Source organism: Vanessa atalanta, chromosome 28, assembly GCF_905147765.1.
Source record: "Vanessa atalanta chromosome 28, ilVanAtal1.2, whole genome shotgun sequence".
Lineage (NCBI taxonomy): Eukaryota > Metazoa > Arthropoda > Insecta > Lepidoptera > Nymphalidae > Vanessa > Vanessa atalanta.
In genome coordinates, this window is record NC_061898.1 from 2,350,151 (window position 1) to 2,494,329 (window position 144,179).

Consider the following 144,179-nt stretch of genomic DNA (forward strand, 5'->3'; position numbering starts at 1 on the left):
CGTCACACATAACAGTTTCACCCAAAGGTTACGTTCCAAAACAACAATTAATTATATGTACATAAATAATTAAAATGTTCATTAAATAAAAGCTTGGCAACCCTGATAAGACATCGCGCCAAATTGGTTCAATTTGTAACAAAATGGCGCGCGCCCTAACGAGGCGAGGTGTCAGTAATTATAATGTTGTCTTTCCGATTCTATTAATACTAGCTGTGTAACACGGGCTTGCTTGAATATATACGTTTTCAGGGCCTTCAGACCTCCAAATCCTGTTTTCAAATAACGATAATATATTTATTGTTATTTTATTTATTAATTCCCGTTGGGTTTCTTGCGCCGATTCGTCTCAGGTTCGAAGTTGTTTCCGAACCGGTGGAACATTGACTATTAATAAGCAAGTGTGTTTTTTTATTTTAACTTTGTATTCCGTACTACTTATGAGTAGTACTCAGCGACAGATTTAGGGGAGGGCCGGGGCAACTGCTCTGGGTCCTCCACAATAGACTCCGACGAGTTAAAATTTTAATGTACTTACTTAATAATGTTTCGATATCTGGATATATCTGGTCAAATTATAATAATATTACTTATTACTGTTTTATAAAACAACGATACAAAGAGTTTATAAATGATTGAAATATTTTTACTGATAGAAATGAAATCGTTCGAATTTATCTGTAAAATAATAATTAAGGGCCTCCAATCTTCTGTTGCCTGAAATAAGGACGTAAAATTGAGTTAGATTAAAAAATATGTCGTGTTTAAAATAAAAATATATTAAGTAATGATTTATTATAGAGAAGCTAAGATGGTCCAGCAAGATATCTGAAGATTAAGGGTTCAAACCCAGCCATGCACCTCTGAGTCTCATGTGTTACAACGTATTTATAATTTATCCCGTGCTCGGAGAGAAGGTAGGCATCGTTAGGATCACAACGATGTCGTAACGACACGACGCTTTGACAACCGATGATTATAACCATCATCTTGGACTATCGATATAGCTCCGCAATTTCTTAAACATATTTTAAGGAGTCTGGCTATATTGTTAGAATCTTGTGCGCCAGGCGCTTGTGCTTAAGAAATCTGTTCGGAAACGTGACTTCAGCTCCAAGAGTAAAGTAGAATTTTTACATTTACATTTAAGAATAGTCTGATAATAATAACTTTCCAGACTGTAACAGAACTGTTGTATTAGATTTTCGCGATTATTACACATTGAAATAAAACTAGTTTTTAACGGATTTAATCGCGTATATTACTTTGCAGTGTTCGTGGTCACGGCCCGTGACCACGAACACTGCAAAGTGCTCGAAACGTCGGGATGTTAAAATAATTAATATACGCGATTAAATCCGTTAAAAACTAGTTTTATTTCAATGTGTAACAGATCTATTAGCAAAAATAATAAGTATGTCAAAGGTTTTAAATTATGCTTATACAATTTTATTGTTTTATTACAAAACGAAAAAATTCACAATATCTTTATAATGTAACAAGAAATTTCTTGTATAATAATAAAACAATATATTGACAAAACAGTCTTAACAAAATGCAAGCCCTTCAAATATTTTAAAAACATTATTATAAAAGTAACATTCATTCAAAACTAAAATACAATTAAAAAAAAAAAAAACTAAATAAATTCATACCTTAAAATCTATTGGCTTACAAGCGGCCAATGAGCGCTCGGCGCGCGTGGAGGCGGGAAGAGGCAAACGTCAAATGCAAATGACGTTTTTATTTTTTTTAAACCGGTTCTTTGTTTAGTCACTTTAGTCGATTCCGAAATGGATATATTATTCAAGAAAGGTTCTTTATGATGTATATTTGAATAATCTGATGTGGTTTTTTTATATTGCAATGATGTTATTTTTAGCATTTAACTTTTTTATAATTAGAAATTAAATAAGATTAAGTAAGTACTTATTATTTTTCCTTTGTTATCTCCCTTGAAATACTTTTTATTACTTTTTAGTGCATCATGGTATAAATAATTAGTGCCTAATCGTTTATTTTTTGTAATAATTCTCTTTATTATAATATTAAGTTTAAACCATTTATTAAAATATTGTTATATTATGTAAGTACTTAGTTGATTTTAAAGCGATTGTTTAATGTTGCAGTGTGAATAAAATGATTTCAGTGAAAAATCTTAAATAAATCACTATTAAAATATATTTTTTGTTTTAAATTTATTACATAAACTTTTTATGTTTTTTTTTCATGCAAAAGTGAAACATTGTAAGGCTACAACCCGTTTCTGTGTAGCATAAATATCTACACTTACCTAAGATGTATCTATAATCCTATAAAACATAGTACCTACCTATTTAGGTATTTAACTATTTTATTTAAATTAATAAACATAATAAACAGATATGGCTCTAATAAATGACACGTACTTAAACGTTTTGAATAGCTAAATATAATAACGTTAAAAATCACTACTTGCAAACACCTCGGGATTATCCCCCCTCCCGTTCCCTCCCTTATCCCTCTGGACGTGGGTTGAAGAGGGACGGGAAGCTTGCCGTGTCAGTCAACTAGCGACTTTTGTGAGGACGTGACGTAAAGGTCAATAATTGACCTTTATCTTTTTAATTTTACAACGTGTGTAGTGATTGTAAATTGACTAAAAGGTGTTTTATTGTGTGATTTAATTATAACAATTTAATTTTTAATTTATCGTTACGTATTAAATAACCTTAAATTAATCATTTTAAGTGGTTTTCTTTTTAATTATATTATAATCTGTGATCGATTAATTATGTTAATAATAAATAAAATAATGAGTACGTTTATTAATAATTAGTGTTTGTGATTTGAACTTATTTAAAAATGGAAACTATTTTATATGTAAAAATGTTTTGTGTTAATGGTTCTTGTGCAACTCTTACTGGAATCTTATAAGGTACTCGTATCATTATTATTAATAATAAAATAATATATATTATTATGCATCATACATTTATTATAAATCACTGTATCTGCATATGCGAAACAATTATTATTTTCATTTTAATATTTGTATTAAAAATCAACATCAACTGTCAAATTATTGAATGAAATCGATACTATTAATTCATATTCTATGTTAATTTTACAAATTATAAAGAATATTTAGCAATTAACCTTTATGTACATATTTAATACTTATATACCATATCGTATAAATTTTTAAGTTAAGTTAAGTAAAGCAGAATAAAATTGAATACCTTTCATTCAGAACATTAAAAAAAAAATAAACTCAATTGAAACAAATACAACTTCCGTCGCTTTTTCTAACACACTAACTACTTAGTCAATTTAATACGACATATAAAACCTATTTTTTTTTTAATCAAACATTTCAATAACAGAGGAAGAATAAAAATCAATAAAAATTAAATAATCAAATTATCACCAACGACTTATATACAAATAGACAATAATACTTACATAAGTTTGAATCAGACTTGTAAATAATTAAGAACAAATCTTTTTTACTTGACTAAATTCGACCGACGAATAGTTTTAATGCTAATTGTCGCAAATAAATAAATCTTTACGTAAGAAATTTTTAATTAAATATATTTATAAAATAAAAAACAAAAAAAAATTTTACCTGAGGCTTACTTCTAAAATTTAAAAAAAAGGCTAATATGCTTGTAATGAATTCAAAGACATAAAGGAATTAAAATGTTTGTATTTACCACGGAATAACATTATTATGCGTGGTCGAAAATCATTTTTTTTTTTTTAATATTTCACCAATTTTATAGGACAAGGTTGAAAAAAAAACGTAATTTGTCAATAATCAACGTGACAACCGACTTGGGTGATGGCGGTTAGTCTCAAAGAAGACTAACCAGCTACACAGGACATATTATAGTGGACAAATGTGTGTGTGGTTATAGACTCACTCACTGGAAATTCGAAAGGACGACAAATCCAATACGACCGGAAAGGATTCAGGCGCAGGACCCTGCTTTCGAAGCACGATGGTGTAAACACTTCTAACTTCCAGGGAATCCCATTAACTTTATATTGGTGCGACTTGGTGTCAATCCAAAACCTCGGAGTCTGTGTCTTTGTATCCAATCCAGTAGTCCAACAAGGCAGTCAGTCTTGACGTTAGGTTTTAACGTATTATTAAAACTTTAGGTATTTTTTTTAGATCATGACGCACGTTGGGAATGAAACGATCGCTTCTTGACTATTTCAAATACAGATAATATAATATTTACATTGTAAACAATATAAATCGCGGTGTTTTTTTTATATTAAAACTATGCAATGGTAAGTTATGGTTTGTGCAAATTACCAAAACAGTCCTCTAAGCATTCTAGAACATTCTGGAATAAATAAAATAATACAATATTCATAAGAATCAAATATTCAAAATCAAAATATACCTTATTCAAGTAGGCTTTTACAGGCACTTTTGAATCGTCATTTAACAAACTATATTAGGTGAAGTTACCAGCGGTTCGGAATTTAGATTCTACCGAGAACAACCGGCATGAAACTCAGTAGTTACTCTTTATTAATAACATTGTATGGTACACATTTTTTTTATTTTAAATATGATAGGTAGGTAGCCTGCCCAATTGGTCTTTCCTTTACCAATACGCCACCAATGTTGGGAACTATGATGTTAAGTCCCATATGACTGTAATTACACTGGCTCACTGACCCTTTAAACAGTACTGTTTAACTATTGAACATAATGTCAAATTCTCAATTTGATGGTTTAGCCGTGAAAGCTTAACAGTCAGACACAACACATTACTAGTGGTCGCCTTCTGCTTCGCTTGCCTTTTAGGGTTTGGTCGTCAAATTAATTAAAAAAATAAGAAGTGTCCTTCATCAAGTTCGGTTCAGTGGGTTGGTTTAGCTTAAACAGAGTTACTTTCGTATTTGAAAAGAATGAGAGCGTTCTGAATCCCGTATCCCGGGATCCGGTATATCGAATTGGGAGTCAAAATAATCGCCACAGTCTAAATAGTATCGGATTTCGAAATTTAAACAGAGCTTTGTTGGTTCGCCCTTCGTATTGACGTATCGCTTTTGTTCTTTGTTTAAAAATGTGACCGTTAATTTAATGTTGAGTTTTATCGCTCGTTCGACTGGCTGTATTGTTTTTAAAATAATAAATTTAGGATTTCAGTTTTTTATTACGGTATTTGTTACGATATTCCATTTTTAAATCGACTTAATTAATAGGTTCGCTCTTTGAGATTTTTAAATTTGGAATTAGCTAAGCGTAAAGAGCTAACAGAGTTTTTAGAATTTCGAATGATATTAGTATTGTTCACGTCATTCATACATTCGTTGTTGCTTTCGATTACTAGATGGCGTTGTGTCAGGTCTTTGAAATTTCTGCATCGCGATGGCAAGATTCGCTAATTGTTTTATATAAAGATACTTATATCAATGTTTGGTCCCCCATTAGTGACGTCACGATAACGTCTGATTAAGCCGTGCTACGAGCCGAAGCGCTACCCACCCCACCGATTGGCGGTGGCGACTACGTCTTGAGCCAAGGTGTCTCATGGGGCACCCTCAGGATGGACGTGACTCGGAGCCCAAACTTCATGGCTAAGTCTAGTACTCAAAGCCAGTAGGGACGACACCGATCAACATGGAGTCCTTAAATATTTACAAATATGAATTAAAAATACTGTACAAATCTTGACCGCGTGGAATGGTGGCAAGAATGCTAGCGGCATTTCCCCGTTGAATCGCAATTCCGATCCTCTATGAACGAACCAGCCCTCCTGTCCAGTGGAGGCAATAAGGCGTGTTATACTTTTAATGAAGCCTTTTGCACTACTTTTCTAAGGTCCAAGTGTTTCAACAGGAAATGGGAATTATTTGACACAAATAACATTAATTCGTTTATAAATGACAACTTCTTTCGTAAACATTGGTGTTGCCATGAGCTGTTCAAATATAAATTTCTATGACACGTCTTTTGGATAAGATATGTCTTTATATTCGTTTGTATACTAACCTGTGTATTTTTGTTTTTATTTGAATATCACACAACATTATAAAATAATGTCAAACGTTGCGTCTGTACGCGATAAACTCAAAACTATCAAACGGATTTTTTATACGTTTTCACAAATGTAGTGATTCGTAACGGTTTAGGCGTATAATTAATTATAATTTTGGGTAAATTGTCTGAAGTATGATAAATTTTGCTAATTGAAAAAAATATGCCGACCAATAGAGATTTGGAGATTCTCGGTGGCAGAACTTTGTGTTAGCACGCCTGGGCTACCCCAGATATCAAACAAACATCAGGACCCAATATTGTTGTGTTCCGGTTTGAAGGGTCATTGAGCCAGTGTAACTACAGGCACAAGGGACATAACATCTTAGTTTCCAAGCATGGTGTCGCATTGGCGATGTAAGGAATGGTTAATATTTCTTATGTTGTCTATGAGCGGTGGTGACCACTTACCATCAGGTGGCCCATATGCTCGTCCGCCAACCTATGCCATAAATATATATATATATGATATTCTACCTATTGTACCTACTAATTCTAAATTCAAATAATACGAAAAATAGATTGAGAAGTATTTTATTAATGTAACTCCATGTTATGTACTACGAAATGGTCTTTTGTAATTATAAATCTTTCAATGAACATCGTTCCGATGGTTTACCGTCGGACGTCTAGTGACGGCCATATTTTTTTTTACCTCCATAAGTTTCAAATGGATATTTATCACTAATTATTATTTATTGAGTTTGATTTATTGTTTTTTTTTTACTATCTACTGATTACTACAAAGTCCTAGATATAGGCTACTTTTGCACGCCATGCACCTTCAGAAAGGTACCCAGGCCCCTGGGAGACAATCGGGATAAGTATAGTATACACTAGAAGCACTGTGATTGGCTTCATCCTCACGGGTCGGAGTGACTGCGGGATCGTGTTAAGCATCCGTGGTTCCTTGCTGCGCTCCGCTTGTGGCTCGAAGGTGATCTCGCCCCCGCACTCCTCCTACTATAAATATTATAGATACCAATCAATTAATCTGGAAACTAATTAATGTAAAAAAAAGTTTTGGAAGACAATCGACTTCCGCAGTCCCCATCACCTAAAATATTCTTCAAGTCTAGGGCGAATAGGCATCTTCTAGGCAAGCTTGCTATCAGGTGTGATAACTGTGTGATGCTTAAATGTTAAAAAAATGAATCAAAGACAATGAGATTTGTACATAGAAAAATTTGTTACCTTTTACTAAATGTTATATTCCTAACTCTACCTACGTATACTCTATTCCAAACATAACAGGAACAAAGCCAAATAAACAACATTTGACAGCAAATTGGCGCGATATCATTGGTCGAGAGCTCGATTAATCTATGATATTCACTATGGATTTGCGAAAAAATAGAGTTTTGAACGTCGACGAAACACTTATCGTAATATTGGAAGTAAAATTAAAGTTGATACAAGTAGTTAAGTGTATTAGTTTTGTTATAAACAAAGATATATTAATCATAAACTCCTAGTAGTGTACAATATAGCTGAGTTATTAGCAAATCGCATGAAATACGTAAATCTAAGGCTTGTTTATCTTTTTTCTTATTTGGAATAGGCTATAACATTTTACATTTAAGATTGTTTTTAAATATATTATGACTAACACAGCACCAAATGACTAATGAAAATGTTGTGAGAATTAAACTGATAACTGGAGTACACTTATTTGGACTTCAAGGTAGGATATATTATTATTTATATATATATATATAAATTTTAATATGAAAAAGCAGTGCGCTTCTGTAAGAAATCACTTCGTATCTCACTCGTGAAATGTTGACTTACAGTGATATGCCATTTTGGTACTTGTATCGTAGAAATTTTGTAATTATTATGTCGCTTAAAACTTTCTGATATTTCACGTGTTCTGCGGTGAGTTGTGACTTGTGTTTCTGATATTATAATTAAATGTCTCTTGATTTAGATAATGGTCTCCTCTCTAAGGTAAAGGTTTGAAGTAAGTGGTGACCCTCGCCCATAGACATTGATAAAAGGAACATGAAAGTTCAAGTTCTTTGGGAACTAAGATGTTATATTTTGTTTTTTTTTTTTTTGTTGTTTTTTTTTTTGTAGTTACATTGATTCAATCAACCTTCAAACCGAAACACAACGATACTAAGTATTGCTGTTTGGTGAAATATTTGATGAGTAGGTGATACCTACGGGCTTGCACAAAGCCCTACCACTAAAACACCAGAAAACAGCACAAAAAAAGAAAAAGGCGTGAATTATTTTAATGTAGGATAATTTTATTTAATTAACACATGTTATATAAATTGGTGGAAAAGAGTAACGATTGAGTTACTTGCAGGTTCTCGATAGAATCTTCATTCGGTACAGTAGATAACATAATTCAAAAGTCTTGGCGTAACGTAATTAAAATAACAAGAAATTCAACCTTGTCATATAATAGTCTAAAGCATTGATTCCCAGAGTGGAGAAATGGGGGTCCATAAGATGTTAATGGGGGTAAATTTATGTGCTTTTGATAGTAAGGAGCAAAGATGTAAGCATAGTTTTTATAAGGGCCTATCTACATTGTTTTAAGCACCTAACTAAGCAGGTACATATTTTAATAAGGCAAGCGACTGTCACTTGTCCAAACTTGCGTATTCGATATTACGTACAATTTCGTGTTCAGACTTGCAAAGCGCTGTCCGCCCGACAATGCTTAATGCTTGTTCAGACATGAACTTGAGCACCACTATAAATACTTGATGCCAAAGGTACCTACTTTTATCTTCATCAGTTTGAGAGAATCACTAACAAATTCATAGATTTTAATTGCTGAAATACTCGTAGGGTTACTAAGGATAGAATTATAAGCACCAATATTAAACAAATTAAAATTTAGTTTATATTTTAGTGTTTCTCTCAAAATGGGGTTACGGACACACGCCAATAGGTGGTCCACGAGAAAAATAAGTTTCGGAACTACTGGCCTAAAGCGAGTGAAACTGCGACGCGCAGCTAGTTATATGATAATTTTACAAAATTAAAACTTCTCCGAAAAGCGTCACTTCTTCTCGTATAAGCAGGACCGGATTTGGAGGCCTGGAGACTCTTTACAATTTAATTTGAACAATTTCATTTCTAACAATTAAATTTGTCAATAATTGATTACTCTTTGTACCAGTGTGTTTTAAAACATTATTTAGTGATACTATTATATTTTGTCAGATAACTAAACATAAACGAGTATTACATTAAAATTCTTAACTCGACCGAACCTCTATTTTGGGGGCCTCAGGGCAGTTACCCCGGTTGCCCTCCTCTAAATCCGGCCCTGGGTATAAGTTTTCTTTATATTGGTTTAGTAGATCTTTCAATTAGGCAATGCAAAATGTATCCTCATTAGTATAAATGTTTCTGACATTCCTTATGTCTATGTGCGTAAGGTTTGTCTTCCATCGCTATTTTACATAATATAAATTAAATAAATAAATATTGGACAACATCACACTTTTGCACTTGTGTTATGGAAATCAGAAGTAACGACGGTACTACAAACACCCAGACCCAAGACAACATAGAAAACTAATGAAATTTTTCTACATCGCCTCGGCCGGGAATCGAACCCGGGACCTCGGAGTGGCGTACCTATGAAAACCGGTGTACACACTACTCGACCACGGAGGTCGGTAGATTCATATTAAATACTATTAAAGTTTAAAAAAAACGAGATAATAATTCTATAAAATGGGTATACTCTTTGGGGCCAGTGCTTCAGCTTAAGTATCCCTATAACCCCCACTTGCTTCCCTAATTACGGGCACATAGGCGTCCCTATTTTGCATTTAGGGTACTACAAGGCTGTATTAATTATAATATAATCATTTTTATTTTCATATCGTTAGAGCCGAGATGGCCCAGTGGTTAGAATGCGTGCATCTTAACCGATGATTTCGGGTTTTCGAACAACGAAATTCTCCAAACCTTGGAGAATTTGAACAATGGTGGCCCAGCAGTGGGAAATTAACAGGCTGTTAATGTTATGTAAAAAAAAATTATAAAAGTTGTTATCGCCCGCGGGTTCGGTCGCGTTTTATGTATTGGTCGAAAGGTTTTCGGTATAAAAAGTATCCTATTGCTCTTCCTTGGAGTCCAAGCTTGCTTTAAAAAAAAAAGGTTAATAGCTAACTGGACTGGCAAATGGGCTTCCTGATTATATGTGGTCACCACTGCCAATAGTCATTTGAAATATTAATTTCACTTATGAATGCGCCAGAAACCTTTGAAGCGACGTAACATCTTAGTTCCCAAGATTGGTGCTTGGTGGTGCTGTATTAACGATGACATCAATAGCTCACAGTGCCTACGTCATTGGGCTATAATACCAGTAGGTATCCCAGTTGCAATTTGCCCACCTATATTAAAATAAAAATTTAATAATTCACTTGGATGTATAAACAGTTTGAAAGTCTTCGAAACGAAACTATTTGCCATGTTAAATATTACGTTTATTTGATCTTAATTGGTTTATCCCTGACCTTATTTTAAGAAGTATATTGTCTGAGATACTCTAAATATTTAAAGACATGCTTAGTATTGCTTAATTGTGTAAATATTCAACTCTATAAAATTACGATACTTATTCAAAAATTTAAAATTTAAATTATATTGGCGTTTTGTGGGCAAGGTGTTCGTTTCTGTATCCTGATGGTAAGCGGTCACCACCGCAAAGACAATGGCTCTGTAAGAAATATTAACCATTCCTTACAACGCCAATGCGTCACCAACCTTTGGAACTAAGATGTAATTTTCCTTGTGTCTGTAGTTCCTCTATCTCACTCACCCTTCAAACCGGATCAAACTGAGCACTGTTGTTTGGCGGTAGAATATCTGATGAGTGGGTGTTACCTACCCAGACGAGCTTGCACAAAGTCCTACCACCAATTAACAAGTACTTTGTACAATTTCGATCTTCCAGATGATCTCTGATACTAAATTAACTCTCTTAAAAATTGTCGCCTTAAGATTCCCAAGCTCGATGTATCTTACAAGATACTTATAGATCTTCTTAGAATTATATTAGCATTCCCCTTATTCCAGTATCTAAGGTCAGACTCAAGGTTTTTGCAAGTTGGTTAGAATCAAAAACAGCTTATTCTCTTCCTCTGAAGCTTTGCGTTACGCCTTTTCGCCATTTGCTGTCACATTGCTTGCTCGGTTTCGACAATTGGAATTTAAATTTTATCTGTTAATCTTATTTTACGATTAGGTATTTATCAATACATATTTATAAAACACTGAATCTATTTATTTAAATCCACAACATATATAGCCTATTCCAATCGAAGTAGGAATAAAGATAAACAACCCTTAGTTTTACGTATTCCATGAGATTCGCTAATAACTCAACTATATTGTGCACTACTAAGAGTTTGTGATGAATATATCTTTATTTATAACACTTCTACTTCTATCCACTTTAATTTCAGTTACAAAATTCCGATAACAGTTTCGTCGACGTTCAAAACGCCATTTTTTCGCAAATCCATAGTGAATATCATAGATTAATCGAGCTCTCGACCAATGATATCGCGTCAATTTGCTGTCAAATGTCGTTTATTTAGCTTTTCTCCTCTTATGGTTGGAATTGAGTATAAGTAAACTGATATCAAAGAGAAATCAAAAAATTATCATAATTAATAAATAAAGGCGCTAGGCGGTTTTATTGCTTATGGGCTCTAACAGACGACCTTTGATGACCGAAGCTTTAGAAAAGAGGATATTGCATTAGAATATTTGTATTAAAGTATAACAAGACTACATCATAATAATACGCGTATATATTGGTTTATTTTAAAACATCAGTATTATATAAGCAAGGATGTTTGAAAATAACATCTTTAAGGTAAGTCGGTACCAGCCAGTAAGTGTATATTCGTTGGAAGAGAGTTGATATTTTAAATTATTTCGTCTTCGATCTCTTCTAACTGAGTTTCTTACGGTTTCTTCTTGGTAGAATCTACTTTTCGAACCGGCAGCTTTAAATTTAATTCAATGTAACAGGACGATTCAAAAGTGCTCTTATGAGCTTACTTGTTTAAGGAATATTTTGATTTTGGCGACAATTGCAGGGTTTCAGCGAGTAGGACATTGAATGGATTTACCCTGCACTATATACTTGAGTTAAGCCATTGAATACCAATGGATATACTCATTTGTACGGATTATAATCGTCTTTAATAAAAGTACCTCATGAACCTCCTTACTATATAGGAGCGTATTTTTTAACCCTGTATAGTTAACTGGTATTATCTGTATAGTGAGTGAATTGTAAACACAAATTAAGCACATGAAAATTCACCGTTGCTTGCCCGGGGTTTGCACCCGCAATCTTCGGTTCACTGGACCATCTCGGCTCTTCCAAAAACTTATTTATTGTAAGTGAATCTCTTCTAAATATTTCCAGTATTGGGGTTTAATTTTAATTTTAGGTATAGCACAATAATTAACTATTGTAGAAAATTTAAAACAATGGCCTTATTTGACGATAATAGGTCCTTTGTAAGCTATTTAATGGTGACTGAAGACAGAACCGTTTGAAGCGTTAAGAGCCCTTCAGACCGGGCGTATCGAACGCACCCTTAAGGTTTAAAAAACGAACATCAATTAAATCGACAAACAAGTAAAATGCAACGCAAACACAACCTTAGAGCCCTTAAATCCGTGGGGTGCGAAGTGTAGATAGGACACGTTCGCGGGACGCGCCCTGATTGGCTGATGACAATCGCCGCCACCCCACGTCGGACCAATCAGGTGCGAGCGTCGTTACACCCTACGTTTGTTTCGATTTTTAAAAATATTTGTCATTTTAAAAGGTGCTTCGAAAAGAACATCAATCTTTATTTGAATTTCGAACCTTTGTGATAATGTCGGTACTATCAAAAGGGCAAACCCATTGAAGTTTATTATGAGCATGAAAGAGACATAGGACATTATTCTTTGGAGTTAGATAAGGAATATAGTTATGCTATATATTATCAAACATCACTTTGTACAAGTTTTTTTTTTTTTAATTTAAATTAGTTAATCTGGCAAATGTAAACCTTATGGAGTCTATAGCCGTAGACACTGTCACTGTAAGAAATATTTACCATACATATAGGTAGGTACATCTGCAATACGCCACTAGTCTTGAGAATTAATATGTTATGTCCCCTGTCATGCCTGTAGATACACTGTAAGCCAGTCATATTTCTATTTGTTTGTATCGGATCATAATTTCGAAATTGCTTTCTTAAGGTACATTTAAAAATTACGTTTCGTTTGGCTGTACGGATTAGGTCTTAGATTTGAATCAACGAAAAAAAACTCAAGCGCTAAATTTAAATAGACAATGGTTTGGACAAACCATGTCTCAAACAAACTTTTTCATTTAAACATCGATTTCTTTCAAAATTCAACGACGACACAAGTACTAGTAGATATTAGGTTTCTTATGAAAAAAAAGATTCTTCTAATTGGGATAAATGTGGAAGTTTTGAAAATCTATATCACTTATTCATGGAATTTGTTCTGGTGGTGTGTTCTTCTAAGTCTTCTGAGTCTTAACTCAGAAGACTCAGAAGAAAGTTAAGAGTAACTAATTTAAAAGCATGTTTGTTCGATGTTGGATTTGTTCAGAGTGTTCTATCAGAATCTACTGGGATGCTCCTGGAATTCTATTTAATGGCTATTAATATTAAATGATATTTAAACAAAAGGAAGAAGGGACAATGGGTGACGTACCTGTGTAAGACAATAATCCTAAAATTAAATAAGAAGTAGATACCTACTGAATACAATGAAATTATAGAGGGCCCAGTGATTAAATTTGAGCCCTTAAATACTACTTAATTTATGTTTAGTTATAATTCGTTGAAGTAAAAAAAGGTCACGAGTAAACGAACATAGACAATTGTTAGACGCTTGCTTCTTAGCGGATGTTCGGGTTCAAACCCAGACTCTACCCACTGATTTTGCAAGTGGCTAATTTATGTTTATAATTCATCTCGTGCTCGTGAGGAAACCTGCCCATGTCAAGTTCAACGAAATCCTGTTAAATGTGTATCCAGCCGAGCATCGTTTTGTAAAAACGAAGCCTTAACCCAGCAGTTGGATATTTACAAGTTATTAGGTACTTTACAAACAAAAGCTTGTGGTCCAAATTCGAAAATAATCATTTTTGAAAATTTTAAAAAATACAATCTAGCTATTATTTAAATTTTTAAATTGGCAACACTAAAGATCATCAATAGCTACAAACACGACAAAAGTTTGACAAACACAGGAGCAAAATGTTACTGAAGTTATATACTTATATATATATATATATATATATATATAGGTACCATGGAAACGAAAAACCACACACGTCTAACAATACAAAATTAAAAATACATTTGTAAGTATTTAAAAAATAGAAAATAAAACGAATATGCAACTAAACCGCGTTCAGTAATCCCTTTAAGTGAACTTATATTTATTTAAAAATTATCACAAATCTCGGCACTCGAGTGAACGCGTGCGCAACACAAACAGCTATTATTGGCGTAAGTAACGCGTACCACGCTAATCCCGGGAGCGACCCCGCCGATTAGCGAGCTCTACGCAGATTTTAATGTTGCCATATTTATTAAACGGATTTTTACGATTGTGTTTTACAATTTTAAATGAATCCTAAATATTTCTTAATGTAAAAATTAGCTTGTATTTATAATATAATATATAGGTATTATAATAACATTTACTAATATAATTTATTTAAAAAATAATTATTAATATCAATTATATAATTAAAAATAGTCGCTGTACAAATATTGACCACGTGGAATGGTGGCAAGAATGCTAGCAGCATTTCCCTGATGAATCGCAATTTCAATAATTTGGACAAAAAAAAAATTAACGAGCAGTGTGATTCTGTAATAATTCATTTCGTATCCCACTAGTTTTGTTAGTCGTAACAATGATACGTCATTTTGATACGTATCCATATCCTATAAATGGCCTATCATATTCTGACATTTGACGCTCGTGTTTTGCGGTGAGTTTGGCTCTCCTGACACCGGAAGCAATAAGACGAGGTATTACACTTTTGAAGAGGGTTTTTGCACTACTACTCCAAAGACATATTTAATTGTTCATTTATTTTATAAATTATTAATCAAAAAAAAAATTACTAGAGATTCTAGCAGGTTCTAATAGATATAACTAAAAGGTGACTTTACATTAAATATATGTATCGAAGGGGCTAGGCGTCCCGTCAGACATAATGATATTCGAAAATGTAAGTCTAGTCGTTCACGCATGGAAGGATTGTCCATTTTCGATATTCCCATTAACTATGACACTTTTCGGCTGTCCCGTCTTCTTCTACGTCATATTGGTGTTGCCAGCATGTACGATAAAAAATAAATTAATCCATTCCGATGTCTAAGTATAATACGACGACGACGTATAAGTTTAATATAAATAAATAAATAAATAAATAAATATTGGACAACATCACATACATTACTCTGATCCCAATGTAAGTAGCTAAAGCACTTGTGTTATGGAAAATCAGAAGTAACGACGGTACCACAAATACCCAGACCCAAGACAACATAGAAAATTAATGGACTTTTTCTACATCGACTCGGCCGGGAATCGAACCCGGGACCTCAGAGTAGCGTACCCATGAAAACCGGTGTACACACTACTCGACCACGGAGGTCGTCAAATATATAATAATAATGCTTCTATATTGAATAAAGGAATTTGAGTTTGAGTTTGAATTAATGATATGGCCAGACGTGGACTATATAAACTATATATGTTACTCAATTAATTAAATAAGGGCATCATCGGCAAAAGGGTAATTATCTTGTATTATGAGTATTCTCATCACTTTGCAAGTTATTCTCCTGGCAATAGAAGTTTGCCTGGAGACCAAAATCAATAAAAAGGTACTCGAATCAATAGGAAATCTGATCATCATGATCTTACCCCTTTACTAAAAAACCCCTACGCACTATATTCCTTTTTTCGAAAGTTTTTCTGTCAATAATATGTAAAAAATGGATGTTTTGCCGTGGCTGACATTTTTTGTTTATTTTTAAGATATACTTTTAAGATAATAACAGATGGACTCCCAAGCAGGAGTTTCGCAGCTATATCCGGTTTAAGTAGATATTTAAATAAATAAAACAACTATCACGTCTTCATAGGCTGAGTGTCGGTGGCGGAGTGACATTTTTTACTAAGGCATCGGTACCTACTTACAATTTGAGCATATTCTGTGGCACACGTAAAATTCAACTTGGTTATATAATTATTTTGACTTTCTCTGCTTAAAATCTAAAATGATATGTTTTTTTTTTTTAAAGTGAACAATTTTATTTATTCGGGACATAAACCAAATAATGTATGAATAATATTACAATTATTTTTTTTTAAGTGTTTTAATTATTTTTTTATTATAAAAACAAATGAATAATAAAAATGCGTTTATAAAAATTAATATGTAATTGTGACAGTAAAAATAAAATAAAAAAGAACAATGTATATTCGTTTTAATAAAATCATTCCAGTAACAAAATTATTTCGTTCAAAAATACATTTGAATTTCGAACGACGGCTTTCGAATTATGAATGTATTCACTAGACTAACTGTTACACACCGCAGGTGTGGCGGGGCGGAGACACCACGCCCCACTCACACAGCCACAACCTTGGTCACTTGCCAGCCAGTCTGCATGTTCAACTTGGTTCCATTTTTGAAATTTGGCATCGTCTATTTATTTTATATTTACGATTGTCATAATGCAGATAAAATCAAAGCCAACCGTAAGTGCGGTAGTTTGTTATTTTATCTGGTTTTATTCGTGTTATTTTTTTTTTTTAAATTAAATTAATTACAGCTGTTAGCTATAAAGCTTAACATTATTTAATTAAATTAGAAATTACATTTATAATAAAATAATTTTAATTTATCTAATCTGTAACCAAGACATTTCTTTTTATTATTTTTTAAATCTTATTTGAAGGAATGAATTAATTTTCTCCATTGAACACTTAGACGCCATATGTGTTACAGTATCATCTCTCTCCGTAATGTACACCAGGCCGCTAATAATAAAACAAATATATTGTCACTATCGCAATCGAATCGTAACGAAATCGTCGTTCAACCATTTTCCTATTCTACTAAAACAACAATCCAGATTTCGATCGATTGGATCGTAATATAACCGAGTTGGTATCGTAACCGATATAAATAAGTAATACAAGACGTTGGTTCGGATAATTATCGGAAACGTATCTAGATATCTGTGTCCTGGTGACCTCAGCTTCCTTCTAAAAAGATTTCAATTATCAAATTGCTATGGTCCAAAACTTAACCATCGCACAGCGGGTTTAGGCCTCCACTGCACCAGAGTGCAGATAGAAGAATTCGCCTCTATTTACCAGTTGTCTGTGCTACTAAGAAAATGTCTCTTCCGTATACAAGTAATGATTTTGGGGTATTAGTAATTTCTAATATTTTTACACTAAGAAAATTATATATTGTTAATTTATGATAACTTTACGTTTAATACAATATTTAATATACGACGATTCACACACACACACACACACACACTTTTATGAGCATTATTGTTTTGTTTTTTTATTTAATTTAATTTCTTACGAAGTAACTAAATTGTCATGAAGATGAAAATAATACTCAAATCAAAACACCAAACGTACGGACATCACGCCAATGTCAATCATTAAATATTCGAAGAAAAACTTAAAGTTAAAAAATTAAATGATTTCTATAAATGTTGTCCGACCTTACCCCACTCTCCTATATATAATTATTTTTAGTAGGTATTGAGCAGGAATGTCATGCATATGTCATTACGGATCTGGATATGGATACGGATATATGAATATTTAACCGATTTCGGATACGTAGTGTTGTGATAATTATTTCACTGATTCGTCGTTTTATTGGCTAGATAGAGCTGAAGACCCCGAAACCCTAGCATCAAACCTCAGGTTCAGAGCCGGACTGTAAGTTTAGGGGGCCCTGGGATAATACTTCATAGGCCCACCTAAGACATATCTGAACGAAAAAGAGTAATTACTGTGTTTCTTGTCGGTTCTCCTCGGTAGAATCTACATTCCGAACCGGTGGTAGTCACTTAATACAGTTTGTTAAATGACGATTCAAAAGTGCTTGTAAAGTCCGCTTGAATAAAGTATATTTAGATTTCGATTGATTGCTTAAAAAAGTCATACATTATTATTAATTGCATATTAAGTACTTACCTATTAATAAATCTATTAATACCTTATTTAAAAAATCACCGCAAGCGTAAACACGAAAAAAATATGAATGACTCATTACAAATAATTTAAAATTTTCGCCCAGACAGCGTGTCGGCCATATTGTTCGACAATTTGTATTATAAGTTCATTTGTTCGCAACTATACAACAGTCAAAATTTCACACTATAATTTAACAAAATTAAAAATACACTTACTTTCGAATTAAACATTACAATTTATAACGTATTCCACTCTAATAGAGTCGATTGTGTTAGAACAAGAATTATATAAACAGCAAATAGAATTTCGCGCCTAATATTTTACAAAATTAAAAATTTTTTTTTGGGTAAATATGTTATACCAATTTGATGCTTAATACATTGTAATAAGATCTGAAGTTATAAAATTGAATAGTATTTTGAATTTTGTCAAAGCGTACGTGTCATTACAATGACAGCGCGGCAGTGGGTCTTTTATAGTGTCGCGATCTCTTCCCACGCAGTAGTAGGCAGTTTTTGGGTGTTTTAATGAATGAGTTTTGTAAACTAATTGTTGTTTTCGTAGCGGGTGGGATGGGCGTATGCAAAATCTGTGAGAAAATGCACATTCCTTGATTTGTCTGGGGAAATACTTGTCTATAGTATTTTTTTTCATCTATGCTGCTTGTAAATAGAACGTATGACACGTATTTATATTTTTAAGATTCATAATATACATTTGATTTTTTTTATATATTAAGGAAATTTCTTATAAGATTCTATAATATTAACAAATATTTTAAGCAAATAATTAATTAAATGTAATTAATTCATCTCTTTTACTGATTGAACCTTCAGGGTCTTTACGACAGTAATTTATTGGTTAAATATTCAACAAAAACAAACACTAAAAATATTACTATCCGTGATGTAATAATATTAAAAATAATTAAACGTCGATTTTAAAGATTCGGCCCGTTGAATCTTTAAAAAAAAATCTTTTATAACGACCTTATTATCTGTGCTAAGAATGTGTTTTTTTGTCAAAGTTCAAAAACAATTCACCCGTATAGATCCGACTTCCCGCCAAAACAAATGCCCCATAGACAATACGTCTATCGTCGTCGAACGTAATTCGGCCGGCGCTTTCCTCGTCACGTCTGACATTACAAACGACCTTTTTTGTTCAATCCGATTTATTATTTGTAACATTTTAATACAACGTATGTATAATTTATTATACTTAATCGTTTTGAATGAAACATTACTAATGGCACCCACACACTGTTTTTTTTTCAGTTTACGTGTAACAGATTAAAAAAAATCAATACTAATAATTGTGAAGAGTTTTTTTAACTGCTTTTTATTTTAAAACTACTAGTCCAATATACATAAAATAAAGCATACCAGAAGATTTAGCAGTAGCAGTAGGTATATAATATTACATATACATAAGTAAAGTTACATAAGGACATAAGTAATATTACACAAGTAAGTAGTTTCAACCTTTTTAAATTTAGAATATTGACGTGATATACCTAAGCGTGAATTGAATGTTCTCGACTTTATAATTTATTAGCGACCCGACCCGATGTCGCCCGGATTAAATGCTGATACTAAATATACTACAGAATGATTTAGAACGTTCACAGTTTTTAAGTCATTAGACAATACAAACCGCGTTTGCAAAAAAAGGGTTTATTTACGACATTACTTTAGAAATCTCTAAAATTTTAGATTATTAGTGTTTCTATATTTTATTGTGTATATATTAAACATATAAACCTTCCTCTTGAATCAATCTATTTATTACAAAAAATCGCATCAAAATTCGTTGTGTAATTTTAAAGATCTAAGCATACATAGTGACAGACAGCGATAAGCGACTTTGTTTTATACTATGTAATGATAGAGCTTGTATTAGGTTTATTATTTATATGCGACTTCCCTCGTAATTAGTATTTTTATTCAACCCTCTTAGGGCTGAAGTCATACCCTCCTTGTTTAACGTCATAATTGGAGAGTATGGGTCATGCTAATACCCTTTGTCGCGCGTATCATATATGACGTCACACGATTCGATTTTCGAATGAATCATTTCATGGTTAGTTTCGACATATAATTTTTTTAATGTGACTGTACCAAGACTTGTTCCATACAGCCAAAGTTTGAATATCTCTTTTGTAAAATTACTTTTAATTATTTCGATTATGGTGTAATAGAAACTTACTTAGTAATATATATATGTCATAAACAATTAATTTTTTATCTCATTTCTGTACGAAATTTCTTAATTGTAATTGTTAAGTTACGTTACGTTACTTATTGCCAGTTAAAATTTACGCAAACTAATTACTTAATTAAATAATTAATAATTCATTTTCTACCGATTGATAAGAATATGTATACCTACATTCTTTAGAAGTAAAATGTTATGGCCCTTATACCTGTAGTTACACTCACTTACCCTTCAACTTGGAACAAAAAAATACTAAGTATTGCTGTATGTCGGTAGAATATCTGATGAGTTGGTGGTACCTACCCAGACGGACTTGCACAATGCCCTACCACCTAGTAAGCCTACATAAGATTTCAGTTTCAAAAATACCTTGCACCACTTAACTTTCATGTAGGTACATATATTATTGTATTTTACTATATTTGACTTAGTTTTTTATATAACTGTGGATAATAATTATAAGAGTTAAAAATTCGAATGAAAATATTTTAATAATATTTTTTTTAAATTTGACGAAATAATGTAATGAATCTTCTTGGTTCGAATATTTTTTTTAAAATTTCATATCTATTTTTTATAACAGCAGCAATAAAACAAAAAGAAACACATATTTCTAAAATTGGCACTAAACTAATACGTCTTTTCCTATTTATATATATCATACCCTTAAATAAATGTCACTACAACTCCAATTTTTTATAATTTAAAATATATATATATGAAGTATTACAAAATATGATTGCCAATACATTTGTAAATTGAATAATTCCTCAATCTGATAACGAGTGTTGAAACCTATTGCTTATAATTTCTATACAGTAATTTTATTATCACAATAAAATGGTTTACAAAAACAATAGACGATACACAAGAGAATAAACATACGCTCATAGACTACGTGCGGCGGAATAATGAGTTTCCTTTGTCTATATTCTAAAGAAAGTTGTTATGTCAATTTTGACATTTACGATTAAATTAATTAGACTGAACATCTCCAGCTGCTTTACATAGAGAAATATTAAAAATTAAATTTCATTGTAAATATGTGCTGCAATGTAAAATAAACTTCAATATAAAATACTTTATTTTATAATAATAAATTTAATTCGTTTGTATTTAAATTATCGTAATAATAATTTTCGACTACCATTATTGTGCTGCCGCCACACTCATGACACATTAGTAAAAAATTACCAAACAATGTTATTAACATTAAATGTTATATTTGTAACATTCACACTCTGATGAAAATCTTATATTGTATAACATTTTATAGTTATCAGTTTGGACTTTGTACTTTCCGACGTTGGTAATTTGTTTAATAATATTATTATTAAATAACGTAACATAACACAAAAACATTATAACGTTTGTTGCAATTTGTAAGCAAAAAGTTAACTAACAAAACATTTTCAATTACGTTTTATAACAGTAGTGTGGCAGCACCATTAAAAAAATCACATGCTTGTACAGTGTTGCTAGCTCGGCTAAATTATTCGACACGGATTATTGAAACTGGGTCGACCTTGCTTTTGTCTTACATCTTGTATTATGCCTATAAATTTAAATTTAATTATGTACCACAGATTAGGTAACCATTTATAGTTTAATAATTTGTTAATCTAAATATATTTTAGGAGTAGGAGACAGTCTTACTAGCAAATTTGACTCATCATCTTACAACTGTATAAAATAGTAGCTGAACCTGCGGCTTTACCTGCGCGTAATTTATTAAATACAGGAGGGAGGGCATAGGCAACTGGCTATGCCCTCCCCCAAGATTCAAACTATCGCCATACCAAAATTCATCTAAATCGGTGCAGCGGTATAGACGTAATGAGGTAACAGACAGAGTTACTTTCGCATTTATACTATTAGTATAGGTTTAGATTAGTCGTCTGATCTGACGCCTTGCAAGCAGAATTCATTCAAGACTACCAATATTTACTTTATATTTTCTCATTTTAATATTATTTTAAATAGAAAAATAAACGAGGCATTCCTTGTTGTAAGGCAAAGGGCGGCAAAAATTCGGAAGGCTATATTTGGAAAATTGAATGTTTGCAGGATTATATGTTTAAACTTCTTTCAAGAACAATACAAGCTTTAAAAAAAAAAGTAAATATTATCTGTATGATGGATCTGTCAGCCTTATAATGTATATAGCGAGAGTATTTAAACATAAAAAAAATAAAAAGCGCAGAGTAAACATTGTTTAAATTTAAATAGTTACCGTATCGACCTATTTAAGAACCTTTTACAAATAAACGAAACAAAGGATTACTAAATTGTAAAGAATATTTTACCTAATAAACACTATCAGTAACGAGGGCATACAAAGTTCCTTAAGCCATAGAACAAGAAGGTGTCGTACAAATACGGAAATGCCATCAATTGATTTAGAATTTAGTAAACAGTCAGTGACTTAGTACAAGTTATGGTTTTGTTAACTTTAAGACTAATTTTGTTAAGCTCTGAGACATAACTAAATATAACTAATACTAAAACGAGATTATACGGTGTTGCCAAATAAAAATCTTTTTGTGCCAGTATTTTGAATTACTTTAAATTCTTCGTGATTTGGGACGAAAACACTAAAGTTAGGCTGACGCAAATATATTAAAATACTGAAATGTAACAAAAAATATATTTCAGAAATATTAAGACTTGTTTAAAATGAAGTTTACTGTCTGATAACTCCGTGTGATGCGTCAGCAAACAGACATACCGACGGGTATACATTAGTTAATAATTTATTGTACACCACGAAGAGAAAAAAAAACATGGATACAGTCTAAATAAAAGTAGGATAAAATTTTGGTGATCTTATTACTACATAGTGATCTCATCCAGGCAACCGACGCGCAACGGTGGAGGTTCATAGAATATGAGATGGTTCGTGCTGTAATAATGAATAAAATAACTTTTTCTGCTTGTGTATATATAGTACAGAGTCATAAGTTGGGGTTCGCGAGGCCGCTATATTTGCTTAAATGCAGGGACTTATTACGTCGCTGGATGAGTATTTCTTAACAAAGGCAGTACGCTACACCAATTCATGTTTAGACGAATTATGTTAACTTAAAGAACAAAAAAATGTCGAATCACAGGTAAAGAAAAGCAACATTAAGTGTGTTATAATCTGTGTCAAAATGATTTTGTTTTTAATTTACATTTTGATGATACGAATGTTTAAGATTCGCGTCTTTATCGAAAAAAAAAACAGCGGGATTTCCATTAGATTCTGTTCTGCGACCTGCAGTTCAGGTCTTATTAGTTACACAATACAGAATGCCTGACTCCGCGAAACTTTGACATTGGCTATAATAAAACACGGAAGACGAACAAATCTATATCGTGAACTCATTACTATAATACCTAATTAATCATCAGTTGACGTTGACAGGTCGCTTGGCGCGCTTTTCCGCGCGCCATCTTAGTTATAGGTTTTTTTTTTTAAAAACTTAGTTTGGAAAAATGTGTGGCATTGTGTAAAATATTTTGAGTGATCGTTTTAATTTTAATTGAATATTAGTGTTTGTGTCACAATGAAGATTACCGGGAAAGTTGGTAGGTATTTAATAGCTAATTTTTCTTTTTTAATATTATCCAATATTTTAATTATTTTATAGAAGTTTTTTTTGACCAATGCTTAAATGTCAGATATGAGTGTTTTAATAAAATCTCAATCAAAATATACTTTTTAAAATATACTAGAATACTCGAAGGGGTAAACAGTAATATATATTTACAATTTCAGTAGTAAAATATTACTTCTTGTATTCGAGAAACTGAAAAATATCATGTTAAGGCAGATAAACGCTGTCTAAAGTGAGAATAACTTTTTTTAATTTAATTATTGACATAAATATATAAAAAGAATCCGAATCGAGAATTTTTCTATATATTACAACCGAATTATATTATGCACATTTTTTTTGTGTTTGCTTAATCTATGTTTAACAACGAGTACCGATGTATGAATATATATTTTAAAATTATATCCAACTTCCAATATTATTATTTTAACTAGCTAGGAATAAATATTTTGTATTCATCGATTGTTTTTTTTTTAATATATTTACCATGGAGGTTGCAAGGATCAAAAATATAGTCCTAAAAATCTAAATGTTTATTTAGGATAGAAACATTAAACTTGTTTATTAATTGTCATAAATCAATTAATAATGTTCATATACACTTATATTGTTTAAAAATATTAATACCAACATTAAGATTTATATATGTAAAGAAACATATTTAGTTTTGTAACCAATTTTTTAAAACGAGCGCTCGTAATTTTTTTTTTTTTTCTATTTAAAATTTCAGAACGTTTTCTGGGGTAGCGTTGTATGCGTTCTCATAGTCTCATAAAAGAGTAACAAATATATTCAGTCATTTACAAGAAACAGCATAAGCTTGACTTTGTTCCTGATTTAAAAGTGCAAATACAATGTACGTGAAAATTTACCGAATAATCTTTAGTGTTTTTCGAAATCAAAATAAACTTTATTCAAGTAGGCTTTTACAGGCACTTTTGCACATTTTACAAAACTATACCAATTGAATATACCACCGGTTCGGAATGTTTCTACCGCGAAGAACCGGCAAGAAATTCAGTAGTTACCCTTTAACATTTAAAGTAAAAAGTTATGTTAGTTATATACAATTGTATACGTATATAATATATCCTGCCTGGAATAACATCGTTTTCTTATTAATATACTTTTTACAAATGAATTGAACTTATGAATACAGACAGTACTAAGTATTACTGTTTAGCGGTATAATATCTGTTGACTGGCTGGTACATACCCAGGCAGGCTTATGACGACCTCCGTGGTCGAGTAGTGTGTACACCGGCTTTCATGGGTACGCCACTCCGAGGTCCCGGGTTCGATTAGTTTTCTATGTTGTCTTGGGTCTGGGTGTTTGTGGTACCGTCGCTACTTCTGATTTACCTTAACAAGTGCTTAATAATAAGTGCTTTAGCTACTTACTAACTATCAGAGTAGTGTATGTGATGTTGTCCAATATTTTTATTTACATATTATTATATTATTGTATAATCCCTAAAACCAAGTAAGCCTACACAAGATAGTTACGGAGCTAGCACCACTTAACTATCATACATTAAGTTGTGTTTAAAAGTTTTCGGTGGTGAAGGAAAACATCGTGAGGAACTCGGTATAATTACGTTAGAACATCTGTAAAGTATATATCAACCAATCGGTATTGGAACAAGGTAGAGAGATGTACAGCCGCAGTGTCACCTACATAGACATACTTGGATAATACAGGCATTAAAAATAAATTATTTTAATTGCCGAACCCAGTATCGCAACGAATGAGACAATAATATTTTCAACATATGTAATTTCATAAACAATTTAGTTATCGATAAATCGTTTACAAATAATTGTTAGTTAATTAAAAAAAAAAAGTTGAAATATATCTACGGTCATCATGGCAACATTTCTTATATACGTTTTACGTAATAATTGATTAAATTAATAAATATTTGATATCGATTTCTTGCACTAATTAATTCGTAATGCACACATTGAAAGTTCGACGTTAATTATAAACTTTAATTAAACTTTGAAAACTAAATTGATCTCGTTTGAATTCGAACTGGCTATCGGTTAAGATGTCCGTCTTATGTGCGCGGTTGTATCTGTTTTGGAGATTGCATCAAACAGACAGACAAAATTCAAAATATCTTATTGTTTAAAATCACAGACTGTTTCACTTCAATTTTATTTATTTGGAAAGGTTTATAGATATAGTCTATTCCAAAGACGACAAAACCCAAATAAACAACATTTGACAGCAAATTGACGCGATATCATTGGCCGAGAGCTTGATTAATCTGTGATATTCACTATGGATTTGCGAAAGAATGGCATTTTAAACGTCGATAATGCTATCGGTACTTTGGAAGTCAATTTAAAGTGGATATAAGTAGTTAAGTGTAATAGTGTTGTATTATAAATAATGATATATTAATCGTAAACTCTTAATAGTGTACAATATAGCTGAGTTATTGGCAAATCGCATGAAATACGTAAATCTTAAGTTTGTTTATCTTTAATCCTTCTTAAGCTATAGTATACGAATAACGCAGTATTAAAAACATAAACATAATCCTTATTGCCTCAACTAGTGAGAGAACGCTGGATTTATCTCGCCCGGAGTATTTTGCAGTGTTCTTGCTAGTGGCACAAGTCATGATTTGTTGATCGGCTATAGTTGACAGTTCTTGCAGTGTAAGATTGGGGGTCAACCAGCATAAATGACCCATAATTCTTTTGCCATTGTGCAATAAGAAAGGTGCGCATTATAACGCAAGTGAGAAGTCTACTTCGGCGTAATTAAAAATACTTTTACATTGGATGTAAATAATTAATTAGCTTATTATTTTTATTAATGCTAATTAATTTACTTGGTGGTAGGGCTTTGTGCAAGCCCTTCGGGGTAGGTACCACTCACTCAACAGATATTCTACCGCCAAAAAGCAATATTCGGTATTGTTGTGTTCCGGTGTAAAGGGTGAGTGAGCCAGTGTAACTACAGGCACAAGGGACATAACAACTTAATTCCAAAGGTTGGTGGCGCATTGGCGATATAAGGAATGATTAATATTTCTTACAGCGCCATTGTCTATGGGTGGTGGTGACCATTAACCATCAAGTGGCCCATATGCTCGTCCGTTAACCTATACCTTAAAAATAATGGTAACTACCCAGGCGGGCTTGCACAAAAACCTAGCACCATGTTAAAATATAGTAAAAAAAAACTTTTAGTAGGTATATATGTAGCTGCGCGCGCATCATAACAAATCAGTCTCATTATTATTTCCTATCACACCAAAAGAAATATAACTTCAAAAATACATTACTTCGGTAAATAATTCAATAAATGGCAGAAAATCCAAATATTCGTCAACCCACATATAAATAACTTGTCAAGTTAAACTCCGACTCCAACTTAAATATTTCCTCTTGGACTATGTGTCAATCTTTACCTTTGCCCAGAAACGAGTTTAAAAAAAAAAAGGTCATATTGACATATCAAACGGGAACGCGGACGGTAGCCATATTGTCCTTAAACAAACTGTTAAAATGGCCGACTTGTCACTTCGGTGGAATCATATTTAAAAACGTATTAAAAAATTGTCTCCCATATAATTTAAAAATCTTCAAATACATCTATAAAAAAATATTCTGCACCAATACAGGGTATGATTAATACATATAATTATTATATATTTATATATATATAAAATATATAAAAAAAAACCAAACCTAAAATGGCGTTTTTTTTTGCTGCTGTGGTGTAATACGTAACGAACCCAACTATGTCTGCCAGTTTCAAATACGACTCCGCTTAAAACTACGGTGAATTTATGTAAAACTTGACTTTTGAGACTAAGTACTAGCAGAACTTAGTCGTAAGTTCTGTTTTGTGGTTTCATAGTATTTTATTTTCCCGCCAAACAGTTTTGCTTCGTGCGGCTATAGTCTAGTTTGAAGGGTGATTACAAAAACAGGCATTGAAGTCTATACGTCTTATAGTACCAGTTATTATGAACGAACCTTAGATTAGTGTACAGCGGCGGCCTTACCCATTGCGAGGCTCCGGGCGGTAGGTCTTTGCGAGGCCCCCTGTCCTCGGTGAAAAGTATGTATGTGATTCGAAAGTAGGTCTGGTTGTTTGGTTTAGGTATTTGTTATGTTTGACGAGAGATAATAAAGTTATACAAATAATGTACTTTTAAAATATTTTACATCGAAAGAATTACAAAATTAACAAATAAAGAAATTATAATTTTTTAAATTGATTTTTTTGGCGTATTCCTTAGACTAAAATCTTTAAATGAAGCATGGGCCGAGAACTATGCGATTAAAAAACCGATCTTCAAGTCTTTCGAGGCGCGATATATTATGTTCTGAATTAATTAATTAGTTAACTAAATTTATTTTAATTTATTGTTATTTTATAAACTTAATAAATAATTAGGGATCAAAAACAAAAGTTTTAAATAAAAAAACTATTTTATTTTTTCTTTAATTTTGCTTAGGTCTTTGCGCGAGGCCCTTGCAAGAGCGGGGCCCCGGGCGATTGCCCCGTTAGCCACCCCCTAAGGCCGCCGCTGTTAGTATATCTAGATACGAGACAATGAACTAAAACAAAATAGCCAACTTTATTGTCGTGGTGTGCGTGAGTAACTGTCACTCGCCGAATTTTATACTAAGAACTTTACTAGTGTGCGTGTATTTCGGCGCGGTCTCAGCTTTGACAGTCTATTTAGACATAAAAATATAATCAAAGGATTAATTTGTCATCTTCTGTGCTTGTCTGCTATCTTAAAATAAAAAAAAGCATGTATTGAGGTTACCTACTTCTATAAAAAAAATTGTAAGGTGACAAAATCAAAATATACTCTATTCAAGTAGGCTTTTACGGGCAATAGTGAAGCTACCACCGTTTCGGAATGTAGATTCTACCGAGAAGAACCAGCAACAAAAGCAGTTATTACTCTTTTTCATCATTTAAAATACAAAGTTATGATAGGTAGAAGTGGGGGTTTGAAGTGTGTGTTTGGGGGGGGGGGATTATGTAGGGCTTTCCGGTGTTCAAATACGCCCGGTATACCGGAATACCCACTAATAAGCGAGCGGTGCCCTCGCCGTTTCTTCGGCGGTCGCCACGGGAACGCTTTCGCATGCTACCACGCAAGCGAAATTAAAAATACTAGTTCTAGATCGCTCAGGCATCGGCGTTCGATGTTTCGTAACTGTTTTATTTGCTTTTTCTTCTAAAGTTTTTATCGATTGCAACATTAGATACATAATCAAAAAACCCACAAATTAAAGGAGAAAAACGTACGGAACTGTCGTTGCCTTATTTTTTCGATATAGTGTATAGTAGAAAATTCATTTTATGATTTACAATGAACATATGTTTTTAAAATGTTAAATAATTATATTATTTTGTATATTACACGCTTTATTGCCTATAATGACAGGAAGGTTGGTTCGTTTCGCCCAGATGATCGGAATTTTGTTTCAACGGAGAAATGCAGCAAGCATTCTTGCCACCATTTCACGCGTTCATGATTTGTACAATAACTAATTTTAATTTTTATACGTATACAATAAAGGCTTTAATGTTAATAATTATTACTTAAATATTCATGATTTTGTTAATACATTATAAAACAATTTTAATAAATATCGTAGTTACAAAAAAAAATGGCTAACTTAAAAATTCAAACAATATTTTGTGAAAGTATTCGAACGTGGCTTATATTTTTTTTTAGTCAATTATATATCTATCTCTTTCCCTCGCTACGTGATGAAATAATGTGTATCCCGGGTAATTAAAAATTGTGGAATACGGTGTAAAATTCGGCACGGTATATATTGTCATCTAATGGCCGATCCGTGACTACCCGAGAGCTAGGGCTGCAATAAAAACAAATATCCATCTAAACGAAACAAATAAAACGGAAAAAATTTGAAAAAGCACCGCCATGTTGCTGCGCGCGCACGTCGCACCAAATCTTTATAGATCGTTTTCGTGCGTGACATTTCCGACATTTTTTCGAATTCGGGTTTAAAATTTTTCGAACGAATTACGATTATTGATCTCTTTATGTTTTTTTTTTTTTCAAATTTATTTTATGCACATGCCACGATGCACTTTATGATGCCATAAAAAAGTGCTGTTTGATAGTAAATAACCCTTCTCTTCCTTCCCTACTGCAAATAGCCTATTTTTTTTTAAAATGTGTATGTTGTGCTTGACTGTGAAGGAAAACTTCATGAGTTAAACTTTTTCTGGCGGATGTACGGCCACATGTGTATGCTCTAATCCGCACTGGAGCAGCGTGGTTGAATTAACTCCAAGCCGTTATTACAAAATTAAAAGATAATTGTATTTAATTATCATATCTATGCATTGAGTTGGTAATTAAAGTTTCTTACGATTCTTCATTCTTAATTCGTATCTATGATAAAATTCCGCAGATATTTTGAACTTTGCCGATTCATAAATTCAAATAATTTATAAAAAAAAAAAAAATGGTAAAGAAGGCATATTATTCGATACAAGATTATATAGATGATAAAAAAGCGTCGAGTTAATGCTTGTTGACTTCCAGGCGGGAAACATAACATACATATATAATTGTATTTAACTAACATGACTGTATTTTTTAATGTTGAAAAAGAGTAACTACTGAGTTTCTTGTCGGTTCTTCTCGGTAGAATCTACATTCCGAACCGATTGAAGCTTTACATATAATTCAATACATCAACATAACGAATCAATACGTTTATGTTTTCTAATTTAGTAATAAGCGATATATTTTCAATAGGCAGGCAGGCTGGCGTAATGTAATTCTTACACTAGCTTACATCCGGAACAAAAGAATACTAAGTATTGCTTGAAGAATACCTCATGAGTGGTACCACCAAGTTAATTGAAAATAGTGTAATAGTTACGTACATGAGTTTTTCGTTAACAACGTCGACGGATTGTAATTCAACGTTTAACAATAAATTAATACTAAACGCGTTAGCTGTGTAAACAATGTTAGGCTATTAGAACTTAGGTTCCGTTTACACTGTGTGCAAAAACGAAATACGTTTCAGAATATAATAAAACATCTTTACATGGACATGTTATGAATAACATGACCGTCACGATATGCCTGTTACGAAATCAAAATCAAGAACTTAATTTAAAGCTAATACCGGTTCTGAACATATCCAGAAGAACCAGCAAGAAACTCAGTAGTTAAAAATACAAATTCAACAAAGTTTCAACATTTAAAAATACAAATTCATGTTAGTTAAATACAATTATATATGTACAAATGTACATTGTACATATGTAATACACACTTATAACACAAGTCTAAGGATACTTTTTTCCGATTCGAAAAAAAATAATTATCTTTAAGTAGCCCTTTAATCGAGAAAGGGTCTGGACCGTAATCTATACAACTAGACGTCCAGAGCGCAGAGCTCAGACAACGCCTGGTACGCACTGGAATAACCACTAAAATATCAGCGGTATCCACTCCTCTTCGGGGAGGCATTACTGTTGCGCGTGCTACCGTGACGCCACCGGTTGGTCCCCTGGCCGTCGAAGAAAATTAAGATAAACAAATATATGTATTAAATGCGATTTGCTAATAACTCAGCTATATTGGGCACTACTAAGAGTTTATGATTAATATATCTTTGTTTATAGCAACACTGAACTACTTATATAATTTGCTGTCAATCGTTGTATACTTGGCTTTGGTCCTCTTGTAATTTAAGTAAACGATAAGATAAATATTAAGATCTCTTTAAGGGCATTAAATTGGGGATGTTTAATAATAAATGAATATTGGACAACATCACATACATTACTCTGATCCCAATGTGTTATGGAAAATCAGACGTAACGACGGTACCACAAACACCCAGACCCAAAGCAATATAGAAAACTAATGAACTTTTTCTACATCGACTCGACCGGGAAACGAACTACACGATATAGTTACGCGCTAAACCGCCAATTAAATGTCAAGTCGATCGAAATAGACAACTTTACACCTTATCCTTTATATTACAGAGTTTATTTTATTTTATATTTAATTTTCGAAAGTGTACTATAGTTGTCAAAAGTAAAGGTAATATATTTATAATAATAAATAAATCTTTGACGTTTGTTTGCTGTGGCCCCCCTTAAAAGAGGAGAACAAATTTATGTTAGCCATAAATAATTATGTTATTTTTAATGATAAGGAGAGTGAGCGGGCAAATGCGCCACCTGATGGGAAGTGGTCAGCGTCGCCAATGCGCCTCCAACCTTGGGAGCTAAGATGTTACACCCTTGCGCCTGTAGTTACACTGGCCCACTCACCCTTCAAACCAGAGCACAACAATACTGAGTTCTGCTGTTTCGTAGAGTATATGATGAGTGGCTCCCTGGGTGATCTGGGCTTTCACAAAACTCTGTCTAAAATACCCTAAGTAGAATTAATTATAATTGATTATTTGAATGCGAGAGCCGAGACGGCCCAGTGGTTAGAACGCGTGCATCTTAACCGATGATTTCGGGTTCAAGCCCAGGCAGGCACCACTGAATTTTCATGTGCTTAATTCGTGTTTATATTTCATCTCGTGCTCGGCATTGAAGGAAAACTTCGAGAGGAAACCGACATGTGTCTAATTTCAACGAAATTCTGCCACACGTGTATTCCACCAACCCGCATTGGAGCGTAGTGGAATATGCTTGAAACCTTCTCCTCAAAAGAGGACGCCTTAGCCCAGCAGTGGGAAATTTACAGGCTGCTAATGTAACATATGTAAAAAATTTCCATGTGATTACTCTTCTATCTAAAGTCGAAATATATTCTAAAATAAATTTTATTATTAGGCAGATGTAACTGTGAACGCCGCCCAAGATTGTGGCTCGCGAGACGTGCCCGAACCCAGAAACTATTTACCTTGTAAGCACGTACTACGATTAATTTTACATTGTTGCTTGATGACACACGATATACATTGTAAGAACGTATAGTTTGTTACAAGAGAATTGTTAAATATACCATGTTGCAATGATTTAAGGTATGTTTGTTTTCAGAGCCATCTCAGGTTATGCTGGGGCCCTTGGGCTCGCATGAATTTGGGGCCCCTTTTCTAATTCAAAAAATCAAAATATACTTTATTCAAGTGGGCTTGTACAAGCACTTTTGAATCGTCATTTAACAAACTATTTAAATTAAAGCTACCACCGGTTCGGAATGTAGATTCTACCGAGAAGAACCGGCAAGAAACTCAGTAGTTACTCTTTTTCAATATCTAAGAAAACAGTCATTAAATAACTAGCAAAATATTTAACAAAATAACAATGAAACGATTGATTTTTAATTTTGAAATTTCTTCTACCGTGTACAAATAATTTGCTTAAACCAGGCATTTTGTTTAGTTTCAAATAAACGGTGCAGTAATTTTAGTAGATTCTTAAGAATCTGATCGGTGGTACGATCTTATGACACGTCTATAGCTTTCAACTTTCAATATCGAGTGACTATCGACATCTATCAACATGTTAGTTATTTCTTACAAATATGACAATTTTGGAAATATACATAGCAGTCAAAGTGTGAGAGTAATTGTTGGTTCCTCGGGGCCCTCTGGATGGGGGGCCTGGGCACGTGCCCCGTGTGCCCTTATAGTAAAGACGGTAATGTTTGTTTTAAGACGAGCACCGTCGTTGACGAGGCGTCGCGGCGAATTGACTTCGGAACTTTGGGCTCATAGTTTTCTTTGTTATTTTACTAAAAACGTAAAGCTGATTCCTTGAACTTAAATACTATAATTTTTCAATGAATTCTTATTCTATAGCAATAAAAAATGAGTTCTAAAGTGGTCACACTTAACTCATTTTTTATTGTCTGTCTATAAGTCTGAAATAGATGATTCTAGTGAGTTTGCTTTTTTTCTATCGTACAACGTTACTCCGAGTGTGTATAGATTACCTTAAAAGCTCATGTAAAATCTAATTATTGCTACTTTGTATCAACGCAGTTAATTGTATGTTTGGGTGAACACAATCCACGCACCTTAAGCGCAAATATTATTAGCAAAATCTGAATCAAAAATTTATAATTAAAAATAAAAATCAATGTATATTTTATTTAGTGGTAGGGCTTACAACTGCCCCCCCCCCCCCCCTGTCCGGGTAGGTACCACCGACTCATCCCATATTGTACTATACACCAATACTTAGTATCATTGTGTTTCGGATTGAAGGGTGAGTAAGCCAGTGTAACATGTACAAGGACCATCTTGGATTTCAAGGTTGATCATTCATATTTTTTTCACATCACATACTCTGATCCCAATGTAAGTAGCTAAAGCACTTGTGTTATGGAAAATCAGAAGTAACGACGGTTCCACAAACACCCACACCCAAGAAAACATAGAAAACTAATTAACTTTTTCCACAACGACTCGGCCGGGAATCGGAACCGGGACCTCGGAGAGGCGTAACCATGAAAACCGTTGTACACACTACTCGACCACGGAGGTCAAACTCATTGGTTATACTTTTCACAGCGTCATTGTCTATGGTAACGAACTTGATAAATTACGACCTGTTATGAACTAGACTAACTTCTAGACCAACGAGACCGATTATTAACGATTGCTTGGAGAAATAAATCGTTCAAAGTCAGCTCCCCAAACACCAGATGTTCCTCGCAGAGATTAACGAGACCCCAACGCATATAATTCTTATTTCCTAAACACGATAATCTTGTGAAAGCAGCCGAACACGACGCCTCACAAAAAGATTGTGATGTAGTCATTCTTCCTGTATTTTTACACCTTTCGCGAGATATTTTATCTACTAATGTCAGCTGAGAGATTCGCTAATTTTGAACGGCGAAACTGTATTTGCGTAATAATATTGCGTTAAAAGCTCATGTAATAAAAAAAAACATTAATAAGGCATATTACTCAAAACAAGATTATAATATTTATAAAAAAGCATGGACTTAGTTTTTTTACATACATTAGCAGTCTGTAAATTTCCCACTACTGGACTAAGGCCTCCTCTTCCTTTGAGGAGATGGTTTGAAGCATATTCTACCACGCTGCTTTAATGCGGGTTGGTGGAATACACATGTGCCAGAATTTCGTTGATATTAGACACATGCAGGTTTCCTCACGATGTTTTTCGAGCACGAGATGAAATATAAACACAAATTAAGCTCATGGAAATTCAGTGGTGCCGGCCTGGGTTTGAGCCCGAAATCATCGGTTAAAATGCACGCGTTCTAACCACTGGGCCATCTCGGCTGTCATGGACTTAACATTTGTTGAGTTTTAGGCAGGAAAATTTAAATTTAAATATACTGTGCATTTGTGTAATTAAAACGTATTATAAATAAAGAAATAAATACGTTAAAGGCTTTAGCGTACAATGATACATGATAATTTTTTTTTTTTATATAGGTCATAAATTTTAGCGCAAGAAATAATTTTTCCAGCATTCAATGAAAATAAATTATTTTACAATTTTGATATTTATTTATAAATATTTCATAGTGAAATAGTTTATGATGCTGAATAATTAAAAAATAAAAAAACCTATCCCGCCGCCATTGTTAAAAATATTTCCCGCGCTTAACAAAGACACCCGAGTTCCCGCCAATTTAGGCCTGTCACTTGAAGTCATAAAGTGTAAAAAAAAATTTTTAAACATTTGAGTTGTATTATCTTAGCGTCAATTTTTATTATTGTTGTTGACAAGTCGTCTTTAATTGTCGAATTTGACACGGTTATGAGAAAAAGTTGAGCCTGAGAAAATTACTTTCAGACATATTCTCTTTTTTTTTGGGTTAGGTGTAGTGTAAATAGGCAAAGGCAAAACTGCTTTCATCTAGAATTTGTTCAATTTAATCTGTGGTTTTAGAAACATCTATGTAAAGTTAATTTTCTAATTAACCGATGTTGCGGGTATTACTTTAAAATACGTTTAATAATTTTTCTGATTCTTGACAAATATATTTTTAACTTTATATAGTCTGTATTTTTAAGTTAATAAAACTATTCAATACAAAAACCTCTAAAAATCAAAATACACTTTTGAATCGACATTTTATAATTTATTTACTAAACAGATGATCTTTGACAAAAATCATCTGTTCGCAAGTCGATTCTACCGAGAATACTTGGTGGTAGGGTTTTTTTGCAAGCCTATCGGAGTAGGTACCACTTATTTTAGCAAACAACCATACTTATACTTAGTATCTAGAAAAGTGAACAAGCCAGTGTAACTATAAACACAAGAAAAATAACATTTCAGTTCAAGATTGCGACGTATTGGCGATGTAAGGAATGGCTAATATACTTACGCTGCCCACGTTTATGGGATGTGGTGACCACTTACCATCAGGTATCATTTACCCCTTCGTCTACTTGTGCTATAAAAAAAAACGACAAGAAACTTTTCAAAACGAATTTATTTTCATGCAAATAATTAAACTCAAAATAAAAAGAACCGGTCTCTCGAGTCGAAGATTTAAACGAACCAATCAATAAACAACGAATTCCATATTCCATTCATTTCATTCATAAAATTGTAATGTATTCAAAAATATCCCTCCGAAGTTCTCACGCCCAACGCAAATTACAGACTGATTACGCACTAACTCGTGAATGACGCTACAGGTGTCTACTACGTTTGCGAAAAAAAAAAAAAAACAAACAAAACAGTAAAACCTCCTTCGGACACGTGCGTCCGTCTTTGCGGAGACAATAGTATTATGACAGATAAAAAAAAAACAATACATATTGACTTTGGCGCGAAAAATTGACACGTTACTCGTTCCCACGTAAACCTTTTTTTTTGTTACTTAATTAGTGATCCCGCTCGTATTTTCCTGATTTAGACTTTATTGTCTGTGTAGTAACGATTAGAATAGCTTGTGTCATAATGGAATGAGATTAGATTTACCAAATTGTAAAACCATAATCTCTTTCAGGTGATAAATTGTTACCCAATTACTTAAGACTCTAAAATCTTTTTTTAACTTAATTTTTTAAAGAAAGTAAAAGTAGAAACATATTTATGAATATACACAAACAATGCAAATTACTAAACACGCATATAAAAAAAAACACTACCACAAAACGATCAGCGCTTTTTATAAATATTATTTTAGTACATATTAACGTAAGCGCCATGAAATTCCCGGCGCTTACGACGTTTTGGCGTGAAAACTGTTCTATATAAGCGATCTAGCGCTGATGTTTTGATAGTTTGATTAGATGTAATTAAGATTTATCGCTGCAGCGAATTTTAGTTCTAATTTCATTTAAAAAGGCGACTAAATGCCCTTGTTTTATTTAATAGGTTATTTAAATTAATTATATAAACTTACAAAATATTTAAAGGTACGGAATTCGTTATAAATTGAATGGCAACATTAAATATAACAACACTTTTGGTACAAAATTTATTTAAATTAATTATATAAACTTACAAAATATTTAAAGGTACGGAATTCGTTATAAATTGAATGGCAACATTAAATATAACAACACTTTTGGTACAAAAGTCGAATCGAAATTCAATTGATAAATTCTCATTTATATAAGCGCAAAATATTATGTACGTACTTATGTATTTTTTATTGTTTTGATAATATTAATACAATTATAAATGTAAAACGAAGTTGTCTATGACAATTTAAACGGTGGTTTTAATTACTGGCACGTAAATACCATAACTGTGGTGATTTAGGTACCACCCACCAGATAACAAAATATTGCGCAACGCAAAATATTACGTAAAAAATTGAGATGAAGCTCAACACAGACAGATGCCGGTTACAACGTATATATTTTTAAGTATCTTTTCTAATACCCCTTAAAATAATGCGACGTTCAGACCACCGGGACTCAACCCCGGATCCGGGCTTAGCGCACGTGTGGAGTTTTTGTTTAATAGCTTAACTAATACTTATCTAATTTGAAATATTGCTGCGTAAATCTTACAGTGCCATTCGTTTACGCTTAAGGATAAACTAACATACATATAGCTTATTCCAATGGAAGTAGGAAAAAAGATAAACAAACCTTAGATTTACGTATTTCATGCGATTCGCTAATAACTCAGCTATATTGTGCACTGCTATGAGTTTATGATTAATGTATCTTTATTTATAATACAACACTGTTACACTTAAATATTTATTTCCCCTTTAATTTTACTTCCAAGTTTCGTCGACGTTCAAATTTCGTTCAAAAGTCGCCATTTGTTCGCAAATCCATAGTAAATATCATAGATTAATCAAGCTCTCGACCAATGATATCGCGTGGATTTGCTGTCAAATGTTGTTTATTTGGCTTTTTCTCCTGTTATGATTGGAGTAGAGTATATTAAATATTGGCGTAATTATCTCAACGGTAGACGGGCCTGGGTGTGAAATCTACCAACATACGATTCAGCTAGGTCAAATTTGGATCGGGATCGTATCAAAACTGTCATACCTAAGAAGAGAGATCTCCGTCACTATAATAGATCCGATTCAAATCAAATCACACGAAATGTACTTTATTCAAGTGAACTTTAAAATAAAGCATTTTTGAATCGATAATATTTCAAATCTACCACCCTTTCGGAAAACAAATATTGACTAGATCACTAGAGAATTAGCTTAGAATTCAATGTTTTTTAATTGTAATAAATTGATATTATTTATAAAAAAAATATATGTATCATTTCAACCATGGAATGATGACAAAAAGTATCTCTATATTGCAACTCTAAAACCTACGGCATTTCGTTTTAAATGTATCTTTTGGCGCGAATCGCGAGCATGACAGACTCGTCCGACGTGACGGCAAACGTCATGACGTCACGCTCTACCGTCCTGTGTGTGTTTTTATGTATTCAGTATGTATGTATTTTTTTAGTATCATACATATATGCTAAAAGTATAAAATAAATTATTAGACTTGTAGCTGAAGTGAGTACACTAAAAAGAAAGTGGAAAACATTTTTTTTTTAAATGCATAGTCTTCGGCAATTACATCTTTAATTATATATAATCATAATATTATAAAATATGTTTGAATATAGGGGGTAATCTCTAAAACCTGTTCCAAATCTTTTTTTTTTTAACTGGTAATAATTTATATTACTTGTGAGTGCTATAAATAATTATATTTTCTATATCAATAAATTACATCTGTACGAAGCCAGGGCAGGTTGCTAGTGAAGTATATTTAAATTCGTCATAATCAATACAGATACAAGAAATTGTTTTATACTATTATTATTCGCGCCAAACAATTTTTTTAACACATTATAACACAATACAAATCAAATAAACTCTATACAAATTGACCGCAAACAAAAAGCCATCAATGGATTCATATTTCGAATTGTCACTTTTTCCGCGTTTCAAATGGCACTGGCCTCTTCACATTCAGCCAAGATGGCTGATATGCAAATGTACGTTTTATTGATTTCCTTTTGAACTGTTACAACTTATTGAACATGGTCGCGCATAATGTTGCCACATTATAAACAGCTGTTTATGTGAGATAGACGCGTGGAGATGTTGGCTGATTATAATCAACGTCGGTCATTCGTTACACGATGTTCGAATTACATAATCGTTTTATGAAACTTTATATCCAAATATACATATATTTGTTGATATATTAATTTATTGAAAACTAGCTGTGCCCGCGACTTCGTGCGCGTTGTTTGAATTTATGTTACTTGGATATTGTAGCGTGATTTTATTTTTATTCTATATATAATTCTAAAATAAAAGTAGCCCAAGTTACACCTTATTACATCCGCTATCTGCAAGTCCCGTCGAAATCGGTCCAGTCGTTCCAGAGATAAGCCGGAACAAACAAACAGACAGACAAAAATTGTAAAAAATGTTATTTAGGTATATGTACCGTGTATACATACATATACATTTAGTAAAAATGGGCTATTTTAATATTACAAACAGACACTCCAATTTTATTATATGTATAGATAAATAAGTTAACTGGTAGAATGTCAGTATGTTAACCATCGTTGTACCTTGGGAACTAAGTTACCCCTTGTGCCTGTTACACTGACTCACTCCACCTTCAACGTCGAACTCAATAATACTAAGTATTGCTGTCTGTCTGTCCACCTGTATTAATAGAACGTCCTTTTGAATAAGCAATGGATTGACGTCATTTTTGAGAGATTTACTTTTTATAAGGTCATCGGTATTCCAGGCCGATTGATGATGGTACGTGGTCACCGCCCATACACATTGGTACCGTTTTTAATTTTAACATCCATCTATCTCGGGAACTACAGGCGTTACACTGGCTCACTCACCTTTTAAACCAATTATGGTAGTACGGTGGTAGAATAAATGATGAGTTGGTGGTAGTACCCAGACGGGTTTGCACAAAGCCCTAACTCTAAGTCAATTGAAAAAAAAATTAGCTATCCCGACCCAAGATTTAAACCCTGGACCGCGCGATCTGCAACCTTAACCACTCGCCACTGAACCAACGAGGCATTTACACAATCTCAGCCCTTATCTCGTCAACCGTTATGTAATATTATCAGTTGTCAATGCAGAGATGTCAAATCTATACGGGCCCTTTATTCAATGGAGCCATTGTACCTGTCGAACTTTTTTTTTTCGGAAACGGACATTAGGAAGGAAGGTGTTCCCAGTCAGTAACTATTTGAACCTGTTCGCGTAAGGTGCAATTTTTTTTTTTAATTTAACGTCATCGAAAATTTTCGTGTTTTTTTTTATAATGAAATATCCGTGTAAGAAAGTGTTGAATAAATATACAACAGAGTTCGATATGGATTCACGTAAGTTTTATTTTAATAATATTTTTATTAACAACAAAAAAATTAAGTGGATGTTTGCAGATATTCCTTTGACAAAATTATGTTTGAAAAAAAAAAGCGTGACTGAAATTCACACATGATATTTAATAGACGCATTTTCGTTGCATCAACTTTCAAATCTGGACATTTAAAAAAAAATATCAGCAAAAAAAAAAGACAAAATCAAATACAGAATAGTTCAACTATAAATACAATCCGTCAATCCGAAAGCCACGAATCAGAGCCATCAAAATACCGTTCCAATTTGATTACCGAATTGAAATCAAAATTCCTACTCACGACACACAATTGTAATGGAGGCCATATGTTATGTTTGTATCGTATGGTTTTAGCCGATAGGGGAATTGGTATTCCTGTAAGCCGACGAGGTAATTTATAAGTATTACCGTGCATAATTCATACGCTGTTGTTTTCCCGCCAAGTTATGTTTTTCCAGAGCACTTCTTCCGTATAAATATGTATGACCGAGCGTTAGCGCGGGAATGCATAATTTTTTTTTTTAATTTAATGACTGACGGAGGTCGTGTCTTGAAAATGTTAATTTATAAAAAAAAATTAACATAAAATTGCTCGTTAAAATGTAATGTAATTTTGATTGTTTATTGTAATGATATTAATAATTTTAAATGTAAAACGATGTTGTGTATGACAATTTATTAAAAAAATATAAAATAAATAAAGCTTAAAAAATTTAACCGAATTTTTGTAGAACGATTTTGTTAATTATTGGCACGTAAATACCATAATTTTGATGGTTTAGGTACCACCCACCAGATACCAGAACAAATAATACTTACTACATTAAATACCTACATAATAATAATAATTACTACATAAGTATATTTACATCTTTTAACTAAATATGAACGTGTATATTTTTTTTTATTTTACTAATTCTTTTAGACCAAGGTTTCGTTTAGTACTATTAAAAAAAAACTCCTTTTATCTACAAATAACTATCCTAGTTACAATTAATAAAGAAGATATATTAAAGCTAATATTAAGTTAAGTATTAAGTTTTCATGGGTACACCCCTCCGAGGTCTTGGGTTCGATTCCCGGCCGAGTCGATGTAGAAAAAGTTCATTAGTTTTCTATGTTGTCTTGGGTCTGGGTGCTTGTGTCGTTACGTCTGATTTTCTATAACACAAGTGCTTTAGCTACTTACATTGGGATCGGAGTAACGTATGTGATGTTGTCCAATATTTATTTATTTATTATTTATATAAAGTAACACTTAAATACATATATTTCAACAGCTTGCCGCAAAGAGAACAGGCCGCATTCTCTAAACGCGGCGATCATGAAGGAGAAAAGTAAGAACGCCGCCAGGTCGAGGAGAGAAAAGGAAAATGCCGAATTCCTCGAACTAGCCAAACTCCTCCCCTTGCCATCCGCAATCACGTCACAGCTGGACAAAGCATCCGTCATCAGACTGACAACGAGCTATCTAAAAATGAGACAGGTCTTTCCAGATGGTTAGTATACATTTTTTAATATTTGTATTCTGTAAGTCCAAAATTTTGTCGATCCAAAAGTTGATTTTTGTAGAAAATAAGATACTCGTAGTCAAGAACGTTTAACGTTTCCTATTCTAGACACGGGTCTACAATTCTCCACTAATAACTTGTTAGTAAGTTGCATACAAATGAAATTAAAAGCCTGTAAATGTTTAACCGCTGGGCTAAGGCATCCTCTATTTGATCTCCATTCTGTTTACACCATTAAAGATTCATCACATTGAATGTTACTCATATTAGTTGTTGATCTTAAGTGCTTAGTAATAAGGGGATGGTGTAACTTTTTCAATAAATGAATCGTCGCGAGAAGAAGGTTTGCTTATTCCGGCCGATGTTTTCCTTTACCGCATAACACCAGATAATATAAATACAAGAGGATAGGAAAATAGGTGCTTCTAATTGTAAAAGAATTCGTCAAGACTTGGTAATCTATCAGATTTGCTTCTCTTCTCATTTCACATATATCCCCCAGGCTTAGGAGACGCGTGGGGCGCTGCACCACCGCCACCTCAACCGCGTGAGCTCTCAATCCGAGAACTGGGCTCACATCTCTTGCAGACGCTGGATGGATTCATATTCGTAGTGGCACCAGACGGCAAGATTATGTACATCAGTGAAACCGCCTCAGTACACCTTGGTTTGAGTCAGGTTTGTACTTTAAAACCTTTACAATTCCATTCTTAATTTACCAGAACATCTGAACATCGAAAAGTTTTGGCAGTTTGTGCGACCTTAATCAAAAGCTAATAAATAAAACATTACATACATTTTTGGAAAGGAAATCATTTACGAAAACGCGAAGAAAAAGAGCTCCACATTATTGATAGCAAAATTGAAAACTAACGCTTTAACGTTTTGGAAAACAAAATACCTGAAAAGAACCGTTGAAAGAAACTCAGCGGTTTTCCAACCGTAACAAAGTCAGGACATATCATTTAATTCCCAAGGTGTGCCATAGTCTCCTTCTGCACACAAAGTTTCGTTGACTTTTTTTTTTTAATAAGCACTGTTTGTACGCTTTGCTGAATGTATATATCTGACCTCCGTGGTCGAGTAGTATGTACGCCGGTTTTCTGGCCGAGACGATGTAGAAAAAAGTTCATTAGTTTTCTATGTTGTTTTGAGTCTGGGTGTTTGTGGTACCGTCGTTACATCTGATTTTCCATAAGACAAGTGCTTTAGCTACTTACATTGGGATCAGAGTAATGTATGTGATTTTGTCGAATATTTATTTATTTTATTTATAAGGTGTCTTAAATACATATTCACCTAGAGTATCTTTCTCAGGTGGAGTTAACTGGTAACTCAATATACGAATACATCCACCAAGCTGATCATGAAGAGATGAACGCAGTACTCAGCTTACAGCATGCCCATTCATATATTGGACCGCCTTCGATCGGGTAAGTTTTAACAATATATATATATATATATATTTATGGCATTGCTTGCCGGACGAGCATATGGGCCACCTGATGGTAAGTGGTCACCACCGCCCATAGACAAAGGCGCTGTAAGAAATATTAACCATTCCTTACATCACCTTTGCGCCACCAACCTCGGGAACTAAGATGTTATGTCCCTTGCGCCTGTGATTACACTGGCTCACTCACCCTTCTAACCGAAACACAACAATACAGAGTACTGTTATTTGACGGTAGAATATCTGATGAGTGGGTGGTACCTACCCAGACGGGCTTGCACAAAGCCCTACCACCAAGTGTTATGTATGTGATATTGTCCAATATTTATTTATATATAATATATTCTGAAACAGATACCCGGTGGGAGGGACGTGGAGTCCGAACGTGGACATCGAGTGCGAACGGGCCTTCTTCATCCGTATGAAATGCGTCCTCGCGAAGAGAAACGCCGGCCTTACCACCTCTGGGTATAAGGTAAGTTTCAACATCACCTAACTAGTTTTAGGGGTTGGTCGTCAGGCATTATTCACACAATATCTTTATAAATTAAAGCCTATGTGTTATTCTGATGTATAACCTATATTATTGTAAAGTTTCATTAAAATCCATTCAGTAGTTTTTGCGTGAAAGACCAACAAACATACATAACTTTCGCCTTTATAATAGCCCTTTTATACATTACACGTCACGGATTAGCACTTTTTTATGATATCGGTAGGCGGACGAACAAATGGCCCACTTGATGATAAGTGGTCACCGCCCATTGACAATGGTGTCTGTAAGAAATATTAACCATTACACCACCAACTTTAGGAGCGAGTTATATCTCTTGCGCCTGTAGTTACACTGACTCACTCACCCTTCAACAATACTGAGTACTGCTGTTTGGCGGTAGAATACCTGTTGAGTGGCTTGTACCTACCAAGACGGGCTTGCACAAAGCCCTACCACCAAGTACGTGTTAAATAAGGGTTATTATAGCAAGTTTATACTGTTATATATACAATTCTAATGGTTTACACGGCGCGCCAGTAAAGCGGCACCTCGTCGTCATGATATTAATTAATTCGTCCTTTTGCCATCTCTTATAAATACCTTATTTACAGCAAACCAGACAGACAGACAAACGAGACGAATTTTCGACTTTGTTTTTTTTTTATTTAGTGATGCGATTATTTTTTTATCGTTACATTTGTAGCTCAGGCATGTTGTCCGCGACTTTGGTATTTATCTTTAAGTAACTAAACCTGAGAGTTGAGATGGCCCAGTGGTTAGAACACGTGCATCTTAACTGATGATTTCGGGTTCAAATCCAGGCAAGCACCACTGGATTTTCATGTGCTTAATTTGTGTAAGTATATAATACATCTCGTGCTCAGTGGTGAAGGAAAACATCGTGAGAAAACCTTCATGTGTCTAATTTCAGCGAAATTCTGACACATGTGTATTCCATCAACCCGCATTGGAGCAACGTGGTGGAATATGCTCCAAACCTTCTCCTCAAAGGGAGAGGAGGCCTTAGCCCAGCAGTGGGAAATTTATAGGCTGCTAATGTAAAAAATGTAAAAATCTGAACCTGCGGCTTTATTTTAAATATGATGGTAATATTAAAAAAGTAGCCTATGTCCTCTTTCAGGACTCAAACTATCGCCATACCAAAATTCATCTAAATCGGTGCAGCTGTTTAGACGTAATGAGGTAACAGACAGAGTTACTTTCGCATTCAAAGTATTAGTATACATTGGTTATTTGTTTAAATTTCGGTGCCTATATATTAGTGATTTACATCGAATAATATGTATATATATGTCACCGTGAGATTACAAAAAATCGTTAGATTACAATCTGACGTGAAATATTGTGAACTGTGAATTATGATTTTAAATATGATTCGATTACAATATAGCGATAAATAATGCGTTAAATTGCAATCACATTTCACGGTTCACAAAATATTTCGTTTCAATTTACAATCTGACGAGATAGATTGTAATCTAACGATGTTTGTATATTACACGATGACATATATAATGTTAACTTCAACGAGTAGGTATTACAGGGATCTTAGGTTAGTAGAATTAAACACCGTAATAAATTTCGTTAACTGTAATATGTTATTACACTTTATGGCTGTGTCCTCGTTGAGCGCTCACGCCAGAGTGCCTGTTATTCAGCCGCGCACAGCTACGACAAAGGACTCGCTGTGATTGGCCAACGCTTCTGATTGGCTATCGAATATATAGTCAAATTAACATCTAATATTCGTAATATTAATCGATCGGATAAAAAATAATGTAAAAATCATTACATTTACAAAATAATGTAGAAACGTATTGTTCACCTTAAAAAAGTCTTCAAAAAAGTCCGCGATGGTATGACATCTCTTAGGGATAACCCACAATAACCATTTTTTATCCTTAACTTTTTACGAGAAATAATGACTTATTTTCGTAGCGATTTTAAGCAATAGAGCATTATTCCTTATCCAATAAAGTACCTTAAAAACATTGTGCATTTAATATAGATCAATATGGTCCTTTAAAGCATGTCAATTAAATGAATATTTTCGAAGATATTACAGATTTAAGCGGACGTAGCGGTCTGTATTGCGGTCTAATGACTGAAAAACTGTGAACGTTGTAAGACATTCTGTAGTATATTTAGTATCAGCATTGCATCCGTGCGAAGTCGGGGCGGGTCGCTAGTTAGAAATAACTTAATAGTAGAACTTTGTCCAAGCACGTCGTGTATCATTCATCCTTACGACGTAGCATTAATGTTGAATATAACGTCTTAAATCCCACGCTTGGAGGGCCTGTGGACGTTGTGAGGGATCCCGTCTTAGGTGCGTGCCGCTGCTAACAGCGTACTGAAAATGTCTGCTCCGTCCTTGTGGCCGTGTTTATGTTGATGACCGTACATCAGGGGACAGTCTGCCTACCTATTTCAAATACATTCATTCGCGACACTCATTTGTTTCTTGTTAACATTGCGTCCGTTACAAGAATAGTAACGCGTGCACATATTAGTACAATGGGGTGTATGAATTCGTTTTAGGGTCGTGAGTGGATTTAATATTAGCCCTCGATACGACGTTATGAGTAAGTATAATCTATTATAGGATTATTTTATATTATTTCGGTTCTACGGATTCACTTAAACAGGTAATGGTAACAGTAGATGTTGAACACCTGATTTATAAACTAAACCAACTAATATTATACATACATACATTATCAGCCTGTAAATTTCCCACTGCTGGTCTAAGGCCTCCTCTCCCTTTGAGGAGAAGGTTTGGAGCATATTCTACCACGCTGCTCCAATGCGAGTTGGTGGAATACACATGTGTCAGAATTTCGCTGAAATTAGACACATGCAGGTTTCCTCACGATGTTTTTCTTCACCGCCGAGCACGAGATTTATAAACACATGTAAGCACATGAAAATTTAGTGGTGCCTGCCTGGGTTTGAACCCGAAATCATCGGTTAAGATGCACTCGTTATAACCACTGGGCCATCTCGGCTCTGCCAACTAATAGTTTATTTGTACGTTTGTTTTTTACGCTGTTACGTATTACTTACTAAAGTTTGACTACTTAAATGAACAACAAAAAATTTACATACATTTAGTCATGGATACTGGGAAGAACATAGTGATCATTATTTTTAACTATATGAAGAGGGGCGGGGGGTTATGTGATACTCGTCAGTGCCCAGGACTACCCACTAAAAATCCAGCGGTACCCTCTCTGTCTCTTCGACGTCACGGGATTGCTTTCACATGCTACCGTGTAAGAACAAATTATACCTAAGCTTATATCTGATCCCTCCCTCACGCGCGTAAAGCTGCATTAGGGAACTAGTTAAACTTTAAAATACCAGTTAGGTATATATAGTGTACCTAATATTTAATCATTGTTTAAGGTCATCCACTGTTCCGGTTACCTCCGAGCGAGGCGCTTCGGGGAGGGCACCGCTCCTCTGGGTCTGGTGGCGGTGGGTCACTCCCTCCCACCATCCGCTGTCACGGAGCTCAAGTTACACTCCAACATGTTCATGTTCAGAGCTTCTCTGGACATGAGACTGATCTTCTTAGATGCGAGGTGAGTGTTTTATAAAACAGTTTAGTAGTTAAGCAATGACAGACGAACTCAAAGCGCCTTTATGATCAGGGATACAGATTAGTGCACTAGACTTTTGTATAAGTTTTTTTTTTTTTTTTTAATTTATATATGTTTCGGAAGCCGTGATATACAAAGTATCTGATTCTATTCATACGTCAAAGTCTTAGAAATTTCTTTCTTTCTTTATTCAAGTTGACTCATAAAAACACTTATGGGGCCATTAAGTTATTACGTGTGACGATTGAGGGGGGGGGGGGGGTATTCGACTATGTCTTATGTTTTCTTACAAGGGGGAAGGAGGTTCGATAGCTCTTATGTAAGATAAAAAAAATTTGAAAAAACGCGGGAAAGCGCGCGATTGTTGATGTTCGCTCGGACGACCTCTGAAATTACAAATAAACACATTCGAAAAAGTTCTTACATTGAAATATAAACAGTAAAGTAAACCAAACGTGTATTCATTTTCTCCTTTAGATTCTTACGTAATAAATATTTAACAGGGAAGGAGGGGGTCAGCCAATAATTTTTCTTATATTAGGGGGGAGGGGGTCCAAAAGTAGTGAAAATTGTGTTACGTAATAAATAAATGGTCCCTATGAATCATGTTACAGTTTTGAATTAAATGTAAAGCTACAACCACACCATCACTCTTACGGGCTAACTCATCATGAAAAAAAAAGCCACTGCACCTACTGAATAAGAAATAATTTAAAAAAAAATCAACATTCAAACTAAAGTAAAAATATTTTCTATATCTATACATATAATAAAATCGGAGTGTCTGTTTGTAATATTAAAAAAACCGCTTTTTACTAAATGCATATGTATGTATACACGGCACATATACCTTAAAACATTTTTTACAATTTTTGTCTCTCTGTCTGTCTGTTTGTTCCGGCTTATCTCTGGAACAGCTGGACCGATTTTGACGGAACTTTCACTGGCAGATAGCTGATGTAATAAGGAGTAACTAAGGCTACAACAGTAACCATTTTGTTCATTTATTCAATTCAAACGCGCACGGATTCACAGACACCGCTTGTATATCATAAATATAAGCTCTAAATGTTCTCTCTATTGAACGTGTCATTGTCGGAAGTATTTATTTCCGTCGGCAGAATATTTTGCGCTTTAGCACATATCATTAAAAAAAAACATTAAAGATGGTGCTATAAATAAATGAAAACATTGTAAAGATAGTATATGATATATAATTAATATGTTAATTTCACAGATTGCGTCCAAAATATTATTAAAAACATTACAGTCACTGCGTTTACGAAACTAAGCCCAATTGCATTTAACGAATCAAAATAAAATAATACGAAATAAATTTCAATTGTTAATTATAATTCACCGTAGCTTGCGACGTAAAGCGATTTTACGCTCGAGTGATGTCGACATTCGATAGAAACTTATCGATATCGTTATTTAAATAGATTACAAAAAATGCTGTCAAATGTTATAAACTTTTTGAAGTGATAACTTCTTATGAAAGAAGGAAACCGCATCGTTACGTAACGCGTTACGGCGCCATTCTAACTGGCTTTCCTTTCTCTTACGCATACGGCAGCGGTTGGCAGGCTCACTCTATCCCACCGTATTTCGGACAGACGTTTTTAAGTTATCACATATATTTTATTGTTATCATTTGATGATTATAATGCCCTGAATTATTTCGACCATGGCGGAGGCTACAGCCTGTTCCAATCACACCAGGATCGAAGAAAAATACACAACTTTGACGTGGAATTGACGCAGAATCATTGTCGAGATCCTTAATAACCAGGGATAATCATTATATACTTGGGAAAACAGGCGTTTTGAATGTCAGTTGTTATCAAGACTTTGGAAGTAAATTTAAAGTTTATATAGCTTTTAAAGAGTAATAGTGTTGTGTTATATGTAGAGATATATTAATCAAGAACTCTTTGTGGCGCACAATAAAGCTAAGCTGTTAACAAGACGCGTGGAATATGTATGTCAAAAGTTTGTATACAACCTGTAGCTACTCCTTCGATTGAAACAGTTTATACGTTTGTAAATCTTGTTTTAAGCTGATCAAATGCCTTTTGTGTTCGAATTATTTAGTTTAATTTTAATGTCTAAGTACATTTTGGTAACAGAAAAGTTCAGGCTTTACTTATCTGTAAACGTTTGAAAGTCGATTTTTTCTGTATGTCATACATTTGGCGAATATCGCTCTATACTTTGGGATTTTTATGGAACAGTCAACTATGCGTGAGATATATGACCAGTGTGTGCATCTACACACACACACTCATAATTGATTGATAAAACAGACACCTCCGCAAAGAGTTTCAACAAGGCAATCAAACGCTTTTTTATCACTTATCATCACATCCATGAGAAGCTAGCTACTCTATGTCCTATCCGATACCCTTGACAACATACCTTCAAATTTCATAACGACTGATTCAATATTTAAGACGTGAAAGCTTAACAAAAGGACGGATAAAATCAACGAAACAATCGTATAATTTTTTTCGGCGTTTGTGATTTTTTAACGTGACCTTACGTCACATCACTAGCCGAGACGATAACAGCTTTTATAGCATTCCAAGAATTTTATCACTAAAGAACAATGCAGCGAGCCCTGCGGTTTGCCAATGTCTAAATGTGTCGAAACCTTGCAATATATAAACATACCGCACGAATCGATCGAAGCCGCGTTCTAGTATTGCCATTAAAGAAAAATAATTATACATTAAGTTTTAATTATTAATATTAGATTCAATTAAAAAATATTTTTGACAAATAGGTATGATGGTAAGTGGTTACCACTGACTGTAAGAAATATTAATAATCTCTTAAATCGCTAATGCGCCATCAACCATAGGAATTAAACTGTTATATCTGTGCCTGCAGTAACACTGGCTCACTCACCCTTAAAGCAGCAACACAACGATGCTAAGTATTTCTATTTGCCAGTAGAGTACACAACCGGAGAACACGGGCGTAAATCGTTATAATCACGCGACGTTTACAAAATCCTGCACATTCAAGACTGGAGAGTATTATTTGGACTCACTAATCACAGAAATAGTTAGGTATTGCCCTTCCCAATTCGCAACCCCTAATTCTGCTTCTCTAGGTAGTATGAAACAAAGCCGCTTCATCGTCTGTACGCTTAGATCTTGAAAACTACTCAACGGATTTTAATGCGGTTTCCATTAACAAACAGATTGATCCAAGAGGAAGGTTTACGTACAATACGTGCTTATGATATAGCCAGAAAAAGGCTACATTTTTTCTGTTATGTTGATTCTTCCATATAAAAGTTGTACGTAGTTATCACATATAGGCTTTAAAATAGTTTGTTATAAATGAATAAGTGTATTTCATGATTGTCCGATTCCGATCTAGTGTCGACACCCGTGGTCAACCACAACACAAGTTCAATATTTATTAGTTCACGGCAATCAGGGACGCGTTAACCGACCACGCCAACAATGACCGCTTCGCCGAAACGTTATGTGTCTATTAGGGTTGTCACTGGAAAAAAAAAATTAAAACATTTTTTCTAATTTAAATATTTTAATTTAATAAAATTTATGATAAGCTTTATTGCTAGACAACGATTGACGTGTTATTGTTTAAACAGTCATATGACTGTTTAAACAACTGTTATAGCCATGACTAATATTAGTCATGGCTATGAAATTAAGAATCATCGTGATTCAAACAGTTTTGAAACAAAACTCTTTACATGAAGTTTTTTTGATTGAAAAGGAGTACTGAGTTTCTTGCTGATTCTTCTAAATAGAATCTACATTCCGCGCCGGTGGTAGCTTAATATTAAAACAATAAAAGGTGCTCCTAAGATCTTACCAAATAAATAATATTTTGATTTTGTTTTCAAACTCAAACTCAAACTCAAATTCCTTTATTCAATATAGAAGTATTACACTTACTTATTGATAGTCAAATTAAACACTACCACCGGTTCGGAAAAAGAAAACACCCTGACCTGAGAAGAACCGGCGAAAGAAACTCAGCGGGACTTTTTTTATTTATTTACGTCAAGTTAATTATATACATAATTGTATATGAGTAGAAACAGCCAGGAGGCGATCGTTTCATTCCCAAGGTGAGCTATCAAACATAAACTCACTAATTGTATAGTAACCTTTCGCACACAAGCGTTCCTTAACAATTTTTTTAAATTTCGCAACAGAAGCATTCCGATCACTACTCGGCGTTTATTAAATATATTGGTAAAAATAAGTAATTTTAATTTGTAATTCAATAGCAATTACAAAACTAGACAAGCAGCTGTAAGCTTCCATTAGCATTTGTGTTTATAATTTAACCAATGTAAGAAGTCTTACGTAGTCATAAGATCTTACGAAGTCTTACGAAGTCTTAAGATGTATTACGTAATTCACAATTGAGAAATGGTGTTAGCAACTTTAAACATCGTAATTGCGTCGTTCTACCGCCCGTAAACATTGGCGCTGGTTAATATTACCATTCCTTACATCGCCAACGCGCCACCAACCTTGGTAACTGAGATGTTATATCCCTTGTGCCTGTAGTTGCACTGGATCACTCACATTTCAAACCGGAACACAACAATACTGATATATCTGATGAGTGACCTATCCAGACGGGCTTGCACAAAGCCCTACCGCCATAGTCTGTATCTGTTTATAAATGACTTTAATTAATAAATCTATAAGATCGGTATGTATGATATTTTAGATACGATAATCAAATCAATCAAAATCAAAAGATACTTTATTCAAGTAGCCTTTTACAAGCACTTTTGAATCGTCATTTAACAAACTATTTAAAGTAAAGCTACCACCGGTTCGGAATGTAGATTCTAACGAGAAGAACCGGCAGGAAACTCTTATTCAACATCTATATTATATGATAGGTTCATCAAGAGTAGAGTGTACACATTTCCAACTTTCAAACTTCGGACTGTTTTTGGAATAAAACGCCTGGATTTGGACTCGGGTTCCATCACAGGACTGATTGAACAGTGATTGTGAATACTAACATCATTGTAAATGTGATATTTAAATGAGCAACCATGTGGGTTTTTTGACGTTTCTCGCTAAGGGCTGTTTTCTCAAACGCATTTGATTTGAAGAGATCTGTTACTGAAAGCTCGACAGTTCTATCTAATAATAAATTTGGCCTAATATCTAATAAATATGTTTTTACCATATACTTATGAACTATATTAATAAATATAATAGTAATTCACAAAAACATGATGTTGACAACCCTGATATTTATAGCCGTTGAGTATCGACACACGCGTCAAATGGTCAATCGCCCTCACAAGTTTAAACTTCTTTAACTATATGAGAAAGTTAGCTAAGTAAGGTTATCATATGGCTAACTTAAACATACCTTACTTGGCTTAATAATCTTTTAATAAAATAGATCGACCAGGAAAGGGCCCAGTGGTTAGAACGTATGTTTCATGACCGATGATTGCGGGTTCGCATCACTGAATTTTTATGTGTTGATTTTTTTTTAAATGCACCTGCATGTGTCTATTTTCAACGAAATTCTGCCACATGTGTCCACCAAACTGCATTGGAGCAGCGTGGTAAATATACTCCAAACTTTCCTCAAAGGGACGAGTCCTTAGCCCAGCTGTGGGAAATTTACAGGATCTCACCAGGAACATTTAATGGTTACCTGTCAGAAATAAAAACTGCTCACATCGCTAATGTACTTCCAACCTTGGAAACTTAATTTTATGGTCCTTGCGTCTGTAATTACACTGGCTCACTCAACCTTTAAACTGTACAACGATAACAAGTACTACTTTACAACCAAATAATCTATACTAATATAATAAATGTGGAGGTGATTCTGTCTGTCACTTTCACTGCCAAACTGCTGAACCTAATTTGATGAAATTTAGTATGAACAAGCTTAAACCTTAAAATTATACAGGGTCTTGGTAATTCGACGTATTCCCGTTAGGAGGTGATTATTTGCGATATTTTAAACCCCATATGCATGATGCAAAAGTGAACCATTTTAGAGTTATGACGTTTTTTAGATTTTTTCAAAATAAGTCAAAAATGCAATTTCAAAAATTTATTTAAAAAAAAGTTTCAATTAAAATCTATTTCTTTTTCTTCTGATTCATAAAAACGATTAAACACTGAATATTTAAACAACAATTATCGGTCCATATTTAAAAATGCGAGACGGTAAACGATATTATTTCTATTTTATTTTTATTTTTTTCCCTCAAATATCACTGAAAAACAAAAAATCATCATTATGAAACCTGTTCTGCAGATTATTTTAAAAACATAATCGTTTACTTAGCTTTCCGAAAATGTATAAAAACTAGGTATTTATTTCAAAGCAACCGAAATAAAATGATCAGAGAGGACGCTGGCGGAAATTCGTATTCAAACATGACCGAATTCGTACAAAAGGTCGCTGTTTAAAATTCCCACAGAATTCATTTAAAATAATATCCAATGTAAAAAAAACTTACTTATTTACTTGACTTACTTACTTAATACAAATTTAAAATAAAATTTAGATACATGAACAGTTCAGTAACTAAGTTACAATTAAGATATTTTGTAATTTAGCCTAGTTCTTAATATTCCTACGCAGATTCCTCTCCTGTGGGGGCCCCAAGGCCCTGCAAAAGTATATCAAGTCTGTTTACATACATAACTTCTCAATTCCCAAACTTGGTGTTTCATTGTAGTGACCTTTTAATGGCACTATCCCATTTCCTGATCATCCTACCTATTATACTAAAAAAACCTAATGATAATAAACAAAAAATATATATTTTACTTGGTGGTAGGGCTATTTTCAAGCCCGTCACCACCACGGTACCACCCACTCATCAGATATTCTACCGCGAAACAGCAGTACTCAGTTTTATTGTGTTACGGTTTGAAGGGTCAGTCAGCTAGTGTAGCTACAGGCACAAGGTTAAAAACTTAGTTCCCAAGGTTAAGATATCTTACAGCCCCATTGTCAATGGGCAGTGGTGACCACTTACCAATTAAGAGAACCCTATAAATTCACCACGCTGTTCTAAAGCAGATTAATTGATACTTTAGGTAAAATTTTATCCGATATGACATTATTAATCCTTGTTAACTTCCAGACAGGAGTCATAACATACATATATAATTGTATTTAACTAACATGACTGTATTTTTAGATGTCGAAAAAGAGTAACTACTGAGTTTTTTGCCGGTTCTTCTCGGTAGAATCTACATTCAGAACCGGTGGTAGCTTTACTTTAAATAGTTTGTTAAATGACGATTCAAAAGTGCTTGTAAAAGCCTACTTGAATAAAGTATATTTTGATTTGACTAATAGTGCGTTCTAATTGAATTCGCTACATCTTAGACAATTAACCACTGAGCCATAACAGCTCATTTATTTTCAATATTGTTTGTTTTAAAATGATATCCATATTATTACAATTTAAAGTTAAATAATTGTTGAATCATCGCGTTTGAAGGTTTAGAGGTGTCGTGTGTCGAACATCTGGCCCCCAGGTGTGACTATTTTGATATTCAATATCTGTTGAATTCTTAGTATTTTTTATCTATGCCTCGGTCTATTTTCTATGGTAATGTTTTTTGTTTGGCTAGATAGCTTAGTAATAACTTTAAATCTAGCAATAAATAAATTTACTTGGCGGTAGGGCTTTGTGCAAACCCGTCTGGGTGGGAACCATACACTCATCAGATATTCTACCGCCAAACAACAGCACACAGTATTTAGCGTTCCGGTTTGTTGGTGAGTCAGTATTATAGTCACAAACCACGGAATAGAGATGTTATGTCCCTTGCGCCTGTAGTTACACTGGCTTACCAACTGTTCATGCCAGAAAACATCCAGGGCCGGCTATAGGGGAGAGGCAATTGCTTTGGGTCCTCTACAAGAGAGGGCTCACACAATAGAGGTTCCGACGTAAAGTATAGTTTACTGATAAAAATTAAATTGTTCAAATTAATTTATAAAATAATAATTAGGGACCTCCACTCATCTGTCGCCCAGGGCCTCCAGACCTCCAAATCCGGTACTGAACACATCAATACTAAGTTGCTTGGGGGTAAAATATCTGTTACTAATAATTAAAATATTCAAATATAGAATGCTTTCGTTTAAAAACACGTGCGTTATTTGAAAACCTTGAACACTGAAATTGCATACTATCAAAATATTTTTAAACAATTATTATGATGATTGAAGCTATTTTAAACTGAGTCAGCTACATTGTTTCTTGCTGACAAGCGCGGAAGAACCGTCAACACTACAAACACGTATTGGGAATGACGAACGAAAAACTACTCTATCATCAACCAATACAGTTCAATTTACACTAACACATTAACGTTTAAAAATTATAAAATATACAAAACTGTACTTTATGGTTACATAAATAGAGTTTACTTTAAAATTAATTGCATTTTTAACATCTTAACTCAACAGGGTATATATATCGAATGTTTAATCGAAAAAATAGTGTTTTATTAATCACAAAGGCGTTACATTATTCAGCCAACACTCGTTATTTCTAACAACGTTAAAGTCAAAATCTTTATTAGTTTTTTTGGCTGTTATTTGTGCCGAGGCACAGATTATTCTGCCAACGTCACGTGCGATTATTCAATTGAGCAAGATTGATTGTCAAAAATATACCATCGATTCGGAAAAACATTGCTCAGACCTAGGAGGCCCGGCGAATGAAAATTATCGTTTTTTTTTAAAGCATACTATTTTTTGTTATAGTAACTTTTTGTTATTATATTTGCCAGAAGGTTTTTTTTTGTCATCTATATAATCTTGTATTGAATAATATACTTTTTTTAAAGTATTTTTTACAAATGATTTAAATTTATGAATCGACAAACTTAAAAATAGCCGTGGAGTTTTATCGAGAAACGGATACCTTGTCCCATAAAATTCAGGTGTACTTGTCTGGGTGTGAAGTGTGAACCTTTAAACATCGGACAATTCCATACATTTAGATTATTTAACTTCGATATGTTTATAATAACAGAACGTTAAAAATAATAAATATTCTCTTTGAACATAGTATTCTATTACAAAGGGTGAAATAAAAAAAAAATAGCGAAAAAACTCGTATTGGCGCCCTGTCACGTTTAATTGCCACTTATTTGCGCGACTCGAGTTTCCAAAAGCAAATACAGACAGATATTTTTTTAAACAATAATTGTAAAAAAAGCGAAATAAAAATTTATAATTATTTATTTTGTTTTTGTTTTCTCATATCGCGAATGACGAAAGTATTTCACGTACAGCCTAGTTTTATGTACTTTATTTTATTGTTAATTATATATTTATCTATTTCATTTTGTTTTCTTTAAATGTGTTTGTGAATTTACTTTAAAACTTGAATATTATAAAAAAACAATCTAACACTATTTTAATATAATCTATATAAAAAAATACAGATTAAACAAGAGGGAAATAGAACCAAACTAGCATCCTGTTTATTCTTTTAAATAAAAATGCGATATTTAAGACAAGGGTTCCTAACAAAGCGTAAGCGTTAATTGGCGGAAGCGATCAGGTTTTTTTTATGTCAACACTTTTTTCGGACGAGAAAACAATGAGAGGCGAGTGGCGAGGGTGGCGTGTCACGTGATATACCTATTAAAAAACCCAATTCAAATATTTTATTGGGCTTACAATATGCTATTGATTTACTTTTTTAAATTTAGCAAAAATATCTAGGCACGTGTCTTTATTTTTTTTAAATTAATTGTTTATTTTTTATGATAATTAATAAATTATTATGTTTCATTTTTTAAATTAAAGGTCGACTCTAAACCCAAAAAAGTTTAAAAATTATATTGATATCGATGTATATATATTAAAATGTAAGGATATTGAATGAATTAATTAAAACAAAACGGTTTTAAATTTTTCATTTACTTCCTGTCTATTAACACCAAAAATAACTGATTAGATATTATAAATAATAATTTATTAAAATAATTAGTATGTAATTCACATAGAAGCTAATTTTTCAAGAATTATATGACATTGCGCTCAAAGAAGCTGAATAACGTAATACGTTTGACAAATAACGTTATAAACATTATCGTTATATATATCGTTACAATCTCGTTACAGAGTTGCATCACTAACCGGATACGAGCCTCAGGACTTGATTGAGAAAACCCTCTACCACTATATACATGGCACTGACGTTCTACACATGCGTTACTCACACTGCACATGTAAGTATATACAAAATTAAGTACCATATATATTTATCTATGTATATCAACAGTCATCGGTTAAACGGTAAGTTGATTTGCAGTGTAGAATGACTATCGAGTAAACTTGACCACCACATAAATACTTTTATCCAAACCGATATTTCTACTGGGCTCTTTGGTGTCACAATAAAAAACATGGGGGCAATCCTACGACGATGCAACGACTATTATTTACAAAGAAAAACTTCAGCTTGATCTTGACAGAGGTCTAATTCTTTTTATTTATATTTATGGACAAAACCGCATCTGGATTGTTGTTAGTAAACTGCCAAATTGTTAGTAGAATTAACCCCCTGGCGTCAATGAAACCGATGTTAAAGTTTTCAAATATTGTTCGTAGTGTTAACGAAGGGGCAAGTCACGTCTCGTTACTACCGTTTCCTGACTAAATCTGGCGGCTGGGTCTGGATGCAGAGCTACGCGACCATCGTCCACAACTCGCGGTCATCACGACCACACTGTATAGTGTCTGTCAACTACGTACTTAGGTATGTTGTTATTTAGTTACTGTAATTTGTACTTTATCTCCTTCTATTCGAGTTATTTTTTGTTTAAATTGAAATTTCTGACGGTGTTTTCCGAAAATTCGAATAATTTTTTTTTCTACAACACCTGTCTATGTTTCTTTACAGTGATATAGAAGAGAAGAATCTCATATTAAACATCGACCAGGGCCCGCCTAAACTGAACCACGTCGACGTACCACACGTCCCCTCCACTTCGCCCCAGATGTCACACAGACACACAGACAAAATAAACCACGCCATAAACGAGAACGACTTCAGCACAGACTCCAGTGGCTACAACTACCCAGAATACACTCTACCCGTCATCCCGCCTTACGAGAACCACGAGGAATACCAAAACGGTGGCTATCAAGAGTTATTCTACGAAAATTATACGGAACCGGAAGTCGTGCCTAACAATTACGCGTACCCACAGAATCAGAGGCCATTCTCGGCAAGTTCGTCGTCCTGTAGCTCGATCGAGAGTTCGGAAATTAATCAATACAATTACACGAATTTAATTTCATTTTACGGTCATAATAGTCAAGGACAAAATGGCCGACAGATTGACGGGAATTTTGGCGGCAACTTCGGCAAGATGACACCGAGTCCATCGGTGCAAGAAGGCGCGTATACGAGCGTCATAGTCGATAACACACAACAGTTCCATCATGGCGGAGCCGTAAACGAATTTGTGCATTGAATAATATAAGCCTAACAGTACTGGAATCTGGATACATAAATAGAAGAAAGACAAATTAATATTTGCAGACAGATAACCAAACAGATGCAATTTATTATTAAGAAAAATATTACATTTTACGTTATATACGTTTTAACGTTTCACGTTTCAATTTTCGTTACACATTGACAGTTGCATATAACTTGACTCCAAGCGCGCCAAAAACGTTTAGTTTCAATAAGTACGCCAAAATAACAATAATAAACAAAAATGGCATCTTGGATAACTACCGTAACGTATAAAACGACATTAAATAGGATATTCTATTTTTAAAATAACGAATTGTAAATATTGTAAATAATTATTGTTATTTTAATTTATAAATAAACATATTATTTTTTTATTTATTATATCTATGGATTTTTTTAGAATAATTCGAACTCTGTATTTAAATTTTAATTATTAGAATTTTTTCGATCGAAAATTTGCGGTACAAATGCCTGCTTTGTTTAAAAAAAAGAATATTATTTTTAGTCTGTATTTATTGTGTAATTAGAAATAATGGCGGTGCCGCGTCGAAATATCAAATTAGAGACAATAATAGTGATATGTATGAAATGTAAATATGTAGCACTTAAGAAATACCTAATGAGTTCTTTTTTTAAATTTTAGTTTTATACTTTTTAATTAAGTAAGTATTCAAAGGAGCTTCTTTCGTCAGATAATATGACAACTAGCATAGTCATTTTATTTTAAATTTAATTCGTAATAACATTTAAAATACATGCATAATTTATATTAAGCTATAATTACAAAATATCCATAAAAATAAAAAATTAGTTCATAAATACATATCGATAACACACTTTTAAATAGTCATATAATAGTAGTATTATTTCCGAATCCGAATTTTTGAAAACAGAACATATAAAAATAACAAATTGTTACGTAACTAAAATAGCGCGGGAAAAACGTATTCGTTTTTTAAATTGTTATTATTAACATATACAATTTCGTTTAGTTTTTTTTTATAATATTACGAAATAAGTGCCATTGTATGGAGTCTACTAGTCGATAAAAATGTATATAATGTTTAATCGCTTTATATTATACATATATATAATATAATTAGCCACATTAGGGCTATTTATATATAAATAAGTGTGAAAAAACGAGATTACTGGCAAATAAATTTTATTTAAAAAAATTGATTACAAAATCGTTTTAACCATATTTATGAAGACAAAATCACTAAACTCATTGAATATGTTTCTTACATACTTCAGTTATATACCATAGACAAGAATATAGTCTTTGATTATTTATATGTATAGATAGACTGTCGAAGCGAAGAACGCGTCGAAAAAAATAGTAGTCAACGACTGGCTACTAAGTACACACACTGGTAAAGTAGTATGACGTTCGGCTAGGGTCAAGCGTAGCTATCACTCACCAAGATAATAAATTTGGCTCTTTTGTTGACACTCTGTCTAGATATATATAATCAAAGAATATAGTCTCACCAATTGTTTTTATTCAATCTGAAGAAAACAATTTCAGCTTTGTTGTAATTATTGCAGTGTTGTTTAAACAAATTTATATACTTAATATAGTACATAATACTACAGAAAAAAAATCCTTTTTAGTTTTTGGACTCTTGCCTTTATATTTTTCACAAAAAAAACTTGGTGTATGTCGGAAGAATAACCACCGCGAACGTCATAATTTGACCGATTGAACAATAAATCGCATACATTTTTCAATTAATTGTTACAAAATCTTTTCTCTCATCGTGCCAAATTCATTTTTATAATATATAAATACTTCTTTATCTCTTTAATGTACATACATGAAAATATTACCTTTTTTTAATCCCGACAAAACATAAGCACCCACAACACATTCGGACAGATCTTGTAATTTCAATTTTAATTATTGAAATATATTTCATTATTTTATTTCAACAATATACATAAATTGATTAGTAATAAAACAAAAATAAATTAAGAGTATAAACTAAGTAGAATTAATATCATTTTACTTTAGTTTTTGGATTTTAAGACGGACCTACTAAGACTGTTCGCGTCAAAAGTACATCAAGACGAACATTGCAATTAACACTTGTAATTTTTATATAATCTGGTAAACCTGCAATTACCTAAGTTTTTTATGCCAGACAAATAAAAATTATATCGAAAGAGTAAAAAAAAATTAAAACAAAAGAAATTATATTTTCATTCACATAGGTACTAAAATATACAGCCATCAATTTTTTTTCACTTATACAATTAACAAAGTTTAAGTCACATTTTTATTATATTAATATAAATACTTATTGATTGTCAAAAAACAATTTTTTATTGTATTATTTAGATTGCTTTTATTTTAGAGTACGCTCATTTGTCATGTTATACAAGTCTCTTCTAGTATAAATGATATTAATGTAACAGACACGAATATTCGCCAGCGTATCAAATATATAACCCGGCTCGTGTTAATCCAGAGTGCAAGTTTACGCTTGTTGTGCTTAAGACGAAGCTGCATTTAACGTAATGGTCTTAGTAGGAACTGTCCTATTTTGTAAGATCCATTACAATTATGATTCTAGATATATATTTTATGAACAAAAGTCGAATAAATAACACAGTAAGCTGGAGTTTTACTATGAGATATATATCTCGGGATATAAACTGATAGCAAACGGGGTTATGGAAAAGAAGTGGCCGTCACGAATAGTCGGCAGATTGTTTACGAAACTAAGAAATTAATGCTTTTTAAAAATAGAGATAACCAATAAATGTGTACGTAATAACATTTAAAAAAAACATAGTGTTTCGTTTAGTAGGAATAATAACGTGTCGATTCTGTAAAAAAAAAAATCTCTCGTATAATGTTGAAAATTGATTTACGGTTACACGGTATCATCATCATCCTCCTGCCTTAATCCCAATTTTACTTGGGCTCGGCGCAGCATGTCTTCTTCCACACTCCTGTCTGACGTCATCTCACAAGTAACATATCCAGCCATATCGTCTTTCACAATCCATCCATTGTTTCTTTGGTCGTCATATTCCTCTATTCCACGTCCATGCTCAAGACCTTCCTCACAACACGGTACGGTATATTAATACTTACTTATTAATTATCGACAATATTACTTTTTGAATTATGATCGGGTTTGCGTTGATTTTGAGTTATTTAATAATATAACTATATTCATTGAAAATATATGTTATGTCATTTAAATAACGTTATATATTATTATAATTATTATTTTATTTGGCTTTTATTTTTGCCGAAAGGGGACCTATTAATATTATATTCCGTAGTGAAACGCCAGCTTCGTTGTGTCAAGTATAATCTGTTCCAACCAGAAGAGTAAAGACAACTTTGACATTTAATTGACACGATATAATTGAATAAAATCTTTAATAATCTGTGGTATTCAGTTTCAAGAAAAGGCGCGTTTTAAATGTCAATTGTCAACGACGTTATTATTTTCGATAGTAAAATTAAAATGGATGCATGTTTATAGTGAAATAGTGCTGTATTATAAAGATATCTTTATCAAGAACTGTTAGTGAAGCTATTTGAAAATCGCGTGGAATATACAAATCAAAAATTTGTTACTCCTTCGATTGGAACAGTGTATACGTTTGTAAATCTCGCCGTAAGCTGATCAACTGCCTTTTGTGTTCGCATTGTTTAGTTTAATTTTAATGTAAAAGTACATTTTTTTTATAACAAATAAGGTTAGTTATTAATTTATTACTTATCTGTGAACGATTGAATCTCGAAATTTCCAACAGTATTAAGAATTGTAATGCATTTGGCGAATATTGAACAAATTGTGATAATCCAAACATATTATTTATGATACGAATGAATAAATAATATAAAACCATATATACTTTTTATTTAATTATATACTATAATATACTTTTTTTCTTAACAAATTTCAACCACGGCGGACTATTCACGGATACGGATGTTATTAAACAGATATCTCTATAGTCTAAAACCTATTACAACCATAAGAGGAGAAAAGCCAAATAAACCAGCTTTGCAGAACTATCTTCAATTGACGTCGAAAGATATTCAGGTACTATCGATATGCCACACTAAAATAAGCAACATTTAACTTTAACAGCAAATTGAGGCGAAATCATGATATTCATTACATCATTACATTAGCAGCCCGTAAATTTCCCACTGCTGGGCTAAGGCCTCCTCTCCCTTTGAGGAGAAGGTTTAGGAGCATATTCCACCACGCTGCTCCAATGTGGGTTGGTGGAATACACATGTGGCAGAATTTCGTTGACACATGCAGGTGTCCTCACGATGTTTTCCTTCACTGGGCCATCTCTGCTCAGATATTCACTATGTATTTGCGAAAAAATACGTTTTTAATGTCGACGAAACTATCGATATTTAGAAGTGAAATTAAAGTGGATATAAGTAGTTAAGTGTAATAGTGTCGTATTATAAATAAAGATATATTTATCATAAACTCTTAGTAGTGCAGAATATAGTTGAGTTATTAGCGAATCGCATGAAATACGTAAATCTAAGGATTGTTTAGCTTTTTTTCTACTTCCATTGGAATAGGCTATGAAATTATTACATCAATATTAATATATTGAAGCTGTATTGTTTTATTTGTTTGTTTGTGTTAGGTTATCTCTGGAACAAACAGATCGAGTTTCTATTCGTTTTTATTACTTCACTAAAACGTTTCGTTCGGTCCATCCGAATTTAATTGAAATCAACTACGTATTTAATTAGGTATTCAATCTAAAGAAAATACATCAGAGTTAATTTAAGTTAGGTATTAAAATACAGATTATAAATTATATATGTCGGCGGAAAATCACATATTTAAGAAAACCACGTGCCCGGAAATAATTATTTTAATTATTTTAAAAATTGAAAGCTGTTTGTTTATTAAATTAATAATATTTAGTGAATTTTAAGATGTTAAATTATCTGAAATATTTTACCGTCCATAAATAGTTGTTATCTTGAGTGAATAGTGCCCCCACCTAATTTAGTTATAAAAGGCCGAACGCCTGCCGGTATCGGGAGGCTTGTACGAGCCGTTGGAGCGATCGGACCTTCTCAGTTAGGAATTAATCAGAGAAGAATATTTCCTGAGTTTAATTTCACACCTTCGAGGATGGATACAAATCCAAACCCTGACATTCGTGACGGCAGAAATACTGACGTCATGTTTTTTAAAAACAAGCCGGGACAAGCCACTTCGTCATATTTCTTAGCAACTATGAAATACCTTTTCATATTTCGAATACGGTCCAGTCCTGACTATTAATCTATATACACTCACGAAGGTGTATACATATTAAATCATCTGCGTTTTCATAAAATAAACTTAACAAAAATAATTTAATTTGTAAATTTTTGTTGTCTTACTCTAAGTGGTCTACGCACACTGAGACAAAGAACGTTACTCGTAACTAGTGTTGCATATCGATAGTCCACTATCGATAGTATTGCAAACACCATTACTTTTAACCTAATCTATCGATAGTATCGCTGCTACCAATAGCTTACGGAGAGCTATCGATAGTATCGATAGTATCGATAGTACTATCGTTATTCTTAATAGTTTTCGAGGTCAACTATCGATAGATCTACAACGCTGAAACAGCATCATTCGTACTAATGCACGCCCATAATTTAGTGTAGAGGGGAGCGCCTTCCTGAGCGGATAGATTTATAATAATAATAAATAAATAATACTACATACAAAAACACTGGAGGCCCTCACCCACATGTGGAACACGTACCTACGATTAATTTATTATTTAATTTTGTCATAACATTATTCCAAATGTAATATATGTATTTCTTGTCCAAGTAGATATATTTTTTTAAGATATAAATATAGGTCATCGCCTTAGAAATGTACACCATAAGAAATAGTGACCATTCCTTAAACAACAATACGCCACTAAGCTTTTGAACTAAGATGTTATGTCTTACCTGTAGTTACACTGGCTCACTCACCCTTCAACCCGATAGCCCGATACACAACAAAACTGAATATCGCTGCTTGGCAGTAGAATATATCTCAGCCAGTTACGTGTTCATCGCGAAGGAACTGTAAATAGTTTACTTCTTATCCTACTACTGCCATCTATTGAGGAAGATACTAAATTATCTTACTGCCATCTTTTGTCCAATAGTCAAAGTAATGTAATTTAAAATGTTGAAGATTAATTAAAATTAAATTTTGTCAATATTACGATGAAATATTTATTTCACACATTTAAATGTTTTATCATTACTAATAGTTTGAGGGAATAGTAATTTCACTTAGTCAAGAGATTTTCGCTCAACTTTTACAATATAAATGTACTTATATGAATTCTATCTATCCTATCCAATAAAAAATGTCGCGACAATATTGATCTAAATTTAAATTATACATGACGTATTGGTATTATATGAATAACATTACATATGACTATTTAAACATTTATTTTACTAAATTCGTGCCAGAAAAGATTTGAAACTGCTTACTGCCGCTTGATAGTTAAAAGCTAGCCTGCTAGATGGCGCTTAATATACATTAAATAATAAATTTAATTTTATTACTGTTATTTATAAATTATATTCAGTTTATTAAACTCCTAATTTAAATAATATAAAAATAATAATGGGGCCTTCATGTGTAGATTAACAAATAAATATATATATATTTTTTAACATATGTTATTTCTATATTATGTTTAGTTTTATTTTATTCCATTACTACCATATATTGCGGAATGTTATAAAAAAAAATGTCTTACCGCCATCTATCGTCCAATAGTCGAGTTTATATAAAAAAGTTTGAAGTGTTGATTTTTTAAAATTTTAATTGAATTTTCAAAATTATTTATAGAGCCAAAAGTGAAAATATGATTCAAACATATTACAAAAGACGTTTATGACTCTTCTTACCCAAAACATTCGCCTGTATTGTAACATTACAGTGTGCAACATGTAATTGTACAACTTGTAACATTACACCAATAAAAACTTAAAATCGAGCATTACATTGTAAAAACAACTGACATGACAGCAGGCGAGATTTTTACATTACAGGCGAATGTTGCCGGATGAGTAACATTTTTTAGTCGTAGGTTTCAGGTATAAAAAGTAGTCTATGTATGTCTTTTATTGTATTAGCTCGCTTCAGACCAAATTTCATCACATTCAGTAATACCCATCAAAGCGTGACAAACAGACTGACAGACAGAGATACTTTCGTATTTATAAAATTACTATAGATTAATATAGACGATTTTATAATCTCACTATATACTACTATACTATACTATACAAGAGAGCGCTTACTTCGGCTATAGTACAGTGCTGCTACTATATTTCGCTTTTGGTTCGTATTTGGTTTGCTATTTAATTATTTAATTTATGAGTTACCAACAAAGGATACACACTAAATACATATTCTTAAAATTATACAATACAAGTTGTGTGCTACTTCAATTATAGACCACAGCAACTATTACTTGCACTATTCAGCAAAAAATATTTAAATACAATCACGATAAAATGTGAAAAAATAATACCAAACAGTAAAAATCAAATGAAAATTAGAAACTTAAAATTAAGATTAAGTTTATTAATTAAACATTTTTTTTGTATTAGGTTAAATGCTTAGTGAGACACGCTATTTGTTATTTGATTGACAATGACGGTTAACGCCATTCACCTGCAGTCATTATTACTGCACGCTGTCAATTTTTTTTTTACATTTGAACTTTGAATAAATCTTTAATTTTTATTCTTAAATACTCATTGCTGTTTTGATTAAAACTGTGATTGTAATATACATTTAAGCTATTAAAACTGCCTACTAAAAGGTAAGATACCGTACAACTTTATTAACGTATGTGTGTTTGTTAATAGATGTATTATTGTATTTGAATTCTTATAAATTAATTATTTATTAATTAGACTATGAACTTTGATACTAATTTTAGTTAATAACCCCTAAGTAATTACTAAAAAAAATACTATGTTGCTTATTACGGCTATAAGCTTAAGAAATAAAAGATATATATTTTCCTTCCTGAAAGGCTGGCAATGCACCTGCAAGCCCCCAGGTGTTGTAGATGTCCATGGGCGGTGGTCACTTTCCATCAGGTGAGCCGCCTTTGCCATGTATGACATAAAAAAAAAAGATACGGATGTCATTTTTTTCAATTTATTGCTAACATTTTTTTTTTATTTGATCATTGTGTGAGGTTTTATAATAGAAATTTAACGGTAAATTTAAATGTATCTTATACTAGTGATATTTAAATTATAAACAGAATACAAACTTAAAGTTTTATTCTAGCCTAAATATAATCTGCTTAGATTAGTTTTGAATGACACATGTTTTAATGAGATATCTGTGTTTTTATAATCATATTATTGTAGTTGTAGTATATTAGTTACTAAGTTACAGTAGATAGTAAATAATGGATATCGATCCTTCCCATGAAACTGCAAATGGCCCGAGGTACAATTTGATCCTTTGAAATCTTCCAATTGCAGGTGTTCCGGTGATAAGGCCTCCTGTACTCCTGATTCCTCTTTAAAGAAAACAGTTGTTTATGTTATTTAGTCTTTTATTGATGGCCCCAAAAGTTTATGATGATGATGATAAAGGTAATTTCATTGTCAATGTCTCTCGAGAAGTCGGTGACCCAGCTGCAGGTAAATTCAAGCATTTAAATTCAGTCAATACATAATTGACTTAATAGTAAATGAAGGGGCTAAGAATGTTAATAGCAACGAAATCGAAATCCAGTTCTCTTTAGCTCAAGTGGCAAATATTTTTTTTAAAACCATACTTTGAGCTCCGATAATATTAAGCTAGTTTACCAGCTGACAATATTACTAGAATGGTTCTAATGAAAGGCATTCCAGAAGATTTGCCTGTACCTAAAGATTTGAATATTTCAAATGATAATGTAAACATTGCAAAACCTACATCCCCGAGATCTTTTCGTAGAGCCAAAGAAATTGCTAAGCAACATAAAGCTCAGAATATATTTAAATAATTTGTTTTATCTTAAGAATAATGTTATGTTATGTGTTGATTTGTTTTTTCATCTATTAATTTTTAAAGGGGAGAAGGTTTTAGATATATTAATCACTTTAATACTAAAGTTTTAATCTTGTGTGTATAACATGTTTTGTTCAAGTTTTATTTTGATATTTGTGTCGTTTATTGTAAAAGTGAATTATCTCCATATTAATTAGTATTGAGATAATTAGCCTTTTGCAAATTAATGTATAAGAAAATAAATAAAAGTATTTAGGTAGTTTTTTCTATTTTTAATTGTTCATTACAAAGTAAAGTTTATAATAATTTTAGTAATTTAGAAAACAATACAATAACTAACTTAATAAATGCACTTAAATTTATTTTTTTGGACTTACTTCACTATTATACTGACATTTTTCTATTAGTCGTAAGTAATTTCGTCGTCGGATGAACGCTCATCGGCATTTCGTGTGCTTGAACGAGTTGGCATATCCACGGGAAGGTTTTTATAGTAATGGTGGTAAATTGGTGGAATATACGGCAAAAGATCAAGCATGTCTTTCATCTTTGCGTTGGTCTTCGTGATGTATAAAGTGGGTCTTGTCGAATATTGTACAAGTAGGGCTGTCGTCCTTGTTTATTTTTATGCAAATTCACTTTATAAAAGGGGATGTCGGCATTCAATGTTTCTTTAAATTGAAACTCTAAGATTTGAAAAAAAGGATTATTTTTTTCAAATCTTAGCCATCTAATATTAAGCCAGTTGAACTTGTAGCCACAAGTTGTTTTTTTTTTCTATTAGTAATAGCTTTTTCTAGGGCAGCAGTGCTTAAAAATCCAGGATTTTTCATTTCTGTAACAACAAAGTAAGGTTCCTTGCGTTTTGCTGTTTTTATTATTTCGATCCACTGGTTTGGGCCATAAATTTGTCCATAACGGCGGCTAGCACTTTCTATTATTCCAAATACTCCGTCATTGGGAAGGTATGAATGTCCTGAAACCAAAAACTTGTGGTCTATCGTGTCAATATTAGTATCAGAATCTTGTACAAGTTTTAAAAGAGAAAGGGTTGTCTTGATGTTCCTATTTTGTCCTGTACAAGAATCTGAATACATTATAACGTGCTTATGTAGTGCCGCATGACTTTTTAAATGTTTATACAGACATACAGCAATATCTTGAGAACCTCTCCCACCTTCAACTTCATCCCAGACATTCATGTATGCTGTATTATTATTAAAACCAATTTATTCCAAATGTATTCCAAAATTGTATAAATAAAGATTTCTTTTATAGTATGCTACTGAGGTACTTAATTTCGGGTAGGCTAAAGCTTTCTGTAGATCAAAAGTAAGAATGTATGCTTCATCAACTTTTTTAGAATCTATCTGAAGGTTTTCTCTAGCTGATTCTGCTTTTCGTTGATGAAGTTCTATTTGAACCTTAAACTGTTTCTTAATATTTTCATCATCGGTTCCTTGTATTTTCAAATTTAAGTCGTCACAAGTCTTGCATGTGTCTTGTCGCGGTGTTTTAAAACGGAGATTAAACTTGGTGTTAAATATTTTCATATAATATTTTAATTTCTTAGGTTCAATCATTTCAGTCTGACATTTTTCTTTATAAAGATCATACATCTTACGTATAGTTAGTCCAGGATTTAAATATTTTCTGTTGGGATTATTTTTTCGTGTATAATGGCTTTGATAAGCAGGAAAACTTTGAATATGGGCAACGATATCGGAATCATCAAGTTTTCGCGAACTAGTTGTACCACGCTTATCCTTACATTGAGAGACATCATCTTTCGAAATACAGCGATACAACCTCCCATCACTAATTTGAAACGTTTTTAGGAAATATTTCTTACACACTAACTGTGTTTTGTTACTAGACATTTTCCCTGCACGTGATTGATCTTTTGGGCGTTTTCTGTTTACTGTAGTTTTCTGAATCAATGCATATAGATACGAATTTTGCAAAGTAAAATCTTTTAAATTCCAAAATGAGTCAAATATATTTTGCCTTTCATTTACGGTAAATACTGTAGAACATTTTTTAGGACACCCGCAGTCAACATTTTCGAACTTCTTTTCATTTATTCTTACACCGGTTTTTGTCAAATAATGTTTTCCACTGTTACGTAGCATCTTTCTTTTATTAACTGCCCAATTTTCTATGTTAAGTGACCTTTTCCTAGATCTAGATGGCCCAGGTTCAAGTTGAAGATTTGGTTGGGTTTTTTTTTCGATATAACGTGTTACAGTAGAAGTGAATCAACGTACTTACTTCACTATTAAAGTGACATGTGATTTACTTCACTTTTATAATGAATATTTTGCCGTCATTGTTCCCTATAAAAACAAGTAGCGCCATCTATTGCACTATGGTAGATACTATGGAGTTGTTTTTACTTTTATAGTGACAGGTATTAATAAATGTGATTTAACCCTTAATTTGGCAGATTTTTTTTTTTTTACATAAACCGATTTTTTTTATTGAAATCGGGTTTAAAACGTTTTAAGGCATTACAAAAAAATACGAAAAATATCTTTGCGTTTCAGTTTTCCTGAAAACTCATGTATGACACAGCATACATTGCCAAGTGAATAGAAAACCAAGGGATCAAAGTCGTGTATGCTGGGATATACATTGCCAAGTGCAGTGACTAATGAAATACCGACGGAAGTGAGTCCTAAAACTTATGAAATTTCGACGGGAGTTTATCCAGGAGCAGGAATAGCAAAAAAAATACAAAAGATAATAATAGTATAAACGTTTATTGAACTGAAATGACTAATTTACGCCTTTACATGGTAATATAATTGACAGTTTCTGGGATTCTTCCCTGTTACGAAACATAGCCGCACTTTGCATTTCATGCACAATACAGTGGTAAGCTTCTGACATAGCTTGCACCTGCCTTGAGTGGTCATTATCATAAAATGACCAATGGCATCGTATCGTAACGATTCCACTGGGTTAGCTGATGGCACACCTTTTCTGGCTTTGTCATTTTTATCAGCACGACCAAATTTTTTCAGGCCTTCGTATATTTCGTACCTAAAATCTTTTAGAGGTATATATTGCTTGCTTGATTGAGCTTGATCCCGCCTATATAAAAGCCAGGCATTATTTATGCATATGTCAAGTATTTGAACAAAAATACCTATGTACCAACGCCTACTTTTAAATGGTGTTTTATAGAGAGATATAAGCATGTCGGCTAAGTCGACTCCCCCCATATGTTTATTATACTCCTTGACTATTTGGGGACAGTCGACATCGATTTTGCTTTTTGTCTCCTTACAGTATCTTTTCATTTTTTCGACAGGTTCTACGCCTACATATGAACTAATTAGGGTAACAGGTTTGTTATCGTTCCATCTCACTACCGATAATCTATTTTTGTTGCACACTACTTGTGAATAACTTCCTCTAGGCTTCTTTTTCATCTCTTTCTCTGAAGGCAACACTTTTTCTGCTCCTCTAAGTCTATTGTTTCTTATAGTCCCCAAACCAAATATACCGTATTCTTCGCGTAGAATGTAAAACAGCTCAGGGCAGGAAAAAAAATTGTCACAGAAAACAAAAGCCGGTTTGAATTTTATGCTTTGACATAAAGCGATTACAATTCGTCCTCCGAAACCTATAGAAGCTTCCTTATCTGAAAACGTGTAAAATCTGAATGTATCTTCGCCACCATAAAGAAGAAAATCATATACCATGCCTGAGACTCCGGCGCGGACATAATTTTTGAAACCCCACTTGTTGGGTTTGTCCTTCATATATTGACGGCGTTTTCCAGCTTTGGTTCCTTTATACGGAATCATCATCTCGTCTATACTAAACTTCCGTTCATTTTCCTGTGCTAGACAATTTTGTCTTACTTTCTGCACAAATGGCCTCACTTTGTAATATCGGTCGGAATCCTGTATATTATTGTCAACGAAGTGCAAATTGCGACGTATTTGTTCATATCGTTTTAGTGTCATCAAATCTGCTACTAAGTTATACCTGTATCGTAAACTCCAAAAGTCCGTATATGCTGGCATATTCACGACCCCCATTATAATATGTATGGCTAGAAAATCGCGAAGCTCATCTTCCGTCAAACCAAGTGAACGTCCAGTGTTTCCTATTGAGTAAGAATTTGTTTGCTCTACGATATCTGTTAGAATTTCTGGCGAAAAAAATTTATAAAAATAATCCATCGCTGATATATCCGGAACATCTGTATAATTGGAGTCTTCTTCTATAATAGCTCTGTGTCGAAAAACGGCTTTTTTCCACTGATAGTTCAAAGTAAATTTTTTCATTAGTCTCGGTCTTTTCAGGACAGGAACGGTGGGCTGACGACGTCGGGATCTGGTTTTTGGATTTGGTGGATTTACTGGAGTAAGAGGAGTTGTTGGGAGTGACGGAATATCACTCAGCACCGGTACTTTATTGCAATTTGGTTCTAAAGACGGACTTGAATATACTGTTTGAAAAATAGGCGTAAGTGGAACATTGTCGCTGTTGTAATGTTCGTCATCATCTACAATGTTTAGTCTTTCCAAGGAAGAATGAATAGAAGGTGCTGGAGAAGAAAATGAAGAAAGCGGGGTGCGTACACGAAATTCCTCTTCGACATCTGAGCGCTCGCTATCGTCAGAGGGTGCATTTTCAGCAGGCACAAGAGCTAATATTCTACCACCTCGAGTTAGTAGCGTTTGCTGGCAACAAAGAAACAAAAAAACATGCTTCAACCAAAAATAAAAAGCAATCCCAAATCACAAATACATGCGGTATCTTGCAAATTACAAATAAAGCATTTCATTACAAACTTGGCAATGTATGCTGTGTCATACAGATAAAACGAAGGGTCTTTCATTACGAATTTGGCAATGTATGCCACAGCATACATCAGTTTACCGACCAAAATAAACTCAAAACACAAAGTCACCATACACAAAAACATATCAAATCCATTCGATTATACTGTTATGCATAAAATATAGTTCATAAAAACACCACAAACCATGTCAAACCAAGTTAAAATAATATAAATACCTTAGTCAACACAGATGAGCTACGCCGGGCCGCCATTTTCGAGACCGAATGTCAAAATAAGTGTTGCCAGAGACGTGTTTTATTTTTCCTTATAAAAATAATTAGTATTGCAATGAATTAAAATGATTTGTGACACAGACATTTTTATTATACTATGTCAAATATTTTTACAAAGTTAATGTATGCCAGTACATACACTGCCAATTTAAGGGTTAATCCAACAAAAAAATACATTTTTTTTAAATCTGGAGTTACACCACTTTTACAATGAGTGACACAAATGTTGATGCAGTAGAGCCCATTCAAGCCGTTTTCTTTTTTAGCTTCTGAAATACACGGCTTCTTCCTGGCTTTGCATCTTTTTAAGCCCGCTTCTTGAAGTCTTCTTCTGGCGGTCCGAGCACCTATCGGCTTTCCAGCTTCTTCGGACTAAGTAGCAGCAAGCTCTGATGATGTTTTCTTCCGATCTTTCATAGATTCGCGTATTAATTTTCTTTCCTCGCGTTTCGAAGTCACACGTTTTCTGCCTGTTCTTGGTTACTAGTGTGACTGCCAGTCTAAACAAACCGTTTGATGACGGATTGACCGACGCAACGCGAACGTTTCACGAACTTAGCGATTTGTATTTGCGATTTATCTTGTTCATGGAAAAGTTGTATTTTTACTCGATTTTCCAAACTAATTTTACTTCTGAAGCAAAATTTAAACGCTTGTGACGAATCGCTATTTAATTTTTAAATTGATTTTGTGTCGAAGTGATTCCTAATTACCTAATCATCGTACAATTTCATACCGATTAAATTACGTTGATCGTACCTACCTCGGAGTTGATCATTTATTTTGCCACGTCCATCATCCCAATTTTAATAAGAAAATGAGTTCCGGTGAAGGCCCTCTTGACAGAAACAAGTCAGTAGCTAAGTTACAATTAAGACATTTTATAATTAGGCCTAAAATTAAACTATTTAATTAAAAGTTCTTGCTCGAAGTGACTTCCCCTATTGTGTACGCAAAGTCGCATTCTTTTTCTAAGTTGTGACTTAACTACCGAACTAGTCAAATTATTCCGCAACATATTTGATGCGTTTAATATTCTTATTTTGAGGTCGTAAATTATGGATTCTAATCGAAAAAAGTGACAAGTTCAAAGTATGAGGCGCACAACTGTGGTGACGTTTCTGCGGAATATCAACAAGAGCTTTTTTTATATTAGCCGCGTTGTCAATTGTAACGCAAATTGTTAGTAGTTAGTACTTACTACAATGTGTACAACAAAAAAAAAACATTATACATATAGTAAAATTATTAATTCTAGTCAGTAAAATGACATTTCCAGTGTTGCAGGTTTTTAATCTCAAATAAATAGTGATGTGATAGAATCTTGACTGTAATTTTGGGAATTTCGACTAAAGCACTATTACTAATTCCAGTCAGTAAAATAACAAGTGCAACTGTCACTGATACTGTTCGGCAATCAATAGACTTCGACATTTAGTCATGCTTTATTTTATTAGGTATCAAAGCGTTTTTTTTTATTGTAATTTAATACATACCGTATTAAATAATACGATTTTAGAAATATGGACCTTACCAGTGTATTAAAATTTCTCACTACAATATTATTACAAAGCTGGGAAAAAATGTATAAAGAGGTTCAGAGGAATTAACACTAAAAGGTCAGGAAAATACAAGTAATTTTATACGTTTTTATTCATTACGGTTGTTATTGATTCCGACTCCGATTCTGAATCGGTATACTCAGAATTGGAATCGGAATCAGTTACATTTATAACAAATGAATCCACATATTCGTCTATGATGTGGTCGAGTTGACACATTTTGTCTTCGACTTTTATGGCATGGTTGATGCACTGTCTCCAATTTTCAGGTGTCACTTCCTTCAGGCCTTCTTCAAATAATTTTTTCACGTCATTTATTTTAAAAGTTTTATTGTTCCTGGCGACGTACCCCTTTGCTTGAGCCCAAATTAACTCTATCGGGTTGAGCTCACAGTGATAAGGGGGCAGTCTCAGGATTGTGACACCGTATTCAGCGGCCAACTCTTCCACAGCATAGCGTTCGTAATTAGATTTTTGTAATTTGACTATTTCTATTAATTGAGCCTTTATCATTGAAGGTTGATATTGAATTTGTTTTTGACCAACCACTGAATAATATCAGCCTTCCGCCAGTTTGAAGTCGGAATACGCTCAACCTTTCTTGAATGATACGGTGCGTTATCTATTACCAGCACCGCATTAGGCTTTAAAATTGGCAAAATGCTTTTAAGCCATTCCTCAAAACACTCCGAGTTCATTTCGTCATGGTAGTCCATACTATTTTTCTTGGATTCAAAAATTAATAAACCGCCTTCTACAAAACCTTCATCACTCCCTATATGTGAAATTATTAGGCGTCGACCTTTGCCGGTTGGGCCCTTTAGGCCTGTAGTCAAGCCTTTGGAAAACGCTTGTTTGGAAGATTCTATTGTTGTGTCCACCCAAACTTTACCAGTTGTATGACCTGTTAATATACAAAATACTTATAAATAATATAATACTGACACAAATTAATTTTGAAACTGAAAAACTATTCACTAAATACAGTTGTAAATAAAAATATTCAATTACCTTCATTGATCCAGGTCTCGTCTTGATAATAAATTATTTTTCTTTGTCTCCGATATTCTTTGATTGTCGTCAAGTACCTTGTACGCCACAGAATGAAGTCTTGACGGTCAGTCAAGCAGCTGCGTCTTTCGCGACTGGCAAATTTAAATTTTAAATGTTTCAAAACTGCTCGCATGGTACTTTTTGACATATTTGGTAGGTCAGGGTCATCATTGACAGCCTGATGAACCTGCAAGATAGTACAAGTATTTAATTTTTGAAAACTACAGCAAGACTAAAAAAGTTCAAAAACGAATACCTGACTACTGAAAAGTATGAAATAAGAAACTCCCGTAAAATAGCTGTGGTCGTATGCCACTTATTCTAACAAAGTTATATCTTCTAAGGAAAAGAACCCGACTACTGAAAACTACTATTAATTTTTTTTACATTATTTGGGTTTGGGATACCTCACTGTTTAGAAATCTTTTTGCTTGCTTATTGAATAAAAAAAATGTAATCTGGACTAACTTTTAAATCAATTAAATAAAAACTCATTCTACCACATCACTATTTATTTGGGATTAAAAACCTGCAACACTGGAAATGTCATTTTACTGACTGGAATTAAGTAGTGGGAGTGACCCTTTTAGTAACCACATAAGGGCCGTCTTGCTTCGGGACGAACTTAGAGGAAACTCCCTTGTCGGTGCTACTAAGCACATGGGTTTTCATCAACACAAGATCACCTTCTTCGAACGGGGCTACGTCGCGTCGACTCTTATCGGCCTGGGCCTTGCGCCCATCTTGGTGCTGCTCGATTGTCTCCTTGGCGGTGGTAAGATACTCAACAAGCTTAACAAGGTAAGGGGTTATCTGAGGAACAAAATTTTCGGATTCGATGATGGTCCGTAAATCAGCCTGAGCAGATAGAGGAGAACGAAGCTCTCGACCAAATGTTAGAAATGCTGGAGTACATCCGGTAGGAATAGTTAGAGAACTGTTGAAAGCGAATCGAACGAATGGTAAAACTTCAGGCCATCGTTTATGATCGTCTTCTAACAGAATAGCGAGATGAGTTTTAAGGTCACGGTTCTTGCGTTCCACGGGATTAGCTTCTGGATGGTAAAGTGGTATCAGATTCTGCTTCACACCTAAAACAAATAATGCTTTCTGCATGACGTCAGCTACAAATTGAACTCCGTTATCAGAAATAATGCGCCGCGGAAGCCCAAATCTCATGAAGATTTCTCCAACAAGGGTTTTTGCACAGACCTCCGCAGTAGCCTCGGTAAGGGCAAAGAGTTCAACCCACTTGCTAGTGGTATCCTCTACAATTAATACCCATCGCTCACCTTGAGGTCCCTTCGGCAAAGGTCCAAAAAGATCGACGGCAATAACCTCAAACCGTTGTGCTGGCACCGGAGTTTGAAGTAAACCTGGAGGCTTTGTATTTGATGACTTGTACCGCTGACATTCAGTACACGTTTTCAGGTACTCTGTAATATAGCGCCTCATACCAGGGAAGTAAAATTGTTGAGATATACGATGAATAGTCCGCTGGATTCCACCGTGGGCGGCAGTAGGAGAATCGTGACATTCATACATAACTTGGCCCCGTAAACTTTCCGGTACGACCAACTGTGGCTCCTCGGAGTCCGAATCTTCAACAAACTTATACAGCACTCCCTGATTTAAATAATAACCTCTCTCAGTCCAACGATGAATTGCCAATTCGTCGGAACTCTCCAAGTCGTTAAGAATCTTGGCTACTTCCGGGTCGGCTAACTGAGCTTCTCGGACGGACGTAGCATCCCAACGCGGAACATCAACGCTCACAGGGCAAACAGCACACTCAGACACGGTGCTATCTGTAACGGGACGGCTAAGCGCGTCGGCTAATACATTGGCTTTACCAGGGGTATATTCTATTTGAATATCGAAGGACTGGAGCTTTAAGGCCCAACGAGTAAGTCTACCACAAGGCGACTTAAGGGAAAATAACCACTTAAGAGGTTGATGATCGCTCCCAACCCATACCGGGTGGCCATCTATATATCCGCGAAATCTCTCCACTGCCCAAACAACGGCCAGCGCCTCTCTTTCCGTGGTAGAATAATTGCGCTCGGCAGGTGTGAGGAGACGGCTGGCATACTCAAGTGGATGTTCGTCGTGGGAGGACTCCCCCTGGAGCAAAGCTGCACCTAGAGCGAAATTGCTAGCATCAGTCCTTAGTATAAACGGTTTTGAATAATCTGGCTGAGCAAGAATAGGAGGTGAAGCCAATAGAGTCTTCAGCTGTAGAAAAGCGTTAGCTTGCTCTTCATTCCACTTCCAGACCTGCGACTTCTTGGTAAGACGGGTGAGGGGCTCAGCGACTCTCGAGAACTCTGGAATAAATTTTCGAAACCAAGAGCAAGTCTGGAGGAAGGTACGAAGCTGTTGGAGATTGGTTGGCTCTTTCATGTCAAGAACTGCACGAACCTTCTCTTCATCGGGGGATATCCCATCTCGTGAGATGACGTGTCCAAGGTATTTAAGCCGCTCCCTAGCAAAAGCACATTTCTCTCGGTTCGCCCGTAGTTTGAACTTGCGGAGACGTTCAAATACCGCACGTAGGTCTGAAAGATGAGTTTCAAAATTTTCAGAAATAACTAATAAATCATCCAAATACCCTAAAATAGTTTTGTCACCCAACGAAGATCCCGACCTGAAACGGTCGATTAGACGTTGGAACGTCGCGGGGGCGTTTTTAAGCCCGAACGGCATACGCTTGAAGCGGAAAGTCCCAAAAGGGGTGACGAAAGCGGTTTTATCCCGATCCTCAGTATTGACTTGCCAATACCCACTCCGTAAATCTATCGAACTCATCACACAACCCTTTTTTGTTGACTGTATCAGCTCGTCAATACGTGGCATGGGATATGCGTCCGTCCTAGTGACGGCATTTAGTTTACGATAATCGACACAAAAGCGGAACGTACCATTGGACTTAGGCACCAGAACACAAGGCGCAGCCCAAGCGGACTCGCATTCCTCAATAACATCCTCGGTTAACATCCGATCCAACTCGGCACGTATGACTTCTTTCTTCGCAGGCGTCACACGGTACGGAGGGACGGCAATAGGGGGATGGTCGCCGGTGTCAATATGGTGCGTGGCATATGGAGTTGGTTCCCCGACTAAATTAAAAATATCCAAATATTCGCTTAGCAAATCATCCAAGCGGGACCTTTCTGTCTCCGACAATGTGACACCCTCATCATCACGCAAGATGTTCACAGCGGCACACTCAACAGGGTCGCGCGAGGATTCCCACGTTAAGGGGTGTAAAGTCTGAGGCCGGTCACCAATGCACCAAGTTAAGTTAGAAAAATCGATATTCAACTTCGCCTTAACAATAAAATCAATTCCTAACAATGTTTCGTTATTAACAGCATCCGGCAAAATAACAAACTCTACAGGTATAATAGGCGTGTCGACAGTGTTAAATAATTTAAGATGTTTTGATTTTAGCGAATAATCTATACTTAAAGATATTTTTTAAAGAATTTTATTATAATAAATAAATTGAGATTAATAAGATATTCAATAAAAATTAAACTGTAAAAACTACAATCGGCCATTTTGAATGAAACACCAATCACAGCGCATTACGTCACGTCTATATAAATGTCACTGAGAAGCTCCAGATTTTGTTGTGTTTACGCATATTTATTGAGTTTTGTATCGATTTGTTACCATCAGTGCCATTTCTCGACATCATTACGATGGAGCCAGGCTATATAAAGGCAACAAGCTCTAATTTACCGAGGATTGATATACTGATGTTAGGAGAATTCCTCGCATCAAATAAAGATTTTTGCTCCTCCGAGTTTAGAAATGTAAAAACCTCCTTGTAAGTATATAAAGTTTGTATTTATCTGTGTCGGTAATTCTAAGATGTTCAAACATTTCGTGACATTGTTCGACAAGGAAATATTTTCATTTTTACAAAAATAAGATTATCTTTTAGGTTATGTAACTACTTCACTTTTTTATGTTGTAACAAGATCATAAACATGTCTTTAACAATATAGAGAGTATATTTTAACACCTACAAACAGTACCTATGTCTCATTATAAAATTTTATCTGTAAATACATATTATGTACATACTTATTTCTAACATGTACTATGATTAACGTAAACACCATGTCAAGTCAGTATGTAGATGTTGTCCTGATTATTGTTATTTATTCCAGGTCTTCAAGACCATCCTATGGCGATGATGCAATCAGTTATGTACAACTGAAAAGAGAAGAGAATGTCTGCACAGTAAAGTGCAAGATTTGCCCGGAACATAAAGTCCATGCAAAGTTGTATGCAGTCACTTTGATAGTTGATGAAGATAATGAGAAAGTCATATCAGTTCAGTGTCATGATTGTGTTGCAGGTCAGGGTGGCTGTAAACACGCCATAGCTTTGCTGATGTGGGTCCATCGGCGAAGCGAAGAACCTTCATGTACTGAAGTACAGTGCTATTGGCTAAAATCAAAGCTCTCAAGAGTTGGCACTACTTTAAAGTATATTTCAGCAAAAGAGTTAGCCAAAGGAAGCCCTATAGTGCCATCTAATCAAAAAGTTTTAGATAGATTTTTAGAAGAAAGCAAGAAAAGAAAAACTTCCAACTGTGAAATATTAAAATATCAACATGATTATGTTTTTGATGACCTACTGAGTGCGTCAATGCACCATCTGGTATTGACATACAAAGAAGAGTGTTCTGATGTATTTTTAAGTAAGGTCAACTTGTCTGTTGAAATTATAAATAAAATTGAAAATCAAACAAGGGACCAGTACAAAAATAATCTGTGGCATGAACTCAGATATGGTAGGATAACCGCTTCTAAAGCATTTGAAGTAAGTCGGTGCAAGACTGATGATGGTACACTCATTGCAACAATCATGGGGGGAAAATAATAGACACACCAGCCATGAAACGTGGGAGGTATTTAGAAGCTCAAGTGAAAGATATAGTTAGCAAGAAGCTTGGGAAAAAAATAAAAGATAGTGGACTGTTCATATCAAAAATGTATCCCATGTTAGCAGGTTCCCCTGATGGAATATGTGACGACTGTATTATTGAGATTAAGTGTCCCATAAGTGATAAAACTTATTTGAATTATGTAAAAAATGGTAAACCGAGTAAAAAATGCTTTGCACAGATGCAGATGCAAATGTTTCTGAGTGGCATAAAAAACTGTTACTTTTGTGTAGCAAACCCAAATTTTTGCATCAATAAAGAAGTAGAAATTTTATCTATAAAATTTGATGAAAGTTATATATCAGAATTTCTTGTTAGTGTTATTTCTTTTTGGAAATCCCATGTGTATCCACTTTTATATAAAAGTATAGAATAGGAAATAAAAGTATAGAATAGAAAATAAAAAAGTAATTTGCTTACATAAATGTGTTTTATTTAATTAGTGCATCTTGTACATTTATCAAACCACAAGCTATAGTTATTACTTCATCAAGTACTTTAACTAAACTTAAGTTAAGACATGCATGGGGTTTTAACATGTTAAATTCTCGTATTCGTCGGATCAATCTTTCAACATAGATCCGCAAACTTGCAATTTGTTTTGTTTCCTTCGCTTCAGCTTTTGTAAGCTTAGCTCCAGAGACAACACTTGGAGGCCTTACTAACCGCACACCCATTTGTCTCAAATAAACTTCAATATGTTTGAAACCACGGTCTGCCATGACCCACATACCTGGTTGCAAACATTTTGAAAAATCAGATGTTTCGACAATACATGTGTCAGTAATTCGGCCTCCATAACCATTTGATATATAATTTATTAGCCCATTTGGAGTACAAGATACAAGATATTTTATAGTGTTTGCTTTCTTATATTCTGACCAAGAAAGTGCTTGGTTTAAGGCCTTTGATAGCTTTTGGACTTGAATTTCCAAGCAGTCTTATAAACAAGTAACTTTACTATATTTATGCCTGAAAGCCATAGGTAAATTTTTTTTAATTAAGTCTTTATCTAATTTTACAATAAAAGGACGCAATACGCTTGCTATAACAGGTATATTTTTAAAAAATATTTTGCTTGGATACGATTTATCCATGCCAAAATCATCACCAAGTTCACGGAAAGAATTATTCAGTTTAATTTTTTTAAGACATAGTAAAATATGTTCAAATGGTATACCTGTCTGTTCTTGAATCACATTCACTAAATAAAAACAGTTTAAAGGAATGCCAATATAAGCACGGGGATTATTATTAATTCTTCTCAAAGTACAATTTAAATTATTTAAATCTTCTCTCTTTTTGTCATCATCTATCATTTCGCTACAATCTGATATAGACTCTATTTGAAGAGATTTTGTAGATGGTGATGAGTCTGGCTGAGCTAAAGAGGGAGTATAGGAAGTATCACTATCTGATTGTTCTATTTTTCTTATTATTTTTGACAACACAGTTACACTTGGTTTTGATGGGTTACTATTAATAATATTTTTTATTTTAAATGGTGATGTAGAGACGGAGTGCTGAGATGGCTTCAATGGTGATGTCATCTGATTTACCAAACTAGCTTTTGTTTGGATAGCTTTGCTTCTAAAAGTTTTACTGATATACACTTGTACTGATTTATCTAGCATTCTAGGTGTTGGTGGTTGTGTAGCTTCTTCAATAGTCTGCTGAACTGTAAAAGAAAATATATAATTATTACTAATTTAAAGAGATTACTAAATAACAAAAATCTTTATATGATTTGTGTTTAGTAAAAAAGTCATTTCCAATCTATACGTGATTAGTTTCATACCCTTGCGTTCTGGCCTTGTACAGAATGGAAAGACGCGCGATGGCCTAATGAATATTAAAATACATACCTGAGCTACTGGATGCATTTGCAAGAGATTGTAAATTTTCTGTAACCATTCTGCTTTCTTCAAATTGCTTTTCGCATTCTTCTACAATCATCATCCTCCGTTTCTTTGCTACATGGGGTCTCTCTATTAAGTCAGACATTCTCGTTAACCTGTCTGGCTGACATATAAATTTTTTGGGCATGCATCCTGGTTTCATACGAACTTGCGATACCGATCCCATTATATGATACTCCATATAGTTCTCCATATCATTTGGCAACTGCAAGATTAAAATAATTGATGAGATGAATGACAACAAAAACCAAAACAAACATAACCTCAATTGTTATTGTGAAGCCTCACTCAATATTTAAATTTTTCTACGGTAAACAAAGATTTCAACTTTAAAATCAATATCATAATATAACATACTCACATCAAAGTGGTCTTCACAGAAATAAAGTGGTGTATTCGTCGCTACACTGTTTGGGTTTCGCCGAGCTAGCTTTAACCACTTATCTCGTATTATTTTCTTGTGTGGAACATACACAAACAACTTATTAGGGTTTACGAGAGACGTATTTTTACATAAAGGGACCGCACACGACTTATAAACCTTGGAATTCATTTTTTCAGTTAAATTTTCTTTGCAGCACATACAAAAAATGACAACGACAAGCTTGTTTATATACCCGTGACGTCACGACGTCGCCATGACACTTACGAGCTGTTTTCATACTCCAATGTCAAAGATTAAAGAAAATTATTAAAAAATGCCGTAAGGCTTATTTAATTACCGAAATATAGTGTTTTTCGTATCAAATATGTGTGTACATACAATATGAAAGAGAATTTGAAAATCATTCGTCATGTCTATTATGGAAGTAAGTTGAACGTCAACAGTGGTTAACAATACTCTGGTAAATCTAACCGTGATGTCCGCGAGTTTTACCGACATATTCTCAGTACGAAATGTGCAACCACTACGTTTTAATAATGGATATAAAGTACCCGTACTTGCAATACTACGACGTGCGGCGGTATCTAACAACGCGGTACCGGTATAGCCCCTTATTCCCACACGTACGATTGGTCGACCCAGCTCACTATTATTAACAGACTGCAAATGCGATTGCCCATCGTGAATCAAAATAGATGAAAATACATTTTCTACTTTTTCCTTATCAGATAAAGGGTTAACATTTTGTTTACATTTCGGACAATTCATCCTAACATGACCTTTTTCACCACAACCATAACAAAATGTACTTACAGATGGGGACTTCTTACTTAACTTATCACATGAATCGCGGACATGACCGCGGACTTTACAATAAACACAAAAAAGTTTCTTATCAATATCACTAGCTGCACTCTTAAATTCACCACCACTATCACTTGTTGAAGACGGTGCGCGAGCGCGATGGCTCAGCGCGTAGGCGCCGGCAACGGCGCGCACCTTCGCCGAACTCGTACCCGGCGTGGCGCCAGCCGCGCCTTGTTCCGATGCGTTCTCGCCGCGCCTCGGCGGCGGCGGCGGCGCGAGAAGCGATGTACTCGACGACTGTAGCGACGTGGTATATTTGCTAGTTATCGACGACGAATTCTCCGTCAGCGACTCTTCGATGGCTCGAGCCCTTTCTATCAGGAATTCAATATCGCTTACTTGGTCTCTGGATAATCTCTTACGAACCCTTTTATGTAAAAGTCCGTATATAACGTCTACCTTGGCCTCCTCCGGCAAGTGGTACGGCAATTTCGCGAACAAGGCTCTAATCCTTACGATAAATACGTCAGCGCGTTCCGTACCTTGTTCTACGGAAAATATATCGCGGAACACTTTATATCCCGGGCGCGGTACTCCGTACATCGATCGTAAGCGCTTAAGAGCGACTGACCACGACGTTATTTCGTTCTTTACGCCGCGCCACCATACAGCTGCATCGCCGGTTAATAGCATAGGAAGCCCACGGAGTGCCATGTCGTCGCTGACTGATGCACACTCTTTGTATATTTCCACAGCGTCTATAAACGCTTCCACGCATTCAGGGTGCTGCGATGAACCATCAAAGCGGGTAGTGCACTTTGAAAAATTGCCAGCATTAGGAGACGTGATAGCGGCGGCGGTAGATTCACCCGGCGCCCCTCCTAAGTGCGAAGCCGCGAGAGATTCCACAAGCCTTTGATTCGCTTCGGCCTGAGCCCGTGTAAAGGCAGCCAAAAGCGAAGAAAGCTGGTCTCCGGACATAAGCACAGGTGCAGGTGCGTTGGAAGTAGGCATCGCCATTCTCACCGAGTCTTCACTAGAACTGGAGTCATTGTCCTTATCGTTATTACGCACTTTACGCGGTGGCATTGTTCTCGCGTGTTTTATTCGAATTTTAACGTATAACTAAAACGAAAACGTAAACGTATACTAAATGTCGGTATACTTGAACAAACAAATTACGATTCGCGGCCCCACGTTGGGCGCCACTTTAGTGAAACTATCACTTATACAATAATTTTACAGAAAGATGAAAGAAAAACTTCGCGAGCGTAACGCAACCCCTGCGTCGGCGGCGATTAGACTAAATAGCTTCCCGGTATCCCGGTATATATAAGATGGCGGCACCTACGGGCGGACGCAGGGGTACGGGGTATCGTACGAAGGGGAAAGAGGGGCAATACGCGGCCCAGGGACGTAACACACTTTGGCCCGGGGTACACACACACGTTACAAATCTTATTTAAAAATGTAGATTCGTTTGTTATAAATGTAACTGATATCGATTCCGATTCTGAATATACCGATTCAGAATCGGAGTCGGAATCAATAACAACCGTAATGAATAAAAACTTATAAAATTACTTGTATTTTCCTGACCTTTTAGTGTTAATTCCTCTGAACCTCTTTATACATTTTTTCCCAGCTTTGTAATAATATTGTAGTGAGAAATTTTAATACACTGGTAAGGTCCATATTTCTAAAATCGTATTATTTAATACGGTATGTATTAATTTACAATAAAAAAAAACGCTTTGATACCTAATAAAATAAAGCATGACTAAATGTCGAAGTCTATTGATTGCCGGACATCACTATTGTAGCGGGTAACCCTTTTTCGTATCAGTGACAGTTGCACTTGTCATTTTACTGACTCGAATTAAAAATCGTACTTTAGGTAAGGTGACGGCAATAGCATTAGGCGTACTAAAAATCGGATTGGATGTAAATCATGTCGAGATGACACCCTTCCCTAAATTCAAAAACATTCAGATACAAATACCGATCGATAGCAACATAAAACCGGTTGCACAGCCATACAGAAGAATACCGATTCCATTGGAAGAAAAAGTAGATAAGAAGATAAATGAACTGCTTCAAAAAGACATAATAGAAAAGGTAGAAGAACCGTCTGAATGGATATCACCTGTCGTGCCAATTTTGAAACCAGATGTGGATATCCGCCTTTGTATTGATATGCGAAGGGCCAATTTGGCTATCAAGCCAGAAAATCATCCGCTACCAACGATGGAACAGCTACTACCAAAGATTCAAAATGCTAAAATGTTTAGTAAATTAGACATAAAGGACGCTTTCCATCAATTAGAGCTGGTACCCGACTCAAGACATATTACGACGTTTATATCTGGTAGAGGATTATATCGTTTTAAGAGGTTAATGTTCGGGATCACCTGTGCGCCTGAAATGTTTCAAAAAACACTCGAAAGGGTGTTGATTGAATGCGAAGGAGTGGCCAATTTTATTGACGACATCTTAGCGTACGGACGGGATAAAAAAGAACACGACACAAGATTACAAAAAGTATTAGAAACAATAAGGGCGAATAATATCATACTAAAAGAAGAAAAATGTATTTACAGAACAGCTAAAGTTCAATTCCTAGGACATGAGTTGTCGGATCAAGGAATACGACCACTAGATAAATATTTATCGGATATACAAAATTTTAGAACCCCAATCAACATTTCGGAATTACAGAGCTTTTTAGGAATTATTAATTAAATTGGTAAATGGATTCCTAATTTGGCAACCCTCACAGAACCATTGAAGCTATTGCTTCGCAAGAAATCAGCCAGAAATGCTGACATTAAGGATTCTTGGGGGACAAGTCAACAAACAGCCTTTTATGCGCTAAAGGCTGCTTTGAGTGACATACCGAACTTGGGGTACTACAACGTGAACGACAAAACTTTGGTGTTTGCAGATGCTAGTCCGGTCGGTCTGGGCGCAGTCTTAGTACAGATAAATGAAAATAGTCCACGCATTATTGGGTTCGGAAACAAAATTCTCAGTGAATGCGAACGCCGGTATTGTCAAACAGAGAAAGCGGCTTTGGCACTGGTTTGGGCAGTAGAACATTTTCATATGTTTTTATACGGCAAGGAGTTCGACTTAATTACTGATCATAAACCTCTTGAGATCATTTTCGGTCCGAAATCCCGACCCTGTGCTCGGATTGAACGCTGGATAATTTACCGCCCAGGAAAAAATAATATAGCCGATCCCTTGTCTAGGTTGTGCACATTAAAAGAAGATAGCACTCAATATAGAGATTATGTTCAGGACATCATTGACCATGCTAGACCTATAGCTGTACCGCTAAAAGATATTGAAGAACAGTCGAAGTCTGATGCAGATATACAAAAAGTAAAACAAGGAATATACAACAAAAAGTGGGATGAGACAGTAAAAGGCTATAAACTGTTTGAAAACGAGTTATGCTTTTATGGCGATATATTATTAAGAGGCAATAGAATTGTTATCCCGACTCGATTACGACAGCTCGTTTTATATGCTGCTCACGAGGGCCATCCAGGAGTAGTGGCTATGAAGTTAAGACTTAGAGCGAAAGTTTGGTGGCCTAAATATGACAAAGACGTGGAAAATTTGGTTCGGTCTTGTAAAGGATGCACTCTAGTATCGGCACCAAATCCACCAAACCCACTTAAAAGAAGAGAATTACCTACCCAATCATGGATTGACATTGCAATAGACCTCTTAGGACCGCTACCAAGTGGGGATTACCTTTTAGTTGTGATTGATTACTTCTCAAGGTACAAAGAAATAAAATCGTGTCGAGACGTAAGCAGCAAGGAAATGATTCGATTCTTAAAATAAATTTTTAGCCATCTAGGACACCCAGTTACAATAACCTCCGATAATGGGAAACAATTTTTAAGTGGGGAATTCAAGGCGTATTGCCAAGAGAATGATATAAAACTGTTTAATTCTATCCCCTATTGGCCACAGCAAAACGGAGAGGTGGAAAGACAAAACAGGGATATTATTAAACGGCTCAAAATATGCCAAGTAGAGAGAAAAAACTGGAAGGAAGCACTGACAGAATATTTGACAATGTACAATGGCCCCCACGTAGCGTGACTGGGAAAACACCGGCTGAACTCTTCTTTAGAAGAAAATTTAGAGATAAGATTCTTATGATAGACATCGCAGAACAAAGTTTTGAAGACATTGATGTAAGAGATAAAGACAAAAAAAAAAAAAGAAAAAGGGAGAGAGTACACAGATAAAAGGAGAAGAGCACGCGAAGCAGACGTACAAGTGGGTGATAAAGTGTATGTGAAGAATGCAAATAAAACTAATAAACTCGGTCTTAATTTTGATACAGCAATGCATACTGTTAAATCTGGAAATGGAGGGGATGTTGAAGTTCAGAACGACGAAACAGGACAGCAGTTAAGACGCAATGTAGTACATTTAAAAAAAGTAGAAGGGGAGTGGAGAACTATAAACAACGGAACCGAAGAACAAAATTTAGAAAGGACATTAGAAGAGAGTCCTGAAGAGGAGAATGAAGACAAATATGACAATTAAAAAAGACAAAAAATAAATAAATAAATAAATAAATAAATAATAATGTATAAATAATAATTTTGATTTTCAGTTTTGTAAAAAGTGATTGGTATACTAAATAAATCAATAAAAGTCCTAATTGTTTTATTTTTAAAACAAGGAAGAGATGTAGTGTATGTGTGTGAAAGAGAGGGAAGCATTGTGTCGTCTCGAGCGCACACTCGGCCGTGCGACAGCTTAGTAGTGCTGGGTCATTTCATATTTTTCGTAAAACGAAACGAACCAGTTTTTTCCATTCACAGAACCGTTCTTTGAAACGGTAATAAAAAAAAACCGGTTTTTTTTCACAGGTTAACTGAACTATGCTAACTAATGAACTCGTTAACTAACAACATACATACTATATTTTTTTATAAAATAAAATATTATAATAAACTTCCCTTCATACTTTTTCCAGGCTTAGGACTGGCTGAAATACTTATGTTTCAGGCGTATTTAAAAGTTTATCTATGTACATGTTGTTGTAGCAATACATCGTTATACCACTAACAACAACAAGGACATGCCACTATATGACGTTATCGTTTGAAACATTGATTAGTTCTTAAAAGAACTGTTTTATTTGAAACATGGTCGCATGCGGTGTAATTTGAAACATGATATTAGCTCTGAAAAGAACTGTTTTCTAAAAAATACTCGTAATTTCTTTAAATTATAGATACTTACAACACTACTCGCTAGCGACGTACTATTCACAAACTTCTACCTCTACGCGGGGCTCGAACGTAACGAACGTCGAACGAGACTCAGGGCTCTCTCTCTCCTCCATTCTCCTCCTAAATTTTAATTAAAATTTACTCTATATACTACAAATTACGAAAAATATTTTTTACACGTTAAAACGGTTTTGGTCTAAATTAACGTTCAGAAACATAAGCTGCCTCACTTTATCCGTTTTTAAACTAGCTCTCCTATCTGAAATTATTTGTCCAGTTTTACTAAAGATACGCTCACAGGAGACAGATGTTGCGACCATATTGCAGTTGGTGCGATATATATCTGCTAAATTTGGGTAAATGTGACGATGACAATACCACCAGGCTTGAGGGTTATTAAATTTACCCGAAGGGTCCTTGCGTGGTAAAATGTCATCGTCGACAAACATTTGAACCTCTTTGATGGCTTTAGAGAGAGGTGTGCCTTGTTGATTTGTAACTGTACTGGACATAAACTTATCAAATATATTCCAAGCAGCGTCATTATTGCTACTTGAGGAAGATGGGTTAATCTCAGCTGTTGGTGGCTGCCACTTTCGTGCAATCAGCTCCTGGACATAAGTCAGTACGCGGCGCTTGGTATTTTCCGCGTTAGTTTGGTCCGAAAAAGCGGCCATCTTGTAACGCGGATCCAAAAAAGTACATAAAGAAAAAGTACCGCTTTTTTCCACATTCCCTAGCCGTCTATTAAAATTATGCTGCAGAGTATGGAGAAATTGTTGTATTTTTTCGTTATTAAAATTAATTGATCCACAAAAATTTTCTAAAGAATGTTTTAAAATTCTTGTCACCACAATCACGTCGCTTGCAGTAATATATTTTTCACTACTCATGCAGGCAGTAATTTCATCAAAAGGCTTTAGAATGCAGTTCAAATCAGAAAATAATGACCACTCTTCTTCAGATATTATCGGTAAATTATTATTAAGAAGAGCCATGGTAATTTTCACTTCATCTTTTAATTCAATGATTCTTTTGATCATGAAATATGTGGAATTCCATCGAGTGTCTACTGATTGGATAAGCCGTTTTGGTGTTTTATTTTTTATAACCTGTTGTTGGTTAAGTTTTTCTGAAGCAGAAGTACTTTTATGGAAAAAGGCAACGATTTTTTTAACTTTCGTTAAATAATCATTAAAAATTTCCACAGAGTCCTGAAGGACCAAATTGAGAGAATGGGCGTAACAACTGTAATGTTTCCAGCCTAAATGGTCTTTAACGGCATTAGTGACATTTGCAGCATTATCCGAAACTGCAAAATTCACCTTATGTGCCAAATTATAGTCGTCTAAAATGAGCCTTAATTCGGCAGCTATGTTAACCGCTGTGTGGTGTCCAGGAAAACTACAGCAATCTAAAAGAATAGTTTTTAACTTGAATTCGCGATTTATGTAATGACCAGTTACAGCAAGGTATTATTCAGTTTTACGTGAAGTCCAAAAATCTAATGTGATACAAATTGTATCACAATCTGCGTCTAATTGTGGCTTTAGTTTTTGTTTCGTACTATTGTATAATAAATTTAAATGGCTATTCGATAATGTTTTCCGGGACGGCAAAGTGTAACCAGGTATCCATCGCATCAATTTGATGAATGATCGTTCTTCTACTATGCTAAAAGTATGAAATGAGTCTGTCTATACATAATTCTAATATATCGCGGTCAATTAGCTGCTTTTGATCTTTAGATATATTTTTTTTAACATAACTGTCAATCACATTTTGCCTCTTTCGCTTTATTCCCGAGTTAAGAAATACCTGTTGTGCAGGTAAAGGTTTAATTGCTGAAGCTGCGGCAGCACTCGTTGACGGTATCGGTTCCGTACTGCCCGAAGCCGGCTGAGAGGTCATCGGAATATGATGCAATTCGGACTCACACTTTTGCACTTGGGAAGAAAGCGAAAGATATGTGCTTAAATGTTTTCTTTTTAAATGATTTTTTAAGTTAGCTATCGTGGATTTATAGCTGTAGCTTTCCCTACACACTTTGCAGACAGCCTTTCCTACATTTTCTACTTTATCAAAATGATCCCATACTTCGCTAAAATTTTTCCTTTGCGACATTTTGAATTAATTCACAAATTATCTAACATAAAATTCAAATACTAATATAATAACGGTTTTATTTAATTATTTAAAAATAAATACTTATGTACGAAATACACAATATTAAACAAAATTCAAATACTAAACTAAACTAATAACGGTTTTATTTAATTATTTAAAAATAAATACGTACGAAATACACAATATTAAACAAAATTCAAATACTACACTAAACTAATAACGGTTTTATTTAATTATTTAAAAATAAATACGTACGAAATACACAATATTAAACAAAATTCAAATACTACACTAAACTAATAACGGTTTTATTTAATTATTTAAAAATAAATACGTACGAAATACACAATATTAAACAAAATTCAAATACTAAATTAAACTAATAACGGTTTTAATTAATTATTTCAATAATACAAAAAATAAATACTTACAATACAAAATACCACTCTAACACTAAGTTCAAATACTAAACTAGTACTAAGGTTTTATTTACAAAACTATGATATATATATTTACAAACTTTACAGTATTTACGAAAAAACGCAAGAAACATGTAAGATTTTTTGCAAACCAGCAGTAATGCATACGCACGCATTAGCTAGCGCCTAGCATCAACTGATTCAAAATTCAAAAAAATATAACAAAAATAACTAGAAAGAATTTAAGCGGAAATGAACGAAACAGAATTTTTAAAATAAACGCGTTAATGTTTTAAGCTATTATTATTTGTTTAAAATTAAAAATGCTTCGAAACATTTAAATATTAAAAACGTCAAATCAAACCCGGCCCGATAAATGCTAATTCTAGCCCTAATTATATAACTATAAGATTTAAGCAGTCGCTTATTGTACAAAACGATTTTGTCATGATTTAGCCCTGTCTAGTTGTCTGTTTTTATAGTAAAGAACTCCTGTATGTAAGGGCACTTGTTCGCGACTTCTTCCAAATTTGAAGGATTATATCTCTTATATCTCTTATTTTATTTTATTTTAAACAGTACATCTCACTGAAATCTACATGTTCAAGTATCTCGTTGTCTTTTAAATTTTGTTTTAATTGTTTAATAACCTCATACTGTACCGTACTGTTTAGATTGTGTTTAAGGAATGGAACTAAATTTTTCTCAAATTTATAAATCTTCAAAAACTTTTCATGGAAATTCTTTAAATTATCAGTCAGGTACCGCTTCTGTTTCTTCACCGTCTAGGGTGCCTAGTTGAAAACAGAGAGGAATGATTTTTTAGGCGAATTATTCGCATTTTTATTATAATATAAGTATAAAATAATATATAGTAATGTAATGTAGGCATTTTGTTCCCAGTCTTTATGTGACTCTGGGTCCAACTTCTGTACCACCAGAAAAATAATTAAAGGATTTTATTTATTTATTTATTTAAAAACTTTATTGACCAACAACAAAAGTTGGAACAAAAGGCGGACTTAATGCCTGAAGGCATTCTCTACCAGTCAACCTTTAGGCCAAACAGAAAGTCATGAAGGCGGTAACAATAAATTTTACAATAAATACTATAATAATAATAATAATAATGAAACAGAAACATAGATAAAATATTATATATATGCATGAGAATACACATTTATAATTAACAGAGACATAATAGAAATTTTAAAAACAGAGCGTAGTGAGAGAAAGAAGGAGAAACTTAAGAGAGGTTTTTAATAAGATGATCCTGTAAACGACGCTTGAACAATGCCTTAGTAGAAGCCTTTCTAATTTCTACCGGAAGTTTATTCCATAATCTGACAGCTTGGACGGAGAAAGCGTTAGTTAGGAAACCAGAGAAGTGACTGGGAAAAGAGAGAAGGAGAGAATCAATAGAGCGTAGCTGTCGATCGTGATTGTCAGAAAGAAATTTGAATTTATCCTTTAAGTAATCAGGGGAAAGCGGGTCAAAAAGAATAGAAAAAAGAGAACACAGTAGCCGTAAATCTCTGCGTTGGCGGATAGGGAGCCATTTGAGTTCGGCTCGACAGTGGGAAATGTGGTCGAATTTTCGAAGGCAGAAGATGAAACGCAGGGAATTATTTATGAGGCGATCGAGTTTGTTTAAAAAAAATTCATTGAGATCGACATAACACACATCAGCGTAATCGATGATCGGATATATAAGGGCTTGCACTAGCAAAACTTTGGTTTTAATAGGGAGAAAATTTCTTAATCTATTGAGACACCTTAAGGTGGCGGTAACCGAGCGACTAACTTCATTAATATGCACCTTCCAGCTCAAAGTTGAATCAATGTGCAGTCCGAGATCTTTAACATTTTGAGAGTAAGGTATGATATTGTTATTAAACACGATATTTGGCAAAGAAGAAATATCGCACTTGGAAATGATACGCGAACTACCAACAATGATCGCCTGACACTTAGCTGGATTTACCATGATACCATATTTATTAGACCAGTTATATATGTAAGTAAGGTTTTGATTAATTTTATTTACAGCTGAATCGATATCCTCCAACTTAGTATGAATATAGAGTTGCAGATCATCGGCGTAGAAATGGTAAGAACAGTCGATGTTATAAGTAAGAAAATTTATAAAAATAGAAAAAATAATAGGAGAAAGGATGCCACCCTGCGGCACGCCAGCAGATAGGTCAAGCCACCCGGAAAGACATTGATCCAGCCTGACCGCTTGCTGGCGGCCGCGAAGATATGAGGAGAACCACTCCAGAGCTGATGAAGAAAAGTTTAAATGCTTAAAAATGGCAAGAACAATATCATGATCTACCAAGTTAAACGCGTTGGAAAAATCAATAAGGACCAGTATGGTGATCAATCTATTCTCCATACCAATCCGAATATCCTCAGTTACTTTGAGAAGAGCAGTAGCTGTACTATGGCCTGGTCGGAAACCTGACTGATATGAGCTGAGAATATTATTGTTATAAACAAAGGAAGAGACTTGTTGGTAAATACTTAATTCTAAGACTTTTGACAAGAAAGGAAGAATGGAAATGGGTCTGTAGTGATTTAACTGGGAGGGGTTGGAAACTTTAGGAAGAGGAATAACATAAGCTCTACGCCATAGTACAGGGAACTCTCCTGATGAAATAGAAAAATTTACAATGTGAGTTATAGCTGGCAGTAAATAGTCTAGAATAGATGTTATCATATATCGATTAATGCCATCAACACCAGTAGCATTCGATGTGATTGACAGTATAATTTTACGAATTTCTTCATCAGACACTGGAGAAAGAACGAAGTCGTTAAAAGAAGGAGAGGCCATGGATTCAATTTCTGAAATAGTACGTAATTTAATATTAGGACATAATAGAGTAGAAGAAGAAAAATGTGAGTTTAAACTATCAGGAGACAATGAAGGCACAGAAAATTTATTGTTACGCTTATTTATGCCTAATGTTTGTAGAAACTTCCATATTGAGGCCACAGACGAGTTACTTACGTTAATATGACAATAGTGGCGTTTGGCTGTTCTTACCATCAAGTTACACCGGTTGCGAGCAGCCTTATATAATTCCCAATTTTCTTTGCACCTGTCATGTTTATATTTGCGGAAAGCACGATCACGACGAGACATAGCCATACGCACCCCTTTAGTAATCCAAGGAGCGGGCGGTCTTCTTATCTTGACAGGACACATTGGTGCATGTTTATCAAAAAGTGATGAAATGGATGTATTGAAGTGAGAAACTTTATCATTAATTGTTGATGAATTATACACTAAAGACATGTCAAGCGATTCTGCATCATTTTTTAAGTTTTCTAAGTTAATTTTAGCAAGATTGCGCATCCACACTGTAGGAGGTTTAATTTTAGGAGGCTTAAGCTTGTAGGACACATATAAAAGATCGTGACGAGAGAATCCGGGAGCTGATAATTGACCATATTTAATGACATTATTTGTTGAGGAGACAATAATAACATCCAACCAAGTATCAGGCGAGTCAAAGTTATGATGTGTAGCTCCAGAAGGGAGAATGTTGAAATTAATAGAATTTAAGAGGCTAGAAAGTTTTAAAGAACGTGGAGTCATTTTTAACATATCTGTATTCAGATCGCCCATGATTACATGATGTGTGTAATCCGATGAAAGGGACTCAAGGACAGGTTCAAGTGAAGAGAAATAGTCAACAGCAGGAGGGCAGTAAATAACTCCAAGGACCACTTTCACACCCCTGAGACGGATTTCAATGAATAAAAATTCAGCAGAGAACGAGAATGAAGAAGGAGATGAAAAAATAATATTATAGGGAATCTCAGAGCGTAGGTAAATAGCCACACCTCCGCCACCTTTGCCTATACGGTCGTTCCGAATTAGCACAAAACCAGGAAGACTGTATAAGCAAGAACTAAGAGAAGGTTTTAACCAACTTTCGGATATTAAAATGGCGTCTGCAGGGGCATTGGAAAAGGCTTCAAGAAAATCAGGAAAATGAGAAGGTAAGCTTTGAGCGTTAATATGACATACATTAAAAAAGTGAGGAGAATTGAGAAAAGAACTACTAAGCAAGGACCCAAGCGTTTCAGGAACATGGAAAGAATCATCGTCTACGTCAGAGGAACAACTACTACTACATGCTGATAAAAATATATCATCTGTAGTGGACATAATTTTACAATTTTAATTGTACGTTTCGATAAATTGAATACAATATATAAAATATATATTTATATTATGAATAAAATAATCTGAATGATTTAATAAAAATAAGATAAATATGTATATACTCTTTCAATAAATATTAATACTATATCTATTAATCATAATTTCTGCACGTCCCGCCGGTTGACGGTTACATTAACACAATAACAAAATAATAAACACTAAATAAAAACAGGAAAAAAAAAAAAAAAACAAGCAATGTGGATAAGAAAATACAAAAATTTAGAAAAATTTAAAAGGCCAAGGCAATAGGAACAAAGACATAGTAACATTAATTAATAACAACAAGTACAAGGGTATTCTTATTTTGTTATCAAAAACATCGTGTGAAAAAAGCAAAAATATTTAATGTTTATGCTGTTAGGCTGTACGGTATAATACCTTTGCTTTCCGACATGACCAAAGTCAACATGTTGTTGTGTCAAATGTCAACGTCAACTCAATTATTGAAATACCGGAGTTCTTATTTGTAAACTACAAATTGAAAATTTGTCACCAAATAATAATTGAATTGAATTAAATTACAACATATTATCACGGAAAGCAACAAAAGTACAAAGAAATAACGTGATACGCTCAAAAATGACAAAAGAATACCCTTATTTATAAGATATGCAATGGCTCGAGAATGTTATAACAAGAAGACAAAAATATGATACTATAAGAATAAGAAGGCAATAAGATTGAAGTTAACAATTATAAAAAAAATAAATAAAAATAAAATAATAAACACTATTTCTTAGCTCTCACTGCACGTTTGAGCTTGGAACTGAGACCGGTTGATGATTTATCCTGGGTACCTGATGAAGATCCCTCACCAGCAACATCGATTTTTCCAGTCAGTTCAGAAAGACTTTCTTTTGAGTCAATACGATGTCTGGAACCATCAGGCATCTTGACAAATATATTGCCATCTAAACTCCAGCAATTCCTCATACCCAGTTTAGTACGAGCAAGTAGAAATAGAGATTGGCGTTGGTGCGTTAAGAACTCTGATAGCACAAAAGAGGAGCCCTTAAGACTTGCCTTTTTCTTCCAGATGGCACTTTTTAAGTTGAGGTCAACAAACCTTACAAGCACGGGACGATGCTTACCCTCAGAGTGTTTGCCGAGGCGATGACAGGCAATAATTTTATCCTTAGTTGCAACAGGAACACCAAGTTTGTTTGTACAGATCCCAGAAATAGTGTTTGTGAGATCCTCATTCGCTTCTTCAGGCACACCATTAAAAAGCAAATACTTCCTGCGATGTCTCATCTCCACATTATCAACAACTCGGCTGATTTCCATTATCTGCTGTCTGAGAAGGCTTAGAATTGACCAGACATGATCTTTAAAGCAATTAAATTCATCAGCCAGAGCAGCGAGATTGATGTTACTCCCTGGGGTACTTGCCTTGAGCTGCTTCTCAAATTCCGACATCTTCTCCAGCAAGGAAGCTTCTAGTGCCTTTTGTGTTTCCATTACAGTATAATAGTTTGCCATGTTTGATGAAAATTGTACAAACTCAGTGTTTATAAAGATGAAGTTTGTTGTGCCGGCAGGACAGTGCAGGTGAAATGTTTAAATAAGCACTATATGCATATATTAAGCTGAGATAACACTTGTAAGTATATAATAGAACTTAAACTTTAATAAACTGATGAATATTGTTGACTTAGATTAAAAATAGATAATAAAATCGAAACTTATAATCTCAGAACAGTGTTGTAGTTTTCTTTGCCTACCGCCCAAAAAAAAAAACCCCAAAAAAGGATCCCAAGAATCCGTGGAAATATTTAAATTTTGTAAATTATTTAAACAATCTGACGTGACGTCTAATAAATTTTTTATTTGAACTGATGATTGAGAATTAATTTTCTTCTGATTAAATAATTTTTTCAAGACTGAGTTTATTATTAATCTTTTATTACCATACCTCGACTTTAAAATACTCCATGCTTGTTCATAATTGTTATGTGTTATTTTTACGTGTTTTAACAATGTTTCGGCTTCTCCAGTAATGCTAGTCTTTAAATAATGTAATTTTTGAACATCACTTAATGAAGTATTTTCATGCACTAATGAAACAAATAAGTCCTGGAACGCCAAATAAGTCCATTCTTCATAATTTCCGCTAAACCTAGGTAATTTGATTCTCGGCAATCTGATGAGTTGGTCTGAATTATTTGCGTTCGAACTCGTACTTGAATTTTGCGATACAGATGATCCAGAAGATGAGGTTAATATATCACGTAAATCTGCCACCAATATCAAATATAAGTCTTCGTAAATAAAATAATCAATTAAGCGTGATTTCGGACATTTTTTCAAGTTAATTTGAGTTTTCTTTAATTTTGTTGCAATATCTTCTAATATATTTAATAATTCCGCAGTAGTGCTCATCGTTATCGCTCGGGTCTCGGTTCCTTTTGTTCTCGACGGGCGATCGTAGCTCGGGTAATTAGTTCACGATTCGGCTCGAATTCGACCATAAGGTTTTGTTGTTAGGTTGATATTAGCTTGCAGGACGATTATGTTTTTAAAGAAAACCACGATATGTGTTCACTTATACGTTGTTTATTTGCGACTGACTCAAGATTTAAACAGATCGAGTACTACACTAGGTTCGATAATGTAATGTTCAAAATTGATGAGCTACTAATATTCAAAATTAATTCTATGTTTCCTAAGCATATACGCCTGGAAATGCTTTTTGCACGAAACTACGGAATCACCCTTATCTGTTTATTATAGTAACAATATTCTGGTTTTATAATATCATAATACTTTCTAAGTTCTAAATCTATAACCTGATCTTTTATAAATTTTACTAGGCTTTTCTATCATTTTACTGAATATAGCTATCACGGCGGTGCAACGAATCTGCATTTATTTAATTTTAGCCAATATTAAGTTGATAAGGTAGATTTTTCCGGTACCACTTAGCGCATCCAAAAAGAAAAGTTGTCCTGAATTTGTATTTACACTATTTATAATTTTATCAAATGCTTCCTTATGTTCTGTTGTTAAAGTATTTTTATTATGCGTGACAAATTTCTCCACAATTTCTGTATTGTAATTAGTCTCTTTTTACAACAAATTATTCCCTAGGTCCTGCAGTCCTCTTGGCTGTGGCAACGCGTATTCCTTGAGTGAACACCCACCTAATAAAAGAATGTCTTCCTCAAGAACGTGAAGGCATTTATTGTATACCTGGCTGCTAAAGTTATCAATATCCTCTAATACACTTCTTTGGATCTGATGTTTAAATTCTTCCGTTAATATGTACTTAAATGTATCCCAAAGTCCTAACGCATCTGTACATTACAAAACACCAAAATTATTACAAACAAATCCCAAATTCTGGAGGGAGAATCAGAAAGTGCAGCTTGTAAGATGGTATACCAATGCTGGTCGTCTTCAAGCAAACCCAAAACCTTGCAAGCGGATTGAAAATTAGGATGTACTTCACTAATTCTTAGAGCCTCAAATGAAGTTGGCCCTTTTACTTCATGAAGCAGCATAAGCAAATAAAAACACTCCGCGTTGTTAGGATGCACCGTATAAACTCTGTCCAATGCGTTTACTTTTATATGCCTGGCCAGCCCTGAACGTCGGCCCCTCTTTTTCTTTTATTGAAATTTACTTATAAAATTATTAATTTAAAATAAGCTAATTAATACAAAAGGTGTCTAATGTAACGCACTGTTACAATCAGAATGAATCCTAAATATGTTCCCACACTTGTACTTGAAACTATGAAAAACAAAAGTGGCAGATTGCCGGGTGGCGCAATTGACGCCTGAAATGGTAATATGCCAAAAGTCTTTTGGCATAAGAATGAGATCTGAATGAATCAACAAACTCAGTGCAGATACACCGTTTGCTGAAATTCTAGTGTGCACAAACATTCTTTCATGTGCAGAATACGCTTAACCGTAGTAATAGGTCTACAATTAATGGGTATTTCAATAATTTCGTACAAAACACGTGTCGGTGAGAATGAAAGCTAAGCGAAACAAGTCTAAGTAACCAAATATTTTTTATATTTATGTATATATGTAAGTATTTTGAATATGTATATTTAAAATAAAACCTGTCAGGTTTAGTTATTCCTAGAAATTAATGTCTATCTTTATTTTTAAGCATTCACAACAAGTAAATAATAAGTCCACAAAAGTTTATAAATTGACCGTTTATTTCACTCATACAATGGGATATTGAAATTGTTAGTATATGAAAAAGTAATTCGATAGTAATGTAGTTAAACGAAAGAGGAAAATAAGAGCAAGTAATAGCGCAGAAAGATAAAATAATTATTGCACACGCGAAGCGATGCGGGGATAAGCAGGCGGCGTGGATTCTACGTTGAAGCGAGAGACCGACTAGCGGGGACTAGCGCTCAAGTCGTAGGCGGCCAGTGCGCGGGGGCATGCGTTCTGTCCAAGGTCCTGTTACTCAATCCCTCCATGACACTGTCCTGCTATATTTATGTTAATTATAATACGTATATATTTTTGTTGTAGTACAAATAAATGATAACGTAAATGTGTGCTAATAAAATTACTATTAATAAATATATAGAAAATATAAAATAAAATGTATGACGGAGTAGCATGTATCAGCTTGTTTGAAAAAACATGACGTCAGCATTGCTGACGTCACGAATGTCAGGGTTTGGATTACTATCCATCCTCGAAGGAATTAAATTAAACTCAAGAAATATTCTTCTCTGATTTATTTCAAACTAAGGAGGTCCGATCGCTCCGACGGCTCGAACAAGCCTCCTGATACCGGCGGGCGTTCGGCCTATTGTAACAAAAATGGGTGGGCCACTATTCCATTTTCTTTGCTTCCCTATGTAGTTTTACCCTGCATGCACTCTTTCCTGCCCTTCTACAGTTTCAGTTAGGTCTGAGTTATGGATGAGGAAGACTCACTTATGTCTATAGGTTTTAAAAGATCTAACCACGAGCGTATGGGTTGCCGTACAATAATTCTACCGGCGATTTACCAGTGTTACTATAGTGGTACTATCAAATAAAATTTTAAAATCTGATCATCTGTTTTTTTTATTTTTTTACTTAATATTATAGCTTTCAATCCTTTATTTATTTAATAAAACTGTGTGTGTGTGTGAAAAGACGTGTTTGATACCATTCGATGTACAAAAATCGTTAAAAAATTGTGAAATGAAATCGTTTCTCCACGGAAAAGTGTTTCAACATTTCTGGATGGTTTTTCTGCAATTTAACGATGATCGTATTGGACAACTCTTTAGATTCTTTTAGGCGAATCGCTGGTACCATATACTCAGTCAACCATGTAGTGACGTTTGGTACAGAATAGATGATAGTGCAGTTCGTTTTGCACTCACTTCCAGGTGATACCAATTTATTGGGCTTCTTACTTCAGGAGCAGGTGTCATTGGCGACCGCCTTGCACTTTTCGAAGCGAAGCTTTTGCTGAACAAACTCTAATATCGTTGACGACCTCACAAAATCTCTCACCTGGCGGTGGCCCCCAAAATAGCCATGAGCATGGGCATGAGCCAGTCCCAATTTATCAGCAGGCGATCTTCTTCCGGCCTCATTGCATCGAAGCTGTACCGGACGGGGCACACAATTCTGTTAAGAAAAGTCAAGTCCAGGTTTCGGATCGACTTCATAAACTGTAGACATGCGGTGTCGAAACGAATAAACTCGGCACAGTCGTAAGGGGCTCTATCAGGTATAGCAGGCCCGCGGATCGTGAAGTTGTCCACCGGGAAAGTCAATTCTCTGCCTTGATCTTCGTTGGACGACATGTTGAGTTTTGGATGTCACGGCTCTTCTGCGTTTACGTGATGTTCCTTCGTGAACGTTGACTGTTAAGTGTCTCGCTACTGACTGCCTGCAAAACTTTTTATAATGCACTCCAGTTGTCTATCATACCCAATAAAAACAATAACATAGTGATAAAAATATCAATTGGGATGTCCTAAACCGCGCCCATGGGTTAACCAGGCATAAAATGAACACTTGCATAATAAGATATTCCTACACGTCAGTCAAAGGTTCATTGACATGAAAATAGGTCATTTACAATTCATCCTGCGCTCCCATACCAGAGGCCCCGGAGTCTACCATATGTTAACATAGTCTCACTTTAGATCGTATCATACTTGCGATGGAATTTACGCTACCAATTTTGTACGTCATTAACGACGTGTTGTATATAATACGCACAGTAGCACACGCATTTTTTAATAGATCTAGCATTTTCTTCGTGGTGAAAGGTTTGCGTTTGTAGCGGGTGGCGTTTTTCGTTTTCACTCGCAAACTCGGAAACTCACCATTAGAGCATCGAGTTTCATTTAAGAAATTGACAACCTAGATTGTTCGTTGATTTAACATTAAGTGTAGGAGGTCCTCTTCTCGCTCACATCGTTTACAGTTTGAATCGTCTCTTTTTTTCATGATGGAGTTAAACTTGTTAAGTGGGATGTGGTAACCGCTTCCCTGTGAACAAATGGGTATCTTTAAGATTTTATATATGAGGAGTTTCAAAAATAGGGTGCAACTGATGAACATTTGGGTATAAAATTTAAAATCAATGAAGGATATTTTACTAGCTGAAATTTAACTCCTTGAAATCTCTGAAATGCGAAATAATAATTAAGGAATACATTTTAAAATAGCGAGAGCAGGTGATGCCACGGCGTCGCACAGTGATCAATTTCACAAAGTTAGAGGATAAATAAATAAATAAATATTATAAATAAATAAATATTGGACAACATCACATACATTACTCTGATCCCAATGTAAGCAGCTAAAGCACTTGTGTTATGGAAATCAGAAGTAACATTATCAGGTTGAAATTATTAGACATTGTTATTATGTAATGTTTAACATTAGACACTATCAGGAATCATTTTGTATTATAATTTTACTTTGTAAATTGATGTTTTATGTATTTCGTTACATAATTCCTAATCTAACACTATTTCTGGCTATTGTAAAAGATTAAGTACTTCAATTGGCATGACATCTTCGTTTTATTGGTATTATCCTTAAGTTAAATATTACAGTTATTATAGTTATCCTTAAGTTAATAGGAAAATCTGAGGAAAGAAGGATATAGTTCAACAAGTGTACATAACACGGCACAGGCAGCGGTAATATTTTTCCCACCAAGTAAAAAGTCCTCTCACATCTAAATACGATAGTAACTTCTAAGGTATAGCAAACAACTTGAAGAATAAACATAAATACATAATAAAAAAACATATTCTTACCTCTATTCAAATAAAAAATATGAAGATCACGGAGTAACAAATTTTCGGCCGATCGAAGAAAAAATATATCACACAAACGTAATTTTTTTTTCTTAATAATAATAAGGCATACCTCCTTAGTTGCCAGTGCAACAAATTAGGACTCTTTTGATAACTCACATAGAAAGATAAACAACATTTTTGTTGGTGGTAAATATGTATATCGCCTCTGCCTTAAAAAGGGTTAAAGCAATTTGAAGGGGGTGGATTGCCATTTTTTTTCTAATCGTGAGGTTGACGCGCTGGTTTGGGCTTGGCTACAAAGTGGCTAAAACCCCTTACTGGCTGGGGTTAAGCTGAGTGCCCTACGTGTAGGTAATTTAATTACATTGCTTTGTGATTTATAATTGGGTGGCGTAGCTACAAAAATTTGATTGTCTCTCAAGGAATTATGAGACAACCCTGAAATTGTGGTCTTCCGAATATAGAATTATTATTATTTATTAATGAGTGACCATGGGTCTCGATGGCCCTGGCTTATTAAAAGGTTTCGGTCTAATCGGAGGGGCAAAGCCACAAAGCATATCTGAAAGCATATCATACAGAGGGTTTTTTTTTTTTGTTTTGGTTGGAAGAATTATTTATACAACGATCGTTCAGCTTCAATAGTACTCGAAATCGTTTCATGCAAACTAACATATGCCATTAAGTTGCTAAATATATTTTGACATTTGTCATAAAATTCTTGTAGATTGGAAGGCCCTTGGTTCAGTAACGCGAAATTATTATACAAAGATGTTTCATCTCGCTGATCGGCAAAATTATGAATCAGCGAATTACGTATGCCATCCCAGTTCTCGGATATTCCATTTGAATTTATAAGTCGGGCTGCGGAACCTACAATTTTATTTAATATACTGTTAATAAAATAATAAAAAGAATAGGAAAAAGTTATGATCGTACACACAAAGAGAAAAGTACCAATTATCCTAAAATATTATAGAAAAGCTGCAAAAATCATTGAATCCATATTTCAAACATTGTGTTAACTTTGTTGTACAGTATAAACATCTTTAAAGGCGACGGTATCTACCATGGAGACTGTAGTACACATAGATTTATCTGAAAATTATTCACTTTAATTTAACGAAGAAATTCAAAGTTTTCATTCGGTGGAAGTCGGAAACAAATAACGTTACATACTGCTGTGGTGCATATAATTGATCAAAAAACCGGTGTTTTGAAGCCACATAATGTATGTCGTATTAGTGCATGTATTAAACACGGTGCAAGGGGGACATGGGCTACCACTGCTTGGATATATTCAAGAAATAGCGCCACTTACTCATACGACATATTTTATATCGGAGTCCATCAAGCCAATATAGAAATCGGTATATGTTTTATGTTATGGGTCAACAACACCAAGATTTCCCAGAACTCAAATCTATTACTTGGAATTATTTAGAAACGGGGCACGGTAAGGGTATGTCACATAACAGACCAGGCTCAACAGCAAAAGCCTTCAAGTAGCTTGGATGTTATTGGAAAACCAAACATAAAGGTTTCTTCAAGTAATGTTCATCCAAATAAATCTGTTACACTGCTTTCAGATATAAAACTACATTGGATTAACAACCGAAACTGAATACGACAAAGACTATGTTGTTTTTTTCCTGATGATAATTCGCAAAAAGCTTGATGCCTTGCTCCGCTTTCTCCAGGACCTGGGCGTAACTAACGCCCTTCCCTTCGGCCTCCGGCTGCAAGGTGACCACAATTGCGTACCGTGCAAGGGGTGGCCAGTTTTGGCTTGGCCACCTGAAGCGTTTTCGGCAGCACCTTTGTGGCCGAAGCGTCGGCTCCCCTATTATTCCCCTTCTTGCCCCGGCGGTATTATTCCCCTTCTTGCCCTTCTTCACCACCGTGGAACAGGTCGTCTCCTGATTCAGTGGTGGTAGTGTCGTCGCCGGTACGACCAGGGCGCTCGACGGGCCAGGGGTGGGCTGGCCTGGTTTTTTGCCCTCTCGGCCTGTCGGGCCGCCGTGGTAGTAGGTGGCGGTCCCTGGGACTCTGCGCAAGAGGAGGTCGCTGCACCCTCGCGGTAGGGAGGCGCTCCTCTAAGCCCGCCAGTTGGTCCTTCATCGCCGGGCCAATCGACGTAACGATGGAGTCCTTGAGCTCCTCCATCGAAAGAGCGCCTAGCGGGGTGTTGGCCGCCTCGGTAGCCGCTGCCACCGTGGTCCGCGTACTCACGGCGGTGGACCTTCAGCTCCGCCTTGAGGGAGTCGAACTCCCTGTGCAGGCGGCCGTTGTCAGCCCGAGGTTTTCGGGCCTAATCGGCCTCCGTTCGAGACGCCAGAGCCTCGACCACGCCCTCTAGTGAGGCCGCCGACTCCTTCAGTCTCTTTATGAAGCCCCCCTTTAAATTAGAGGACTTCAAGGCGACCTCCCTAATCTTTGTCGCACACCGGCCCGCCTCCGCGCGGAGCTCCTCAGCATTGAGATGTGCTGGGTCTATTGGAGCCGGGGTCGGCTCTTCGACCACCGGAACCGGAACCGACGCCGCAGCCGGAACCATTTTAAACGTCCGGCTGCGGAGCGGCATCTCGAAGGCGAGCTCCCTCGCCTCTTCCTCTTTCTCCTTCAGCTCAGCCCTTACGCGACTGAGCCCATTTCTCTTGATCTTTTTCTTGAGCCCAAGTCGGATTCGACGTCGTCGTCGAACTCAACTCAAAAAAGCAACTCCCCTCGGGATGTACGTGGCTGAGGGTGGCTCTAAGGCATCACTCGCGATCCTCAGATCACCTGGGCTTTCGGTTAAGACAAAACTTTTTCGTACAATTTTGTCCCTCCCTGGTACTATATATACATAATTTTCGGTTTTGGCCGAATATCTCCCGAACGGAGTGGCCGATCCGGGAGTTTGGGGTGTAAGTAAGTATTCTTTATTGTACACCAAAGAATAAATAAATTATACAGTAATTGCAAAACTAGATCTATATGTACAATTGGCGGCCTTATCGCTAAGCAGCGATCTCTACCAGGCAACCATGTTACGTAGGACATAGTAAACAGTAATTAAACGTTTCAGGTGTACATATATGAGAGAAAATATACTTATACGAAATTATATATATACATACATTCAATATATAATAATCTATATGTATAATTTATACTACAGTTTAAATATGACTATAAGTAACATGAAATAATAAATTTAAAATATAAGCCAAATATATCGCAGAGTAGGAGTTTAGAATAAATAGAAAAATAAAAATAATAAATATTAAGGAAACAGGTAGACAAAATTTACGGGGGGAAGAGGTTTGCTTTTAATAGCCGTTTGAATGTTGCTAGGGATTGAGCACGCCTTATGGGTGTCGAAGGATGCAGGATAAAGGGCCCCACAATCGCGCCGAACAACGGAAAAAGGTAAAAAATATGAGGTCTAGAGTGACGAGACGTAATTTTTAACAGAATTTAAATCGAATGTTTACGAGAATATTTTTTAAAAAATGTACTTCCGACTGGTAACCCCTACAAAGTGCATGAAATGTCTCATTCGGACTTTTATGATGTTAAAAGCTTAGCTACTATAACAGCTATTGGAAGAAATTATTCAAAAAATTCTGATAAAGAAGCATTGAAAATAACTGATATGAAAGTTTTAAAAGTAGAAATGGATCACAGGCAAAATTACACATTCGTATACAAAACTTCCTATGAACAACAAAATTTTAAGACAGTGGTTGTGGACAAGATAGGAAGAACAAGAAATACGCAGAATAACACCAAATATACCTTTACTGTAGGTATTTTTTATAATTTAATTAAATATTATAAGAGGTGCAGAACAAACTACGAATCCAATTTTTACGTCTCTTTATTGCGCGTTCTACAGTATGACTGGCTGTACAGAGAAGTTACAACATCGAGCACGACTATCTTATTACAAAAATATAGTGTTACAAAATTAAATACCTATGTGCACACGGCACAGTACCTACCCAGACGAGCTTGCACAAAGCCCTACCACCAAGTATTAAATAAATAAATAAGTAACTTGAAGTCCTAAGACGTGCTTGATAAATAAATGTTGAATGTTTTTTTATTTAAATTTCACCAAAACCAAAACAAAAGAAAAATATTGCCGTTTTGAATTGTTACACTATCCATCCGAACCAGCGATATGTATGTTATATTTCAGCTTGTTTTTATAATAAGGTTAATATTATTTTCAATTCTATCTTATTTATTTTAGGGATACCTATGATGCTCACAGCATACCAGCATGGCTGAAAAAATGTGAAAATAGAGGAACAGCATCTGACACAGGAACACCAAATTTTTTAAAGCATAATAAATTTTAGCCCTACTAATCTGCTCTGCGGATTATAAAATTTCTACACAAAATGGTCCAAATTTCAATGGGGGAGGAAAAATGTTTGGGATGGAAATGAAACAATAAAAAATTATATGCAAATTGTTGTTTTATTGTATAGATATATCTATACATTATTATAGTCTTTATTTATTAAATTGCCGTTCAAATAAACAAAATATAAATATTACAATTAGATATCTAGTTAGTAATAGATATAAGTAGGGGAAGCCCGGGCAAAACGCATAACGCGGGCAAGAAGAATATTAATTGTTTAAAAAAAATCTATGATAGATGGCATTACGGTGTTCGGTCACGTGATCGGCAATGCGACCGGCGACGCCATGACAGTTCAACCAAAACAATACAGGTGCCGGTTTGTTGTGGAGAAAATAAAAAAGATAGTTATGTTAGCCCAAAGACAATAGAAGTGAATGCTTAATCAGCAGAATGTAAGTCATTGTGTCATTCTATGCTTTGGGATCATATGTCTTGGGACAAAACTTTTTGTAAAAAGGGAACAAGATTCGACTAGAGCATAAACCTCTGTTCCGTTGTGTCAATTTTAATTATAATTTAATATTTTAAAACTCAAATATTATATCTTTTTAAAAAAGCCTGTCTTGCTCCCGTAAACTTATCTGGCGCAGCCGGTAGGATTGTTTCATATAAATTCAAGCCTTCATTCTTAATTAATTTTCGTCAAAATCCGTGAATAGTTAGGATTTTGAAGGTCTGTAAGAAACAATCCAGAACCAAAGAAATAAGACAGCGAGTGAGGAGTTCAGGCGAAGACGATGCTGGCGACCGGTTGGTGAGTAAAACTTTTCACCTTCCTTTGCCTTTTGTTATTTTGGGATAAGACTTCTCCTAATATAACGTTTTCTGGTTTTCTTATATAATTTTATTTAATAATTTGACTTTGTATTGTGAGTGAATTTGTCTTAACGAAAGTTTAATGAAATATATATAATAAGTAAAAAAATCATATAGTTATATTGTTTAAAAATAAATAAATATATTGCTAGTTTAAGTTAGTGTGTAATAATTTTAATTTTTTTTTTTTAAATTGAAATGGATCATATAACTCTGATCCCTAACGAAATTTTAAAATTAATTCCACTTTTTGGTGGCGATAAACGCCAATTAAACTTATTCATAAGAAAATGCGAATATGTAATAAGTAAGTTTCAAGGCAGTGATGCACAAAATATATACATTATGCATAACATCACTAGTCGCTTAGTAGATAAGGCCGCTTCGCTTATCAGCGAGCGCGAGGATATTATATTATGGGATGAATTTAAAGATTTGTTAATTCAACACTTTGGAGACCCGCGAAGTGAAGAGTGTATTGCCATAGAATTAGAAAATTTAAAAATAAATTCGGGAGAAAGTTACCTCGATTTTTTCAATAGAATTCAGTCGGTACGTTCAATTCTTTTATCAAAAGTCAATCAAATATTAAACGAAGATATTAAGCAGAGTAAAATAATTATTTATAATAAAACGTCACTAAATGTATTTTTATACAACTTACTAGAGAATATTGTCAGAATAGTTAGATTAAAATCGCCGACAACATTAGTGAGTGCGTTAAGTTGTTGGAGGAGGTGAACTTTCGCGAACAATACAATCAACGAAGTAAAGTGTCAAATTCAAAGGTCAATAACTCTTTTAATCAACCAACATATTTTAAGCCTAATAATAATTTTAATTTTTCTAATAAACCGAATTTATCTATGCCGAATTACCCTTCTAACCAACAACACCAATTTAATTTCGGAATACCGCATGTAAACCAAAGACAACCTATGCATATGCCTACAGGCTTTAGACAAAATTTATCTCCATATAGATTCGGAATTGCTAAAGGACCACAAATACCATTAGGGAAAAACTTGTCACCGCGGTATTAAACGAAATTATTTTTGGCATAATATGCAGGAAACCATTACGGCATTAATAAACGCATGTGAACTCTGTCGTAAAATAAAATATGATAGGAGATCTATTAACCCCGTACTTCAATTAACCCAAACACAAGATGCCCCGTTTCAGGAAATATTTATAGATTTATTTAACATTGAAGGAAAGTATTATTTAACATTAGTAGACGCCTTTAGTAAACTTGGTCAAGCAATAGAAGTCAGTAGCAGATCCACCCCAGAAGTAGTTCGCGCGTTAATTGAATACTTTTCTTATTACGGTGTACCTAAAAAACTTCTGATCCAGGTACAGAGTTTAATAATGAGTTAATGAAAGAATTAGCAGAAATGTACAAGATTGAACTACATATCACTACTCCTAATAACCCAAATTCTACAGGTATTGTAGAAAGGTTTCACTATACGTTAATAGAGATATATAGATTAGCCAAATACGAACATAAGTTCACGGACGCTGCTTTCGTCATGACTTAATCTATCATGGCATACAACCACACTATTTATAGCGACAATGGTTTAACGCCCTTCGAAGTAGTATTTGGTCATACCGGTTCTAGTAATGTATTTGATGTCGATTTCCAAAAGTTTTATATACAACAATTACTTAAAGATCATATAAAACGCACAAAATACCTATATCAATATATAATAAAATATACGAAAATAAAGATAAAGAAAGAAAAAGGAGAGGTGGTGAGCAAGAAATAGATTTAAGCGTTGATAAAACTATATTTGCGAAAGTAGTTAACACGAGAAAAAGTAAGGATAAGCCCCCTTATCAAAAGGCAATTGTTAGAGGAGAAACTTCATGTACTGTAGTACCCGTAACTATTAGAGAGCGACAAACTAAAGTCCCGCTTAAAAATATAAAACGACCTCCACAGGAGGTGCCCCAATCCCTTCGACTTCAAAAGATTGAAGGTAATCCGGGCCTATTACCCGTCAAACAGGGGCAGGCCTATAAACAGGAAAATAAATGGGTTATTATTAAAATAATAGATTTAAGTTCCATATTTGCCGATTTAGAGTTTTATATAAATAGATATAGTGATTTTAATAAGTTAATCAATACAGACACGCCGTATATGCAGGAATTTAGTAACACGAAAATACAAGTAGAATACTTAAAAGATATAACTATAGAAAAGGTAAAACAAATTATACCAACTAAAAGATTTCGTAGAGGTTTGCTTAACCCATTGGGTTCTATTATAAAATCAATAACTGGTAACTTAGATCACGAAGATGCGCTTCGCTATGATCATTTTATTAATAAATTTAATGGCAAACAAAATTTACTTGATAACAAAATTACACTGGTTTCCAAAATGTTGGAGTATTCTATTAATAGTACAGAAAATTTATATAACAATTCTTTAATCATTAACGAACGTTTAAAACGCGTAGAACTAATGTTGAAGGACATAGCAACCAAAGAAGAAAATGCAATATATTCCACTTATATTTTGAGTATGTATAGCATGTTCATTAATAACTTCCGTTCAATATATATAACGCTCGATGAGATGGAAACAGCCTTAGCTTTTAGTAAAGTTTCTGTGCTACATCAATCTATAATTAATACAACAGAATTGTTTTACATATTTACTTCTATAGAAAAATATCATAGTTTAATGTATCCTGTAACTGAAAGTAATATGATTAAGATAGAACGAACAATGTCTGTTAAAGCGTATGTAAAAGGAAACCAGATTACATTTATTATGGAAGTCCCTCTTACAGATAATAGTATATTTCATTATTATAAAATGTATTCATTACCTATTTTGGATCAAGTTAAAAACGAAACTTTTATTATTATTCCCGAATATCCCTTCCTTATGGTGAAAGGTTCAAAGTACTTGCCGGTCGCGTCTCCGTGTAAAGAAATTCTCAGCGATAACCAGTACATATGCACTGAACATAATATCGTAACCTACTCAGCGATAACGTGTATGGAACAGTTGATGCAGTTTCACAGTAATATAACACAATGTCATCAACGCGTTGTTCTTATAAAAAAAATTAAAACACAACGTCTTTCTGCTGCTCGTTGGATAATATATTCAAGAGATAAAGAAGTAATGTCCTACAAGTGTGGAAACGATGTAACAAAAACATATATGATTGGAACTTATCTAGTACAAATCGATCCTGGCTGTGAGGTCATCCTAAGCGATCTCCAGTTATTTTATTTTCAACATATATTGGAAAAATTTGAATACATGATGACACCCATTATTAATCTACCTGAGACAAAGAATAAAAATATATCTATTTCTACCGAGCCGATCGATATTAAATTAATCAATTTGGATGATATAAAATATCTTTCTGCGGTTTTCAAGATAAATAGTTTAAGTGAAAGTGAAATAGAATCTGTAATAAAAGTGAATAGTGTCAGTTTAGGGACCCTAATTATATACTTAATATTACTTGTTATGTGCTTAATTTTAATTTCAAAAAAGTTAAAAGATAAATTCTTAAGTCAGAGTCGAAACCTCCAGAATCCAGATGCCTCTGACGGTTTTGAACTTAAGGGGGGAGGAGTTATGTTAGCTCAAAGCATGAAGACAATAGAAGTGAATGCTCAATCAGCAGAATGTAAGTCATTGTGTCATTCTATGCTCTGGGATATGTCTTGGGAAACGATTTTGTAAAAAGGGAACAAGATTCGACTAGAGCATAAACCTCTGTTCGGTCGTGTCAATTTTAATTATAATTTAATATTTTAAAACTCAAATATTATATCTTTTTAAAAAAGTCTGTCTTGCTCCCGTAAACTTGTCTAGATAGTGACTGTTTTTGTTACGATTTTTCGGTTAGGTTTGTATACTAAATGTATATCGTTGACTTTTAACATGTGTTTGTTGAAATGCATGTGATCAGCAGTTTTATTTGTGATGAAAAGAATACCTACTGCGAAAGTTTTATATTCTAGACCAGATTCAAATAGAGGCATTTTGGGCAAAACGGATAGGTATCCGTTTTGCCCTATAGACTACACAGACAATTATACTTACTTAGGAAAAACAATCAGCTTTGAAAAAGAAAACAACGAACTAGTGAATGAAAGAAGAGTACAGCGAACATGGAATAAATTCTGGAGCCTTAAAGAAATCTTCAAAAGCAACATGCCAATAAAACTGAAAACTAGGACATTGAACTCTAGTCTCCTGCCATGCTTGACATATGGTTGCCAAACTTGGAAATTTACGTCAAAAGTTAAGCAAAAAATAACATCCTGTCAGCGCGGAATAGAGAGAAGTATGCTCAAAATAAAAAAACTGGATAAGATAAGACACGAAAAGATAAGAGGAATAACCAAAGCCACTAATGCCTTAAACTACGCACAAAAGTTAAAATGGAAATGAGCTGGCCACATAGCGAGGCTTAGAGACAAAAGATGGACTCACAGCATCACCATATGGAGAGGCCCCCAAGGGAAAAGAAAGAGAGGAAGTCCCTCGACACGCTGGGAGGACGAAATAAAAAAAGTCGCTGGTCCAAAGTGGTGGCAAATAGCACAAGATAGAGAGAAGTGGACATCGTTGGAGGAGGCCTTTACCCAATCTGGGGATCTCGCTATTAATTAACATAGTATATTATTAAAATGTAAATTAAGTTGTAAAGTAGTAGGGTCAAATAAAGGCTTTTTATTTATTTATTTATCGATGCGACAGTTTATCAGAGGGAAACCAAATCCTTGTGATCTTAAAAACTTCGTTTGCACTACTCCAGGCGGTACACCTCTAGATTTTTTCTTGTACGAAGGTAAAGGCGATACAATACTATCAGAAAATGACAGAAAATGAAGCGAAGCTGTCATTGAGCTGATGATGACATAATTCATTATGGCGCATGGGATCAAGTTTTGCTTTGCTTAATAAATTAATAAAACCCTTTCCTAGTAGTGATGATTATACTGAGTTATTAACTGATATGCTATCAAAACGAGTCAAGTATAATGAATCCTTGGAAATGTATTATTACGAAAAATTATTCTGTTGAATTGTTGTGAAATTTTCTGGAAACGGGCTGTCGATTGTTTAGTATGTGGAATTGGAGATCGTTTATTGCAGCTCGATACAAAATAGTAACTGTGAAAGGAAACGAAACTAAACAGAACAGAACACAGAAAAAAAAGAAAAGAGGATTATCAAGTAACAACGTGTTAACCTTCATGCACTACGCACCTACCGAAAAATATAAGGACGGACTAGACCTATTTTACAGTACACTAGAAACAGCTATAGAAACAGCAAACACAAATAAATTTATAATTAGGGGGATTTTAACGCTCAGAGAGGAAAATCACTAAAAGGAGAAGAACAAAGAAAAGAGCATTTGGAATGTACTCAACCGGGAAGAGGTCAAAGCATGGTCTAAGACTGGTAGAGCTTGTCATAGAAAAGAACTTAAAATTTACAAATAGCAGGTATAAGAATAGAACAAGCAGAAAATGGACGTGGCAGTCCCCGAACGGTTTATACCGCAATGAAATTGATTATATCCTACAGGTAACGATTTAAAGGTACAAAATTTTTATATTATCCAAAATCTAAATTTTTGCACGGATCATAGAATAATTCGCTGCACTTTACATATAGAAACGATAAGAAAAAGGAAATTCATTAATTCAACGAGAAACTACACTAGAGACTTACCAACTCTAACCGAGATGAGGCGAGATAATCCGAGATGGGGCGGAGGTGACTCCATATGTCATGATATTGAGATGTCTATTGATGCCATCATTAGAGAAGACACCAAAAAAGTCCTGAAGGCTGCCAAACGCTCTCCAGCCGCTGCAAAGAGTATTGTAAGCAAACAGGATGCTTCCTCTTCTCCTATCGCTTCAATTCAGCATACATATACACCCCCTGAATTTAGTGGTATTAAACTGAAGTACAATGACTCGGATAAAGGCCCTTGTCCACGTCTCACGAGTGGAGCCCGACCCATCAGCTGGCTATACATTATTTACAGAAGCAAGGTCTCTGGTGTTCTTAAGGGGGGAATTAAATCAGCAGGACGCAACCGTGTTGTTGTTGAATTTGAGAATGCTTCTTCTGCCAATCATTTCATCGACAGTCCATTGTTTCACGAGCTTAATTATAAAAACATTATCCTAGCATTTCACATTACCCGAATGGGTATTGTGGAGCAAATCCTCATCGACTGGTATATGGAAGAGTTCCTGAGTTGGGGTACCCCGGGTGCTATGCTTTAAAAGCAAGAAGGCTGAACCGTAAATCTGTCACTGCCGGTAAAACTGAGTGGTTACCTACTCAGACAGTTGTTGTGACAGTTTTAGGTCAAAACTTGCTGAGAGAGTCTTTTCTTGCTACACTTCGCTTCCAGTAGCACTTTACATCCTTCCCACTATCTAATAATGCAACAATTGCTGTCGCTTTGGGAACACTCAAGATAAATTTAGGTCCAAACCAAGGTGCTTTATGTGTGCTCAACCTCATCCTGGACGTTCCTGTCAAGTACCCCGTAATGAGGCTACAGGTCCACATCTGGTTATTGACACCAATTGCCCTAAACATATGAGGCAGAAACAAATAAAAATTGTAATGTCAGAGGAAAATATCTCATACTCTGAAGCCTCTCTCCGTTTTCGCCCTACCCGTCGCTTTTTGCTGATTCCACACGCACTTCTCATTTGTCTAACCCCACTCGTTCTCCCAACTCTATGCCCACTCCCACTCGCCCCCAATGAGCCCTCTCTCCCCAATTTATGAAATCTCCAGCCCTTTAAACCCTCCTGTTTCATCCCAATGGAAAACTGTACCTCTCAACCAACGACCTCGCCCTCCCCTTAGTAAGTTATTCGACAAAGAAGCTCACTCTGCCCTAGTTAGTTCTCCAAAATCTTTCCAGCCTAATGGCTGCTGATCTGCTGATGTTCAGTAAAAATATAAATTTTTAAATACTGGACAGGTGTGTCAAAATTACTATTTTTGACAATATTAAATGAAGTTCCGATTTTGTTAGAACTTACTAAACATGCAAAAACTGCTTTAGGATTGTATTTATTGAAATCACGCACAGGTGACTCTTATGACTGTATAGCTTCACTTGTTCAAATGAGTAAAAGCTCAGTGTTTCGTTTGATAGAGAAAGCAAGAGATGCATTAAAATCTCAATATGTTCCTCGACATCTGGGAATAAATCATTTAGATAGAAATGATTGCATAAATAAAACCCAAATAATTCCCAAGGGTTTATTTGGTGACTGCCAAAATATAAACTTGATAGTAATATGTGATGGTACTTATGTATATGACGGCGGCAACAGATGTTCGACAAAATCAACGGACAGCGATAACAATGCGCTAGTGGCACGTGCACCTGACGTCATCTGTTTAGTATAAAAACCATCGTAATGTAAATCCGGCACGCATTTCTTTTGGATGCGTCTTGGCGCACGGACACTTTCCCAGTAGCCTGCCCTGACTGCCATTTTGGCATTCCACGCCATTATTATAGTTTAAATTTAAGTGATATTATAATTATCAGTATAGTGATTAATTATATTATGTTATATCTCAATATAATAATTGATTAAGATTTGAGATATTTAATTCAATTAAATATTGAGTTCAGTATTAATTAATAATTAATACTGAACTCTTGATTATAATAAAGAAACTGTATAGACAATTTGTTCTTTTACTTCTGATGTAAGCCTCAAATCCGACATATATTTACAAAAATCATTTAATTATTACTTTCAAAAAAAGACATACAGTCTTCATAAGTACCACAATTTGGTCAAACCATTTTTGCTTGTCACCACCAATGGGTACATCTTGGATGTTTTTGGGCCTTATCCAGCCACTACATCAGATGCAGAGATCATGAAATGTAGATGGGTGGTGGAGGTGGTCAACGGTCGATTTAAAAGAGATTATAAATTGTTTAGAAATGATTTTTTTAATTTAGCCACCACTCATCTTATGGATGATTTTAGAATATGTGCTGCATTAATTAATGCATACCATCCAGAAATTGTTGACAGGTCTGATGCAGAATTAATTTTAAATCGAGCATTAGCAAGGCTAAACTTGCCAAATCACTTAGGGAATTATATAATAGAAAATAATTATAATATATAATAATAAAACATTTTGTGAATATAGATGAAGCTCATTCACACATAGATATTTTTCCACAAATGAACATGTCTGACCTAATATTATTTTCTTTAGGAATATACCAAATTAAACAGGCCAGATCATACTTTGGAGAACACAAAAGGCAGCATGGTTCATTTGTGGTGGAAATATCTAATGAAGAGATGGATATTCCTAATATACCACACCTATCATTAACACATGATAGTGTTTTAGTAAGGGGCCGTATTCGGTCAAGACACCAAAATCGCAGAATTTATTATACATATATACTTTTAGGGCAAGTAATAATTGGGAGGAAATGATTGCTGCATATTATTGCAGTTGCATTTGTGGGCAACGCACAGTTGGCTGCTGTGCACATGTGATGACGATGGTGTGGTATTTTGGATGGGCTCGGTATCAAGACAATATCGAAGTCCCTGCAGCATTTCTGGATGGGATTTTAATAAGAGATGATGTAGAAAATGAAATGGAATAAAACTTTAAAAAATCAACAGTTTTTTTATTCATGAGTCCCATAAAATGTATTTCATCTTACTTATCTTTCTGAGAATGTGTTTTATAAAATGGATAGTTTATTTTACTTTCTATGTTAATGTGGTACATGTTGACTATGATGCTGCGATACTTTAATAAATGGAAGGCACTGAGGTGTAGTTGCAGTTTCTTTAATATTGTTAATACATTCATCTATTTTAAATTCTTTGATTTTACTAGTAAATAACTATAGGTAGTCCGTTTTGGATCAACAAACAATAAACATTTACATTTTTAGGTTAATGACTTCAAAATAATAATACTACATAATTAATTAAACTTGTCAATTAGATATTTTGACAATATAATAAACGCCATTTATTGACATACTAATAAAATTGCTATATACAATTTTTTTGTAACCTTTAATTATGTGCTCATGGACATGTCCAGAGCTCCATACAAACTTGGAACATCTTTATAAAAGTAAAATGTAAAAAAAGGCACGGGCAACTGTGAGCCCGTGGATGTTGTAAATTAAAAAAAAAAGTTAGTTCTCCAAAATCTTCCCAGACTAACAACTGCTGTGCTCTTATAACTTCAGATAATCATTCTAGACAAAATTCTGAATTATCCGATATCATCCAACTTTTGCTTACTTTAATCGATATTATTACCAAGCATAATATCAGTTTACCGTACACTGTCACTGAAAATCTTAATCAGTTCACTACTACTTCTTTTAATAAAAATGGTGACAATTCTCCAATGGAATTGCAAGAGCATTAGGCATAAAAAACATGAAATTATCTCTCTAATTATCTCCTAGCATCCTTATATTTTGGCCATCTCGGATACACGGTTGATTCCTCTCCCTCCCCACTCTCCCTCTTTCAATATTGTAGCCGTCAGGGCTATAAATACAACCTTTGTGTCCATCTATATTCCTTCTCCTAATTCTTTCATTATTGTCGAATTAAACTCTATACTCTTAACTCTTCCTATCCCTTTAGTTGTTGTAGGTGACTTCAACTGCCATCATACTATGTGGGGTTCCCTCCAGTGTGAGTACCCTCCTGCTCACCTTATTCATTTGTTCCATAATAATAACCTTTGTTTATTAAAAGACGGCTCGCCTACTAGAAGAACTCCTTCCTCTCAGAATCCCATTTGTGTTGACTTGTCTTTAACGTGTCCCAATCTGGTCTTTCAGTGTAACTAGAGACTTGATCACTGCAAAAACGGTATACCTACATCTCCTTCATATTGGAGTGCCAGTTCCTTTGGCATCGAGCCCATCTCCCTGACAGATTCTGGTCGTTTAGGCTCGCTCCACAGCCCGCATCCGTGGTGTCTGTGGTTAACGTTAGCGTTACTTCGCTTTTTTGTAGTGGAGTTGAACTGCTCTTTACAACATTCCTCTCGCACACTGGGCGTCAGTACTCTTTTTGGGCCTTTCCGGATAAACTTCTTTAGAAAGAGCTGTAACCGCCGACAGTGAAGCCGGCCCTGAAGGTTCACGTGGTTGGCAAAGTTTAGCATGCCCAATTTCCGCTGAAGCTCTCTTAATGAGCAGCTGTCTCATCGCAATATGCTGCTCAGGCAGTCTCTTCTACCTAGAGCCTTTTGAGTTGGTCGGGCTATTGTCTGATTTTGAGTTCCCCAGACCAGACCTAAGTATTTCAGCCTTTGTGTGGGATTGGTAATGAATTTTCGTAATTTATCCACCATCCCAAGGACTCCATGATAGCCACTGTTTATATCCTGACAGGCCAGTAAAAAGTCGTCCAGATACACTAGGAGACGTATATCTCGATTTCTGAGGACATCTGGCATCCAGTTTGAGACAACTGCAAACGTAAGGGGCGTTGAGGCCAGGCCGAAAGGTCATGCCGACAACTGAAGAATTTCGTCCTTGTAACCGATACGCAAAAATCTTCTGTGAGTCCGCGATACACAGATGAAAATACGACTGATGGATATCGATCTTGGCTAACCAGTCGTCTCCCTGAAGGAATTCTATCACATCGCATACACCTACCGTGCTATTAAATGGAAATATCTCGTTGCCACATATGATGACTTTAAAAGAAACTCAAGTTTAAATTTTCTATCATAGTTCTTATCATTAGTGCTAACTTTTCTATTTTGGAATGTATGCTCTCCCCTCTCTGGGTTCCTCTTCTTTAAATAGGCTGAAGTATTTAACCAGACTTGAGACCCTTCGAGTATTATAGGCTGCAGAGCCTCTCTACTGAATAAGAACTCAGAGTTAGGTGGGACATTCCTTGAGAGTATTTCTAAGGTTGTCATTACACAGGTGTTTCTTTCCACATATAATTTGCATAGTGGTCTCTGAATTTTTATGACATAAAGATCAAATATAATATCAAATAAGTTATTTGGATTTAAGTTCTGAAAATTAGCTCAAGGACAGTCACCGATAGTTTATAAACCTGCTTTTAATGATTTCCGCTCAAAACCTGCCTGGATAGACCAGATAAAACTAACTCAGTTGAAGCAAGATAGTCTTTGCTCTTATTAAAGTGAAACTTGAAGTCCAGTGAATCCTGGTGTTGATAAACAACGCTATAAAACTTGCTTGTACCTAATGCCTAATTGGGATAATCTTCTTTCTATCAACATTTATGGTTAGGGAACCCCAATTGATTTGACATTGAGCGACATTGATCCGGGTTGGCTATGTAATGTAAGAAATTGTTCTGTATTACTATTAGGAAATTGTTATTATTACTCGTACTAAGAATAGCTTTATTATAATTCTGTTGATCTATTGAATAATAAAATATGGGGCTTCATTGGCTGAAGTGATTAAAAAATGTAAGCCATTTGTGAATTTAAAACATCCAAACAAACCTGTTTCGACCTGTACTACGTGTTGCGGTACGAGATCGTTTATTTGGTAAGGGTGATGCAGTGCCATCTTCAAACTCCGAGGACGAGGTTGAACTTGTAGGATTTACATTATAATATCATACGACCGTCGACATCCAGAGACGCGCTCCGACTAAGTAAAACTAAATACTGCAAATCGTGTATATCATGCAAGAACGGGCAGGTATATATGGGGCTGGCAATAAGTTTTTGTATATATATATACCGAAACATTTTAAATAAAATTCATTCCGATCCAACAAGCAAGCAAGTGTTGTTTTACTATCAAGAAGTAATCTCAAGTAAGCTAGGGACTAGTACCCTTACACTGGTGAGCTGCCGATTCCGAGAAAATGCTGCTCGAGACTGCAGAATCTGCTGAAGTGGACCTTGCTGCTACCTCAGTCCAGTCACTGATTCTACCCTTCTGGAGAGACCGGCCACGAGCCTGGTTCATACAATTCAAAGTACTCGTCGACCCCCTGCAGGCATCTAATGATGTTTCGATACATAGCAAACAGCTACAAACCACAGACCTACAACACGCCACTGGCATATTATATGAAACTCTGCTACCGAAAAATGTATCATATTTTTTTTTATTTGAGAAACCGTTTACTCGTGTAATATGAAAAGTCAAACGTAAAAAACTTCCAGAAACTCATCAGTGGCCTACATCTAGAATACCAAAAACCTTCTCAGCTACTGCGTAAAATGAGAGAGCTCAGCTCCGGAATGGTCACCATCGTAGGTCTCCGAATCGAGTGGCTCAATCACTTACCCACTCAGGTACGCGTCGTGTTGTCTGTCGACATGGAATCTTCATTAGACACACGCCCGGGTGACAAGATGGTTGAATATACCGACCCTAAGACAATAGCTGCAACCTCAACGTCAACACCGACAAACGATGCCGTGTCTACTCAATTTTCAATCTTATCGAAACAATTAGAAAAGCTGTCGCTTGAAATATATGCGGTCGCTCAAAACATCGACATCAATCACGACAACACCACCGCACACAAACACCATCTCGTCCTAGCTTGTCATATCGCAACAAAACAGCTGTAAAGCCGTCGTCGTCGTTGCGTCGCTTACGCAACATGGAAATGCAATTACCATTGGTACAGGAGAATGAAAAAAGATAATACAAATCATTTAAACTAGCTCCGACATCGACCACGGCGGTTTTCGATGTCCCGCCTATGTGTCTACGACACATAATACTTGTTCGACGGCCCCCAGGGTCATGTAGGTAGGTATGTTGTTAGGTCTATTTACATTGTTGCCATGCTTATAAACGGTTGTTGCTATGCTGAAAATGTCGATATGAAAAAATCGATATTTCATCCCTGTGTAGTAGAGAGGCAACCAACCGTAACCAACCACCCAATCTAACCAAACTAACCTAACGGTAGTAGATATCATGTTATTAACCTTTTTTTTAAGAGGAGGAAATGCATTTACTCATGCCGCTCGGGCGGGTGTCCGGGACGGGTATGTGGGACTCAACCTGGATCTAATGCCCCGTGACAGGGCACGCTAATGCTACTCTACGCTAACGCTAATCCTACCCACTATATCATTCCTCGGGTTTCCACCATGCCGCCGAGTGGTGAGGCCACGGGATCGCCAAGGGCATGCAACCGCGACCCCATCAGCGGCAGCTGCCATTAGCCCTTAATAAGGCAAGGGGAAATAATTTCCCACGTAGGAGGGAATTTAAAAATTTTTTTTTTACCTAACAGCTGGTCAATACACTAAATGTAATCATAAAACACACTTCTATGGTTATTTTATTTTTTATTTACTGGCAGCACTGACACCATTAATGTCAACTAGAGCTGATATGTCAATTTCATGTTGACGTAACGAAGTTTCAGTGGGTGAAAAGTGCAAATTGTCGGACTTTTTTTTGAAAAAAATAATTTTGTTCCACAAAAATTTCTGTGAGTAGAGTTTATTTTCTGTATCTTATAAAACGATTATTTTAGCGTAACTGTATGGTATTTTTATTCGCTTTGAAGTTATGTTTCTATGCAAAATGTTCAATTTATAAAGTGGGAAAATAATTCCCTTTGCCTTATTGCAGCATGGTGGATTATATGTATATATATAAACTTGTCTGTATGGATACGGACAGGTTTATATATATAAACCTGTCATGTGGATATATATATAATATACCCACATGACACTACCCCGTTGTAGATTAAAAAAAAAATAATAAAAAAAGATGAGACCTGGGACTACACTGATTTGACTTGCGTAGTAGCCGATTTCTTAATTTTCCTATAAGAAATCGCTACCGCGCAGGTCGAACCACGTGATCCGTCAAGTCTGCTCTTTCGTGGCGCGGATTGTAACAGATAGTTTATGTTTGATTTTATAACTTCAAGTTAGCAGAAGTAATTGCCACTTGTTTTTGTGTCTTTTCCTCATTTCAAGTTTTCTTTTTTTTTCTTGTAGTGTTTGGCAACAATGAACAAGAAAAAGAATAAAATTAGTGTAAGAAATGAGCGAGAGTTGGAATTTATTGTCAACAATCTTTCAGATTTATCCGATATAGACTCCGACGATGATGCCTATTATAATACAGCACATGTAACTAGCCCAGCAGATTACTGCAGTTTGCCTGAAGAAAATATTATCGAAACTCGTCTCGAAATCACACAACAAATTATTGAAGACAGAGAACAAAAGTTTTTCCCTGAGTATTTAGTACAAGTTATAGTAGAACAAACCAATAAATATGCAGCACAAAAAAATAGTCAAAATTATACACCAGTATCGGCAGAGGAAATGAAGGCGTACTTAGGAATATTGATTATGATGGGCCTTAACCCCTTGCCGGATATGGAGCTATATTGGTCAAATGATCCATTCTACAACAATCCTGAAATATCAAAAGTTATGCCTATTAAAAGATTTAAAAAGATTAAAATAAAATTGTTTCCGTATCTTCAAAGAAATGTGGAAATTAAAATGGTTTGATATTATGCAATTCGGTATTATGAAATGGATAATATAAGACCTACGTACATATCCATAAAGGTAAGTACAAAATGTTGTCAAGAGATGGCGCTTTAAACGCAATTAGTTAAAGGGAAACGTCAAAAGATGGCGCTTCAAAATTGTCAATTGATACTACATCGAAATCGTGAAGCGGGCTCTCTTTCCCTCTATGTATTATTCTACTCTTTGCGCTAGTCGGTCTCTCGCTTCGACGTAGAATCCACGCCGCCTGCTTACGCCCCGCATCGCTTCGCGTGCAATCATTATTTTATATTTCCGTGTTTTTCTGCACTATTACTTGCTCTTATTTTGGTCTTCGTTTAACTACATTACTATCGAATTACTTTTTCATGTACTAACAGTTTCAATGTCCCATTGTATGAGTTAAACAAACGGTCAATTTATAAACTTTTGTGAATTTATTATTTACTTGATGTGAATGCTTAAAAATAAAGATAGACATTAATTTCTAGGAATAACTAAACCTGACAGGCGGTATTTTAAATATACATATTCAAAATACATACATATATACATGTCGGAGGCAGATATGAGTCGGGTTAATTGATGTTTGCATGTATAACACACAATATTATTTGTTTACATTTTAATATATTTTAATATTCTTGGGTTAATTATATTTGATTTGTTACATTGTTTTAAGAAGTTATAAACCATATTAATTTTATAAAAGTTATGAATATTGTATTTCTTGTAACGACCAATCAGAGCGAAGCATTTGCCTCGAGCGGGGTCGAGACGCCATCTGGTTGACAGAGGTTGAGACAGTTTTGACGGATACTGTTGACGTATTTTGTTTGATTAGAAATAGGGACAGATCGGTGCCCTGAACCCGCAGCTCGGTGTTGTTACTTGTTAAAGTGTTAATTTGTTGACTTTATATTAATTAAAATACTGTAATTACGTGATAGCTGTGTTTTGTACTTGTTCTTTACCCTAATGACGCCTACAAAGCCCGTAACCATTGACGACGATGTCAACAAGAATGATGTTTTCCGAGATACATAAATATAAAAAATATTTGGTTACTTAGACTTGTTTCACTTTGAAAGAAGAAAAAGAGGGGCCGACGTTGAGGGCTGGCCAGGCATATAAAAGAAAACGCATTGGGCAGAGTTATACGGTGCATCTTAACAACGTGGAGTGTTTTTATTTGCGTATGCTGCTTTATAAAGTAAAAGGGCAACTTCATTTGTGGCTCTAAGAAATAGTGAAGTGCATTCTACTTTTCAATCCGCTTGCAAGGTTTTGGGTTTGCTTGAAGACGACCAGCATTGGTATACCATCTTACAAGCTGCACTTTCTGATTCTCCCTCCAGAATTCGGGATTTGTTTGTAATAATTTTGGTGTTTTGTAATCTACAGATGCGTTAGGACTTTGGGATACATTTAAGTACATATTAACGGAAGAATTTAAACATCAGATCCAAAGAAGTGTATTAGAGGATGTTGATAACTTTAGCAGCCAGGTATACAATAAATGCCTTCACATTCTTGAGGAAGACATTCTTTTATTAGTTGGGTGTTCACTCAAGGAATACGGGTTGCCACAGATTATCATTTTAAAAGTAGTGTTAAGTATTTCTTTGATATATAAACAAATTATTACTTCGAACCTAGTGTAGTACTTGATCTGTTTAAATCTTGAGTCAGTCGCAAATAAACAACGTATTAAGTGAACACATATCGTGGTTTTCTTTAAAAACATAATCGTCCTGCAAGCTAATATCAACCTTAACACCAAAACATATGGTCGAATTCGAGCCGAATCGTGAACTAATTACCTGAGCTACGATCGCCCGTCGAGAACAAAAGGAACCGAGACCCGAGCGATAACGATGAGTACTACTGCGAAATTATTAAATATATTAGAAGATATTGCAACAAAATTAAAGAAAACTCAAATTAACTTGAAAAAATGTCCGAAATCACGCTTAACAAAGGGTTACGTCGAAGCAAGAATTAAAGTTATCGAAGAGTATTGGTCATCTTTAACACGTTGACGGACAGTACTGCCTGTAGGCGTCAAGCCAGTCAGAAGTAATACGACAGTACGCCCTTCGACGTCGATCTTTTGACTAGTTTAAACACAGTACGTCATAAGACGTGAAATTTTACAGGCATTCATAAGGAAGGGCATGTTGTACTGTCACCGAAGATATATTTTAGAGTTTGTACTGTCACCACACAATGTTTAAAAATTTGTTCAAAGAAAGTACCTGCACACACACTTCCACATTTTTTCGGCACCGCCCTCACACACACTACGCCCATAGCCGTCGTGTTTTCATACATTTTGTTTAGTACTGCGCCACGGCGGTGCGCCGACAGGTCGTTACGTGATTTCGCGCGCAATTATTTTTTCCGAACGTAAGCATTGTTTGTTTTTAACGTAATGTTATTGTTTTATGAATATAAAATACTAAAACTAGTATATTTGTATATGCAAATAACTTATTTATGTTGCTAATGTATGTTTTCAATACCATTTAGTTGTAATACATTGTAAACTAATATTTTTGCAGATGGCTTCCCGCGATTCATATGAAAAAGAACAAAAGCGGATTCAGGACCTATTTGACGCTGCTTTGACTTCTGAATCTAGTCATGACCCCTTTGAAGATGATGGAGAATTCGGATCCGATGCCGATTTTCAACCATCTGGTGAAGTATCTTCGAGTTCCGAGGGTGAAGCTCAGGCATCACAAATGAGACACAAACAACACAGAACAGCTGCAGTATCCTCTGGTGAGTCTACATCCTATTCATCTAGTGATACAGATGACCCTGATGAACTTAGTAATCACATTATACAAAGTTCTGAGATCTCTGTAAACCAAGAACCTGCTCCATTGTTACCTGGTGTGTTTGTAAATGACGAAGAGAACACTAATGTGGATCAAGTCACCTCTGATCAACCGAACCCTAACAATACGAGTCCTAGGGTATCAGACATACCTCTTGCAAATGAATCATGGTCTCACACAATTGCCGAAATACCAGATTTCAATTTTGATAGCTCTCAATGTGGTATAACCGTAAATGTTGATGACATGAACGGAGTTCTTGATTTTTTCTACCTTGCATTTCCGCAAAATTATATAGAATACCTGGTAAACTGTACTAATAGTTATGGGAATGCTTTATGCAATAGTAATAGACCTCACATCAGACATAGCCGCAAAATGGCATACCGTGAAGTCACTTCTGAAGAGATTATGAAATTTCTTGGACTTAGCCTACTCAAAGGTCATATAAAATGTCCTAAACAAAGAAACCTTTTTTCATTATCCGATCCACTATATTATCACCCCATATTTAGTTACATAATGTCAGGACGAAGATATGAGCAAATCCTACGCTGCCTTTATGCATCGGAATTGGAAGCCAAAGGAGAAAATAAGGTTGTAAAATTTATTGATATGATGACTCTAAACTTTCGTAAAATTTACAATGCTGGAAAAGAACTATCATTGGATGAGTCGCTTCTACTGTTTCGAGGTCGTTTGCACTTTCGTCAATACATCAAGTCGAAAAAGGCTCGCTATGGCATCAAATTTTATGAACTCACCACGTCTGATGGCTATGTGCTAAATATGAAAATGTATTCAGGTAAAGAAGCACCTGAGCAAAACTTGGGTGAAAATGGGTCTAAGACAGAAAAACTCGTATTGCGATTAATGCGTCCGTATTTGCTACATGGTCATCATCTTTTTAGGGATAACTACTATAATTCTGTGAATTTATCACAGAAACTGATTGATTTGAAGACCCACTGCACTGGAACCTTGCGGGCAAATCGTAGAGAAAATCCTGTATATATTGTAAAGAAAAAGCTGCAGAGAGGTGAGCACGTATGGGCACGTAAGAATAAAGTTTACGTTTCAAAGTGGAAAGATAAACGTCCAGTAATGATGATTACCACTGGCCAACATCCTTCGATTGTGGAAGTGAGTAACAGATTTGGCAAGACAAGACAGAAACCCGCAGAAGTGGAACTTTATAACAGGTACATGTCTGGCATTGATAGGTCCGATCAAATGATATCTTATTACTCGTGCCCCCGAAAAACTATAAGATGGTACAAAAAGGTATTGTTTCACTTGCTAGATATTGCGGTATGGAATGCTTACTTTCTATATAAAAAATATAAGATAAACAACGCCTCTTCGTATCATTATATTAACTATCGAGAGGAACTGATCAAGGTGATGATTGGGATTCATGATCGAAATATCAAAGGAAAAGACATGGTCAATCAAAGCAGCATTTATGATAACAGACGATTCCGACCAAGCACATCATCTGCTCCACAGGCAGTCAATATTTCTGGTACTGAAAATATCACAACTGGTCATTGGCCAGAACAAATTTTATCTAGACCTGGTACAGCAAAAAAGTTTGCTTTCCTAAAGTGCAAAGTTTGTACTAAAAAAAATATTCGAAAGGAAACGAGCTATCGCTGTAAAGGATGCCCCGATAAACCCCCATTGTGTCCACCATGTTTCGAATCTTACCATAATAGTATTGACAATAATGAATAATTACACTGATTTTTAGATTATGAAACTGATTGTGATATCACGTTCCTTACGTACAAAATGTAAGACTGATTTAAATATAATTATGTTGATTTTTGAGAAGATTTATATACATTTAGTTTATAAAAATTGTATGCCATTGCAATAACTGTGATTGTTTTGATATTTGTAATAAATAAAACTTAATTTTGACTGATGAAAGCTTTCTTTTATTTTTTACTATCACATAGACATAGACGCCTGAGGGCGAAAGTGCACAAAGCATATACTTAGGGCATATAAAATATGACACTACGGATATAGACGTTTACGCCTCAGAACGTACTGTCATATATCTACAAAAATACATAACCTATGTGACAGAACGCCTTATGACGTTCACGTCTATATCCGTTCTGTCATATCATGTGTTATTCTAATAGTTGCGCTGTGACGCTACGCCTATGGGCAATGTATGAAAAATAGTACTGTCTCAGCAACTATAACATGTGAGAGAGTACTGTCCGTCAACGTGTTAAAAAAGACGGCTACATGAACCTACACAATCTACACGAGCGGCACGTCGAAAATCCACGATTGATGAGACAAGATAGATCACAGTACCGTTTCAAAGTTAACATGTGGACTGGAATTTTGAACGGAAAAGTCATAGGGCCTTTTGAGTTACCAGAAGTTTTAAATGCTAAAATTTATTTGGATTTCTTACAAAATCATTTACCTAATTTGCTGGAGGACGTGCCGCTTACTATTTTAAGAGATATGTGGTTCCAGCAAGATGGTTGTCCTGTGCATTACAGCCGCTTAGTTCGAGACCACCTTAACGAGGAATATCCAGACAGATGGATAGGGCGGGCTGGTACAATCTCATGGCCCGCCCGCTCACCCGATTTAAATCCTCTAGATTTTTTTTACTGGGGAGCAGTAAAGGAAAAAGTCTATTCCAAGTCGATAGAAAATGTAGAAGAGCTTAGACAGAGAACAGCGGAAGTAGTAGAATTTGTAAATAATGGAAGATTTGCCCGCCTCATTTCACGATCTTTTTTAAGGAGATGTCGAGCTTGCATTGCTGCTCAAGGACGGCAATTTGAACATCTTTTATAAAAAAAAGTAATAAAAATCATAAAAAAGAAACTGTCTATTTTACGCTAGTTTAGTTATTTGCGTCCGTATGTCATAAGCGTCACTATCTGTCTCGCTCACACTTTATGGAATGCCTCTCTCCATCTTATTTAAACCACGCTGTGGTCATTAGGAACGCTTTGAGTGCACTAGAATCGTTTTTTGTAATTTCAAAGAGATTGTTGAAAACAGACTTTGTTTAACAAAAAAAAATTTTATGGCCGATCTAAGAAATAATGGAGTAAGTGTTATACCACGTTAGAATCCTTATTAAAAGCGCTAACTTTTAAAGCTGCTTGCCAAACTGCAGTAGTACATTTTTTTTCAGGACGATCAGTTGAAGTAGAGCGAAAAATTAATTTTGAAAACTTGGTACGGTATAAAATGACATTTTCCTACAAGTTGGAGTGATCGGCACAGAGTTTAGGATCATAGGTTACGTAAAGCACTATTCGGGATGACGTAAGAGAAAAAAAATTGGCAAAAAGTAAATATTTGTAACAACAGGAATGAAAAAACGGTCACATGGTGTACATTTTCTGGAATAAAAGAAAAATTTCCATAACTTTAAAAATACATTTCTGATAACTGGTGTGGCATTACCTGTCAGGAAATTTCGGCTTGACGTCGACTTTTGGGACATCCTGTATATGGACTTTTACATAGAAGACGAAATGGAAACTAATGAAAACAAAACAATTGAAGAGGATACAAATTCGGACGTGGACAAAATAAGAGGAAGTGAGAACGAAGAGACTGATATACTTAAAAAACAAAGTGTGGACTATGATACTGGCAGAATAGATATAAAGAAAAATACTGAAACAAAAGACAATAAAAGTAAGTATATGGACGTTTACATAGAAAACGAAATAGAAACTAATGAAAATAAAATAATTGAAGAGGATACAAAATTTGATATGGACAAAACAAGAGGAAGCGTAAAAGAAGAATCTGATAAAGAAGATGATATTTCACTAAAACAAAGCGTTTTAGTTAGGTACTATATCCGCAATAATTGGAAATATTATGTAGGATTTGTAGAAGAGATTAAGAGGCAAGAAATGGAAACCTACTATACCATATTTTTTTAAGAACGGTTAAAAAACCCATTTTAAAATTTGTTGCTTGTAAAAGAGATCGTGATGTCGTACCATCCTCATCTATTGTTAAAGCTGTAAAATTATATTCAGTGAAAGAACATTGTGAATACTTAGTTGAGGAATGCGATGAACATTATTTTTAAGGAAAACCTTATTTGTTTTGTTAATCATTTTATACTTATGTTGATTACAACTATCAAGATATTAAGAGGTCCTTCGTAATCAAGCATGTTCATTGAAAACGAGCGTGGCAAGATATTAATTCTTGCTGGGCTCGTATTCAACAATTTTTTTTAGAGTGTACCGTAGGTACAACCTGCCTTGTAGGTTCCTACTATTTCCTTTATAATTATCCTATTGTTATGTTTTATTTTGATATAATTTAATTAATATTAATATTAATAATTAATATATTTTTTTTTAGTTTGGTATAATATTACCTCAGAATATAACTTATTTTTCTGCATTCACAATGCAATTCTGTAAGTATAAGAAAATATGATTGTAAAAAACCACGAGCCCTGCAAGTAGCTCTAAAAGTATCCCACTTGCAAGCCATTTGCAGTGCTCGTGGTTTTTATTTGTTTATTAATGTTAGGTACCTAGTTTTAGTTTCATTATGTTTTGTTTTTGATAATAAGTTTTTGTACATGTGTTTTGTACGTTTCATCTAAGTACTTATGTACCTGAATACTAATATTCATATTACCAAACAAATACCTAAATAAACAATTAAATTAAATATTTTTTTTTTCGATTGTGCCAACTTTGACCACATTCATTGACTTTCTATGAAAATTTCTTAAATGGGTATACAACTTTGCCATTTTGTCGGTAGTTTATTTCATAACCAATATTTCTTTTGTGTCAAATTCCTAAAATTTTGTATTAAATCTATTAAATAATCTTCAGTGACATTGTAAAAACAAATTCCACTGCTTACGACGAAAAATCTGATTGGCAAAGCTGCCACATGGTTTAGGTATCTTTGCCAGTTTTGTTTTTAGACTACTATTTTACTATCCGCCGTTTTATTTAAAAAACATTTATTTTTATGCACTGTTTGAAAATACACTGCCTGTCGCGTCATACATACTTCAGTGGTTTCATACAAGTTCTGGTAAAAATGAACTTATGACTTCATCAAAGTAGTGTAAGGTGGCAAAGTTGCCAGATTTCACGGTACATCTTGAAGGACATGTTGCGTCCTACATGGCGTTATTTACCGATGATGCTGCGTCCCACTGACTTTGTGCGTCCGGAATACGGACGCAACATTGACCGGCACTCATTTTTAGCCCAAGGGTCCCTTATACTTGGAAGTATTATATACTATGTATAACTGGAAGGTTCACTGCAGGTTTAATGAAGAAATAAACTAAACCTTATTCCACGTGATTAAGGTCTACTTTCTTTTAAACTTTAAGAACGGTCTAGAGAAAGACCTACTTTTAAGGCATGGTGTCTGTCGCACAGTTGCCAGTGTATAATTTTAATAGAGATAATAATTATTTAGCGGCAATTTTCTGATAACACTTCTAGTTTACGATATAAACAAACATGGCGGATCTTTTGTGATTCCGGAAAGTGCTGAGTATTTTATTTGTTTATTCACTTGTAATCTAAATCTCTTGTAAGTCCAATAATCTAATATAAAATGGTTCAAACTTGCATTGTGAACGGATGTAAAAAAGAGGCATATCCCGGTTGTGGGCTGTCCTTTCACAGGTAACGACATTTTGTTTTAAAATACTAGATAGGGTATCCATTAGATTTTAGGACATTATTCATATCTGTCTTATTCTGTGGATTTCAGATTTCCTAGTAATCAAGTTTTTAAAAAAAGGTGGATTGAGGTACTGAATATATCTGGAAAATTATCCAAATATGCAGTAGTATGCAGCTCACATTTTAAGGCTGAAGATTATATAGCGGAAGCTAGAAAACAACTAAAACCTGAAGCAGTTCCTTCACTTTTGCCGAAAATTATCCCTAAGGAGAAAAAAATAACAGTTTTGAGTTCAATCCTGGTGGAAACGCCGAAAACCCCTTCTACGAGTGGATTTTCTGTAGAGCCACCTTTAAAAAAAATTAAATTGCAAGCTGAAATTAGTACACAAACGCAAGAATTTCCATCGCCCAGAAAGGCTAAATTACGTCGTGAAGTTAAAATATTGAAACAAAAATTGAAAAGAAGAGACATGAAAATTAAAAATATGCAAGACATATTGAATATTATAAAAAAAAAGTAACAATTATATGGAGCTTGCAAGTGTTATAAAAATGAATTTCGCATGAATTTCGCTAAACGTAGAGAAGTCGAATCGTGGTGTAAGGCATTCGGATGATGTAAAGTCATTTTCGCTTACCATATATTTCTATTCTGCCAGAGCGTACAGATTTTTAAGAAATTATATGCCTCTTCCTCATCCTTCGACACTAAGAAGACTTTTGTCTACCCATGAGTGCAATGTTGGCTTCATGAAAGAAGTTTTGAATTTTTTACAGGTTATACGTTCTGAAAATGACAGTTTGAAGAATGTGGCATTAATCTTTGATTCGATGTCTATACGGTCAGAATTGCGGTATGATTCAAAATCAGACAAATATTGGGGCTATGTTGATTATGGTGGTATCCTGACTGATGATTCAGAAACCTTAGCTACAGAGGTGCTAATATTTCAAATAGTTTCCTACACTGCAAAATTCAAATGTCCTATAGCATATTTTTTTACTAATAAGTTAGGAGCTGACTTACAAACCCATTTAATACTAGCAGCTATACGATTTTTACATGAAATCAATATCACAGTCAAATCTATAACTTGCGATGGCACTGTTACAAATATAAGAACTTTTGAACAATTAGGATGTGATTTCACATTTCCGAATTTAAAAACCTACTTCACCCATCCAAGAAAAGACAGTCAAATTCACTGTATTATGGATCCACCCCATATGCTGAAATTATTTAGAAATGTCTTTGCAGAATGTAATTTAGCCTCAGAGACAGGAAATATAGATTTTAAGTACATAAAACAGCTCCATAAATTACAAGAAAAGGAGGGTTTAAAATTTGGAAATAAACTGTCAAGTACATATGTTACTTTTTATAATAAAAAAATGAATGTACGATTGGCCGCTCAACTGCTTAGCTTATCTGTTGCTGATGCAATAGATTACTTAAGAGCTAGTGGTAATATTGAATTTGAGGGAAGTGAGGCAACTGTGGAATATATTAGAGTACTGGATCGTATTTTTGATGTTTTTAATTGTAAAAATCCTTTTGACAAGGGGTTCAAATCACCAATGAGGCTGCAGAACAAAGAAATATGGTTTAATATTTTAGTGGAAACCCGAAGATATATCAGCCAACTGAAAATAAATGGTCAAGACGCCGAACACCTGCTCTTGGCCTCATAATAGACACTATGAGTTTTGCAAATTTAGCCATGGATTTGTTGCAAAGTGGTGAAGTTAATTATTTTCTCACCTACAAAGCTTCACAGGATCACATTGAAATGTTTTTCTCTTGTTTACGTGCTGCTGGTGGACAAAATGATAACCCAAGTGCACTGCAAGTGCGATATGCATTGCGAAAATTATTATTTCGTAATAGCGTAACTCCAAGCATCAACGCCAATTGCACTTGCGAGGATTATGAAACTACCCCTGTGTTAGACTTTAGGAGTGGTCAAAAATCACTGCTATCTAACCCCGTCAATAAAGAATATACAGAAGACATTCAAAACCTACTTAAGCTTGTGGACTCATCTGTATTGACAGAGTATAAGAAAAGAATACTGCATTACATTGCAGGTTATATAGTTAAAAAAATTTTAGAAAAAATTACATGTAAACACTGTGAAACCGCTTTATTAAGTGACAGGCCAAAAAATACAGAACACGACTATGTTCTTGATATAGATTCAAACTCCTCATTTACTTCATTTGTTAACAGAAGAGGCCTAAAATTTGTATCAAAATTTGGGTTTGAAGTAATATGTTACACTGAAAAAAATTTTACAATAATGGTGTCGGATTCCATGTTAAAAACAACTAAAAGTAAAATTACTGTACTGGTCGTGCAAATTTTTTATAATAAATTAGCATCTTTATTCGATCCTGTGGAACTATTTCAATTGCTTGTGAAGATAGGCACGATATTGCACTTGTAAAATGTTTATCAAATAAATATTTAACTGTTAGAATGACGACTTATGGCAAAAATAAGACCGTGAACTTATTGGGGAATCGCGCAACATTACGGCAGAAATTACATAAAACAATATTGTTTAGTAATATTTAAGTTTTCAGTGTAGTAAATAAATTGTTACGTATTTAACATGTTTTTATTTGCTTTATTTTGTCTACACAATACACATCAACTTGTAGCCCACTTCTGCTTGTTGGATATCACAAGTCCTCAAACTTGATGGTTTCTTGGATTTGCTGGTTTCCTCTCGATGCTTTTCATTTTCTTCGTCATAAAGCTAGTGGCAATTTTTACTATGAAATTAATGATAGGTAATTTACTTATAGGGTCTTTCGAACCCAGAACCTCTCACATGAGATGTGAATATTCTCAAAAAGTATCAGGAACTCTGAAATCATGGGTACAGTTTTAGAGAGAGACAGAACGCCTTAATAGTCATTCTCTCACGGCTCGCGTTTGGTTGGCAGTGAACCTTCCAGTTATACGTAGTATATATTACTTCCATGCCCTTATGATCATTAGAATGCAAGAGCGAAAAATTGGCATGGACGTAATTCCATCACTACAATGCCTTTTAGCGTATAATATAGTTCCGCCATTGTCCGATTGAAATTTGGAGGACGCTAGTGTTTAGCGTATAATTTACCGCGTATACTTTGTGTTTAGTTCACCGATCTTATCGTGTCCATTGAATATCGTACTTAATTTGTAAAGTTTTTATCATGTTTTTGTGACAACAATCTTGCGTCTCTTACAAAGCAGCAATAGTAAGGTGCAATAAAATATAATAAGCTTTTTTTTTGTTGCAGACCAGTTCTGATGATTCTTTTCACAATTAATTTGGAACTTCAAACAATTTAACGCCATTAGAATGTGTTTCGAACTTCGATTCATCGGGCAAGGAGCCTATTAATCTTAATGATAGCGAAATTAGTCACATAAGCGGTTCTCCATGTAGTGTATTTGTAGAAAAGAAACTTCTTCAACCTTATAAAGCAGATAAATTCGTACCAAATCAAAGAATACCTCTCGATGTTAATAATCCCTTGTCTACTATATCTTTGAAGCCACCTAATAACATAAGTGTAAGTGAAGTTAGCTGTGAAAGCAGTTCTCCTTGCAATGTGATTGTAAGTAGGAAATTTCCACAGCCTTAGGCTTCGTTCACACGGCATTGTCCTGCACGTTTTTTTGCAGTATACGTCTTAACGTATAAATAGTGACCATACAACGCACATAGATCCATTCACACGACGATTGTACGGCAGAAAAACGTGTACCGCTTATACGTTTAAACGTATACTCAACGGACTTGTCAAGCAAATCGAATGAACTTTGACGTATTCGGTTCGCAGTGGCACATAATATAGCTCTGTCTCGTTCACACGGCACGATGTTCACACGTTTTTTATCGAATAGCAACCGAAGAAGCGTTTAGTACTACCTGAGCGTCTTTTGGACGGGTGGCACGTATTTTATGTTTGATTTGGTTTGATATTCAAAATGGTTGAGGAATCTTCTATAGACAACGAACTATTAATTTCTTTAGTGGAACAATGTCCCGTTTTATGGGATAAAACTTTGGAACTTTATAAAAATCGCGTCGCAACTCAAGCGGCTTGGAAGGGAATCATGGTAATAATTGATCCTAATTTTGAGACAAAGGAAGAAAAAACAAGACAAGCCTTAGGTATGTATATTTTATTACTAATAATAAAAATTGAGTTACAACATATTTTAACTTGCTCTGCTTAGTTCTAAATGTATTCGTTTTGCCATGGGACTGCTCCTTCGTTTGATAAAAAATAGTGACTAAAAATGGACCTTACGCTGTTTGCTTGAACATTTCGAACTGCCGTACTTTGAATATTTTCAAATAATGAAGGATTTGCCACATCTTCAAAATTGTGTCCATCATTTTCACGAACATAATTGTGTAATACAATGCATGCTTTTATGATTTCTGTCAATAAACTTGGTGAAACATCAATAGCCCTATGTAGAATTCTCCATTTTCCCGCTAAGATACCAAAAGCACACTCCACGTACCTCCTTGCTCTGCTCAGGCGGTAATTGAAGATTTTTTTACGTAAATCTAAATGTGTTCCTCCAAAAAGGCGTAGTAAATTATTATGTAGAGCAAATCCCTCAACACCAATAAATACGTAAGGTGTACTTTCTCCACCTTCAAATAATGGATTTGGTTTGGGTATATTCAACGAACCATCATTAAGTTTTTTCCACAAGACGGAATTTTTCAAAATGGATGAGTCACAATCTTTTCCGTATGATCCTATGTCTACATATATAAATCTGTATTCCGAATCAACCACCGCAAGTAGCACAATTGAAAAATAATCTTTATAATTGAAGTACATGGATCCACTATGAGGAGGCTTTAAGATTTTTATGTGTTTTCCGTCAATTGCACCTAAACAATGAGGGAAATTAGTCTTTCTTTCAAAACCTTCCACTATTTTTATCCATTCACTTTCTGTAGAAGGCCTTTGAAGATATTCTCCCTGAAGGACATGCCATAGAGTCCAGCAAACATCCCAGATGATACCACTTATAGTCGATACACCAACTTTGTATGAATAGTGTAAATCTTTCATGGAGCACCCCGATGCTAAAAACCTGAAAAAAAATATATATGTACAGTCAACAGCACGTCCCTCTATACAGATCCAATATAAACTGACACGCGGCATCATTACACAGACTGGTTTGACAAGATCAGTTTATAATGGAGGTGTAAAGAGGGACGTGCTATTGTCTGTACCGTATTACTTTTTTGATTACCGTTTTTGTTTGTCTTTTACAGCTAAAATGATTATTCAACGGTGGACTCATATAAGAGATAATTATAATCGATCGTATAAAAAGATAAAAGATCAGAAAAGCTCAGGAAGTGGCACCAAAACAGCAAAGCCTTATGTATATAGTAAACAGTTATCTTTTCTGCAGAAAGTAATAGAACCTAAAAAGACAGTAAATAATGCTACTACCGAAAATAACAACACGGAATCCAATAATAAAACAGAATCCGAAAACCAGAAAAAAAAAATCTGAGGACGGAAATGAAACATTGGAAACAAACTCTATAGAGACACATGACACAATGGCGGCAAAGAGCCCAATACCTAATCGTGTACCTAAAAGATCTCTAAAGAATATGATTAGTCCTGTAGATGCGAAGATGATGAAATTTATGGATTCTTATTCGAATAACGAACCTAAAACAATGAATCGGCATCTTTCATTTTTTTATGGGACATTACCATCCTTAGATAAGTATGACGATGATGAAGTCCTTGAATTCCAAATGGGTGTGTTACAGTTAATGAAAAAAATTAAAAACAGTCGCCAAATTCGTGAATCGTCGTCTTTCAATCTGTCATCAGTTCACAGAGGATATTTTACACAACAATACCAAAATAGTAATATACAAGAAGCTACAAATTCTATTAGTACAAATATGACTACAACGACTTCTCTTCAAAGTCCAGCCTCTGTAGAATTAACTACAGCAGCTTCTCTTCAAAGTCCGTCTTCTGTCGAATCCTGCTATTCTAACTACACGGATATTGATAACAATGTCTTTTAATACGAAACACGAATATACCATAGTAAAATTGATCAAATTTTTATATTTTTTTAATTATAATTATCATTAATAAAACTTAAATAATCACAACCTGTGTATTTTTATTTGTGTACTTACCTTAAACAGATGGCTAATTTCATTTTAGTACTAATGCATTTCCGCATATTCGTATTTGATTTTGGTAGGCTTGAATTTTCCAGTCGAGTTAATAACTTTTCAAATCATTCAACAGACATTCGAAAGTAATTAAAAAACTTTTTTTCGTCGTTTCTAAGATTTTCGAATAATTTTTCAAATGTGATCGTTCGCACAGATTCTTGATTAATAGGATGTACCCAAAACCTTCTGTTTTGTCGGCGGCGAGACCGTTGGCGCCTACGATACCAATATAAAAGTACACCCACGCGTGGATCCATCAGTGACGTCTACTCGCTGTGACAACTGTGTGAAGACTGCGGCTATTCGTCTTTTACACGAATGATAATTTACCGTGTGAAGACCCGGATGATTGTACGTTAAAAAAACGAATACGAAAAAAACGTGCAGGACAATGCCGTGTGAACGAAGCCTTATAATGAATCAGAACCAAATGAAGAAATTATTTACAATATTAATAGTGAATCTCAAATAGAAGATAATTCTAATGATAGTACAACAATTATCCAAAGGCAAAAACCCAAAAGTTCAAAGGTTCGAGATAAAGATTATTGCTTTTACTGTGAGTCATTTGTTTTAAATTTTGCTCGTCATTTACTCCGACACCATATTTATGAAACTGAAGTCCAAAAAATTGTGTCAAAACCTAAAAAAAGTCTTGATAGAAAACAATTAATTGCAGCTCTACGTAAAAAAGGAAATTACCTTGTAAAATCAAAAGAGGTCACTAAACCGATGCGAAAATGCAAATTTACTGATTATTTGCCGTGTACAGATTGTCTCGGATTCTATTCTTAAAAACTATTGTGGAAACATAAACAAAAATGTAGTGGTAAATCAGGAAGTAAAAACATTCAATCTGAGGCTCAAAATCTACTGATACGTCATCTTAAGATCGACGAAAAACTTAAGGAAACTGTATTTCCCCGAATGCGGGCAGACAAAATATCACTTATTGCAAAAAAAGATAACCTTATATGTGCTTTCGGATCTCAATATTTAAAAACTCACCGTGAAAAACATTTCGTTAACGTAGTGTCTAGAAAAATGAGAGAGCTTGCAAAATTATTACTAGAATTAAAAAAGATTGATCCATCCATTAATGACTTCTTTTCTGCCTTAAGACCAATTCATTATGATATCATTGTACAAGCTACCAAAATATTGGGAAATTATGACATAGAAAAAGATAGATATGAGACACCTACGTTCGCGATGAATCTGTCCACCACCTTGAAACAATACTGTAATATTGCAATAATGTGTGCATTAAAAAAGCAAGGGCCTTACATGGAAGTAGATACTGGTAAAATAGAAGCCGACTTAAGAACTTTGATTCAACTTATTGAATCAAATTGGAAATATGATGTGTCTACACAAGCTGCAACAGACTTAAACAAGAAAAAGTGGAATAAGATAACTATAGTGCCTTTAGCAAATGATTTAAAAATTCTTAAAGAATACCTAAATAAAAAATCTCTGGATGCTGCTATAAAAATTAAAGAAGGCTTACAAACTACTGAAACATATACACAACTTTTAGAGACTGTGTATTGTAGGGTTTTATTATTAAATAGGCGCAGGCCTGGAGAACTTCAAAGAATTACAGTGCATGATTATTTAGAAAGCGACAATAATGATAATAATAAGTATGAAGAGTTTGATCGTGCGCTTACTGCCTCAGAAAGGATTCTGATAAGAAAATTTAAACGTGTTGTCATTAGAGGTAAACGCGGCCGCGGAGTACCAGTTCTATTTAATAAAGAAGTTCAAGATGATATTAAATTATTATTATCGATTAGGCATATTTTTTTTGTTTCGACACCAAATCAATTTTTGTTTGGTAATCCCGGTTATAACAATACGATTTATGGCTACAAAGTTTTGGAAAAGCATGCCAAATTATCAGGGGCGAAACAGCCTAAAGCAATATCCTCGACAAGGCTAAGAAAACATTTAGCCACCTTATCACAAATTTATAGCATGTCTGAAAATGACAAAGAGCAGCTGGCTACATTCATGGGCCATACTAATGAAGTACATAAAAAGTCTTACAGATTGCCAGATGACGTATACCAAACTGCTAAGATATCAAAGCTTCTCATTCTTAAGGAAGATGGAAAAGCAGATGCTTTCAAAGGAAAATCTCTTGAAGAGATTGATTTAGATTTGAATGAGGAGCTAATTGCAGAGCCCGTGGACAACAACGAAATTATAGACTATGATCCTGAACCTGAACCTACTTTAGATGCGAATTCTGATTACGTACAAACATATTGTAATTTAAATGACTTATCTCAGGCTGGACTATCTGGTAAGCAAAATGTTTCTAAACAACTTATTAAAGAACCCGTGTCTCAATTAGGTAACGAAAACAAAATACGAAAAGGAAAAAAAAGGACCTTGACACCTTGGACAAAGGAACAAAAGGACGTAGTTACAAAATACTTTAAATTTCACATAAAAAATCACCAACCGCCTAAAAGAAATGAATGTGAGAAACTAAAAGAACAACATGTAGATTTACTTCAGAATAAAGACTGGTTAAAAATAAAGGTATTCGTCCAAAATATTTACTCTAAGGCTAAGAAATAAGACAAGAAAATTTATGTTTTAAAATACTTAGTATGTTTTGTTTCAAATATTTTCACTTTGTGAATACGTACCAATGATTAAGATACTTAAAATTATGTTTAAATTAATGATTAATATCCGGTTTCTGAGGTCCGTATCACCTGTTTATTTATTCCAAAACTTTATCAGATGTTTAGCTGTCATTAAACTTTGTTTAAAAACGATTTTACTGGCATAACTGCCATTACATATGAAAATGCCTTTAAAAGCATTTTTAAACAAAGGACTACATAAAGAATTAAAAAGGTTGTCTTTTTATCGAATTAATAATTAATGAAGAGATATCTAACAGAACCTCAGAAACCGGGCATGAGACTTTTAGTTGTAGCCACTGATTTATTTTAATTTACAATTAAAAATACATGTTCCATTGTAGTGAAGACTGACTGAAATTCATAATTAAGTTTATTTTGTTATTATGCAAAGGCAGAGAGCACATTTATGTTTAATTATTTAGTATAACTAAAATTGTTAAAATGTTTTGATTTATATGTTTAGATACCAAATTTTTTTTTACAAAATTTTAAATTGATAGAGAAGCTGCAGATTGAGTTTGAGTTGTAGATGGAGCTTACATTTCTTTTAAGTAGATATCTAAAACAAGAATGACAATATTGGGTTGATAAAAACCCTTCTGATTTGTTTTAATTATAATATTTTAAAAATACATGTTCCATTGCAATGAAGACTGATTAATGTTCATAATTCAGTTTATTTTGTTACTAGGCAAGGCATACCAAATTTATGTTTATTATTATGTCACTGTTAAGTTGCATTGATGGGTGGCAAGTTGGAATGCGTTCGCGTTACTGCGTAAATTATGATTTATATTTCTCCCCCTGCGCTCGAACACATCTAAATTGGTGTGCACAAATAGGGCAACTTGGTAGATGTATTCTCTGCTTCCGAGCTTACCTGTTTATACATACTTACTTGTCCAACTCCAGACTTATCTGTCCACACCAGCCTGTGCCTCTGAGCTTATATGTTTATACATACAAACGTACCTGTCACTCGTCATATATTGCTCTTTAAGGTTTTGTAGACCACCAAAGTGAAAATACCTACGCTATACATAGGTATTGTCACTTTTGTATGCTAACTATTAATTATTTATTATCTGTGCCTGGAATTATTATAAGCCCTTATATAGGTGGAAGCCTCTTGGCTGGTATGCTGGATAATTCAAAAACAGTATTCGGAACCAATCTGAATTCGATAGTAGAAGGACGTCATTTAGTTATTATAATCATTGTGATATATGCAGAGCGTTATACGGAATTGATTTAAACATACACTTGGATGTGGGAATGTGCATGCAGTGTTTCAAACGTATACGTAGATATTCAGTGTGACGCCGCAGGGTGGCAGATTGTAAAGACGCAAGAAGTCCTTCGAGATTTATATATATATATAAATCAATTATCAAGTAGTTAAGCATGCTACTTAATTAGTACCAAAAAAATGTTGATTTCATGTCAATATTTTGTTATTTTTTCATACGTCCTGTTGACAGTAACTGTTTTGACGCTGACGTTATTCATATTCCCAAAGATATTCCAAGCTAATATAAACTAGTAGAACCTCTTAGAAAAAGTGGTTTGTTTGCGAGTGAAAACGAAAAACGCCGCTACTAACACAAACTTTTCACCACGAAGAAAATGCTAGATCTATTAAAAAATGTGTGTGCTACTGTGACGCCTGAAAACTGGACTAATTTCGTCTTCTAGTAAATCTAATTCTTTAGAATTCATTGGATTGTAAAATAAATATACCTTAATGTGATATTTAAACATTATTTTAAAAAATGGGTCATAGTATCTCTGGCACGGCTTCTACGTTGTAGTAGATTGAATATTTTACCTTATTGTTCTTATTCAAATAAAATTTTGTAAATTCGTATTTTTACCATAAACATACGTTGCACATAATATAACGTTAAATGAAAAGTAAAGTATTTTAAGTTAGTCAATTACTCGTTGCAAAAACAAAATATCCTCTGAATAAAAAACCGATCAACAACAAGTTAGGTCCGCACAATTAGGATTGCGCTCTTAAACAAAGACTTAAATCTAAGAAATTGGCCGGGGACTTAGAAAACGAAAGCATCTGGCGTGCCTCAATGTGATTCATATTAAGAGTACGGGTAGCTAGGAAGAAAACAGACTCTTCATTACAAAGGACAAGTCTGCCCATCATTCTATTTCTACCAACAATTTACAAAGAGCTATACTCGTAAAAACCTTCTTAGTTAGCATTACGTAAAAAAAAAGTCTAATGATAACGACAACAATTTTGAAGTGTTTAGTGACGCCAATGAGGATCAGAAGTTCAACAGGAGATTTGCCTGTACCTAAAGATTTAAATATTTCATATGATATGATGTAAACATTCCAAAATCTTCATCTCCGAGGTCTTTTCGTAGAGCCAAAGAAAGTGCTAGGCAACGTAAAGCTCAGGATATATTTATAAGTCATTTGTTTTATATTAAGAAATGTGTTGATTTGTTTTTGCATCTATTTATTTATGTATTTAGTTATATTTATCGCTTCAGTACTTAAGTTTTAATTTGTGTATTGTGTATTATAACATGATTTGTTCAAGTTTAATTTTAGGGGAAGATGTTGTGGTTAAGGTTATACCTGGCTGGTTAGAAAAGAATAATGTTGGTTGTCAATAACATGATGTCTTTGATTTACCTTTTCGGATGTACAAACCCAATAAATATTAGCCGGTGGCTCCATGAATAGCTTTTTGGACAGCAAGCATTTCAATCGTTGCAAGCGCTTGCATCCGCTGACCGCTGCCGCATTACAAATATTACATTTTGAACAGTATTTATCCACAACTAATGTAACACCTGAGGCGATGGATGAACTGCTGCAAACGCAAATACAGAATTCATTCAGGTTTTGGAAACAGGTTGTACGGTTAATAAGGAGTACTACAAGGAAGTTATGCAACGTTTACGTGAAGCAATTCGGCTCAAACGATCGGAATTATGGAAAAAGAAATCATGGATTCTGCATCACGATAATGCACCAGCTCACACTTCATTGCTTGTTCGTGATTATTTGGCCAAAAACAATACCATAATCATGCCTCAACCACCTTATACCCCAGATTTGGCTCCCTGCAACTTTTTTCTATTCCCAAAACTGAAGAGAACAATTAAATGAAAGCGTTTTGCTACTATTG

General features: G+C 34.5%; 2 protein-coding genes and 2 pseudogenes across 4 annotated transcripts; 3 read left to right on the forward strand and 1 right to left on the reverse strand.

Moving 5' to 3' along the window:
* The first annotated feature begins 2,785 nt into the window (after positions 1-2,785).
* On the forward strand, positions 2,786-62,628 carry LOC125074600 (single-minded homolog 1). Of its 3 annotated transcripts, none has more exons than XM_047685956.1 (9): positions 2,786-2,917; positions 42,264-42,482; positions 42,997-43,172; positions 43,812-43,927; positions 44,302-44,422; positions 47,873-48,051; positions 58,219-58,325; positions 58,708-58,855; positions 59,000-62,628. In XM_047685956.1, the coding sequence occupies exons 2-9, from the start codon at positions 42,308-42,310 to the stop codon at positions 59,574-59,576; spliced, it is 1,599 nt and encodes a 532-aa protein (XP_047541912.1). In that variant the 5' UTR covers positions 2,786-2,917; positions 42,264-42,307; the 3' UTR covers positions 59,577-62,628. The 3 variants fall into 3 exon arrangements, with proteins under 3 accessions (XP_047541912.1, XP_047541911.1, XP_047541913.1); XM_047685955.1 differs by lacking the exon at positions 2,786-2,917 and adding an exon at positions 23,963-24,124; XM_047685957.1 differs by lacking the exon at positions 2,786-2,917 and adding an exon at positions 24,059-24,128.
* Positions 62,629-79,973: 17,345 nt separating this feature from the next.
* Positions 79,974-81,696, forward strand: LOC125074719. Its single transcript, XM_047686130.1, is given in 3 exon segments — positions 79,974-80,181; positions 80,528-81,240; positions 81,243-81,696. Coding segments are annotated over 3 exon segments (1,284 nt in total). The 5' UTR covers positions 79,974-80,053; the 3' UTR covers positions 81,686-81,696.
* Positions 81,697-81,740: 44 nt separating this feature from the next.
* Positions 81,741-83,509, reverse strand: LOC125074718 (annotated as a pseudogene).
* A 52,578-nt stretch (positions 83,510-136,087) lies between these two features.
* On the forward strand, positions 136,088-138,191 carry LOC125074517 (annotated as a pseudogene).
* The last annotated feature ends 5,988 nt before the right edge of the window (positions 138,192-144,179 follow it).

Coding starts and splice junctions, on each gene's coding strand:
- LOC125074600 (XM_047685955.1), top strand. CDS start 24,103: ATGAAGATTACCGGGAAAGTTG. Junction 48,052..58,218: donor CTGATCTTCTTAGATGCGAG/GTGAGTGTTTTA, acceptor ATCTCGTTACAG/AGTTGCATCACTAACCGGAT. Junction 58,326..58,707: donor GCGTTACTCACACTGCACAT/GTAAGTATATAC, acceptor TATTGTTCGTAG/TGTTAACGAAGGGGCAAGTC.